The 144,179-nt window shown below is 37.2% G+C and overlaps 4 protein-coding genes, 1 long non-coding RNA gene and 1 other non-coding gene across 21 annotated transcripts; 4 read left to right on the forward strand and 2 right to left on the reverse strand.

The window, feature by feature from the left end:
• Window positions 1–21,626: 21,626 nt before the first annotated feature.
• On the reverse strand, window positions 21,627–41,276 carry LOC148881028 (glucan endo-1,3-beta-glucosidase-like). 2 transcript variants are annotated; one of them, XM_088963236.1, is made up of 5 exons: window positions 40,703–41,276; window positions 23,705–24,898; window positions 22,922–23,562; window positions 22,210–22,498; window positions 21,627–21,870 (listed from the first exon to the last, which is right to left on the reverse strand). In XM_088963236.1, the coding sequence occupies exons 2-5, from the start codon at window positions 23,781–23,783 to the stop codon at window positions 21,842–21,844; spliced, it is 1,038 nt and encodes a 345-aa protein (XP_088819362.1). In that variant the 5' UTR covers window positions 23,784–24,898; window positions 40,703–41,276; the 3' UTR covers window positions 21,627–21,841. The 2 variants fall into 2 exon arrangements, with proteins under 2 accessions (XP_088819362.1, XP_088819363.1); XM_088963237.1 differs by lacking the exon at window positions 40,703–41,276 and having other exon boundaries at window positions 22,988–23,562; window positions 23,705–24,498.
• Window positions 41,277–42,281: 1,005 nt separating this feature from the next.
• On the forward strand, window positions 42,282–43,712 carry LOC148881029 (uncharacterized). Its single transcript, XR_016106451.1, has 2 exons — window positions 42,282–42,836; window positions 43,053–43,712. It is a non-coding gene; the product is annotated as an uncharacterized LOC148881029 (long non-coding RNA).
• Window positions 43,713–65,302: 21,590 nt separating this feature from the next.
• TRNAG-CCC (transfer RNA glycine (anticodon CCC)) lies at window positions 65,303–65,373 on the reverse strand. The gene has a single exon. It is a non-coding gene; the product is annotated as a tRNA-Gly (tRNA).
• Window positions 65,374–77,763: 12,390 nt separating this feature from the next.
• TRE1 (trehalase 1) lies at window positions 77,764–94,663 on the forward strand. Of its 3 annotated transcripts, none has more exons than XM_088963239.1 (12): window positions 77,764–78,226; window positions 78,354–79,279; window positions 87,512–87,631; window positions 90,782–90,897; window positions 91,042–91,142; window positions 91,225–91,334; window positions 92,592–92,664; window positions 92,779–92,946; window positions 93,475–93,562; window positions 93,786–93,885; window positions 93,970–94,183; window positions 94,343–94,663. In XM_088963239.1, the coding sequence occupies exons 2-12, from the start codon at window positions 78,558–78,560 to the stop codon at window positions 94,427–94,429; spliced, it is 1,899 nt and encodes a 632-aa protein (XP_088819365.1). In that variant the 5' UTR covers window positions 77,764–78,226; window positions 78,354–78,557; the 3' UTR covers window positions 94,430–94,663. The 3 variants fall into 3 exon arrangements, with proteins under 3 accessions (XP_088819365.1, XP_088819366.1, XP_088819364.1); XM_088963240.1 differs by having other exon boundaries at window positions 78,160–78,251; XM_088963238.1 differs by lacking the exon at window positions 77,764–78,226 and having other exon boundaries at window positions 78,318–79,279.
• Window positions 94,664–104,663: 10,000 nt separating this feature from the next.
• Window positions 104,664–107,955, forward strand: LOC148881032 (short-chain dehydrogenase TIC 32 B, chloroplastic-like). Its single transcript, XM_088963241.1, has 8 exons — window positions 104,664–105,407; window positions 105,523–105,754; window positions 105,872–105,951; window positions 106,076–106,232; window positions 106,346–106,427; window positions 106,532–106,619; window positions 106,725–106,771; window positions 106,868–107,955. The coding sequence occupies exons 1-8, from the start codon at window positions 105,284–105,286 to the stop codon at window positions 107,048–107,050; spliced, it is 993 nt and encodes a 330-aa protein (XP_088819367.1). The 5' UTR covers window positions 104,664–105,283; the 3' UTR covers window positions 107,051–107,955.
• A 9,231-nt stretch (window positions 107,956–117,186) lies between these two features.
• Window positions 117,187–142,474, forward strand: LOC148881033 (rsm22-cox11 tandem fusion protein 2, mitochondrial-like). Of its 13 annotated transcripts, none has more exons than XR_016104728.1 (10): window positions 117,271–117,338; window positions 118,075–118,340; window positions 118,439–118,512; window positions 118,632–118,726; window positions 130,480–131,980; window positions 132,145–132,228; window positions 133,483–133,563; window positions 133,737–133,820; window positions 133,929–134,024; window positions 141,796–142,474. XR_016104728.1 is itself a non-coding variant. In XM_088963262.1 (9 exons), the coding sequence occupies exons 6-9, from the start codon at window positions 133,552–133,554 to the stop codon at window positions 142,189–142,191; spliced, it is 447 nt and encodes a 148-aa protein (XP_088819388.1). In that variant the 5' UTR covers window positions 117,187–117,338; window positions 118,075–118,340; window positions 118,439–118,523; window positions 118,632–118,726; window positions 132,145–132,228; window positions 133,483–133,551; the 3' UTR covers window positions 142,192–142,474. The 13 variants fall into 13 exon arrangements, 8 of the variants coding, with proteins under 8 accessions (XP_088819388.1, XP_088819385.1, XP_088819389.1 ...); XR_016104730.1 differs by lacking the exon at window positions 130,480–131,980 and having other exon boundaries at window positions 141,796–141,854; window positions 141,937–142,474; XM_088963262.1 differs by lacking the exon at window positions 130,480–131,980 and having other exon boundaries at window positions 117,187–117,338; window positions 118,439–118,523; window positions 141,937–142,474.
• Window positions 142,475–144,179: the final 1,705 nt, after the last annotated feature.

Genomic DNA, 144,179 nt, shown 5'->3' on the forward strand with positions numbered 1-144,179 from the left:
ATTCAATAATGGTTCCTATCCTTTTGAGTAGGGGATTGCAAATTTCAAACTATTGGCCCTTCTAAAGGTCCTATGGTCCCTATCCTTGACCATTCTGGATATCGGCCCATACGGGGAAGTTCCATATAGTTCAATTCTAGGATATGGGTCAATATAGGGAAGTTCCCTCATGAATTGCTACACCAGGTCCTTCACCATTCTCTATAATATGATCATTCAACTGTGGCCCAAGATGCCACAGATGCCACAGAAATTTACGGGCTTAGGGAAAGTTTGCTTCATTCTGTTATGGTCATGGTTGTAATAAGAGATTCTCAAAGGGAATAGCATTCACAGAATTGAACATCCAGAATGCCAGCATGTTTACGTTTGCATATCAGAAAGTTAAAAGTGTACGATGAAAAACTATTTTTTTTAATATGAGAAACTTTTGCCTAAAAGAAAAGGGAGTAAAAACATAATATGAGAAACTAGTCCCTACAAATTACAATCACTGACTACAGAGTTCTTAATCATTAACACCAAACAAAAACTATTTTTTTATAAATTTCACACTATTAATGACTTAAAATTTATATTCTGAAATTTGTAGCTATTTATATCAGCAAAACAAATCCATTTAAATATTGATTACATTAATATGTTTAAATAATGAAAGAATATGTTTTAGACAAGAAAATTATATCAACAAAACTAATTGTTGATTGCAACAAAGGGTATTAATAGCACCAGTTAGGAGTTTCACCAAATACTCTAAAAGAATGTTAAGCTAAAATATTCCAAGATCAAAGTAGTGAAAAAATTATTTAAAAACTTGTGATGAATGACAGTAAAACAGGATCAATGTAGACAAATTCAGGCTACATCCAAATCTTTTACTAGGACAAGAATTGACTAATAGTAATACATGTGTACGAATGAAGTAACCTTGATTATTAAACAGAAACAGTCCATACAGAGGAGATAAGTGTGAGGTTACCGGCTGAAATTTCTGTTGTCTGTCCACTCATGGTTGAGTTCTATCATGATAGATAACATAAATTCATAATGCAAGATGTTGCATGAATTCTAGTGCAGGTATATCCCCAGGAGTCAGATCCATCATCCATCTGACCCCAAAAATATTGGAATACAAGGACTTAGCTAAATGCAAATAAATGCAGATCCAAAAAGGGAAATATTAAGGATAAAACAAAGCAAACAAATCAGCTTGCAACATAAAAACTAAATGCAAAATCATAATGATGTATAAGAAATCTACTTTTTATGAGGTCCAAGAGGCATTCTTGCTTGGGCATTATAAAAGTGTAATGCATCAGTTAATAATTTATGTTTAATTTGTGTCCCATTAAGTAGAACAAAATCCAGATCCATCAAACTCTGGCAATGAAAACAAAAACCAAAAAAAAAGCACAAGTTTGGGTATTCATTACATATTCCACGTATCATGTCAGGTAGGTAAAGTGAGGAGTCACTTTATCATAAGCACAGCTACCAAAGAGAAAGCAATAGTTCAAATGCTGCAAAATTATTTATGGACAAGTGAGAAGTCAAATTATCATAAGCACAATTGACCAAGGAGAAAGCAATAGTTTAAATGCTGTAAAATTATTTATATTGTCCATTTGGTGATCTAACGTATTGTTCTCTAGTGAACCGTTACCATTAAACCATAAAAAGTGGTGTGATGCCTTAAGGTGATTGATTCATGCTGAGTATGATACCTACACTGTTTTTTGGGCGGGTAACAGTGAAAAATACAGCATTCCTTACTAACTTTCAACACCCCATTGCAATTGATCCCTATTCACCCCTTGTTTTGCCAAGGTAGACAAAAAGCCTCATTCAAACATGGGGGAAGCCTATTCCAGACGACCTTCCTACTCCTAGGTCTTCTAGTTAAGATTCCACCAAACTAGTAGCACACCATACAAAGCTTGCAAACTCAAAATTGGATCATGTTTACTTGAGATAATAAGGGGATAAAAAGCCCGAAAGAGAAAGGGGGAAAGAAATGCAGAAATAGATTTTGACAGAATAAATATCTTACCTCTACAAGCTGCTTATCAATCATTTCAACACCTTCCATAAGTGTTTTCATAAGTGGTACAGCTCCAATGGTGTCTTTGGATGCATCAATCTTTGAGAAGCTGTCTTTGACGACTAAGGAAGCCCTTCCAAGGTTGTCTGCAACATCTAAAATGCTCTTTGCAAAGCTTTGCAGTACATTTCATATAAAGACCACCATCAAAGCTTAAATATACCACATAGACAGCCAAATATTTTGATAGAGAAATCCATAGTGCCGTTTGAAAGATCATTAGCCATGTAGAGGTGAAAAGTAGCCACCAACCTGAATAGCAATTTTTTTAGAGTTCTCTGCTTCACGTTTTTGTTTTATCCATTACATTTTCCATTTCTGCATAAGTACGAAGAACTTTATCTTTCATTTTCTCAATCTACTTGTGCTTTACCTTTAACTGTTCTTCATTCTTGGCAATAAGTTTTACCAAATCATCAAAAGAGGGCTCCTTTTCATCATCTTAATAAAAAAATGCAGTATATTTAGTTACTCTTCTCCTCTCCTCTTGATAGATTAGAGGCAGAAGATTTATGTTCTGAACTAGAACCTGTTCCTTCCATTTTTTCTGAGATGTAAACCAGTCCTCAAAAATGGGTGTAAACTTGAAAAATTAGAGAGAAAAATGAGGAAGAAAAGTAAGAGCAGTAGTACAAGAGAAGAAGATGGAGAAAAGATGAGGAAGAAGAAGAAAGGTTCGAATAATCCTTCCCTTTCTTCTCTAATCCCTTTTACTAAAAATTAATGTTAAAATAATTATAAGTATGCCCTTAAGTGGGCGGCCAGCTAGGCAATAACATAAAGAGATCAAACAAAAAGAAATAGTAGGCCCATTAGCTAACAGGAAAATAGGAAAAAAATATTACAAGAGAAGATACTAGGACCCATTCGGCCCAGTCTCTTTACATTCCCCCTCAAGCTAAGCATAGATGTCAATCATGCCCAGCTTGCTTATATAGTGTCATTTTCCCTCTTGAAACTCTCTTGGTCAAGATATCAACCAATTGTTCGTCTGATGCGATGAATGGCAAACAAACTTCTCCTGAGGAAACTATTTACCTTATAAAATGTCTATCAACCTCAATGTGCTTAGTTCTGTCATGTTGAATATGATTATGTGCAATATTGATAGCTGCTTGGTTGTCACAGTAGAGCATCATTGGCTTCTTATAGTCAACCCCCAATTCTTCTAAAAGGGATCGTAACCACAGTAATTCTGACACACCATGTGCCATTGCCCTGTATTCTACTTCAGCTGAGGATCTAGCAACTACAGACGGTTTCTTACTCCTCCATGACACAATACTCCCAGTGACCAAAGCACAATAACCTGAGGTAGATCTTCTATCATCAATACATTCTGCCCAATCAGCATCAGTGAAAGCTTTCAGCTTCACCTGTCCATGTTTGGTAAATAAAATACATTTCCCTGGAGTACCTTTCAAGTAACACAAAACCCTTTCTACAGTAGCTAAATGAGTATCTCTAGGAGAATGCATAAATTGACTAATAACACTTAGTGCATAGGAAATGTCCAGCCGATTCATGCAAAGATAATAACAACTTCCCAAGCAGTCTCTAAAACACCCCCCTTATTAAACAAAAGGTCACCATCTATAGTAGAAAGCTTATGATTAGGATCAATAGGAGTGGAGGCATCGGTGAAAGCTTACAGCCTCATGTGTTCATGTTTGGCAAATAGAATACCTTTCCCTGGAGTACATTTCAAGTAACACAGAACCCTTTCTGCAGCAACTAAATGAGTATCTCTGGGAGAATGCATAAATTGACTAATAACACTTAGTGCATAGGAAATGTTCGGCCGATTCATGCAAATATATAACAACTTCCCAAGCAGTCTCTAAAACACCCCCTTATCAGATAAAAGGTCACTATTTGTAGTAGAAAGCTTATGATTAGTATCAATAGGAGTGGAGATTGGTTTAGCTCCAAGTTTACCAGTCTCAACAAGGAGGTCAAGGACATATTTACACTGAGAAATGAAAATACCATCCTTAGATCTAGAAACTTCAATGCCCAAAAAATACCGAAGATCTTCCAAATTCAGAGTCAAGAAATCTTTTGAGTTTACTAACCCCTTGAGTGTCATTACCCATGACCACAATATCATCAACATAAACTATCAAAAAGGTCACCAGAGAGCCATTTCTCTTCAAGAATAGGGTATGATCAGATTGAGTTTGTGTATAACCAAAGGAGACAAGAACAACCCTAAACCTCTTAAACCAAGCCCGATGAGACTGTTTGAGACCATAAATAGATTTCTGTAGCACATTGCATTGCATTTCCTTCCCATACACCCCTGGAGGCAAAAACATATAGACATCTTCATGTAGGTCTCCATTCAAGAAGGCATGTTTAACATCAAACTGGTGTAGGGGCCGATCAAAAGTAGCGGCTAGAGATAACAAAACCTAGACTGAGGTCATCTTACCGACAGGAACAAGTGTCTCAAGATAGTCAATACCATACATATGAGTGTAGCCTTTAGCAACCAGCCTAGCCTTAAACCTCTCAATAGATCCATCAGAGTGATATTTAATGGTAAAACACCCATTTACAACCCACTGGTTCCTTCCCTTCAGGCAGATCAACAATATCTCAGGTATGGTTCTTATGCAAAGCATCTAGTTCAGCCATCATAGCATCCCTCCATTCAGGTTTAGATAAGGCTTCTGGTACGGACCTAAGTATCACATGGGAAGAAACAGAGGCAAGAAAGGAGTAGTAGGAAGGAGAGAGAAGGTTGTAAGACAAATGTTTGGAGATATAGTGGGTTGTACACTTCCGCTTGCCCTTGTAGAGAGCAATAGGAATGTCAAGGTCTGGGAAAGATGTAGATGGGTCAGAGGAAGGCTGACCTATTACCTCAGTAATGATGGGAGGAGCAAGAGGCTCTTCTATAGGAGTGGAAACAACTTGCCCATGTCTGAATCTGTGCCTTTGGTATCACCTTTGGAGAATAGGATGAGGAGGAATTATAAGAGAATGAAGTGAAGGAGGAGGAGGAACATGAATATTGGAGGTTGGTTCAATGGGAGAAGTGGACACCTCATGAGAGGACTCAAGAGGAATGGGAAGAGGAACAGTTGGAGACATAGCAAATGGTTCTTCAGATTTCTCCCCCTCAGGAGAAATGCTAAAGGAGTCAACTCAGCAAATGTGGCATCCCGAGATACAAAGTGGGTACCACTAACTGGACCAAAATAGCAATATCCCTTCTATGTGGAGGCATATCCCAGAAAAACACATTTACGAGCCTTAGGTTCAAATTTGTGCATTTGATGGCTGTGAACATGCACATAGCAAGTGCACCCAAAAACACGGAGAGGAAGAGAAAAAGATCATCATCTAGGAAGAGAAGGCTAAAGGGGGTTTTGAAGTTAAGAACCTGGAAGGGCATACGGTTGATAAAAAAAGTAGCAGTAAGAACAGCATTTCCCCAAAATTTTATAGGAACATAAGATGCAAACAGGAGGGATCTAGCAACTTCAACCACATGTCGGTTCTTCCTTTCTGCCACTCCGTTCTGTTGTGGAGTGTAGGAACAAGAACTTTGATGAATAACCCTAAAAGTTTCAAGATAGGCGGAGATGGTTTTCTCAAAATACTCCTTAGCATTATTAGAACGGAATATTTTAATCCAAGTGTTAAACTGGGTGAGGATGAGTTCATGAAATTTTTGCACAATAGCTGGATTGCTTGAAAGAGAATTCAGATCTCCAATTTTCAGATTGGCCGAATTAATCTACAGCTTGAAATTCCTAGAGTGCTTGAGAGAGACTCTAGGAATTCAGATCTCTATTCAAGAACTGAATTGAGTGCAAGGTTAGAGATAACTTGCACAATTCAGTTGGTGATCAATTCATATTTGAATTGATGCCTTAGAAGTGTTTGAAGAAATGCATGCATGGGGATTAGATTCTTGCTAGAGATAGAAGAACCGTCACTTATGCATAGGATGAACATGCGCTTGAGAGAGGCTGTTCATGACCTTGGGGTTTCACCAAACCAAGGCTCAATCATGATTTATTCGAATGATCCAAATTGATAGATTGCTGAATTCTGAGATTGACATTTACTGCTTACTCTTCTAACCTGATTTGAAGGCAATTGGGCCAATGATTTAGATAGATTTTAATTTAGGATTTTTTTAGCTTTCATTAAAGTTTTGATTTATTTGTTGATCAGATAAGAAGTGCTCAATTTAGTATTGGTAATTGTTTCCTAAATCCTCGTGGGAACGATACTTCACTCACTACTTTATTACTTGAACGGCTAGTGCACTTGCTAGTGTCACAATGAGCCACACATCAGAAAGCGACATAACAAGACTTTGTCAATAGACTCTAACAAGACTGACTCTAAGGCAACTCCATGAGGTGGTCCAAAAGCTCTATCCGGTGTGTTTAACAAGTATATTCCATTCGCCTCATGGCCACTCCCAATCATCCTCTAAGATTGTAGGTCCTGAAAAACACAATGAATGGGAAAAAAGGTTATGCTACAATTCATGGATTTAGTTAAGCTACTAACAGATAAAAGATTTGTATTAAGTTTAGGGACATGAAGGATAGAGGATAAATAAAGGGTGTCAGAGGTCATTATATCCCCTTTACTAGAAATGGGAGCAAGAGACCTATCAGCAAGGGATATTTTCTCTTTACTAGAGAGAAGGTGGTATGAGCATAAGAGATTAGACAGGCTGGTCATATCGTCTGATGCATCGGAATCAATAATCTAAGGGATTTTATGATTACCTGAAACTGAAGCATGATTTACAAAAGCATGAATACCTTAGTGAGCAAATGCAGATGGTGATGATGTGTTACTGGAAGAGTAAGATGAAGAAACAGTAGTTTCCAAGTGATTTAGCAGTCTCCCATACTTTTCAAAATCTACCTTCATTGTTGCCAACTGCTCAATGGTTGATTTTATTCACTCTCCTTATTTCCTTCTTCAGGTACTGTAGCAACATTAGCTGTCTTAGGCTTTCCTACCTGACTGCCCTTCTTAGAACTGCTGTTATTCTTAAACCTATTAAGAAGAAGCTCAGGATGAAGCTTCCAGCAAGTGTCCTTTGTATGCCTCAGTTTCTTGCAATATTCACATATCAGCTCCTTTGTCTCAGTAGGACCCTTTGGCTTTATTCTAGCATGTGCAAAGTATTATGTAGGTGGACTCTGTAACCGAACCCGTCGCCTACTCTCCTCACTACTTATCATAGCGTATGCCTGGGAAAGAGTAACCTCATCTTTGGCCAGGATATTTTGCCTAATGATGTCAAACTTAGGGTTGAGTCCAGTAAGAAATTCAAACACCCTATTTCCCTCCACCAACTTCTTGTACATTTCAGCATCATTCTTACTCTCCCATACAACTGTTTCCATAATATCAATTTCTTACCATAGGGATTTCAATATAGAATAGTAGATTTCTACACTCTTCTCCCCCTATCTTAGGTTCTTCACGTCACTTTTCAACTTGTAGACTCTGGCTACATTCAACTTCTGTGAATAGGTCTCAGTAACACTATTCCATATCTCCTTAGTCGAAAACATCCAGAGATAATGCTGACTTATATGAGATTGCATAGAGTTGACCAACCATTCAATGATTGTATAGTTATCCTGCATCCATTTCTCAAATTCAGGGTCTATCTCTTCAGGTTTCACTTTACTCCTTGTGAGATACTTGAGTTTTTCTCTATTACAGACATAAATTCTTATAGATTGTGCCCAAGTAAGATAATTTGTCCCACCTAGCTTGATTGTGGTCACACCAGTCAAAACGGAATCTACTGAGCCAAGGCCGAAAACTAGCACTTGCTTGAACTCACTTTCGTATGGCTCCATTAATCAAACAAAAATCAAAGAACCAAAAATTTGGTTTATATAAACTTACTTGAAGTCAAACCAAAACCCAGATGCTTGCAAACTAGGATTTTACTCCGTCCAACTATTGGGGAGGAAGAGAAAAGATGCAATCGCTCCTACCAGAGCTTCCCAATCTCTTCCAAACCTGAACCGCCCTCCTTTAGGAGTCAAAAAACACCTCCCAAGCACAGAGCGCCACACCCAAAGCTTCACCTTTACCTGTACCTTCAAAAATCTCTAGTCGGCTAGGGTTTTGGGCAGCAATAGAACAACACCACTTCTTGGCAATATCGAACCAGATTTAAACTCTCCAAACCCTCTACCAACTAGGCCAGAGATCCTCTGAGCTATAGAGAACCAATCTCTCCATACACTCTCTTAATCTAAGGGTGTATGGGAAAAGAGGAAGAAGAAAAGAAGAAAGAAAGAAACCTGCTCTGATACCAAGATGTAAACTAATCCTCAAAAATAGGTGTAAACTTGAAAATTAAAGAGAAAAAAGAGGAAGAAAAGTAAGAGCATCAGTACAAGAGAAGAAGATGGAGAAAAGATGAGGAGGAAGAAGAAAGGTTTGAATAATCCTTCTCTTTCTTCTCTAATCCCTTTTACTAAAAATTGATGTTAAAATAATTACAAGTATAACTTAAGTGGGCGGCCAGCTCGACAGTAACATAAAGAGATCAAACAAAAGGAAATAACAGGCCCATTAGCTAACAGGAAAATAAAAAAATATTACAAGAGAAGATACTAGGACCCATTCGGCTTAGTCTCTTTACACTCTGGTGCTTTAGCATCTTCACTTGTCTTTGTGGCCTCAACATTTACATGGGTGTCATTTACATGTTCATCTCCAGATTGGTACGACTCTCTGTTCGACGATGGAAGATGGCTTGGAGTTCTTCTCGAAACCTATGTTTGATGACAATTCTCTGTGACTAGATGGTTAAAAATGATGGGGTATTCTTGTCCAAAAAACTAAGAGGAAATCATAAAACGGAATGGGAATAGCATTCCCTAGGGAGGGGTCAGGAATGGTCATTCCCTAGAATGGGAATGGGATTATTCCGATCAACCAAACACTTGGAATGGGAATGGACCATTCCGATTCCGATTCTAGGCTCCTATTCCCTCAAACCAAACAGACACTAAAATCAACATGAAGGGTAGGGAATGGCCATTCCCTCAAATGGGGGAATGTCATTCTAGTAGAAATGAGAATGAGATTCCGATTCCACCCCACCAAACAGTTGGAATCAGAATAGCCCATTCTGATCCGATTCTAGACCCCTATTCCTATGAACCAAACGGGGCCTCACTTCATAGAAATGCGATTCTAGAACCATCCCAATTCTCACTGCGTATGTCCTAGTTAAAATAACAAACACGTGTAGCATTCAACACATGTGAAAAGCAAGGGTATTATAGTAAAATCGCACAAAAACAAGGCTTGGCTCTATTAAACTCTCCCTTATTCATAGTTTTCCCTTCTTCCCAGCTTCCTCAACATTTCACCCAACGGCAATGGTAATATGACCTTCTTGACACCGTGGTGGTCAATCTCTCTACGGGTATACTTTTTCTCTCTTTTGTTTTTCTTTACACTAGTGGGGACCCATGCGACGCATGGGAAAACGAAATGCAATTTTTGACAAATTATTGTAATCTATTTAGGTTCATATTATTTGATAATTTGAAGTAATTATCATCCTAAGTTCTACTAATTTTTGGAATTTAATGGTTATTTTTACAGAGTTATACTAATTTCATCTATTTGATCATATTTTATGGAAATTAATGGTTATTTTTCCCTAAGTTCTACTAATTTTTGGTAATTTCTATTATATAATAATTCATGATAATTCTTGATAAAAATAATATTTTATGGAAATTAGTGGTTATTTTTGGTTAAGTTCTACTAATTTCTAGTGGTAATTTCTATTATATACTAATTTCTTGGTAAATATATACTAATGTATTAAATTTATTATATGGTAGTTTGCTGGTATTATAGTAATTTATCGATTTTATGGAATTTAGTGGCTACTTTTGGACATTTCTGCTAATTTATGATATTTTTTGGAAAATTATTTTATTGTATTTAGGATTACATTATTTGATAATTCCAAGTAATTATCATCCTAAAGTCTACTAATTTGTGATGATTTCTTTTGATTTATTTTTAGTAACTTTTTTATAAATATTGGTAATTTATGTCTAATAATTATAATTTCTTTTAATTTATATTTGATAATTTTTATAATTATTTGACAATTGTTATTGTTACATTATTTGAAAGTATAAGAGTTATCAAATTAAAAAAAAAACAAATAGAAATATTTTTAACTTACAATATGTAACAATCATCAAAGCACAAAATCTATAAATGTAAATCAAAGCAATTCAATGTTCAAAGTATCAACACATATTGGTCCGTATGGGCCGATATGTATCATTTCGATGGTTTCCGATATGCCCCTACAAGGGTTGTATCGGGTCAGCCACTGGTTCAGAGGGTAGCCAGGCCTTAAACTAGCCCTTTTGAACCGATTTCAAAAAAAAAAGTAAAACATAAAAAAAAGAACTGACACAGGGCATATCGGTCCATGTCTATATTTAGAACCTTGAAGCAATTCATTAAGCTAAATGCAAATAGCATTTTTAACTAACATTATGTAACAATCTTCAAAGCATAAAACCCAAAAATTTAAACCAAGAAATTTAATAAGCAAAAAAACAAACACTATTTTTCTGATTTTTGTTAACATTATTTATTAAATATTTAATTATTAACAACATTTATCAATAATAGTAAGTAATTATAATATTTTATTAAATAATCAGTAATAATAGTTTTAATAATATTATTTAGTTATTTTTAAAATATCAGTAATTATTAAATTTATGAATAGGATTTATTAAATTAATAATTACCAAAATTAAATTAAATTAATAGTATTTGTCAGTAATAGAGTAATTATAATACTTTATTAAATAATCAATAACAATACTTTTAATAACATTTTTAATTATTTTTAATATAACAATAATTACTAAATTTTTTAGTAGTATTTATAATTTTAATTTAAAGTAAAAGTAAAGTAAATATCTATTTATTGACAATATTTATAAATACAGTAATTATTAATTATAATCACTAATTATATATTTATTAAATTACTGTAATAATCAGTAATTATTAAAACCGGGTTACTAAATTTATTAACAGTATTTATAATTTTAATTTAAAGTAAAATTAAAGTAAATATCTATTTATTAACAATATTTATAATAATAGTAATTATTAATTATAATCACTGATTATATATTTATTAAATTAATTTAATAATCAGTAATTATTAAAACTGTTTAAAATAAGTAGATACAGTATTATAGTTGATAAAAAGGGGAGACCACCCCTTTCGTATTTATATATATATTGATGTTGCTCAATCCGAGGTGATGCATGAACTGAGGGGAGTAACCAGATAGTCCTTGCCAAGGCGGTGTCGAGCTACAAGGATGAGGCCGGGTTTCAAGACCTGTGATCAAGAAAGGTGAAGTTAGAGGCCTGAGGAGTTATCCCCGGGTAGGTACTCCAACGCTCAAGGAGGTGATAGAAGGCTGGGCCGAGTTATAGGGATGTTAGTCTGGGCAGAATAGCAGTATGGGTGTTAGAAGTTGGAATCCCTTACCTTGAGCATGGAATACCTTTTATAGCCGAAGATTTGTCTCTTGGTCAGATTGGGCTTCCAGGGTTGTCGGGATGAAGTTCCCCACCGAGGTATTCGGGATAGAGCCCTAATCCCCAGCGGAGTTGTCCTCCTCATTCTTCCTTATCCGTAGTTATGCTTATCTGCATGACGTGTAGCTGATGTGGCTGAGAGGATGAGATAGGGGGCCATAGTAATAGCGTAGCCCAGCCTTTGGCCACGGAATGAATGAATGATGTGGAGTTGGTTGAGCTATGCCGACGTGACTGGGCTGATCGAGCGATGACTAGGTGGCCACATGTCTCTCTGGACCAGCTCAACCATGACCTGAACACCACTCCCCCACTTCTGAAGTTGAGGCATGCGGCGTTCGACCAAGGTGTGGCATGACAGGATGCCTTGTTCCTCGGTTGAGGAACTCCAAGTTGAAGTTTGGTTGAGTGTCTGGTCGACTTGATGTTCCTCGGCACATGCCAGAATCCGAGGTCCGCGCAATATGAGCTATGACCGAGGAATCCTCCGATCGTCGGTTGCAGAACTCCAGGAATTGTTACTTCAGAATCCGGACACCACTCCCCTAGTTCTAGAGCCGTTATAAGAAGGGGTGGACGAGCCTTCCTCCTTTGTCATTTGCGAGAGGGATTGCTTCAATTGCTCGGGTGAGGCATTGTTTCGTTGCTCGGCTTGTGCTCTTTTTCCTTGGCTTCAAGTTTGGTAAGATATCTTCTTCATCCTCCCGTTCTTCTTTTGTTTTTTATTCATCTTTCGGTTGCCAGGGTGCTTGGGTGTTTGAGGGTAGAGGTAGAGCTTCCCCAAGGAATTTGAGGTTTTCGAGGTTGAGGAGTCTGAGTCTGCCGAGGTTGGTCCTTCGAGGGTAGAGGTAGAGATTTCCTTGCGGGTTGGTCATCAGTTCGGGACCACGCTCTGTGTCTTAACCCTTGAGGATATGGCTCGGATTTGAGCTATGTACGATATCCCCGAGGAATTCTGGATGAGGTGCCCACAGCTCGGCGAGATATGTGTGTATGAGCACAGTTTGGAAGTCAGGCTGAGGTTTTCTCTGACTGAAGGGATCATCGGGGTGCTTGGGTGGTACCGGGTACTTCTAGTGCAGCTGATGCCGAACTCCTTTAAGTTTTTATTCAGCCTCATGTCTTACTACGCTGTTCGTGACATCGAGCTGAACCTGGGCATGGTGAGCTTCATTCTTCAGCTAAAGCATCACCAGCAGGGGTATTATTACTTTTCAACTAGGAAGAACGCCAAGGTTTTGGTCGAAACCCCCAGTTTTGTGTAGCATTGGAAGGAGAGTTTCTTCTTTGTGCAATGTCCTAGGGGGTTCTCCCTTTCTGCTACGCTACAGGTGCCGAGGATGAAAGTGCCCCAGCCTCTGTGGTTGGCTCACCTGGGAGGAGAGGTTGGCTTTGAGCATGATTCACAAGATAGACGTGGTAGCTTACACATGCTCAGAGATGTTGATGCTCGCTTGATTGATGCGTGGGCTGGCGGGTCTGTTCTTTTCATTGCTTTGCCATACTTATAGAATTGTGCTTATTTCCTTACTTCCATGACCTTATACTTATTGCTCTGCTTCTGTGCTGCAAGTGTTGAGATGGCAACTGAGGAAGAGATTATTCGCCGCATGAGGGAGCATCGACAAAGGAAGAGTCGAGCTAATGCACCGCTGCAGGTTCCCCCCGAGATGGTTCCTTCACCGAGGTCTTCTAAAAGGGCATCTCATCGCCAAAAGAGTTTGACGACAAGGAAATGATGATGAGGATGTAGTTGTCATAGATCCCGTGGAGGTTCATTGGGCTGCCGAGGTTGGGGCAACAGCTCGGATATCCACATTCCGCATTGGTTGGTCCATACTAGGGACGGGCTGGAAACCCCAGGGGTTCTTGAGCAACTGCTCTGAGGTATGATGATGGCCTACATATTTGAGGAGGCCGTGACCACTGGGAGTTGCACCCTGGAGTGTTTGCTGATTCGGGCTACGGATTAGGTGAGCGACTGATTGCTTTTGTTGCTTTGAGTAGTTTTTTTTTTGCTAACAATGTCTCTTGTGTCCACAAAATGCGTGCTCGACTATTGCTCTAGTTGACCACCTCTGAAATCTGCGGGCAATGTACGAGGCAGAGCATTCCGAGTTCCTGCACCAAAAGGATCAATTGGCCGAGCTTCAGGTGGCAGGGGAACGGTTGGTCATGCTAGAGAAGGAGGTAGTTGAGTTGAAGGCCCTGCTGGTTGAGAAGGCGAACACGGTCCGTAGTCTGAAGCAGGAGATCACTGAGTTGAAGGCGGAAAGGGAGCGAGTGAAGCGAGAGGCTGGCAAGGCGGTGGTCGCACAGTACAAGGCCTCAGAGGAGCTTAAGCGGGAGATGGATCAGTACGCCATGGCTTCCTACGAGATTGGGTTCAACATATTCCGCAGGAGGGCACTGTGCCACTACCTGGAGCTGGCCGAGATTGCACGGTCTCGGGAGCTGTATGACTTGGAGAATCCCCCTACTTTGGACAATCTTGAAGAGGAGGCTGACGAGGATGAGAATGGGAGGATGGTGAAGATGGCGAGGAAGACGAGGCTGCTGATCCCCTTGCCAAGGATTAAATAGCTGCAAGGTTCTTTGCTTTCCCTACTCTTGTAATGGCTCGGTATGCCGAGCTTGAATTGCTGTACTAGTTACACTTAGCTTAATGAAAACTTTTTTGTTCTGAACTTGTGGGTGTAAATATCTTCTTCTTTTTACTTTCTCTCTTGTTGGGTTCCTCGGCCTTATCTCGATCGAGGTCTAGAGTTGATTGAGATATTCAGTCTTTGGATAGCGAGGCTGGAGTATGTTCCTAGCTCTCATGTTTGGGATGCTCAGTTTTTGGTCTTGGGAGCTTTTGGGGCTCTTCTTGGGCTGGTTGTTCCTCGGCTAGCTCTAACCGATGGTCGGTGATTGAGTGGAGTTCAATGACCACATGTACCATGGCCTCGGCCCTGTAGGTCAAGCTGAAGGGTGTCTCTCCAGTAGCCGTCCATGGAGTAGTCTTATATGCCTAGAGTATGCTTGGTAGTTCTTTGACCCACCTTCCCTTGGCCTGATCTAGTCGAGTTTTCAGGCCATGTAACAGGTTCGGTTGGTTACCTCGGTCTGCCCATTGCTATGGGTCGATGTATGGCAGTGGTCGGATGATCAATTCTTAAGTCGGCATAGAGAGTTTTGAACTTTCGGTCGATGAACTGCATCCCGTTGTCTGTAATGAGGATGCGTGGAATACCGAATCAACAGACAATACCTTGCCAAAAAAAGTTTTGGGCATTTTGTATAGTAATGTTCGCTAGAGCTTTGACTTCCACCCATTTGGTGAAGTAATCTACTCCTACCAGGAGGAACTTCTTTTGTGCAACCGCGGTGAGGAAGGAAAGATTTTCGGGAAAGGCTTTTTGTGTGTTTCCCACAGATGACGCCAATCTGATGTTGCTCAATCCGAGGTGGTGCACAAACTAAGGAGAGCAACTAGATAGTCCTTGCCAATAGGGCGGTGCTAAGTTATAAGGACGAGGCCGCGCTTAAAGACCTGTGATCAAGAAAGGAGAAGTCAGAGGCCCAGGGAGTTATCCCTGGGTAGGTATTTTGACGCTCAATTCAGTAGGAGGTGATGGATGGCCGGGCCGAGCTATAGAGATGCTGGTCTGGGCAGAATAGTAGTATGGGTGTCAGAAGTTGGAATCTCTTACCTTGAGCATGGTATACCTTTTATAGCCGAAGATCCGTCTCCTGGTCGGATTGGGCTTCCAGGGTTGTCGGGATGAGATTCCCCGTCAAGGTATTTGGGATAGAACCCTAACCCCGGTGGAGTTGTCTTCCTCATTCTTCCTTATCCGTAGTTGTGCTTATCCACGTGACGTGTAGCTAATGTGGCTGAGAGGATGAGATGGGGGGCCACAGTAATAGCATAGCCTGACCTTGGCCACAAAATGAATGAATGTTGCGGAATTGGCCGAGCTATGCCAACGTGGCTGGGCTGATCGAGCGATGACTGGGTGGCCACGTGTCTCTTTGGACCATCTTAGCCATGACCCGATATAGCGTTTGTTTTTAGTGTAAAGTTTTTAGAATGTAAAAGCACATCAATTGAAAAGTGAATCAATTCGTTTAAATACAATGAACCGTTAAAGTGAAAAAAGATATAGTCGGTGCGTGTAAAAAATTACATCCATCTAGTCTTTGCATCGACTATCGATGTAAAATTCCACCATGGATTGTTACATTGAAAATTGATGTAAATTCCATTCACGGGGTGTAAAGTTTATCTTTTACCCCAATTCTCATTTATACTAAAAACAAACACAGCCTAAGGGGATTGATTATGTATGCCGGAATATGTCTGTTGGATTATTTTGTTTTGCATAATGCTTTCGTCAGTGGACATTATCTTGAGGAAGTATATATTACTACTCCCTCATGGCTTTGCTACTCATAAGATATTTTTTTTTTTTATAAGGCAAACAGGCCAGACATCAGAGTGATGATGGCCTAAATTCATTCAATAATCTATTCGGTATTACAATGTACTAAGAGAATATCAACGAGGAAATCAGGAGGAAGAGACCAACTACAATAGGAAGAAATATAAAGAACATGCTTGGACAACTTTATGTGCTGCATGATTAGAAATTTAGAACCTCGAGGTGTCTAGCGAACCGAGTAGTGAGGGATCCTAGAAATGATGAATATTTGCAATCTTCTAGTAAATGTCTGATCTTCTAAGGAGAAGGAGAATCAGGTTGCAACAAACTCTGAACAACAATAAGAGAATGACCTCTAGAATAAGTGAAGAGACACCCAACTCCAAAGCAAATCTGAGAGCAAAAAGGGCCGCCTGTTTGGTGGAAGCACACATGAGGATCTCTATTCTAATTCCTTTTTCAGTCTACATCTTAGTTTTCTTTCTTGTCCACTCACTGTTTTAAGGGATTCTTTCCCATTCCGGTCCTTTTATTTGGGACAACAAAGTTGATTTCAATTCCTCTATATTTATTGAAATTAATTTTCCACTAAAAATAAATTACTATAATATCATTAAATATTAATAAATTAACAAAATTACTGAAAATGTAAAAATAAATAAATTTATATTTTACATTTTCAATAAAAATCTCTCTCATTGGAAAAATAATTTCAATAATTATAAATCTATTTTTTTACATTTTCAGTAATTTTGATATTTACTATAATTTTGGTAATTTAATTACTAAAATTTATAGATTTTGGTAATTTAGTTTTCTAAAAGTTAAATTATAAAACTTCCAATTATTCAAATAAATAATTGAAAATTTTTAATAATTTTCATAAATATTTGATACTACATTTATAATTACCATAATTATTGGAACTATATTTATGGGTTTGGGGGATGACCCCCCGGGTAGGAATTGTAATGGGTGGGTTTGGAGTGGGGATCATACTCCCCATCCCGACGCCAAGTTTAATTCCTATCTTTGACCTTGATTCCCATCAGGAAAAAATTTAGCTTTCATCCCTGATCCCTAATGGAGACAGGTTCCCCATCGGGGATATGAATCCCCACATTTTTTAATTAACAATTTGTTTTCATAAAGGTATTTATTAAAATAAATAAAAATTAATATGCAAATAATATTTAAAATATATTTTGATATATATAATATAAAAAATATTATATATTCAATATCATATTTACAAATCTATCTATCTATCTATCTATATAGAGTAATGTGGTCCACGTCACCATACCTCTCCTTGCTCCAAACCCCCAAGATGCTCTCTCCTTAATTCTCTCTCCCTCCCACTTCCCACCACTCCCAAACTACCAAGTCATCAATCTTTAAAATTTCTTGACAAAAAACATTGATAAAATCTCTCTTTTTTATCCCCTCTCTCCTAAAATCTCTCCACACTCCTAATGTCCTTAAAACTCTCATTTCCCCACCCTTATTCTCTCTCCCTTTCTAACCCAACTTTCTAATTATTTAAAAAATGTCATTTCCTAATTCCTAAAACCTCCCCTCATTCTTTAAATACTGCTCATAACTAACTTTTTTTATACTCCTAAGTAATCCCCACTTCCGCACTTCTAACTAAGACACAACTCTCTCCATTTTTAGCATTAGTTACTAATATTTTTGACAATTTACTAATAGTTTACCAACATTAATTAAGTATTTTCAAGGTTAATTACAAAATAACAAAATTCACTTAAAATCTATTATTTATATCAATGCTTTATTAAGGATTACCAACATATATTACTTTTTTAGTAATTAATATTAATGATATATTACCAAAATTAAATAATTATTTTATTAATATTAAAATTTAAAATTTAAAAATTATTTTCATGAATAATTAAATTAATTATTGTTATTACTATTTTAATATTGGGATTAATTAAAAACTCCCAAGATTCAATTAAAAATATATTATTTATATATTCATCATTAATTCAGAATTACCAGAGTTTAATACCAAAATATATTACTATTTTTAATAATTAATGTTAGTGACATATTGCCAACAAATTAATTAATTATCAATAATAATTAATTATTTTATTAAGATTAAAATTTAAAATTTAATAATTATTTACATGAATAATTAAATTAATTATTTTATCACTTTTTTAATAATTCATAATATACGTTTTATTAATTAATAATATTACTGAATATTACTATTAACAACAGTAATATTTTTTTATGAAATAAGAATTGTAAGATTTATTAATTCATAATTAAGAATTATTGACGATAATTATAAATTTATTCATAAATTTTAATTATTAATTATAAAATTTAAAAATCATTATTAACTATTTTGTGAATAATTAAAAATACCATAAAAATATCATTGTTTTTAGTAATTAATATTATTGTTAATAACTATAAATTAAAATTAGTGCTATTAATTACTAGCAGGGACCCATGAGATGCATGAGTTTTTTTAAAAGAATTTGAAGCAAATGGAGCTAGGGTTGTAGCTTGGGTTGGGTGGGCCTAACCCAAGCCCAACCCAGCTCAACCAAAGCTTTTGCACAATTTGGGCTTGGTTTTTCAAACTTTAGGCTGGGTTTAGGCCAGAAAACTCAAGGCTAACCTAAACTCAAGCTGGGCTTGGGTTGAGGCCAAAAAACTCAAAGTTTCGTTCACTACCTCTGAATGCATTCAAAGGCAACTCAAACGCTTAACAATTTGGAGATGTTTTCAGTGTTTGGAGGAGCGGTTCAGTGGTAACAACATTTTCAGCGTTTGGAGGCCTGTTCAGTACTACCGAACACCACCTTAATCATTATGTGCCATAAAACGTTAACCACATTTTATATATGGGTTACCTCTTACCCAATAAATCTAATATCACTTTTTGAGTGTATGTCTTAGATGTTAACACAAGTGAAATCCAACCTTTGAACATCAAAATTTTCAAATATCAAACCCCATTTTAGGATTGTCAAAAACCACCTTAATGGGATTGAATTCAAACCCAAGTTCAAACCACTGGATATCATTTGCAGCCTTATTGTCAATAGAATTGTAAGCCTACAAATTTGGGAGGCCCACTTCTAACCTATCCCTAACCACCCTTTTGTTAAGTCTATTATAATCCGATCACAATTAATATATCCACCTTTTTGTTAATTAGGGAGCTTTGTTACACAACCAACCCTATTTCTTAACTAATAAGCATGCATGTGCTTTGCACATGGCAATTTTTCATGATGGTGATAATAGTAAATAATATGTTTTTAAAATTTTATACATTTTTTTTTATATTTCTATTACTTTTGTTTAATATGATGAATATACAATATTAGGGATGTGTCCGAATATACAATTTTACAAATATAGGGTGACCAAATTCAAAAACTGGGATATTTTAGTCGAATAAAAGTACCACACTCTTATTCATGCTTTTAATATTAGTATAGATATAGATATGGAGTGATAGTTAATTAAGATCATCTTGCTCATATTCAACCTCTATTAAGTCATCTTGGTATCAACATCATCATTAGGGCTGCAAGTTGAGCTGGGTTAGGTCAAGTTGAGGCCAACCCTAAGTTATAAACCCCCAACCCAACCTTCAATTTGAGCTACCCAACCCTAACCCAAACCCTAACTAAATTCCTTCAACCATAATCCAACCCAGCCCAAAGTTAACTATGAGTTGGGCTGGGCCCAACCCAACTTTCACTACGTATATTAATACTATGTTTTATTACTATTTGTTTGTTGGTGTTTTTATAAGTTCTTTTTATACAAAATTCCAAAAAAATAATTGTTTGAAATTAGTATAGTTTATTATGAGTATGACTTATGATAGATCTTTTATGGGTAGAGATATGGATGACAAACAACAAAGGGGAGATGAAGAATAAAATATTAAGAAAACATAAAATATGTTATTAAGGTTTTAGTCTTTCCGGTTAGGATATAGTGAAGTGGTTATCTTAAAACAAAGACCTGATGGTATGTGGTGGGGACTATACAACTATCATGCATCTAAATAAATCAATGATCTATCATATATATAACATATATTTATATCTGACATGTACCATAAAATCGGGTTGGGTTGCCCAAAGGGTCATCCCTAACCCAACTTGAAGTAATGTCGGATTTATGAATTTCAGCCCTAACCCTAACCCGAGCATCAACCCAACCCATGGGTTCGGGCCAATCCAACGTGAGTTGCAACCATGGTTTTAAAAGTCTATTGAGGCGAGGCTGACCAAAAATGCCTGACCTCAATAACCTTTCTCTTCATTTCCAAGACTTAGGCCTTGAGTTGTTAGAGGCCTACACGTTTAAGCCTTTAGCCTTGTGATGTGCAAGGCCTAAGGCTTAAATAAGGACATTTTTTTGGAAATATTGTTAATGGGAGTTACTATTATATATATATGTATATATAAATGATAAAATTTTCAAGGGTATAATATACCCAACTTCAGTTTATGTCATTAGGAGTCCACAACTTCAATAAGAACTTATTCACTAGAAGGCAAAGCAATAAGCCTTTTCAATTCAGCATATTCAGCTTAAGTTACCTCATTTGAATAACTTCTTTATAGACAATATAGCTAAAATTAAAATTCTAAAACAACCCAATGGAACTACAAAGCAATTTTTTTCTATCAATAATGGAACTACAAAGAATAAACCAACCTTGATGCTTTTAGATCACAGTGAGAAAGAAAACCCCAAGGAAAAAAGCATTAGAGAAAATATAAAATGCAAAGAAATAATAAGTTTGACACTTGGGATATATGATTATTTTCTAATAAAAAAAATGTTGGCTTGGTCCCTGAATCAGGCCAAATTCAGGTTGAGTTGGGTGATGTAAATCTTGAAAAAATAACTTATTCTTTCCTTCATTTGTTTTTTCTAATAATTATAAATACATAGTTTTTATTTATTTATTTATTTATGTTTGAGGTTTATGCCTTAAAACGCCTTGAGGCTTAGGCGTTAACCCATTCACACCCAACTGCCTCGCCTCTGCCTTTAGCCTTTTAAGACCTTGGTTGCAACCTTAATTAAGATCACTATATATTCATTAATATAAGACTTATCTATGAAATGGCAAATTTGGATTTATGGTTGTTTAGTATCATTGCCATTTTAAGCTCAAACTTTTAAAGAGGTATCGACATTTCACATTAAAACATCAACATAGGAATTTAGGTTTAGAGATGGAATTTGTTTGGTTGATATTATAAATGCTTTTTGATGATTGGTTCATTACTTTACATAGATTAACATGTAGGTGTTGATCTAATGGTTTTAGAAGCATTGTTTTAGTCGAACTAAGCCAAAACATTTAGAAATTGCACTTCTGCCTAACCCGGTGTAAAAACTTTGGATTGGGTTAGCATTGGGGGTTAGACAACTTAAGAACACGATTTATTATCATATTGAATTCCATTTTCAAGCAAATTATTATTATTATTATTTGCTTTACAGACAACCAATGACATCTTTAATGACAAAATAATAAATGGAAAATGAAGTATTACATCCATAAAATTCCTAAATGGGTTTAAAACTATCTCATCTCTGGACCAAAGCTTTTGAATGCACAAGATGCATTCCCCAACTTCTTTGCTTCAGTTCTGCGATCTACTTATCTTCACGATGAATATCTGCACCCTCCATAACCTGGAAAATGGAATAAAGAACTAATTAAGTAAATGCGACCATACAAGGAAGGATATTGTCCAACCCTAACCCGATTCTCAATATTCCTCACCAGACCGCCACCCAAACCTACTTTTTGGGTTAGATACTTAGATTGGGCCGAACTAGACCAGATTGCAACCCTAACCACACCGTCGTGGCCAAGGCCCATGGGGAGCTCTCATTCTCTTCCCACAAGTTCTATTTTCAGACTGATCAATGGTTATCTCGCAAGCAGGTTTAATTAGTTAAGAACAAAAATTAATAAAATCATGCAATAAATAAAATAGGTAGCGGTATGAGTCTAGAATTCATGCTTACTTGGATCAACTGTAGAGATTGCCCCGGTTTGGGCAAAATCGCAATCATAAGCATTACGCCCCGTTGCCTGGTAGTAGGCATTCATGACATAAGCAGCATGGACCTGAACAGTGTTGGGCAAGAAGCAGGCACCTCCATCTTGTATAGGTCGGCAATCAAAGCCCAGCCCACATACGTAGTCAATGTTCTTTTGGAGAGCCTTTGGGTCGGCATCTGATTTTGGAAGGCACCATCGTTTTTTCTTTGGTGTCACTACTGGGCTCGGATTCAAAGGCAAGGATGCACTTCTCTGCCGAAGCCAATATATTTATTATTTATCAAATCAATAAGATATCTAAATGAAAGGGGGTGCCGATTGGCGAGTAATACTATATAGTGCTGGCCTACTGGGCCTATGGGCCATCTAATAGTGGATGGGGGAAGGAAGAAGGAAAGAATAATGTATTTAATGGACTGTAACTACTTGAACAAAATTTAGACTTTTATGGGCTAAAATTTAGCAAGTGTTCCCGGCCCAATCCTCCATTGGGATTGGGTTTTCCGCTGTCATCGGGTACGGGAACCCGATTATTACATAGATGAAGAATGAAGATGAAGGGAGATGGTAGAGCTACAGCTACCGTCCAATATCATTTCGATCTGCGAGACTGTGTAATGTAACTAAAACCCACCAAACAAACAAATGAAACAAAGGGTTGCCCAAGAGAATTACTATCGCCAGCGCACGATCGGGGGCGGGCCGTATTGATGCACATGCATTAGAATGACTTGCGCTTACCGTGGGTCGTTGGATACCGCCAAAGAAGGGATATGGGTTTATCATGAAAGGGGAATTGGTGGCCTTTAGGAAGCTAAGCAATGGCTTTAGTACAACGGTGTCATAGCCTCGCCGGAACTTTCCAGTTGATGGTGGGCTAGAAGTTGAGAGGATGCCTAGGGAGTGTGGTGTTGAGACCTGAATCCGGCGATCAAGAGAGACTCCGACAAGGGCAGTGTGGAGGTTCTGCATTGCCGGCACAAGGCTTGCGATCAACAACTTGTTGGTGGTTGATAGAACTTCATTTCCAACTAAGATTCGGATTATGTTGGTAGAGGGTGTATAGGGGAGAACATTGGATTTCACCCAGTGTTGAGCAAAGGAAAGCTTGGTGAGGTCAGGTATTTGCTGGTTGGGCACGGTGATGGTGACGGCAATGCCAGTGTGGGCGAAGGCTTGCAAAATTGCAGGGTTGGCATCAAATAGCCTCACACGATTGATTGTTGTTTCTTCTAAGAGGAAATGTGCAACTTCAGCTGGTGGAGGGAGGTTATTTGCGATGGTGCCATAGTTGACACCAATGGTTCCTTGTACGCCTGTCACACCAGCAATAACATTAATATATATATATATAATTTAGTCACCTACACTAATCAAACAAATTACATAGAGTTATGTAATTGTACTCTACATTCTTCGCCCTCTCTCTCTCTGAGGAATTATAGTATGGACGCTTACCTCCAATGAGAGTGGCTGCAATTAGAAGCAATAAACCACTGACGGCTGAATTAGCTGCAGGACGAATGGTTCTCTCCATGACTATGGTGGGTAGGTGAAGTGGATGAGTTGCTGGTAGCCATTGCTGAAGTAGGGGAGCTTCAGGGAGATAGAGATGCTTTTCTTTCGGAGTAGGGAGTTGTAGGTGCGGTGGTTATTAACTTTTTATATTGTTGGAGAAAACTTCACTGCCCTTGTTCCCTTTATGACTCAGACACCTTTAGCTTTTCTTTTCCCTTTGAATCATTTCTTTTCTGCTTACTGCTAGAATGGATTCAGCTAGTACTTGGTGATTTTGCTTTAGTGCCGTCCGGGAATAATCTTTTCTTAGTAAAGTGAAGAAGAGCCTGGTAGGGGTAAGAAACTTTTTTTCTACTGAACCCAACAGGAAATTCAGTGATTCAGTCCGTGCAAAACCCGTTTGAACACCGTTGCACAGTCTTTACAGCCTCTACTTCTGTGCTTTATTTCATGGGAGAGATATTATTCGAATGGGACTTGCACAGACTGAATCCGGTTTTGATTTTTGGGAAATCGGCTTTAGTGAGAGCAAGGCCCGTTCAAATAAGGGTGTAAACAGATTGAATTTGAATCGAATAAGTCAATATCCGAATTCGAATCTGATTAGAAAATCTGATATTCGAATTCGATTCAATATCTGACGGATATTATTAATATCCGTATTTGAATTCGGTTAAATATTTGAATATTCGATTCGATTCGAATTCGATTAATTAATTATTTTAGATAATTAATAAATATATAAAATAAATATTTTATTGATATAAAGTATATACATATGTAAATTATTTATATAACTTAACTATTATATATATTATATAAAATATTTTATATATTATATATAAGAATTAAAGAATCGGTAGAATTTGAATATTTATCGAATCGAATAAGGTCATATCCGAATTTGAATCCGATTAACTATTCGGTAGGAATAGGATACCTGAATTCGACCGATTAGATATTCGAATTATCCGAATTTGATTCGATTATGTTGAATATCGAATTCGAAGACCATTGACACCCTTATGTTCGAACACCGTTCACCGAGATACTCATGGGATACATAGATGTCGGTCTGTGTGAAACGACATTTTTGATTAATCTTCTTGGAATTTGGACCCAAACTTCACAACCCTACAAAACATACCAATCAAGGGCAACGCTCATGATCCACTCGAAAGAGAGGAAAGTAGAAAATTGGAATTTTTTTCTTGTTTAATATGTATAACGTATTAATGATGTAAACTGAAATACATAGTAACCAAATGAGTCTAGTAAAGTTCCGTAAAGAACAGTTCGAACCTCAGGTTTTGTTATTCTAATTCATGTATTTTTTTTAGATTTACGTGGAATTTATGGAAATTTTATTTTTCAAGTAATGTCCATCTCCTAGAGGTGGGTAAGTAATTTTTCTAACCGGAGGAAAAGTTGTCAAACAGTTGCATGGAATAAAATGTCTTTTTAATAATAGTTTTTTATGACTAAAATAATCATTATTTTATTTATTTGGGAAATAGAAGAATATGAGTAAATATGCATTTACCCATCAGAAAATAAAATAACCAGGTTGGCTACTAAAGTAAAGCAACACTTGGCACCTAAAAATTGAGTTGAAAATTAAAAAATATAGGGAAAAAGAAATTTTTTACATTATGTTAATTTAATGGAAACAATCCTCTCTTTTTTGGCAAAAACCATGTAAATATAGACAAAAATAAAAAAAAAGACCAAACAGAAAAAAAAAACTAAAAATGATTATTAAAAAAAAAGAAGGCCAATCTATGCAACTCGAACTCGAGATACAAACCAGAAAACCAGTAAAAATAAAAGGTACCCATTAATTTTCTTCAGAAACTGAAGTGAAATATGAGAGAAAAAGAAGAAAACCCATTCTAATTCTAGAATTAAAAACGACAGCAGCTACCCATGTGGGTGTCTGATCGAGCTTCCTATTCTGAGAGTTCCCAAGTAGGCGAGTTTCACAACTAATCTCTGTGACAGTTCTTCCCTGTATTAATGGGGTTTGGTATAATAGTATAATACCAAGCATTAACTGAAGATTCAGAATCCAGAGACAGAGGGGAGAGAGAGGATTAAGAGTTAGGTTAAGAAGAAGACGATCGACCGAAGTATAGAGAGGACGGTACTGGAAACTGCAACGTGAGGTGAGAGCACGGTACTGGAAGTTGTGAAGAACCGGAGAAAAAGCAATCATTTCACTCAGACACGTATCTTTCATGCAATAAATTATTGGGAACTTGGGATTGCTCTCTCTTTAACACGAGAAGGCAGTCCTGTACGAGAGTCGGAGAAGATGACTCACAAGGAAGTGCGGCGGAGGTAATGTCTTAAATAAGGAACAAGGAGAATGGCGGAGGAGGTAGCCGTGGACAAGAGACGGAGAAGACAACTCACAAGGATGTGCGAAGGAGGTAGTCGTGGACGAGAACTGGAGAAGACAACTCACAAGGAAGTGCGAAGGAGGTAGCCATGGACGAGAGCCGGAGAAGACAACACAGAAGGAAGAGATTTCACGTGACGAAAAACTTCACGTGCGGATACCTCATCCAGTCATCCTACTGGCAGAAATTTTCGCATGCGAAAAAATAAATTTCACGTGTGGATACCTTCTCCTACGGGAAGGAAAGGCCACGTCTTCTTAACGAAGACTCTTCCCGCCTTATTTTATATTATAGATTTCCAGACAAAGCATCATACCTTATGAATTGAAGAAAATTGGAAAGAATGCCATGTATTGCTGTGTTGTTTAGGTAGCCTCACGAGATACTCTAGCATCCCAGCTAAAGCTAAAACAGCCATGAATACTATCCACCACCCTATGCCCCCTACCTCTTTACTTTAACACACCAGTTATTTTCTAATTTACCAAGTGGTCATTTTTCTCTCCCCTTGGTTCTTAAAGAGAATTTCTCATAACTTTTCTAATTTTTTAGCCTTCCAAAGAGGGATTCTAAACACAGAGAGAAAACAAATTATTATGTTGGTAAGTGTGGCTTTAATTAAAGTTACCCTTCCCCTTAGAGTAATATAATTCTTTTTCCTAATCATTGGCCAAAAGGAGATAGAGCATTCCAAGCACGTTGGAGTCAATGTTACCAGCAGCCAAATTAACCCCCACCACATAACTTTTTTCAAAGTTTATCTTTAAGTTGGAAACACCATAAAAAATTATTATAACCTTGAGATTCCTTACTTTCCTTAAATCATTTCCTCCACAAAACATGATAATGTCATCTGCAAACTAAAGATGAGTTACAAAGACACTATTCCTACCAATCTTCCACTCACTTATTACTTCCTCCTTATTTGCCTTTGTAATCAATCTACTAAGCACATCCACTACCAAAGTAAATAGAAAGGGAGAAAGATGATCGCCCTGTCTTAAACCCTTAACACTTGGAAAAGATCCTTTACCACTCCATTCACTAACACAGAATAATGAATTGAAGTGAGACAACCAAAGATCCAAAGGCACCATCTTTCCCCCAAACCACAAGCTTTAAATATCTCTAAGAGGAATCTCCAATTCACCAAATCATTACTTCCTCTCAAGGTCCAATTTGCAAGCAAAACCTTGACTCCCAAATTTCTTCATATTCTCCACACACTCATTGGCTATTAAAATTCCTTGAACACTGCAAACAAATCCTCCTTAATTATTTTCCAATAATCATGATAAAAGGCCATAGTAAAGCCATCTAGACCTAGAGACTTTGATCTACCCATAGAGAAAACCGCTTGTCTAATTTCCTCTTCAAAATTTCTATCTAGCCAATTCAAAAATTCCTACCCAATCTAAACTTTCTATCCTCCCTCTAGAATTTAAAGGCATTCTCAAAACTAATTTAAAGTGGTCCACAATGGGGACCACCTTAGTGGGGTCCACATTAGTGTTGTTCTCTACACTCCCCCTCAAATCGGGAATAGATGTTTGTCATTCCCAACTTGCATAGATCTGCCTCTAACTTCTTCCTTGAAACCACCTTGGTGAGAAGGTCTGCCAACTGCATGTCGGAGGTGATGTATGGAAAACATACTTCTTGAGATGTAACCCTTTCTCTGATAAAATGTCAATCCACTTCAATATGCTTAATTCTGTTGTGTTGTACCGGATTATGGGCTATATTGATAGTAGTTTGATTATCATAGTACAACATCAAGTGTTTCTCATAAACAATACCTAACTTCTCAAATAGAATCTCAGCTACACCATTTTCCATGGACCTATATTTAGCTTCAGCACTGGACGAGAAATAACATTTTATTTCTTACTCCTCCAAGAGGCAAGGTTACCTCCTACAAAAGCACAATATCCAGAGGTAGATCTTCGATCATCAACACATCTAGCCCAATCAACATCTATGTAAACTTTTATCTTCATGTAATCATTATTCTTGAATAAAATGCCTCTGCTTGAGCATGTCTTCAAATATGCTAGTATCCTCTCAACTGCAAGGAGGTGAGTAGTCCTAGAAGAGTGCATATACTGACTAACCACACTGACCGCATAACTGATGTCGGGTCGAGTGAGACAAAGATATATAATTTTTCCAACTAACCATTGGAACATAGCTTTATATTCAAGGGGCTCTCCACCCTTTGCACTGATCTTGTGATTTTGTTCAAAAGGTGTGTTAGTAGGCTTAACACCCAACTTTCCTGTTTCTTCCAATAGGTCAAGAACATACTTTCTTTGAGAAACAAAAATCCCATGCTTGGATCTGGCTACCTCAATGCCCAATAAGTATCGTAGTTCTCCCATATTTTTTACCTCAAACTCTTAATGAAGGAGTTGCTTAAGGGACTCAATCTCAGTATTATCATTTATTGTTACTACAATATTATCCACATATACGACAGCAAGGTTAAGAAAGAATCCACTCTCTTAATAAACAAGGTGTAGTCTGACTGGGCCTATACATATTCGAACCTTTCAAGGGCTTGCCTAAATCTATCAAATCAAGCTCCGGGGGACTGTTTTAGTCCATAAAAGGCTTTGTTCAACCGACAAACCTTCTTTCCTGTCTCTGTACCATAAAATTTAGGAGGCAGTTGCATGTAAACTTCTTCTTGTAAGTCTCTATTGAGGAAGGCATTTTTACCATCCATCTGATACAACGACCAAGAGTAAATGGCTGCAAGAGATAATAAGACTCTAACAGTGGTCATCTTTGATACTGGTGCAAAAGTTTCCAAGTGGTCAATACCATATGTCTGAGTAAATCCTTTTGCAACTAACCTGGCCTTATACCTTTCAATAGAACCATCAGCATTATGTTTCACAGTGAATACCCATCTACATCCAACTGGTTTCTTACCTTTAGGCTGATCAACTATTTCCCAAATATTGTTTCTGATGAGGGCATCCATTTATGCTTTTATTGCATCTTTCCATTTTGGTACTTCCAATGCTTCCTGTATTGTTCTGTGAATGGGAACACCGGCAATGGATGCGAGAAAAGACTTATAGAAGGGAGACAAATGATCATAGGATAAGAACTGAGAAATGTTGTGAGCTGTGGATGTAGTGCAACGGTGCTTGCCCTTACGAACTACTATGGGAAGATCAAGATCATCTAATGAAGGTGAAGGCTCCATGGTGGGATGTCTCTCATCTGTAGTATCTTTGGTACTTGGATCTGGCTCTACAGAAAGAACCGGGGCTACTGTGGTATCGGGATCTGAATCTTTAGAGGAGACTGGGACTGGCTTGCACTGTTGATATCCGAAATCAACTTGTCTCCATCGTCTGTGATAGACTCTCACATCCCTGCATCTCTGACATCCTTCCCCATTACACCCGTCTTCACTTAAATGGGGCAGGTAAAGGAACTTCTGATGAGTTAATCCCAACCTTACTATTCTCCCCTGAGGAGAAACCCTTGGATAATAGGGTATATATTCAAAGAAAGTGACATTCATTGAGACAAATCTTTTCCCAGAACTAGGTTCATAACAACAATATCCCTTTTGAGTTTATGCATAACTAAGGAAAATACATTTTGAGGCCTTAAGATCAAACTTAGAACGATGAGGGCCAAGAATTTGAACAAAACATATACAACCAAAGGTTTTAAGGGGAATGGTAAATAACTCTTTATCAGGATATAAGAGGGTAAATGGAGGTTGCATGTCAAGAACTCGTAAAGGAATCGTATTGATGAGATACACTATTGTAAGAATAACATCCCCCCAGAAACGTATAGGTACACTGGAGGTAAACATAATGCTATTGACTACCTCCAATATGTGTCGATTCTTTCTTTCAGCAACTCCATTTTGCTATGGTGTATGATGATAGGTACTCTGATGGATAATCCCATGCTCAAGCAAATAGGAGGCTAATAGGTTTGCAAAATATTCTTTCGCATTATCAGATCTAAAAATTTTGATTTTAACCCCAAATTATGTTAAAATCATCTGATAAAAGATCCGAGTTAATGTAGGGACCTCATCTCGAGAATGCATAAGATAAATCCACGAAAAACGAGTATAGTCATAAAAAATAGTAGGAAATATCTGTACCCCCATGGTAGTGGTATGGTAAGGTCCCCAAACATCAGTATGCACAATTTCAAAGGGAATATTACTTCTATTACTGCTTAATGAATAGGTTGTCCTGTAGTGTTTTGTAAGTTCACAACTCTCACATTTCAGACTAGACATCTGGATAGATTCAAATAAACAAGGAAACAAACTCTTCAAAGCCCAAAAAAATAAATGACCCATCCTATTATGCCAAAGCATAGCCTGATCAACAGACTGAGAAACACAAGACCTCTTAGTCTCACTATCTTTCCAACGATGACTCCCTCTAAGCAGATAGACTCCATTTGCCTTACGGGTAGTCCCAATCACCTTTCTTGTCTCTAGATCCTGAAAAACACATTGATCCAAAAAAAGGTTACTGAACAATTCTGATTTTTGTAATGCTACTAACTGAAAGCAAGTTAGTATTAAGCTTAGGAACATGCAAAACCAAAGATAAGGAAATAACATTTGACAACTTATTGTCTCCCTTGCCAGAAATAGAAATGAAGGAGCCATCAACAATGGACACTTTGTCTTTGCTTGAAGATAAGTGGTAAGTAGTAAATAGTGACGACAAGCCAACCATATGGTCAGATGCTCTAGAATCCATGAATTTTCTGTATAACCTGTAGCTGAGGCATGGCGAGTTGAGGCTTGATTACCTGAATGAGCAAAAGCTAAAGCTGAATTACCAACTTCATTTTCCAGCTGAATTAGAGTAGCTCGGACAACAACTAGAGTGTCTAGAGGATTGCCTCTTGTGCTAGATGAGGCTGTACTATCAGTGTTGATAGCCATATTTGCATTCCCCTTTTTGTTTCTGAGTTTTGCTGGAACTAGATGTGGATGCAACTTTCAATAGGTCTTTTTAGTATGTTTAGGTTTCTTGCAATGCTCACGTACTAGGTCCTTCTTAGCTTCATTGTTTATGTCTCTTTCCTTATCAACCCCAAATTTGGGCTTAATTGCTGCTAGAGCTGATTCAAAAGGTTGTTGTTGTAGCATAACTTTTCTCCTAGTCTTTTCGTTGTGCACTAAGGAATAGGCCTGGGACAGAGTTACACTATCTCTTGTCAACAATTACTGCCTCACAATATCATATTCCGAATTTAGACCAGCCAGAAACTTAATCACTCTATTAGTTTCAATCTACTTTCTGTAAATCTGTGCATCCTTCTGACTTTCCCATTCAATTGATTCAAGGTGGCTAATTTCATGCCACAGGGATTTCAAGATTGAAAAATAAACATAAACTTGTTTCTCACATTGCTTGAGATTTTTAACCTCACATTTTAGCTCATAAGCCCTAGCAATATTAATGGGCTGAGAGTAGGTTTCTTTCACAACATCTCATATTTCTTTAGTTGTTTTTGCCCGTAAGTAATTTCGGCTGATGTATGATTGCATGGAATTGCAGAACCATGTCATCACCAAATAATTTTCCTGAGTCCACTTAGCATAAGCGGGATCCTCCTTATTTGGTTCCTTCACATCTCCCAGCAAATAGTTTAGCTTCCTCTTCCCCCAATGGCCATCATGGCTGATTGAGCCCACTCTAAGTAGTTTGAACCATCAAACTTTACAGTCGTAATATGGAAGGTGTTTTCAGTCATGCTACCTAAACCAATCCCAAAAACACCCTCCCCTTGGTGCTTGAACTCCATTCTTGATTAGGGGTTAAGTAAAAACACATTCTATTTACTGTAAAAATCAGCATACTGGGTCTAAAAACTAACGACAGTAGGTCTAGAAGTAGAAATCGGATTTAGAGAGAGAAAAAATTTCCAATTCATTGTATCATTGTATCAATCAACCTACTAAATCTGAGAACTAATAGCAGTTGGCCTAGGTACAAAACTCCAAAAGCAGAGATCAGAGAACAAAAATCTGATAGCAGCCAAACTTAAAAACAAGTCTAATCTCTTATCTGAACACAATAACGGTCTTGGATTTCAGAGTTTTCTCTTAAAACCCTAAAAGAGAAAAAAAAAAAAATCTATATAGACGTATCTCACAAATTAAGCTATCCTTGCTGCTACCCTCAAGAAGGAATAAGACCTTACCCAAGAATTTTTGAAAAAAACTTGATCTCGATTCAAAAATCTTCCTGAAATTCTGATTGCCAACTTCAGTTTGCTGAAAACTGAACTTGATTCTGATCAACTCGAGAAACTTTTTGAAATAGAACTGATCGCAGAGAAAAATCTTATTGATCGCCAACTTCAGTCTTGATGAGAGAACCAAAAAATCTGATTGGCACCTCCAATCATGATCAAAGACCTAACTTTTATCACTTAATTCTTCTCTGATTCTTCCTGATTACAAGGAGCACTTTCCAATCCTTGGACAGTTGCTGAAGACTTCTTGTAATCTCCAAGAATCAGTCGAATGAAAAAAACTCAGCCCTAAATAATTATCATGTGGTCGGCTGAATTAATTCCACATGAGAAACCCTAGATCAAAAGCTCTGATACCAAGTAGTCACTCAAGATTGAACAAACACTTAAAAGGAGAAAAAAAAAGAAAAGAAAGAGAGAGAGAGAGAGAGAGAGAGAGAGAGAGAGAGAGAGAGAGAGCTTGGGAGAGATTTTGATAAAAGAGAGTTGGGTTGTTTTTCCCTCTTAAATTTATATACATAGTATCATACTTGTAAAAGGACTGAATTGCTTACATGGCAAAATAAGATAAGATAAGATACAACTAAAAAAAGACTAATCCTAATCTTATAAACGAATAGTCCTAATCTTATAAAAGAACTAATCATCCTAATCATAACTTATTGCTAACATACGAGCAGTGGGGACCACCTTAGTGGGATCCACATTAGTGTTCTCTACACCTTACTTGTGTGGCGAAACAAGAAAACAATATTCAACTTAGGGAGTACATTGGTAGTAGAAGACATGATTAGTCTTATAAGTATGTTAGATTTCATTTCTACAATCTTGAAATGGTGTTGCACATTTCAGCTACCATGAAAACACTTCATTATTATAATCACTTTCTTATTTTCAACCTACAATATGGTGACAATTAAAATAGACCATACTCAAGAATTCAAGGAATATCTTTGTTTGGGCAGGCAGATGGGGAGATGAATAGAGTTAAAAATGAATAAAAGGATGGAGCCTTGGAATAGACACCTCCAAAAACCACAAGAAAATCACCAATCTGATTGTGAAAAGGTAAATTAGGATTACATGTTTAGAAGTTCCACTAAACACAAGATAAATATGATGGAGACACATAATCACAGTTAATACAAATCACATTTTACCTTTTAGAAGAGGAAAAACAACTAGAACCTACATATTAGAAGACCCCTAAGAGATGTTAAAATTAATGAAATTCCCAACTTGATCCACACCCTTATGGAGGTCAGCCCCCCTCTCCTAACCACCACATTTGGATCTTTCACCCAGCTGGCAAGTTCTCAACTAAATCCTAAGGCCCTAACTGCTGAAGAGCAGAGTATTCTTCAATTTCCTTACAAAAAGATTTGGGTTTCCCACATTCCACCCAGAATATTCTTTTTTTGTGTAGGAATCATGCTTTTTTAGAAACTATTACTTATATTGCCAAACCGTCAAAAATTACACAAGCAGATGTTGTCACCATACAAATAGTTTAAATGAGTATAAGATTTTGCAAAGCTATCTACTATTACATTTAGTTCCCCAGGAACCCCAACAATTTTGCAATCACTAGAGATAAGAAGTTTTTCCTAGCAACTTGGTTGTATTTGTGGAATCACCTCACATGGTTAGGACTAAGATGCCCAAGCGTCTAGCTATGTCAATCCCAATGACCACTGCCATCACCTCAACTTTTATGGAGCTAACTATCCTAATCGGTCCACAAAATGCCTAGTAAATATTGCCCTCCCTAAGAGAAGTAGAACAATATTACTTACAAGGGAGGTAGAACAATATATACATTTCTATGTAGTTCATTCAAAAGAATAAATTCTTTTGAAAGTCTCAGAATTAATAGCCCACAAATTACATTGGTGAAAATTATGAGAAGTTAAATCTTTGAGAGATTTACCCTTATTTTCAAATATGTGGCTATTGCTTTCCTCCCATTCCACCCACATCACCACATGAGCTATTATTGTTGTCCAATAGACTTTTCCTCTCCTACCAAGGCCTCAGGCCTCTCCCTTGCCATTGCGAAAGAAAGTCAACAATATGTTTAAGGGAAACCCAACCATAACCAATCAAGTTTAAGAAATGATACCAAACTTTCATAGTTTCTGAGCAATGAAAGAGAAGATGCCCAACTAATTCCCCATTCTGGAGATACAGAATGCAAGTATGAAGAGAATAAACACTTGTGACTTTATACAAAAGAAGAACAAAGGCAAATTATTTCTTTCTCCATAGACTTGTAGTATATGTCTTAGTGATGGGGAACCTATAGATCACCTCCTCCATTGTCACAAAACTAGGAAAAGTTCGCACCATTTCCTCAGCCTAATTGGGTATAGTTGGGTTATTCATGAGATGATTGCAAACTTCTTGTGATAATAACAAGGTAAAGGGCTTAGCAAAAGAGGTAATACCTTTTGGCAAAAAGTTAGTCATGTTCTTGTGATATGATTAGTGTGGGAAGAAAGAAATACCGGGTATTTGAAAATATGGCTAAATCTTAGTAGGACTTGATTTCTCACATTACTCACAAGTGCTTTTTGTGCGTTACCAACTCAGAGTCCTTTGAGGGTATCTCAGTAAGTGAGGTGCATAGAAATGTGGTGAATTTGGTATTTCTCCTCTACTATGTTGCTGACTCTCACTTGGGTTTGTTAGAATTGAAGGACAGTAATAAGAAATTGGGATGGTAGCATCTGTTTGGCTTTTAGTGGACCAACTGGGATTTCCTACTCTTGAAAGATTGAAATCCTGCTTGCTCTCACTAGTAAACGTATTGCTAGAGATTTGGGCATCTTAGGTCTAAGCATTAGAGGAGACACTATAAACACTATCAAATAGATAGGTGAGGAAGAGGGTAACCCTTGGAGACTAGCATATTATCATATTGAAGCTAGGAATATTCTGAATTCTATCGTTATAAACTTGTACTGGATTCCTAGGGAACAATACACAATTACAAATGGCCTTGCCAAATTTCGTTCTCATATGGAGTTTCTTCATAATGATAGATCTCTTCCTATGTAGCTTTGTGGTTGTTTATTTATGTTTACCCACTGCACATCATCTCATGTACTTCTATTAAGAAAATACAATTAACTTCCTTATATATATATAAGAGAGAGAGAGACACACACACACTATTCTTGAGCTTAGGTTTGAAATCCTGAATCAACTACCTAAATTGTACATTTACTTGTGTGGTAGAACAAGAAAACAATATTCAACTTATGGAGTACATTGTGGTAGTACAAGACAAGATTAGTCTTATAAGTAGGTTAGATGTATATCTTTAGTTCATTTCTACAATCTAGAAATGGTGCTACACATTCCAACAGAGATGAAAACACTGCATTACTATAATCGCTTTGTTATTTTTGACATACAATATGGTGACAATTAAAATAGATCAAACACAAGGAATGTCTTAGTTCGGCGGGGGGGGGGGGTTGATGGGGAGATTAGTAGAGTTAAAAATGAACAAAAGCATGGAGCCTTGGAATTGCCACATCCGAAGACCACAAGAAAATCATTAATCTGATTGTGAAAAGGTAAAATTTAGGACTACATGTAAAACACAAGATAAATATGATGGAGACACATAACTATAGTTAATCAAATCATATTTTACCCTTTTGAAGTGGAAAAAGAACTAGAAACTACCTATTATAAGGCCCCTAAGGGATATTGAAATTAATGAAATTCCCAACTTGATCCACACCCTTATTGAGGATTACATTCCCTCTCAACTAAGTTCCTTTTTAAGGCCATAAATGGTGAAGAGCATAATACTCTTCAATTTCCTTGCAAAAAGATTTGGGTTTCCCACATTCCCTCCATAGTATTCTTTTTTGTGTGAGAAGCATGCCTTTCCTAGAAACTACTTTTATTGCAAAAAATAAAATAAAGTAGATGATGAAATGTAAAGCAGAAATAAAGAGAAAATGAACTCTGCGAGAAATTACATAGGCAGGTTTTGATCACTATGCAAATAGTTTAAATGAGCCCCAACTTTTGCAAGGCTATCTACTATTACATTCAATTCCCTATGAATCCCCAACAGATTTACAATCATTGGAGATAAAAAAGTCTTTCCTAGCAACTTGATTGTATTTTTGGAATAACCTCCAATCGTTAGACTGTGATGCCCAAGTGTCTGGTTATGTCAATCCCAATGACAACCTCCATCACCTCAGCTTTTATGGAGACGACTATCCTAATCAATCCACTAAATGTCAAGCAAATATTGCCCTCCCTAACCCACATTACTCCTATTCCATCTACTCCCATGTTACCTGCATCACTTCCATTAAACTTTAATTTTTGCACCCAGTCCAATATAAACGAGATGTCCCAGTGGCAATTATAATTAAGGAGGGAAGTAGAACATTATACACATTTCTATGTAGTTCATTCACAAAAATTCCTTTGAAAGTCAGCAATATGTTCAAGCAAAACCCAACTACAATCAATCAAGTTTAAGAAATGATACCAAACTTTCCTAGCTTCTGAGCAATGAAGGAGAAGATGCTCAACTAATTCCCATCTTGAAGACACAAAATGCAAGCATGAAGAGAATAAACACTTGTGACCTTAACCAAATGAACAAAGGCAAGTTATTTCTTTCTCCACAGACTGTGGGTCACCTCCAAATGAACAATGGGGAATCTGTGGATCACCTCCTTCTCCATTGTCAGGAAACTAGGAAAAGTCCATGCCATTGCTCTTTGGGCATCTTAGGTCTAAGCGTTAAAGGAGACTTTACAAATGGATAGGTGAAGAAGAGGGTAACCCTTGTAGACTAGCACATTATTAGATTGAAGCCAGGGATATTCTAAATTCTTTGGTTATAAACTTGCATCGGATTCCTAGGGAACAAATCACACCTAGACAAATCTATTTCTCATCTAGAATTTCTTTATAGTGATAGATCTCTTGCTATGTAGCTTTATATGTAGGAGGACTTAAGTACAAGTCGTGTCATGGTATTTCATTTGCTTTTAGTTTATTCATATTCTACACAATGATGAACTTAACATAGTCCAAGTGAATCAGTCTTTGTGATCATACAACATGAGATGAAATGTGTTAAGTTATTGCATACAGGATTGCTTCAGCTTAGCAAATGAGTTTACAGCTTGATTACACTATTCTTGAGCTTGGGCTTGAAATCCTTAATCAACTACCTGAATTGTACCTTTACTTATGTGGCAAAACAAGAAAACAATATTCAACTTAGTGATTACATTGTTGTAGTACAAGACAATGTTAGCCTTATAAATACGTTAGATATATATGTTTTAGTTCATTTCTACAATCTAGAAGTGGTGTTGCACATTCCAACAATGATGAAAACACTACATTATTATAATCACTCTTATTATTTTCAACATACAATATGGTGATAATTGAAATAGATCAAACTCAAGGAATGTCCTTGTTGGGAGCCTTGGAATTGCCACCTCCAAGGACCACAAGGAAATCACCAATGTGAATGTGAAAAGGTAAAATTTATCACTTGTAAAACACAAGATAAATATGATGGAGACACATAATTATAGCTAATACAAAATATATTTTACCTTGTAAAAGGGGAAAAACAACTATAACCTACATATTATAAGACCCCTAAGAGATGTAGCAATTAATGAAATTCCCAACTTGATCCACACCTTTATGGAGGTCATCCCCCCTCTCTTGATCACCACATTTGGACCTTTCACTCAGATGGCATGCTCTCAACTAAATCCTAAGGCCATAACTGTTAAAGAGCAGAATACTCTTCAAATTCCTTGCAAAAAGATTTGGGAAGCATGTTTTTTTAGAAACTATTACTTTTATTGCAAAAAAAAAGAAAGTACATGATGAAGAGTACAATAGAAATAGAGAACAAATGAACTCTATCAGAAATTACACAGGTAGATGCTATCACTATATAAATAGTTTAATTGAGCATTAGATTTTGCAAGGCTATCTACTATTACATTTAATTCCCCAAGAACCCCAACAGATTTCCAATCACTAGAGATAAGAAGTTTTTCCTAGCAATTTGATTGTATTTGTGGAATCATTGCCCAAGTGTCTGGCTATGTCAGTCCCAATGACCATTGCCATCACCTTAGCTTTTATGGAGCCAATTATCCTAATCAATCCACAAAATGCCCCGAAAACATTGCCCTCCCTAACCCCCATTACTCCTATTCCAGCTAATCCCATGTTACCTGCAGCACTTGCACCGAAGTTTAATTTTAGCACCCACTCCAATCTAAATGAGATGTCCTAGTGGAAATTATTACTAATAGGGGGAAGTAGAACACTATACACATTTCTATGTAGTTCATTCATAGAAATTCCTTTGGAAGTGTCAAAATTAATAGCCCACAAATTACATTGGTGAAAAACATGGGAAGTTAACTCATTGAGAGATTTCCTTATTATCAAATATGTGGCTATTGCTTTCTTCCCATCCCCCAACATCACCACATGAGCTATTATTGTTTTCCAATATAATTTTCCTCTCCTACCATGGCCCCAGGCCTCTCTCTTGCCATTGCGAGAGAAAGTCAGCAATATGTTCAAGGGAAACCCAACCACAACCAATCCAATTTAAGAAATGATACAAAACTTTCCTAGTTTCTGAAAAATGAAGGAGAAGATGCCCAGCTGATTCCCATCCTGGAGACACAGAATGCAAATGTGAAGAGAATAAACACTTGTGACCTAATCCAAAAGAAGATCAGAGGCAAGTTATTTCTTTCTCCATGGACTTACAGTTTATGTCTTAGTTATGGGGAATCTTCATATCATCTCCTTCTCCATTGCCAGGAATCTAGGAAAAGTTCACACCATTTCCTCAACCTAATTGGGTATAGTTGGGTTATTCCTAAGCTGATTGCAAAATTCTTGTGACAATGACAAGGCAAAGGACTTGGCAAAAGAGGTAATAACTTTTGGCAAACAATTAGTCATGTTCTTGTGATATGATGAGTGTGGGAAGAAAGAAATACCGGATATTTGAAAATATGGCCAAATCTTAGCAAGACTTGATTTCTCACATTACTCATAAATGCTTTTTGTGGGATACCAACTTAGAGTCTTTTGAGGGTATCTCAGTTAATGAACTTCATAGAAATGTGGTGAACTTGGTGTTCTCCTCTCTTATGCCCCTAACACCCCCTTCGGTCCCAAGTAACCATGTGGAAGAGGTGACGAGTCTTAATTTTGATAGAAGTGCTTTTGGTATTCTAGGTGTTGCTGAAATTGAAGTAGTTGTTAAAAGTTGGGATGGTAGCATCTATTAGTCTTTTAGTAGACCAATTGGGATTTCCAGCTGTGCAAGTTTGAAACCTGCTTGTTCTCCCTGGTAAATGTATTGCTAGAGATTTGGGCATCTGACCACTAAGCATTGGAGGAAACTATGCAAACACTATCAAATGGCCAAGTGAGGAAGAAGGTGACCCTTAGAGACCAGCACATTATCAAATTGAAACCAGGGATATTTTGTTCTTTTCTTTTTTTTATCAGCAATACAGAAAAACTTTCATTAATTACGAGAGAAACATGATTACAAGAAGAAGTTATGAAAAGAACCAGCTATAGAAGTTGTCCCAAAGCAGTACTACATTTGAGCCCAAAACATGTGTCCTATGTAGCTTTGTAATGGATTCCGAAGGAACAAAGCACAACTTCTAAGGCCCTACTCCCTAGCCAAACCTAGTTCTCATTTGGAAGCTCTTTACAGTGATAGATCTCTTCCTATGTAGCTTTGTGGTTGTATGTTTCTGTTTCCCTACTGTACATCATCTCATGTATTTTTCTTAGTGAAATATAGTTATCTTCCTTTCAAGTTTAGAAGTTGTGCTGAACACAAGATAAATATGATGGAGACACAAAAGGAAATTGCATTTCCAAAGGAGATTTATAAGACGAATATGTTTCGTTGTTAAGAATAAGGAGTAGAGTAAAACACAAATGAAAACATTAGTAGTTAGACTAAGTTAACTTCCTTGCTATAAAAAGGTAAAATATGAGAAATAAATTCAAGAAGCCATCAAAAGAAAACCACAGGATGCCCCACTGAGTCACAAACTTCCAAAAGAGATCCCATATGTAGGTTGGAAAGGCATTCATTCATTCATTCGGCAATAATTATAAACTAACTTTTGACTAAACTAGGAATTAAAAGCAAAATAAACAAAATCAAAATCAATAAGTGCATGAAACAAAGAAATATTACCTCAATTCAGATCACACTATAGTCGTAGAAGAATATACTCCCACTGACGAGAGAATTGATTGAAATACAGAAAACTAGACCCAATTTAAAACTTTGTATAATCGGATATCTCAATAAGAAGATGATGAGAGAGAGTGTGTGTGAGAGAGTTCAAATATACAGGAAAAGGAGGAAACCAGGAACCCAAGACGTAGAGAGAAATCTTGTCTCTCCCTTCCTTCCCCACCTGGGAGGAGAGAACTAATTAAAATACAAAAAACCGGATCCTATTTAAAACTCTGTATGATCGGATATCCCAACAAGAAGATGACGGCAGAGAGAAATCAAATATCTAGGAAAGGAAGACACCAGGAACCCTAGATGTAGAGAGAAATCTTGTCTCTCCTCCCTTCCCTCCCCACCAGAGAGGAGAAGAGAAGTAAGCTAAACAAAATAAATGAAAAAAAAAAAAGAAACTTTCGAGTGTGATCTTGGCCTCGAATATCTTTTTGGCAACCGCTCGCACATGTTAGGCCTCGAGTCGTTGCCCAGAAAAGCTCGAATTCATCAAGAATTGAGTCGGTTGACATGCAACATTTCCTTAACAGTTCGCTAGAAGTTATGAAATAGAGAGAAGTACAATTCTTGGAGTTGGAGATCATGTTCGGAACCATTTGATTGGAATACTCTTAAATGTTGATAGAAAAAACTGCATCGAAAATAGAACGTTATGAAATAAAGAGAAGTACAATTCTTGGAGCTGAAGATCAAGTTCGGAATTATTTGATTGCAATATTCTTAAATGTTGATAGAAAAAACTGCATCCAAAATAGAACGTTATGAAATAAAGAGAAGTACAATTCTTGGAGCTGAAGATCAAGTTCGGAATTATTTGATTGCAATATTCTTAAATGTTGATAGAAAAAACTGCATCCAAAATAGAAAGGTTTCATTCAAAGATCGGGTTATATACGATCTTTTTCGTATTGGAAACGGTATAGGAAATCAGATTTGATTCGTTTATGTATCAAATCTTACTATCGGGTTATATACGAGATTTGAATTAGATTTGTGTTGCAATTGGACAACTGGAGGTCCATGGACTAATTTTGTGATACATCTTTTTCGAACCTCCTACCCATGTCATCAGAATGAAATATATTGAAACAAACAAGATAAAAAGGATGGAGAAGTACGAACAGGTTCGATGCAGATTTTTTATTTCTACTATAAAGTTATAAACATTACGTCCAAAATCCACATTCTATCTACTCATATCCGCCTGTGAATTATCAATTCCAAGCCCGTACCTACTCCAAATGTACGATGAACCTTTAAATTCTAACCCTAAGCTGAACCATCATTCTCTTTAAAAAGTAATTACAAAACAATTAAAAATAATAATAAATGAATAAGTGTGCATTTGTCATTTCTTATAGGATAAATAAACTATCCTTATGGTTTAGCTAATGTATCTTTTAAAATTTTACTAATACTGATATATTTATTTAAAATTCCTAAAATACCCTTTCCACCTCCAACTGATGAACAGCTTCAATGATGATGTTTAAGAGCCATCCACAGGCGTGTATCTTTTCTTGTCTTATTTTTGATTCCGACTTTTCTGTTTTTGTTCAGACAAACGAGGAGAAGTCCCGTTAGTGTGTAGAAAATATGATTCTAGTTTCTTTGTTCTGACGGTTGGGTTCCAATCTGATCTGCTTTGCTCGTTAATGTCAAGTAGAATCTATGATGCTCCAATTCCTCCTTGACGATCTACGGGGGATAAGAAGGGGAAAGAGATGTAACCGCAATATGAGGAAGAATGGGACTGAGTCGTTCTTGTGTTACATTATCAGCGGTTTTACAATATGAGTAAGAACAGGGGTTGAGTCGTTCTTTTGTTACATGCGTACAACTAAAAGGAGATTGGAAGTGAGGTCACAGCGGAGGGATTTCGGGGTCCAACGGATAGAGGTGATGAAGGGGGCAAGGGCATGTCCACTAGCCGTTGTAGATGAAATCCCTCTCTCCCAAGTTTGAGTTCAACCAGCCACTGTAGGAGCGGGCACGTCCACCAGGCGATACGGGAGGTAGAATGAAATCCCTTTCTCCCAAGTGGGTATTGCACAACCAAATCGATTCTTTTCTTTCGGTAAGCATTGATTCTTTTCTTTTATTTCTTTTTTAATCATTAATTTGTTGACATATTCTTTTTGGGTTTAAACCTTAAACCCTAATTTTTGGCCAATATGTGATGTAAGAGCTAGAGTTGCAACGACGATAGAATGGATTACTATTGCCCGAGTGTGGTTATGATCAGTCATCTTTTACTGAATCGTGTTTTGGCCTGAAACAATTGCTGCAACAGGGGGTCTCAGCTGTTATCGTCCTGGACCATTTTATTGCAACGCTGACTCGGGCTTCTAACCAAGAGATTACCAAGAAGGAGCAACATTTTAGGTGGGAATTTTGATTAAAAGAAGAACGAGAAGAAAATAGATTTAACCGGTGGCTACCATCACCATATCAGTTCGGCCAATGAAGAAAATCAGGGGTACGGTGATGCTCTGTTTCTCTGCTCATTACAGTCGTGGGTGAAGAGGACGATAGATTCCTTTGCCTGAATGGGTGGTGGAAGAGATAGATATCCAGTCCTCGCGTACATAGATCAATGGAGAAAGAGGAATTACGAAAATCAAGGGGTATTTTTTTGAGAGATCTATAATTCTGGCGGTTCTGGAGAAGAGAATGAGAGGGAGGGGAAGAGATCTGGGAGATCAACAGATTCAGCAATTCCGGTGATTTCAGAGAAGAGAACGAGAGGGAGAGGGAGAGATTTGAAAAATCTACATTTCCGGTGATTCTAGCAGATCTGGAGAAGAGAACAAGAGAGAGGAGAGATCTACAATTCTGGCGGTTCCGAAGAAGAGGACAGGCGGGAGAGGGAGAGAGACACTTTTCGCGTTGGTCAATTTTCAAAGAGTAAAGGTTCACACTTGGTTAATTTACTAAAAAATAGTTGAAGAAATTTACCCTCTCTTATTTTAGGATGCTCGTTTGAATGCTGAATTTTTAACAACAAAAAAGGAGATGAGTTCTTAAAACAAAAAATATCAAATGCAGCCTAAATAACTAAATTATTTTTTAATTAAGATGGTGATCCTAAGACTGTTCATGCCCACAAAATGTAAAGATAAATAATTATTTTTTTAATTAGAAATAATCGTTCATGCCCTCCTCTCTTGCTCTCATTATTTATGTTATGGGGAGGTGAATGAAAGTCCTTGGAGAGGCAAAGGAGCTCAAATTTCGCCTTCTAAGGCACTCGTTATTTTCGTTATCAGCAACGTCAGACTCTTGTGTGTTGTTGGTTGTTCATATCCTTCTTTTATTATTTCTTCTTTTTTTTTTTGCTCTTGTTGTTTAGTTGTGCATATCCTTCTTTTATTACTATTACTACTACGTCAGAGAGCATGCAACGTCAGCTCTCAATATTTATGTGTTGTCGGGTTCTTATTACTATTATTATTTTGGTTTGAAGTTAAGCATTTTTTGGTTTACTTTATTTGTATATGGTGTACGAAAGGGTTCAGTCTTTCTTGCATGCTCTCAGTCTGTCGCTTATCCGCCAAGTGTTGTTTATTTTGTTCATTTGTTTCTCTTTGTTTTCTTTGTTTTCTGTATATTCTTTTAAGGTTTCGATTTACGTTCGTTTCTAATTAATTTGATTCAAGGTTTTGCATTTTTTTCTGCATTTTGTTTGGGTTCTAATAGTTTATTTCCTTGGATAAATGTTTTGTAGTGCATTTCTGAACAAGCACCTCTCTTACTTCTCTGCTTCTACATCTTTTCTTGTTTTTTCTTTTCCTAGTTTTCATAACATGGCTTATGATAATAGGCCAGTTGTTTCTATTCAATTGCAAGACACCCATAGCACAATATTTGACCATAAGTCCCCCTCAGTAGATAGATTATCAAAAAGAAAGTGCCACTTGGACTCTTTCAATTGGACTAGATTTGGCCCAATCCAATGTGAGTCCACTTACAAATGGACTGAACCTAATTCAGTCCAGATCCAATCCATTAAAATGTATATGAACTAGTGATTGGATCCAATTCAAATCAAATGAAACATAAAAAATTATATTAAAAAACATGATATATAAAAATTACAAAAATATATTAAAATCAAGAAAATCTGAAAATTACAAAAATATACCCTTTTGGCATTGAAAAATCACTTTTGTATAAGTGCTTTGATAAAAGTACTTTTATAAAAATACTTTTGTAGAAGTACATTTGTAAAAGTGCTTTTACAAAAGTGCTTTCATAGAAGTACTTTTGTAAAAGTTCTTTCATAAAAGTGCTTTTATAAAAGTACTTCCATAAAAGTTCTTTTGTAAAACTGATTTCATAAAAGTGATTTCGAAGAGTACTTTCATAAATGTGTTTTTTTATTAAAGTGCCTTTCTGTAAAAGTATTTTCATAAAAGTATTTTTCATAAAATTACTTTTATAAAAGTGCTTTTTGTAAAAGTGTTCTCATAAAAATGCTTTCATAAAAGTATTTTCGTAAAGGCTTCAGTTTTGATTGGTTTCAAATTGGACATGGATTTGATATCATAATTGGATTATTGGAAATTTGGTTTAAGTCCAATTCAGACCAATAAGAATATGGACCAATTTATTTTGGATTGACTCAATCCAATAATTATAATAAACCGTCCAAATCCAATTTAATAAGATTTGAATCGGATTGAGTCCAATCCAAAACCAGTCTATTGACACCCCAGCGAGGATTATACATTTGAGAGGGTTATTCGTCGAACTGCTGTAAATTTGTTTAGGCGGCATGAAAAGAAGTTATTTATACACTTAGAATTATTTTTAAGTTGGACGTTGATGAATACAACTATGATGAATACAAATACTATTATTTAAAATTTCATGAATTAGAGGAAGCAAACTTCTGCTTTAAGGCTGAAAACTTTCAATTGAGTGAAAAGGAGTTGAGGCATCGGGTGGTCGAGCAAAAGAATGCTTTTGAGCCTAGTGTCGGCAGCAACTTTTATGCCATCCATTAGAAAATGTGTCGTTTACTGAGGAACTGTTAATTTCATTCCTTTCCTATTTTAGATCTTTGGTGTAGGAATATTGGTTCGTTTTTCAACGATGGTTTTTTAGGGATTTGATCTTGTTTTTGAATATATTCTTACTCATACTATACAATGATTTATTGTTATTCTTCGATCTTACTGTTGTTTTGGATATTGCTTTGGGGTGGATTTGAAGTTGTTATAACTTTTTTTGTTGTTTCGTTATTGTAGGTTGTGACTGCCCATACTTCATCGAATGAATGCTTTAAATTAATGTGTACATGAGCTTTGATTTGTCTTTGCTTGTGATTCTTTCTTAGAAACACTTCTACATAACATTTCTACATGCTTTGGACTATTTGACCTTTCGGCTCATCCATTATTTTCAGTTATTTGTAAGGCATCCAACCATAAATGTTGTTATTGTTGTTTCATTTCTGATTGTCTTCTTTCTTGATCATAATGAACAACCAATGAGCAATTTGGGTTTGTAATCATTTTGGTACGCACCTCGCTAGGATTCAATATTTCCGTTTGACTCAATGTTTTAAAATTTTAGAGTAAATAAGTTTTCGTCTCTTTTCTTTTTAAATGTGACAGCCCACAGTCGTTAAGTGTCATTTGAAAAGACAAAAATATCTTAAGAATGTCACCTAATTCTCTTTATCAACCATCCAAATATTGACAATAAAATGAACAGTCCCAAATTTTAGATTCTTCTAAACAGTCGCCAACTTTTTTGAATAGAAGAGGTTAGGATTTGGAACTATTCAGTTTTTTGTCAACATTTGGATGGTTGATAAAAAGAATTAGATGGCATTCAAAGGACATTTTTTACTTTTCAAATGACACTTAACGGTAGATTAACGGACTAAATGATGGCAAGTACTGGGTTGTCACATTTTGAAAGTTCAGGTATTGGATTGTCGCATTTTAAAGTTTAGTAACCGAATTTTCACTCGAGCCAAAGTACAAGGTATTGATAAAAAATTTTCCTTTTATAAAAGGGTAGAATGGGTATTTGAAGAAACCACTACATCAATCTAACATTTTTTGTTTAGGAAGGTGACCAAAGGGAGGTTTTTATTAAGTTTCTCAAAAGTTCAGGGGAGGTATTTGTTAAAATGAAACTATAGGGAATGTTTTTATGATTGTTAGAAACTTTAGGGGAGGTCTTTGTATTTTACCCTTTTTTTTTGGATTATGATATGATCTACCTCTTGTATTTCATGCAATGTTTTCAAACTGCCATTGACCCAAACGGTCAGACCATTTGGCTTAAAAACCATCCAAACAATCGGTTCTATTTTACCCCGGACTTGGTCTTTAGCCAAAATATGAAAAACTTCATATTTTGTATATTTTATATGTATTTATATTATACATATATATATATAATATATATATATATATATATATATATATATATATATATTTAATTGAGCCTATGAAACCTTATAGCTCAATTTGGAAAGAGTACAAATACAATTATGTAGAACACAAAACCTTGTATCTTATATTATTTTGTATATATTTGTACTATATATATTTGTATTTCACTCATTCCAAAGTAAGCCTGTATTTTTTTAAGCTTAGTTTGAAAGGAATACAAATACAAATATGTAGAGTGTAAAACCTTACATTTTCATATTAAATATTAAGGAGATCATATCAACACCCCACGGAAGGTGCCCCATAGCACTTTCCCATGATTAATATGGGAGATATTCCTAATACACGTTGAGATGTACATGTGGAGTGTTTGTGAGGTGCCAATACGATCTCATCATCCCAATCCTCACAAAATTAGTACTCACACCTTTCTGCACACTTGCAGCCATGTATTGGGTTCGGGAGCATCACCCTGCCGTTGCATGTGATCATACATGTAGTTAAGGCTCAGTTTGGAAGGAGTACAAATACAATATACAAGATGCATAGTTTTTGCACTCTACATATTTGGTGCAACCTATTTGTCCCTTTTTTGTCCCTTTTTTGCTTTATTTTGACATTAATTCGAAAGCTACCTATTTGGTGCAACTAAGGCTTAGTCTGAAATTTTTATTCCTTTCAAACCGAGTCTAAGGCTGTGTTTGGTAGCAATGCAAATAAATTTGTATTGATATAAAATTATGGCAGTGCAAATGATTTGAGCGTAAATTCTGACCTATTTTTGTTTCAAATTTTAACTTATTTTGGTTTGATTTCAATACAAATGAAGTAAATTAAGACATGAAGCATAATAAAGTAAAATCCAAAACAAAATAAGACAAAAATTCACATTTTTTTTACATTTACATTCATATGCATTTGTACTAGTGCAAATTAATTTGCACTGCAACCAAACACACAATGAGATTGCAGAAATCTCTTGCAACAGACTCAACCACAAGGTCATGAACACAAGTGACTCAAGAGTCCTGGAATTGAATCAGTCTGTTGCCTGTATAAATACCATGGATGCAGTGGAAAATATACAACTTTGAAATCAAATAGCAGTAACATGTCTCTCTGCAAGGTATGTCAGGAAGATCAGACCACTACCTGAGTTTGACATATCTGTTTTTGGTCTCTTCTTCTATATCAGTATCATGTACTTTGACTTGAGTGATAATTTAGTCCCCGAACTTTAAAATGTGATAATTCAGTATTCGAACTTTCAATTTGTAATAATCCAGTACCGGATGTTAATTCAATCAGGGCATAAAAAGATGTAAGTACCCATAAACCCATCTCGTTGATAATAATTGAGTTTAAGTCATTTTTGAAATGACAAAAATGACCTCCACTACAATAACCTTCTCTTCAAGTGGGAACCACTGTTCACTCCTCTAACCTTACAAAGAGCAGAGTTCTCCCCACCAGTGCTGATATACTAAAATAAAGTAGAAAACTTCGCCGAAGAGCATCAGACGAAGATTTTCACCATTTTATTGGGAAAATATATATGGCCGGAACAGAAAGCATTTGCTGCCATTAGAACTGCTTCCTGTTGCCAGCACCGGGAGAAGACAAACAAGGTTTGTCTGGTTTATGTTAGACATTGCCAAATGGTTTATGTCTGGACGTAGAGCATCTAAACATAACCAAATTGTACCCAGGAAACCACCTTCACATAAAATTCAAACAATAATCACAACAACAACTAATTGAAATATACAGATTCTACAAGTAGAAAAGTATATGAACTTCACACACACAAACTCTACACGTATAGGACCCATAATGTTTCAATCAATTTGATTTTCTTTATCTAATTACCATGAGAGAGACAGTACTCAGTTCAAACAATGTCTTACCTCTGGCGCCGGCAAGGAAACAACGTTGACTCGAGCGACGTCCCCATGGCCACCCCACAAGCAGCCGATTGGTGCCCAAAAAACGCACCCAATGAAGGCATCGCAGCTAGGGCTGCAAACGGATCGGATCGGATTCGGTAAGGGTAATCCGATCCGATGCGTTATGAAAATTCGACTGATCCAAATCCGATAAGGATCGGTCGGATTTTCAAAAGCATAATTTGAATTGGAATGTATTATTAGATATCTGATTAGATTAGAATTATATTTATATTATGTAACATAAATAATATATTATATTATTTATATAATATAATTATATAAATAATACATAGAATATACATATATATATATATATGATATCTAAATAATATATAATATATAATATTTCATAATTAAACAATCAAACATAAAACAACAAAAATAAAAATATTATTTGAAAAACTATTAATTTAAAAATCCGCTAAACTTCCACTTAAAACTAATAAATATTAACAAAACCTAGCAAAAGATAAAAACATTTCAATCTCTTTAAAAAATCAAACTTAATAAACACTAATAAAAATAAGAAATTTAAATACAAAAACCATTAATTTGTAATTTTAATAATATTATGATTTAAATATGGGTTTGGTATATTGCAAATAGAGCCTTATTATAATGTTGTACTTTGTTTTGTTTATTCTTTTTATTTTATTAAATAACTTTGTATTAATGCATTTTTAATTAATTAATTAATTAATATTTTTGAATTAATAATTTTTATGTGTTGAGACCTTTATTGTGTATAGTACCCATATTACACAAGACTTTAATAAAATAGAGGACCCATTAAAAGTGATGTAAATTAAAAATTAATGAAATTTTAAAATGTAAAACCCATTTTACCACAGATGAAGAAGACGAGCTAAAAGGGTTTGTGTTGGCCCATACAAAATAATAATAATAATAATAATAATAATAATAATAATAATCTATATATAATTTGAAACCTAATAACTATAATTAATAAAAATACTAGCAAGCTTTTATCTATCAACTATTAAAAGTTAAGAAATTAATAAAAATTAGCAATTCATAAATTAAAAAACTAAAATACAATTTAATATTATTTAAGTATAACTAATATTAGTAGGATAATTAAAATTAATAATAATAATTAAAAAAATTATGAACTGCTACTTAGGGATGATCATTTATAACTTAGCCAAACCTTAGGCTTAAGAAAATATTTTCTTCAAGCTAGGTCTAGCTCAAATCTAACCGTGCCCACACATAATGTGGGTAGTAGGGCCATAAAATTAATAAAAATTACTAAAGTTAATAAAAATAATAAATTTTATCCGCTTTTATCTAGGATAATTAAAATTAATAAAAAATTAGTATTGATAGGTTAATTAAAATTAATAATAAAATGTAACAAATCATTGATAACTTAGCCTAACCCGATTAGATTTATAAATTTCCATGCTCAAGCAACTATTTTCTTTTGAGTTAGTTCAAACTCAAGTGTGCACAAAGCTCGCACATAATGTGGGTAGTAGGGCTGTAAACGGATCAGATTCAAATCAAATTCAGCTACACCTACATCAACATTTGATTATGAAATTTCTAGATCTGCATTCACATCTAATTATTATTGTGTTGGGTTTTGAATTTTAAAGTATAAATGCATATATGTATAATTATACATAATATTTATGTATATACAATAATTATACTACATATACAAAATAATAATTTTTTATTAGACATGAATTTTAATCAAATTGGATGGGGTTAAATCTACACCCAATCAAACTATTAACCAGATGCAAATTCTAACATCCAAATTTGTGATTATCGTATCCGAAGTCTAATTGGTATCGAACTTTCGAGTCTAATGATGACCTAGCAAATAGGGTCCAAGCTAAGCAACCCCTAATAAGCTCAACTTGGAAGTTGTATGCATATATGGTAAATATTATTATATAATATTAATAAATTTTATATTAATATATATAGAAATGTTATATATTTTTTATATTAGATTAGAATTAAATAAAATTTTTTATTTGTAAAAAAACATAGTTTTATAATTAACATGAGCAAGCCTGTACACTTAGGGTGTGGGCTGGGCTTGGCCAGACAACCTTTAAAATTGCTAATACACTATCAAATTTTTTTTTGGGCTACACAATGGGGCTAGTCCATCCTTCATAGCTCCTTTGGTTTCAATATTATGTAAAAATAGTTAAAAAGAAAACCAAAATTAATGCATGCATGGGTTGCACTCGCTTTGGTTTTGTCCAATTACGAATGTTACGGTGTGTGTAAATTGGGTGGGTCGGGTCAGGATGAGGATCAATCCAAGCCTAATCCAAAGTCTTAAACCTTAAGTTTGGGATTAAATTAATTTAATTATGATTATAGCCTAATTTTATATATTTACTGATATTTAAGTATTTTAAATATTTAAGTGACATTACAAAAAAATAAAATATTTAATCATTAATAAAGTAAAATAAATAAAATAGAACATTAACAAATAATATGGAAAAATTAATTATTTTATTAAGTAATTAGCAATAATTTATTATTTTTGCTAAAAAAATTAATATAATTAATCCAAAGTACTAAATTACTAAATTAGAAAAATATTTTTGTAACAAATTCTTGAAATAAAGATTTAATTATTTTAAACAACATTGCATTCTTTCCTTAGTTATAAGTTTTGGTTATTTCACTTTCCTTGATAAATCCCGTGCATCGCATGGGTCCCTGGTGATTATGCATTGCATGGTAATGGATGTGTATAACTCCATATCCATGACCCTTCCATTAGATGTCACCAATTTGTTGATTACTTCATGTACGTGGTAAGCCTTGTGGTAAGATCTATGGGTTCGTTTGATTCATAATCGAAATTGGAATGGTTTATTCCCCTAATCTGTTTGGTTCAAACAGAAAAGGGAATGAAAATTAAAATCATTGGAAATGATATTTCATTCTCAAGGGAGGGGGAGGGATTGGCCATTCCCTCAAATGGGGGAATGCCATTCCACCAAGAATAAGAATAGGATTCTAACACCCCCCAACCAAATAGTTGGAATCGAAATAGAGCCCCATAAATATCTAATGATGTTGAAATTTGATTTATGGGTCAAACTATTATATCCTAATTCGTTTTTAAAACCTTGGATTAGACCTACTATTTCGAAATAAGTTCTCTAAAATTTCAAGTTGACGAGCTACCTGTCAGCCACGTTATTGAGATACTAGTAATTTGGCATGTGCGTTGTACATGAGAAATTTTTCTTCATATTAATTACTTAAATTTTAGATATATCATAATTAAGATAGAAATTGAATAATAATAAAAGTAACAATATAATTAAAAACAAAATTAAATGCTTGTAGTAAATTTATACATACATTGCACGTAAAAATTTTAAATTACAAACAATTATTATTATTATTATTATTTGTATTATTATTATTATTATTATTATTATTATTATTATTATTAAATTTTGTTTTCATTGCTATCAACCTATCATAAATAAAAATAATTTTTATTTTAACAAGCGCTTTTGTTTAATATGATGTAACATTAGAAATGTTCCGAAATGTTTTATTTCAATTATGATATCATGAGTTTCTTTGAAAAGATGGATCGTTGACCCACCATCTAGATATGAAAATAGATTAATTTTCTTTGTGATTAGTTTTAAATTATATATTTCATCTACAATAGATAAATATTTTTTACTTATTACACTTAATTTTTGTTTGAAATTATTAATTATTTTTTTGTATCATATATTTTATTTATTTTAATTTTTTATTATTTAATTCCGGCATTATTTATTAACCAATTTGACCCTAAATGGTTAAATTGCTTACCCACCACCGAGAGGAAAGAAAATGGTTTTATTTTCAAACTACTTTTCAAAATATTTATAGTTATACTATTAAAATTAATGTTATGGATTTAATTAATAGAATTTAATGATGAGAAAAGTATATCTTAAATATAGGATTTAATAAGAGAATATACCTTAGATATGAGATTTAATGGGAGAATAGGAAAATAGTTTTATTTCCAATTTAAATCTTACATTCCATTTTCATCATTAATAAAAATATTTATTATTTATCATACTTATTATTGTTTAATATGTCAAATATATGATGTTAAAAATGTTCACTTTTTTAATTTCTATGTTTTATGCATTTTATCTATTTCTGAATTTTATTATTTCATTGTGGTAGCAAAGATTGGCCTATTTGACCCCAAATGGTTTAATTTCTTACCACCGCCTAGATGAAAACACTATTTTTTCTAGGTAGATTTTAAAAGTATAAGTTTTTTATGTTATTAGAATTATTAATTTATTATGTATGGATTTAATTAATAGAATTTGATGATGAGAAGAAACAAAAATGCCTAAAATATATGATTCAATGAAGATGAATGAAAGTTAATACCTTAAATGTTGAGATTTAATGAAAGAGAATTGAATGCATTGATTATCTTAAAATTACCTATTTTCAACTCATTTAATATCAATAACCAATTACCCTACTTGTCCTCATTTTTTATCAATAAATTTAGATATAGAGGGATAAATTTTGTCCATAGAAAATTCCAGAAATATTCTTGAGACTATTCATACTTTTTAAAGTAGTATACATATACAGTCAAAGAAAACTGATGAGGGGTAAGTTGGCCCGACCTAGCAAATGAAGTACACATGGACTCGATCAGCCACTAGGATGACAACTCAGTAAGGGAGCCTTGCCAGCAGCTCGGGAGCTCGGGACCTTGAGCACCTCGGTACCTGATCCAATTCGGAGCCAAAGAACCGAGATGCAAGATCAGGGCCAAAAAACCAAAGCGCCATGTAATCGACTCTAGAATCTTCTCCAACGAACTCTGAGTTTTCCAGGTTCACGACATTCATTAACAAGGCTCATCCTCACCCCGCCCAAATTGAAGGGAATTGATAAACCTTATCAACTAGTGCATTGCTCACCTTCGGAAACGAAACGGGTCTTATCTACGCAACCCGGAGATCCCAGAGCCTTTTCATAGGATTCACGGCTACTCAACTATATAAGGGCATCAGTCCTCAAAGCGAAGGCATGCATGATTATTTGTTCACTAGCACTCTAGTATTCAAGTATTTAGCTCGCATCCATAATATTGTACTGACTTAAGCATTGGGGCAACCTCGCCGGGTTAGCCACCCCGGGTTCTCTAATCTATTATCTTGTAGCTTGTTCCAGCTCATCACACAACTGGTGTTCAGATCATCTTCCAGCTAGGAGTATCCAGATCGTGCACCTTCAATTGGCACCGTCTGTGGGAACCGATCAAAAGGTCATCCCAATTTCAGTTGCAGTTTTAGCTTTCGATTTATCTCAATGGATTCTTCCAGCAACACCGGGAAAATCATCGAGATGAATGTCACCGGGGGGCAAGATCAACAATCAACCTTCCCCCACGGTCCCACGGTATGCATCAACCAGTTTACTATTCCCCTTGCAGCTTCAGAGGTCCCGTCACTGTTCGTACCGTAGGGCACTACGCAAGTGAACGTCCCACTTCCCCCAGTGGGCATAACTTTCTCTGAGCCATCTATGGTCCCCCTAGAATCGAGCACTCCCAATTCCATGACCTCGTTCAATGCATCCAGACAATACAGATCCAGATGCAGCAGGGCCAACAATTCCAACAGAATTAGCAATACTACTTGTACCAGTAGTATCATCAACAGTTCCCACCACTACAACCGAACCAACAGCCAATTCCACCCCAACACCCAGGGTTGCGCCAGCGATAGAACTAGAATCGACCTGGAACTAGCCAGAATGCCCACCGATCCCCCCATTGGGGTGAGGGGACCTCACAGGTGTCGGTTCCTCCCAGGGGTTAGGTTTCACCTCGTGGGAGGAGAGATGGGTCTGCACACTCGTCTAGTCTTACAAGGAAATTTTAGAAACAAGCCCGAGGATAGTCAACTCAATACGGCCAATCCGGCACGACACTCCCAGTAGGAAAACAATGGATCGTGACGAGATAACAAACTGCCGAGAGTTCGAGGTGCGAAATCAAGGCAAGACCCCTTGGTGCCTCGTGATAGCTGGTGCGAACTGCACAACCAGGAGAACCCGACAAGAATGAATCAGAATCCACCTCGCGACAATGTCCGTAATGATGTTGAGATACCAGATCAGACTGAAGTCAGTAGCACCAACGCTGAGCCGTTGAAGAAGCAGCAGCGGCGACACGTCGCCCCTCGACCAGAAACAGTCCCCTAGTGAAGCCAAGCCAACAAGCAGAGCGAGCTAAAGAAAAGGAAGAATTGAGCTTGGTGGCAACGAAGACTACACCTCCATTGCTTTGTCAGTCATCTCCTCTGTCTCCCGAGCTCCTAGCAACCCCGATGCCGAAAGACTTCAAGGTACCCCCGTTAGATAAGTATGATGGGTTGTTTGACCCCAACGATCATGTGGATTCTTTCCAGTCTCAGATGCACGTAGCTGGGCTGACAAATCCTGCATGTGTGTGGTCTTCTCCACTATGTTCAGGGGGTAGTCTGAACCTGGTAGCGGAACCTCGCACCGGGCTCCATCAAAAGCTGGTCACAATTTGCTGATCTGTTTACTGCGCATTTCATTACAAGCAAAAAATGCCCTAAGTCGCAAGAAAGCCTTCTAATTATGGTTCAGAGGGAAGGAGAATCAATCAGAAGCTACATAAAGCGCTTTAGCGATACTTGTTTGCAGATACCGGACCTCGAACTAGTAGTGCAACTCACCGCGGCAAGGAAAGGAATCACCCATAAAGAGTTCAAGTGGCACGTGGTGGCCAAGAAACCAAAAGATATCATGGAGTTCCTTAAGTTGTCAGACCAGTTCATTGGTACCGAGGAGGAAATCAACCAAAAGATTGACAATCTAATAGTGGAAAAGAGGAAGAGAGAGAGAATGAAGGGACGAACAATGGTGGGCAGAAAAGAAAGAAGAGTAAGTCCCCGAGCAGAGGAAAAAAAAGTCAAGAAGTCAGTCCCCTTCACGCGAGCACAAATCAGGTCGACGTTTTAGGACCCCGCCCGTAGAGAAAATAGACTATACACCTTTGAATGCTAAGAGAGGAGAGATCCTAATGGCTATTAAGGATTTCTCCTTCGTCAAATGGCCTCCTAGGCTAAGTGGAGACCTAATAACAAGAAACCTGAATGTTTACTGCCACTTCCACAGAGATCATGGACACACCACAAAAAGTTGTAGGAATCTCCGCGATGAGATCGAGGAACTTATCTGTCGCGGGTACTTGAAGATTTACATCCTACAAGAAGAGAGGGGGCAAGAAGACCGACAGGGGGACCAGAGGAGGAATGCCCCCGAGACCAGCAGGCAAAATGAACAACTACCTCGACAGCTGCTAGAGGAAAGGCCAGTTCGTGGAGTGATCAATATGATCATCGGCGGGTCCATCATTTCCGAATGTACATCAGTAGCTGAGACGACCTCGATCCTCGAATTGGAGAATGAAGACGAAAGCCCGCCAAAGCGACCTCAGCTCGAAGAACTGATATACTTCACAGAGGATGACGTGCGCGGGATCTAGTACCCGCACGATGATGCTTTAATAGTGAAGCTAAGGATCAATGACTTCGAGGTGAAATGCATCTTAGTAGAATCAGGCAGTTCAACAAACATACTCTTCAAGGAGACCTTCGACAAATTACAGTTATTATTCGGTTGTCAGTTACTATTCCTGATCTTGTTTTTGCCTATTAAATCCTGTTATTCAGTTGTCGGTTGTCAGTTACTATTTCTTTTTTAATTTAATTTCACTTGTCACAGAACTGTATGATACATGATTTAGATGTTTGTTCTGTTTTGTCTTAATGGAGGTTCTTTCTGCTGTCTCTATGCAGAGACACCCTCATGTCAAACGAGAAATGGTGTCAAATATGATTTCATTTATTTCCAGTTTTATTTTCTGATTACTTAATGGTTGTTAGTAAAGCAAAAGCCTATTAATTACTAAATAATCAGGATCTGATGTTCTTGTATTTCCATTCTTGATCTAAAGTTGCTGTTGCCTGAGGCGCAAGGCGCAAGGCAAGGCACGGTGAGGAGGTCAGGCCTCTTGGTCGAGTCACAGTACCCGTGGAAGCGGGTACGTGGTCAAACATTGTACAATTTGAGCACACATTCTTGGTAGTCACAACTCCCTCTCCCTACAATGCGATAGTAGGACAGCTTATCATGCACGTTTTGCGTGCGATAGTGTCCACTTACTACTTAGCGATGAAGTTCCCAACTGACTATGGGGTGGGAGTCGTGCGAGGTGACCAGCTCGAATCCCGCAAGTGCTACGTGGCCACTTTGAAAGGAAAAGAAAAGCTGACAGAGGACGTCAAACTGCCCCAAAAGAAGAAACAATACACATACCAGTTTCTACTGCCGAACCAGCGAGAACTCTTCAGATCGGTGCCTCGATCAACGAACCACTTCAAACCCAGCTAGTAAATTTTTTACTTGAATTCAACTTAGATATTTTTGCTTGGTCCATGGCAAAGATGCCTAGGGTTGACCCAAGAATTATAACTCACAAGCTTAATATCGACCCTTTAGTCAGGCCAGTAAGACAAAAGAAACGCAACCTCACCCCAGAACATTAGAGGGTAGTCGATGAGGAGGTCGGGAAGCTCCTCGAGGCAGACTTCATTTGGGAAGTCCACTACCCGAGCTGGGTGGCCAACCCAGTTCTGGTGAAGAAGGCTAATGGGAAGTGGCGCATGTGCATCGACTACACCGACCTGAACAAAGCCTACCCGAAAGACTGCTTCCCGCTACCCAAGATCGACCACCTAGTGGATGCGACCTCAATGCACAAGTTGTTGAGTTTTCTAGACGCCTATTCCAGTTACAACTAGATTAGGAGGGATCCCGCTGACGAAGACAAGACTGCTTTCATAACTGAGCTCAGGCTATATTGCTACAAGGTCATGCCCTTTGGATTGAAAAATGCTAGGGAAACATTCCAGCGCCTTGTAAACAAAGTTTTTGAGACGTTGATCGGCAATAAAGTAGAATGTTATGTTGATGACATGGTCATTAAGCCTAGTTTTCAAATTCTTTGTTGAATGATTTAAATGATGTTTTTCAAATTTTAAGAAGATATAACATGAAATTAAATCCGAATAAATGCATCTTTGAAGTCACTTCGGGTAAATTGCTAGGCTATATAGTCAACCAACGTGGCATCGAAGTCAACCTAGAAAAAAATAAAGGCAATCCTAGATATGAGACCACCCCGAAAAATAAAAGAAGTCCATAGGCTAACTGGCCAAACAACCACCCTAAGCCGCTTCATGTCTAAATCGGCAGACTGATGCCTACCCTTTTTTAAAGCTATAAAAAAGAACAAGAACTTCGAATGGACCGAAGAGTGTCAACCCGCTTTTGATTTGCTAAAAAGGTACTTAAGTACCTCTCCAGTTTTAACTCGGCCTGAAGAAGGAGACGCGTTAAAACTATACCTCTTCGTAAGCGATGAAGTAGTTAGTTCAGTACTGATCAAAGAAGTAAATCATGTCCAACGACCCATCTACTATGTTAGTAAAGTTTTACATGATGTAGAGACTAGGTATCCGAAGATCGAGAAACTAGCGTACGTGCTGGTCATAGAAGCCCGGAAACTTTGCTCAGACTTCCAGGACCACACTATCGTTGTTCTCACCAACAAACCCCTGAGACAGATTCTGCTTTAGCCCGAGGTGTTTGGAAGATTAGAAAAGTGGTCCATCGAGCTGAGCGAATACAATATCCGGTATGAGCCATGACCAGCAGTCAAAGCCTAGGTCTTGGTAGACTTCGTAGTAGAGTGCATGCTCAACACAACGACCCCCGAATTGATCAAGCTCTTTCACACGATGGGAGTGTCAACCAGTGGTGCTCCAGGCCCAGTTAGAGTGGTACCGACCAGGGACGAGGAGCCCCAGATCCTCCACGTTGACGGCCCAAGCGAGGTGAAGCTGGAGTATGCTTTCTGGTTTGGATTCATTGAACAACTAGGCAGAGTATGAAGCGTTGATCGTCGGGCTGATCTTAGCAAGGGAAATGAAAGCGAAGCACCTCATCGTGTGCAGCGATTCACAACTAGTGGTCAACCAAGTCACTGGCGGGTAAAAAGCACGCGACCCAACTATGGCAGCTTACCTGGCCAAAGTCAAAGAGATCTTGCATAGCTTCATCTCCTGCTTTATCAAGCAAATTCTGAGGTCTGAGAACGCTAAGGCTGATGCCTTGTCACATCTAGCGAGCACGAGCGACAATACTATGCGCACTGTGTACATAGAGGACTTATCTCATCCCAGCATTCTCGAAGGGGCAGAAGAGGTCGCTCCCATGTGCAAGCAGAACCAAGCTGAATCGATCTGATCGCTGGTTATCTGCTCCACGGGACCCTACCTACAAAACGCAATGCGGCTCGGAGGGTAGAGCGTCAGTCAGCCAAGTACATCCTCATAGATGGATGGTTGTACAAAAGATTCTTCACGCTCCCTTACCTGTGTTTCCTGCGACCCTCAAAAGCTGAACACGTACTTCGTGATACCTATGAAGGCTTGTGCGGTGGACACTTAGGGGGTAGAGCCCTCACACAGAAAGTGTTAAGGCAAGGCTATTATTGGCCCACAATGAAGGCAAATGCAATCGAGCTCGTCAAAAAATATGACAAATGTCAGAGGCATGCCAATATCCACCATGAACCTACTGCTGATTTGAAATAACTCACCAGCCCATGGCCCTTCGCGTAGTGAGGAATCGACATCCATGGTCATTTTCCGCTAGCAACAGGGCAGAGGAGGTTCTTTGTTGTAGCAGTAGATTATTTTATGAAGTAGGTGGAAGTCGAACCCCTGGTAATAATCACAGCCCGTAACATACATAATTTCTTCTGAAAAAGCATAGTATGCTGCTTCAGACTACCCCGGGTGCTAATATCCGACAATGGGAAGCAGTTCAAAGATATTAAGTTTCAAAATTGGTGTGTCGAAATGGGGATTCAACAAAACTTCACCTCGGAGGCACACCCCCAAGCGAACGGACAAGAGAAGTAACTAACAGGGCTATACTTCGTGGATTGAAAGCTCGCCTAGCTCAAGCAAAGGGATTGTGGGTGGATGAACTGCCCAGTGTCCTTTGGGCCTACCGAACTACTATCAAGACTACGACGGGTGACACCCCCTTCAACCTCACGTATGGCACAGAGGCGGTGATCCCGGCAGAGATCGATGTACCCACATTGCGATTCGAGGCCTATGATGAGGAAACAAATGACGACGAGCTTCATACTAACCTGGACCTGGTAGAGGAGGTGCAAGACATAAACTACATTTGGACTGTGGCCTACCAGTAGAGAGTAGCTCAGTACTATAACACCCGGGTCAAGAAACGATAGTTCCGTGTTGGCAACCTAGTTCTCTGAAAAGTTATGGTACTTGAGCTCGGTGTAGGTAAACTTGGACCAAATTGGGAAGGTCCATACCGTGTAAGGAGGGTGTTTGAGGAAGGCACATATGAGCTCGAGACTTTGGAAGGAAAGTAGGTACATCGAGCATGGAACGTTGATAACCTAGGAATGTACTACTTATGAACCCATGACTCCAAGATAAAATTCCTCTAAGTCCATGGGACCACCGAACTGGTCAAAAAGACGATGGACTAGAGAGAGGACTATGAGTCACTCCCATAAGCCTAAGAGTTACGACGCCAAGCTAACAAAACATCTCAACACTACAATAAGTCCTAGTCGCCTCCCTGGCATAGGCAGACAAGTCCTAGTCACCTCTTCGACATGGGCGGATAAGTCTTAAATGCTTCCTCGGCATAAGCGCGACAAATCCCATTCACCTCTTCGGCTTGGGCAAGTGAGTAGCTCGTGCATGGACAGGTCGGGTACATACCCTACATTGTCCATCCACCTCGGCATATAGCAATACTGGGTTATTCCTGCTTGGAGTCTAGCTCGTTAGTTTGACACTTCGGGATAACCAACACTTAGAAAAATCTTTGTGAATCATTATGTTTCATTAATAAAATGTTCTAAATACATGGTAAAAAAAATATACAGAGAGAGAAGAACAACTACAACCCAACTCGGAGGCTCAGGACATGCACTATGGAGGGGGGTCCAAGAAGAGAAGCAAGAAGTATAAATCGTCTTGGGTCTCTTCGCCCCCAATAGCAACATTGGTGGGCTTATCAATCTCCATGAGATCGTTGGCGGCGTCGGCACCATCACCTCCCTCATCCCCTTCCACAGCCTCCTCACTGAAGAGGTTGTCGCTCTCCTCCTCCTCAGAGTCGGGGTCCTTAGCTGCCTCGAAGGCCATTTCCTCGGTGATCTTTGATGTGGTAATAGCACTAAGGTCGAGGTGAGGAAACTTACGTTGGGTCAACCACTTGTTGAGTTTGAAGCCTTTGCGGTAGCCCACCATCCTGGTCTCGAAAAGTAGCTCACGTTGTTCTGCCGAAGACTTTACTCCTTGATGGCCTTAATCTTCACCTCCTCCATCAAGCGAAGCAGGATGTCAATCCGCTCCTTCACCAACTCCTTGAGGTTTTGGACCACTCTCTTAAGGGTTGCCTCGCGCTCCTCCAGCTCCTCCTTCTCTGTCATCAGAACTGTCAATAATTCTTTTTGAGCTTGCGCATCCCTCAATAATTTGTTGTTCTCACTACAAGCTTGGTTTAGATCGGAGTGAGCCTTGTGAGATGATACCTCGGTTTCGAGAGCCCACTTCAAATTCATCTCGGACTAGTAGACCAGAGTGTGGATCGAAGAGTTCACCTAACAAAGGGAGAAATGAGATATAAGTACTGAGGAAAAATCTAAGTACAGAAAGGTTGAAGGTTGGTTACATACCACCATGCAGTGTGCCGCCGCTCTTCTTCCAAGCTGCGTAGCTGGTAGCTTGGCCCATTGAGTAACCTCTTCAGGGAAGACTGCGTCTTTGCTCTTGAGGAGACCAAACTTCGAGCTCAAGACACTCCGAGCTGGGACGTTGTTGCTCGATGGGATGGTCTCCTAAGCTGGTTGGGCCTTGGAGGTTGTAGTTTCCTTGGGCAATTGGTGTGGGGAAGCCCTATCCTGGTCCTCCTCGACCAAGTCGATTACCGGGGGATGTTCGGTGTTAGTTGGAGGTTCGGAAGAGGTGACGCCAACGCCCAAAGTGGGAACCTCCTCTTGAATACCAGCCTTCTTGCAGGCCCTCTTTTTCTTCTTGCCCTTCTGCATTCCTTTGAAGAGCTCGTCAGCAGAGAAGTCAGCCATGATAACTGCAACAAAGCAACAAATAGAGTCAGAGGCAATGCCATTGAAGCAAAACAAAATAAGAGAAATAGTACAATAGTTAGCGACCTACCGAGAGGACTTAGGCCGGCCTACGCGAGCTTCTGTTCGCTCATGAAGTTCTCGAACTTCAATGACTCTTATGGGTTACATCAGTCTGACCAAAAAACTGGGAGGTGAACCAAGAAGAAATCGGGCCAACCTGCTTGTGCTGACCATGGACTCCTTGTACTGAGGTTGCGACCCCTGGCACGGGGAGTGGGGGGCAATTGATGAGGGGTAAGTTGGCCCGACCTAGCAACCGAAGTACACGTGGACTCAATCAGCCACTAGGATGACAACTCAACAAGGGAGCCTTGCTAGCATCTCGGGAGCTTGGGACCTTGAGCACCTCGTCATAAAGGCACCTCGGTACCTAATCCAGTTAAGAGCCAAAGAATCGAGGTGCAAGATCGGGGCCAAAGAACTGAAGCACCACGTAATCGACTCTAGAAGCTTCTCCAATGCACTTCGAATTCCCCGGGTTCACGGCATTCATTAACAAGGCTCATCCTCACCCTGCCCGAATCGGAGGGAATAGATAAACCTTATCAACTAGGCCATTGCTCCCCTTCAGAAATGGAACGGATCTTATCTACGCAACCCGGAGATCCCAAAGCCTTTTCACAGGATTCATGGCTACTCAACTATATAAGGGCATCAATCCTCAAAGCGAAAGTATGCGCGATTGTTTGCTCACTAGTACTCTATCATTCAAGTATTTAGCTTGGATCCATAATATTGTACTAACTTAAGCATCGGAGCGACCTCACCGGGTTAGCCACCCCAAGTTCTCTAATCTATTATCTTGTAGCTTGGTCCAGCTCATCACGCAACTGGTGTTCAAATCATCTTCCAATTCAAATCGCGCACCATAAAAAACTATTAATGTTAGATTGCCAGAGACGTTATTGAGATATGTATGGTCAAAGACAACCATTAACTTGACACAATTCTTTAATTTTAGACTAGTTGTCTTTGAATTGCCACGTCATTCCCATGTAAAAGTGATTCACATCACATGCATATTGACAATACCAAACTGCTAGGTAGGCCTGTTCATGGGCCAGGCCGGGCCGGGCTTGGGCCGGGCTTAGACTGTGTATTAACAAATTTTTCTAAGGCCCGAGCCCAAGCCCGACCCGACCATCGAGCCTATAACTTGGGCCCGAGCTCGGCCCTCACAAAAAGCCCGAAGCCTGAGCCCGAAATTTAGTCTATACTATTACTATTATTAATGTTGAAGCGGCTGAATAGAGAGAGAGATTGAAATTATAAAGAAAAGAATAATATATATATATATATATTAAATTATAAATATATATTTTAAGAATTATTATATTATTTATATATTTTATATAATATATAAAATACATATTATATATTTTATAAAATATATAATACTAAGTTGGGTCGGGCGGGGCTTTTTTGACAAATCCCGAGCCCGGCCCGAAACACAGTCAGGCTTACTGTGTTAGGCTCGAGGTCAGGCCCGCAGGCCTAATTATATGACCAAGCCCGGCCAGGGTGCGGGCCGGTCTGGGCTGGGCCATCGGGCTACCCGACCCATGAATAGGTCTACTGCTAGGTAAGCAAGTGGGGTCTATGGGGACCGGATTAGAGATCTGATCTCAAGCAAGTGGGGTACAGGATGATCTGTGTGCAGGTCACATTGAAGATTTGTGGGTGAGAGCTAATAGGGAAATATTTTCATAATAAGCGTTTTCTTGAAGATTTATTGCTTATGTCATGTTGGAGAGTTAGTCTAAATGCACTTGTATGAGACTCGTTAAGTGCATTTATCCATGTTCTTTTATTTTTCCAAATAAATAATATAATGACGGTTTTAATCATAAAATGTTATTATTAAAATAGGCAATTTTGTCTCACCCAAGTATTGGCAACTTTCCCCTCATGGGGTGGGATGGAAAAATTATTTACTCATTTTGGAGATGTGTATCACTTACCTGGATAGTTGATACCTAAGATAAATAAATTTTCCATAGATCCTATATAAATTTTCTATCAATCGACTTTATCATTTTCAAAATCCAAAAAAGAAACAGGCATTAAAGTAATCTCTTGGTAGGTAAACTCGATTAGTTAAATCCATGGCTTTTATTCATAGGTAAACTTATTCACAGGCTGACTTTACATTATGTTGGGTTCGAACTTTAGGCCTAACCCATTCAAAATTTGAGAAAAGTCAAACGCGAGCACAGCCCATGAACAGATTTATTCATGTGGGTATATCGGTTAATGGGTCCTAGACTAGGACCTGTTAGTTTATAAAAGGTTGATGAGCTGCTATATGACAACTTGAGGAGCTGGAGGGTTAGTCTCAAACCAGAAGCTCTATAAGAGAAATGTAAGAATTCACAGACCAAAATTAAACTCTGGCGGTCATTATTTAAATTCTTTTGTCATGGCATGAATTTAGTTTCGTTATATATGCGTGCTGAAATGCAGAATGTCTCTATTTTCAGCTATAGGTTCGTCGTAGTGGGTGTCGGTTTCGCTGGAAAAATTATTGGTGAGTAATTTGATGACAACTTTGCTTCCTTCGTAGAAGGGTGGAGGTGTGCTACCGCTATCATCTAATTAATACATGTAGAAGAGTGTAGGTATCGATTTATTGATGGAATGGTAGATCCAAATCCAATCACTTGGGTGTGGTCTGCCTGCTGGTTGCTGCTGACCAGTTCAGCACTGTCGTGCGGTCTGCCTCTGCTCACGGAATTATTCTAGTCATGACTCATGATCATGACCCGAGCACAGCCCATGGATATTGTATGTGATATCCATAAAACAACAACATATAAAAAAATGCGCATCCGGGGAATCGAACCCCGGTCAGTACCGTGGGAGGGTACTATGATACCACTACACCAGATGCACTTATGTTATGTTTTGTGATATCCATTTATTTCTTCTAATCACCCATTCAATGAAATTCACCATTTCTAATAAATCAAGAGCACAAACACATGCTATTACGTTTACATTGAAATTTGCCATCCCATATAGGGGTGGACTATACAATGGTGAGAGCTCATCCCTCCAACCTTGATGGCAGTGGGATTTGATCCCAACTCTCTACTTTGATCCAAAGTGTAAAACAATGGAGAAAAAACCAATACCGATGATGTTTTTTTCACCAACAACAATTTGAATACAACCCACATTTATTGCAACGCTGCCATAGCCCTACGTTGAAACAATTAAATCAAAGTTTTTGAATTAGATGAAGTGACTTCTTTGTGGGGCCACTATAGTACATCTATGGCCATGGTTTTGTACGTTAATCCTGCAATATGGAAATTAGGGGTGAGCAAATGGGTAGGTTTTACTCGGAATGTAATAGAATTGACCTTGAACTAACCATACCTAATTTATTACAAGGTAGGGTCAGATTTCAAATTCAGGGAACTGGCCCCCACCCAAGGTGGTTTCAGGGTCTAAGGGTTTATCCTACCCAAACCGACCTTGGTGGAACCTATCTTGGAATCAAACTTGCATTGAAATAAACTCCAAAATAGTTAATATAATGATTTGAACCCAAGCACTCATAGTTACAAAGGCCATGGTCTTACTTGAAAATTGAATCACTTAAGTTATTTGATCATTTGTTTTCATTTTAGTATTTGAATATGTATAATAAATAATGTAAAATGTAATATTTACAAAATTTAAATTTAAATTTTAAGTTTTGAACCATATAATGATAATCTATATATTAAGTTGCTCAATTTAATAATAAAGATAATATATGTTTTATTGAAAATCAAGTTTTTAAAAAACATGTTTCATTTGTTTTTTTGAAGTGGGGGAGTAAAGAAAGAACAAGTTCCATAGGTAGACCCTAGAACCTACCTCGGAACCACCAAGGCCAGAACCGGCCTCGGAACCAACCTTCACAGGGTAGGTTTTAGGTTCTTCCATGGAACTGAACCCAATCGACCCATGCTCACCCTTAATGACAAAAACATAGTAAAGAACTTGGAACCGAGCCAAACCGACCCATGCTCACCCCTAATAACAATAACGTAGCAAAAGAGATCTTATTAGAATACCATTAGACAATATATAAGTTGATAATCCAATTAAATTACCTGTTTGGAATGCTTGCACTAGTGTTAAAAATCGGAAATGGAGAGAAAAATCCAAGTTAGATCATAATGTTCACCTAATTGAGGTAGAGGCAATGTTTTAAAAACCAACCCGTAGGTTGAACCATTTTTGCCTTTGGGTCCCAGGTCACCGGTTCAACCATCCAAGTCAAACGGGTTAGACTGCCCCACATGTATTTAAGGTATATATATTTATATACATATATATGTGTGTGTATGTATATGTGTATAAATATATATTTTATCAATAAATAATGTATAATTATGTTTTTGATATGCTATATATATTTTTATATTTAATTTATGTTTTTTTAAATTTTAATTTTAATTATAAAAATATTAAAAATTGCAATTTGAGGCAAAAAAATGGTTTTTTTTGCAAAAATAGCAAGGCAAGGCACATAGGTCTCCAAAAGTTACCCCCCTAAAAAAATATCACCCCAATCAAACATTGGAGTACAAAGTTATGGCTGAAAGTTTCCATATATTGAGTGTGCAATATGCGACCCGATGATCAGGTCAAACGGTTGAACCGGTCGGGTCGGGTCGTTCTTGAGCAAGTCAATGGCTTTTGACTGAACCAAACCCGGAATCTTGACTGGGTGATGGTTCAAACAATTCAACCAATCGGGTCAACGACAAATTGAAAAAACTGGGTAGAGGCATCAATTTGTTAAATTTCAAATTTTATTCAATTTTCTCAAGTTCTAGAATTAAAACAAAGAAAGTGAAACCAAAATGAATTATCTTGAGGGTAAAATACTTAAACTACCTCTTTGAAATGGATTAAAATTTATGTACTATTCGAAAAATCTCTTAAAGTAGTATTCTCAGGTTTTTTGATGAGTTCAGACATGTGCCCCACGACGGGGCGCCCCCACAACGTCCCACAACGCATCCTCGCCTTGTATTGGAAACATCTCCCGATGATGACATCATCGGGTTTGATATTATCATTGGGAGATGTTTCCAATACATGACAGGGATGCGCTGTAGGACATTGTGGGCCACCCCCTTATGGGGTGCAGATGTGAACTCTTTTTTGATAATGGATAAAATTTTGTTTGGATATGATGTTACGTGATTTATATAATTTTTGTAAATATCAAATTTATTCTTTTGCAATCAAAAAGTATCCTTTTAAGATTGATGGCTAGCTGAATCAATTTACTAATGGCTAGCTGAATAAAAAAAAAACTTGAAGGTAATTTAAAGCAACTTTGAACACTAAAGGCAGAGTTCATCAATTTACTAAAACTTAGGGGTACGTTAAGAGTTTTTGGTACAGGCTATCTATTGGAAGCTATCATCATAGTCAACCAAGGACTTCAATTGAAACTGCAAAAAGGTGGATATTGATTTAGGTGGTTTTTGGTACTCGAGTTATTTCTCCAAGTAGGGGTGTTCATTAAAAATTGAAAAACCAAACAATATCAAGGAAATCGAACCAATCAGCTCAGTTTCGGTTTGTTTGTTTTTTTTTTTTTTTGTTATTTTAAACCAAAAGGCAGGTTTGGTTTGGTTTTTGGTTAATCTAGAAAAAATGTTGGTTAACACAATCGATCGATATGTTATATATAAACAAAAATATTACTTTTATAATTATCTATTTAAAATATATTATATGTAATTTATATGTTTATAAAATTGAAAAGAAAAATCAAAGAACCAAAATTGGTCAATTGATTAATCGATTGATTTGATTCAATTTCGATTTTGCATATTTATAAAACTGAAGGACCAGTTTGGTTTGAGATTTATGCCCGTGGTTTGGTTAATTGGTTGTCGTTTATTACCTTATCTCCAATCACAGTTGACAATCCTTTTTTTTTAAAAAAAAAAAAAAAAACATTGGTGAAATTATGAATCTTGGGATTAGCATCTCAAATCCATTACATGAAGAGGCCCTCTCTAAGGAGGTTACATAAAATCTGGAGGACACAAGACCACATTGCACACCTAAGAACCGATAGTGTATAGTGGCGTTTCTTGAATCATCAAATTCATGTTTCTTGAATCAGCTGTAGTATTTTACACAGTTGGTATAATGAGAGTATTATACAAATTTAAACACCTAATCTCCATCAAACAAGTGTTTTTTTTTCTTTTTTCTTTTTTTCGCGTGTGTTTAAACTTTAAAGAAACATGAGATGATAGCGTTCAAATGTAAAATTTTGTGCCGTGGAAGTTATCAAACACTGGAACTTGTCACGAAGTTTTCTAAGGAAGCAGCCGAGAGTAAACAACATTTTAAATCTGCATGAACTTATGTCGTCAAGAAAGACCTAAGGTGCTAGCTGACCATTGAGAGAGAGGGAGAGGGTATATGATAGCGAGGCAAGTCTTTGGTTGACAAATGTTCAACTGCTTAAGTTTTTCGTCATTAGTATTAGTATTTTTTTATTCCTGCAACTTCTTTGTTTTTTAGTGGCGAAGCCAAAGATGCCGTCCCTAGGAAGTTTTGTTTGGTTATTTTAAGAGATGAAGTCCCATTCATTCATGGTGTTCAATTGTTTTTACTAAAGCCCCACCCATCTTTAACCTTTTCATTATTAAACAAGAGCATTGGATATAATTCATGGAGATCGTCATCGATGACCATGATTATGATTAAGCGTGTGTTTTGTTCTATATATGTTTTGTGATGAGTGTTTATCAAAATGTCTCATGTAATTATTAAATCAATATTTTTCTCATCATTTTGATCTGTATACATTGATATTTATAAAAGTGGATTTTGATTTATATGTACACCAAGTATTGGGGGTGTTAGTGACCTCGTCAGATCCCATGCACAACATGCATCTATAGAATCAATTCGATAGGCATTCCTTTCATAATAGGATAATAGTTAGCCTTATCTTTCCAAGTGATGTAATCTATAGAATCAATTCGATAGGCGTTCCTTGCATCTATAGAATCAATTCGATCCCATGCACAGCTATACCTCTTTGTATATAAATACTGTAATCAGTTCAGCGAACAAATCAATGAAAACAATTTATCCTTTTGAGCCTCTTCTCATATGGTATCTGAGCCCCGCAACCTAACAATCCATAGCTCATCCTCGTCTATTGTACCCCTCGGTATTTTCTTGACCCATTCGATCACTGATCTCTGTAACCATGTCAGTTAGCAGTGAAACCTCAATCACCCCTAGTTCCCAATCTACTACATTTAATCTTGGGCAACACTTCACACAGTTGATATCCGTTTGGCTTGACAGACCAAACTACATTGTATGGAAATTCCAAGTCGAAAATGCCTTGGTGAGTCATGAACTCATGGGTTATGTTGACATGGAACATGCCTTGATGAGTCGAAAATGCCTCAAGTTTATTGCAACTTGGTTTAGGCTCAAGCTCGTCCACCTCCTCTGAGATCTTGACATGGAAGAAGCAAGACCATTCTTTCTTTAGCTAGCTCTTGGCAACTCTATCAGAAACGTCATTGGCACAAATGGTCAGTTGCACAAGCTGCAAAGAAATTTGGGATTCTCTCAAACACTTGTACACTCCTAAGGGTATTGCTACCTCACCAAGACAGGCTACCTCCAAAAACTCAAACTTCTGTCAAATAAGTGTGCTGCTATTGGTGAGCCATTAATTGATTCTCAACTTATTCATCATTCTCTCAATGGCCTTGGAGCTAGGTACGATGCTCTGGTAACCTCAGTCACAACACGTACTAATACTATTTCCTTCGCTAGTCTTCATGGTATTCTTTTATAATTGTAATATCAGTAATGGTAATAATAATATTGAAAACAATAAATTACTGAAAGTGGTTTTTTTTAATAAATCGACCAAAATTACTGAAAATATCAATAACTACTTATTGTTAAAAAATTACTGATAATATCAAAATTAATGTCAATGTTAGAAAAATAAATTTAATTTTGTTGAAATATATAAATTTTCCAATGAAAATTTATAACTAATTTTTAATTACGAAATTTATATTTATTAAAATTTTAAATAATTATTAATTTTCCAGTAATAATTGACCAAAAAAACTGGTAATATTTATATATACTTATTGCTAAAAATTTACTGCTAATATCAAAATTAAAGTAAATGTAAAGAAAATAAATTTATATTTATTGAAATAAATTACTTATATTTAAGATTTTATATTATTTTTGGAATAATTAGTTATATTACTGATATTATAATGCATATATTAATATTAATGATTTGTAAATCAATAACATTAATAATATGTTAATTGCTAAAAATAATATTATTAATTATAATTACTGATATTAAATAATCTTCACTATATATGGATAATGTTAGTAATTATAAATGGTAGTTAACATTATTAATGAATCTGAATATTAATAATAGAAATAATTCTAATATTAAAATTACTGATTTTAATATCAGTAATGATATTAATAATATTGAAAACAATAAATTACCAAAAGTGTTTTTTATTAATAAATTGACCAAAATTACTGTAAAGATCAATAACTACTTATTGATAAAAAATTACTAATAATATCAAAATTAATGTCAATGTTAAAACAATAAATTTAATTTTACTGAAATAAATTTCCCAATGGAATTTTATCAATAAATTTTAAATTTTCAGTCATAATTGACCAAAATTACTGAAAATATTAATAAATAGTTATTGCTAAAAGATTACTGACAATATCAAAATTAATGTAAATGTAAAGACAATAAATTTATATTTACTGAAATAAATTTTCTAGTGAATATTTATCAATACATTTTAATTATGGAATTTATATTTATTAATATTTTAATTAACTATTAAATTTTCAGTTATCATTTATTTAAATAAATAATTTAGGCACACAATCTGAAATTAAATAACCGATATCAGTAATTTTCAGCAAGTGATTTCTATTAATTAAATACAACTATTTATAAAGTTATTTAATTAGTGATTATAAAACATTAATTTTAATAATATATTAATTAATTATCAGTATAACATTAAAACCAGTTTTGTTGGAAGCATAAAAAATAATGTAAATGTAAAAATGAAATAAATTTACATTTATTGAATTAAATTTTTCAAAATTTCAATGAAAATTTATAAATGTTTTATAATTATGAAATTTATATTACTTAATATTTTGATTAATTATTAATTTTTCATAATCATTTATTTCAATAATTAATTTACACACACTTCCTGAAATTAAAGTACTAAAATCAGTAATTTTCAGTAAATAATTTCTATAAATTAAAGTTTCCTATTTACAAAATTATATAATTAGTGATTATGAAATCCCTTTATTAACAGGGGTTTTTGGATTAAATAACATTATTAATTATAATTATAAATCGAAAATTTAACAATATTAGTGAATCCGAATAATAGAAATAATTATAATATTAAAATTAATGATTGTAATATCAGTAATGGTAATAATAATATTGAAAAGAATAAATTACCAAAAGTGTTTTTTTAATAAATTGACCAAAATTACTGAAAATATCAATAACTACTTATTGCTAAAAAATTACTGATAATATGAAAATTAATGTCGATGTTAGAAAAATAAATTTAATTTTACTGAAATTAGTTTTCCAATGAAAAGTTATCAATAATTTTTATTATGAAATTTATATTTATTAATATTTTAATTAATTATTAATTTTCAGTAAGAATTGACCGAAACAACTAAAAATATTAATATATACTTATTACTAAAAATTACTGCTATCAAAATTAATGTAAATGTAAAGAAAATAGATTTTTATTTATTGAAATAAAATTTCAAGTGAATATTTGTCAATAAGTTTTAGTTATGGAATTTATATTTGTTAATATTTTAATTAGTTATTAATTTTTCAGTTACCATTTATTTAAATAATTAATTTAGGCACACATTCTGAAATTAAATAACCGAAATCAGTAATTTTCAGCAAGTAATTTCTATTAATTAAATAAAACTATTTATAAAGTTATATAATTAGTGATTGTAAAATCAGCAATGTTAATAATATATTAATTAATTATCAGTATAACATTAAAATCGGGTCTGTTGGAAACTGAATCGAATTAAATATGAATATTAAATAATTATTATTAACATTGTTATTAATTATCATTAATGACTTAAACTGGTTTTAGTTTAATACCTAATAGACCTGTTCATGGGCCGGGTCGGGCTTTCACTCAATACTAACAGAATTTTCTAAGGCCCGTGCCACAGCCCGGCCTGACCATCGGGCCTACAATTTGGGCCCGAGCCCGAAATTTAGCCCATACTGTTAGCGGCTGAATAGAGAGAGAGAGAGAGAGAGAGAGAGATTATAAAGAAAATAATAGAAAATGTATATATTAAATTATAAATATATATTTTAATAAATATTATATTATTTATATATTTTATATAATATATAAAATACATATTATATATTTTATAAAATATATAATGTTGAGTCGGGTCGGGCCGGGCTCGGGCCAGGCTTTTTGACAAATCCCGAACCTGACCCGAAACACAATTGGGCTTACTGTGTTAGGCCCGAGGTCAGGCCCATGGGCCTAATTACATGACCAAGCCCGACCGAGGTGCGGGCTGGGCTATCGAACTACCCGGCCCATGAATCTAACTGATTTAATTAATGTTAATCATTAATTACAACGACAATTGGTTTAAATGCATTAAACTTGGGTCTTTTGGAAACTGGGTTGGCTTATATACATATTACCGGTTAAACCAAACCTATGAGATAATAAGTAAAACGTGGATGCGAATTCTATTCAGACCCGACCCACCTGATCCATATTGCATCACCTTCTTAAGCCGACTCTTAACTTGACAGAGCGACGACGACAAACGTATAGTGGCTGTCGAGAGGTAAAAGAAGGGTGGTTTATCATTCATTTCAACAAAGAAAAAAATGTTTTAGATATTCAAAATAACATAAGAGAATAAGAATGGAAGAAGGAAAAATCAAAACAAAAAAAGAAAACGTAGTTCATTTGTGATCTTAGCTGCCGGTGAATATAGTTGAGTGACGTTTAATGGAAGCCACTATAATGAACCTCCTAGTCACTGGCGGCTAGGCATAAATGATCGCTGGTTGTCGGCTGAATACACAATCGTTTTTTACGTAGTCGACCCATCGTCTTCTCAGGCACTAGTTCCTACTGCATGGTGTCTATCCTACGAACCTCCTAGCCACTGCCGACTGGGCATGGTTGGTAGACTTATTCATGGGCCGAGCAGCACGATGGGCTGGCCTGGTTCGACTCAATCTAAGTTAGGTTTGGACAAGATTTCAGGTCCATGGCTCGGGTTCAGCTTTCTCAAGAAAGCCTGGCCCGATCCCAAGCCCGACTTGATAATGTATTATATTAATAAAAATATATTTTATATAATAAAAAAGTATATATAATATATTTTCTTCTCTTTTTTTTCAAGTAATAATGAGACTTTTCATTATTATTTTAGGTTTTGAGGTCTTTTAATATAAATAAAACAGTTTTTAATTGAATTAAAAAGGAAAAAAAATCTTTTTTTCCAAATTTCTAGCCAGGCTCAGGTTTGGGCATAGCTTTCAGGCTTTATATGAGGGCTGGGCTTAGGCTCAAGACCTAGGCCCAATGGTCAGGCCAGGCTTGAGCTCATGCCTAAGCATATTCTGTTAATGTAGTGGCAAAGTCCATCCCAAACCCAACTCGACCCAACCCATGAATAGGTCTAATGGTCGGCGATCATTTCTAAACAGTGTAAAACTTATAATACTAATTTAAAACAGTAATGGAGGAGCAGCAATGAACTTCTAAGTGAAAGGCTAAAACTTACTCATGCAAGAAATTAACTTCGTATTCAACAGAATATGAAACACGAAACAACTAAAAAATAGAGCATGTAAATATACTAACGGGATTGAATTACCACTTCTCCTAAGTTGTAGTCTAATCGGATTGAATTACTATTTCTTTGAAGTTGCGGTTTGAGGAACTCAATTGTTTATTTTTTCTAAAATTCCAGTTTTAGGCAGATTGAACTCAATACAGAAGTGCACAGTTGAAGTTCGAATTATAGGATTGAAACCTGGCCTAGAAACCTATTAACTTCTCTTCCTACAATTTAGGTACGTGGCCTTCCAACCGACTATATACTACAATGGAATGAGAGGTATGTGACCTACTAACTGACTAAACTCTCTCTACATGCAGTATTGTATGGTAACGTGTGTGGATAGCGAATTGAATAAACTCAAATGAGATTTCATTCCCAAGAGAGGGGGAGGGAATGGTCATTCCTCTCTTTGAGGGAATGGACATTCCACCAGGAATGGAAGTGGGATTCCAATTCCACCCAACCAATCTGATTTCAGATCCCTATTCCCATCAACCAAATGCACCTTTAATTAGGTGTATTCTCAAGTCTGGACTAGTGTAGAATGGATGGATAAGGCAGTGTTTGGCATCGATACCATTGCCCCAGAAAATGATGCCATATTGGTGTCACATCAAAAAAAGTGGTGCTTCAGAAAACGACCTCATGTTTGGTTCTATTTTTTCAAAAACACATTGCCCTAGACCATGCCTTGGAAATCGGGGAGTCTTGGTTCAACGTTTACTCATGTTCCAGCCCGTTGCTGCCATCGGTACAATGATGTGGCACCAATGTGGCATCATCTCAAGTGTTGCATAATGTAGACTAGTGCTGAAAACAATTATACAACACTGCCACGAAACAAACCAGTGTTGTTTTCCTAGAAAACATTTATGTGGCAACATCGGTGCCAAACAAAAAAAAAAATGAGCCATTTTCCGAGAGAACGATGCAACAAACCCTCATCCATACAACACCATTTTCTTAGAAAATGGCTCTGAAGCAACGACTACGATGCCAAACACCTACTAAATTATCACATATAAATTTGGAATGAAATAAACCTATGATCACCTATATGGGACTATGGAAGCACAAAAAAAGAAAGGCTCAATCTTACTAGTTGACATGCTTCATGTTTTATGAATTTGGAATGTACAATAGATGCAGTATTCTCTCTACTTTCTTTATGTAGAGATCGATTTACTTTCTTTATTCAGAGCTCGATAGAAAGCTCTTGTTTCTTGGTTGTGGGGTGAATAAGAGGGGCCAACATGTTTATTTTATATTCTTACATCATAACCCATCAACGAATGTGAGAGCTTTTATAATAACTAGCGGGGACCATGCATTGCAATGCACAGGCTTTGTTAAAAGAATTTAAAGTAAAAGGAGATAGGGGTGCAACTTGGGTGAGGCATACCCAACTCAATCAAAGCTTTTGTACAGGTTGGGCTTGAGTTTTCAAACTTCAAGTTGGTCTTGGTAAGAAAACTTAAGCCTAACCTAAACTCAGAATGGGCTTGAATTGAGGCATTGGGTTGCTTAACCCGACCCGGCCCAATTTGATCCGACCCAACACTTTATGATATACATATATGCATCTCATCAATCTATTCTACCTAAAAATTGGGCTACACATGCCCAAGCCCAAGCCCAACCCAAGATTTGGGTTAATCTCAAGTTAGGCCTGGGTTGATACACTTAAGCTTAACCTTGAGTTGCGCCAAGCCTAAGCTTGAGGTTTGAGACTTAGGGTTGGGCTTGGGTTGGCCCTCAACCCAACCCAACTCACCCAAGTTGCACCCCAAGAATTAGCATTGTGACTTTCCTAATTGTATTAGTTTTGATTTTTTTTTATTAAATTGTTTCGACTTTTACTAAATTTTTATTTAGTGGATTAGGGGATTTTAAATTAATAATACTTAAGTTTAAGACTAATAATTTCGTTAATTTTTTAATTATAGTAACAAATTTTTTAGGGTCATTTTATTTATTTTTAAATGAAATCTAAATAGATATCAAGATATAAAATTTAATTTTGAAACTAAATTTTTCTTACTTTTTTATTGTTTTATTAATAAACATGTATTAATTTGTATTAACTTTATTAATAAAATTATATCCAAATAAGTTTTAATAATTTATATTATTGTCATCTATATTTTTTATTACATTATTAACATAATTAGTTAACTAATTTATTATGTTATTAATTATTTGGTTAACTAATCAGATAATCTTTAGTAATTAAGTTATAATTAGTTAACTAATTATGTAATTATCTTATTATTTAGTTAACCTTTTTATTATATAATCATTTTCTAAGTGAAATAAAGTTATTAAGTTAATTAATGTAATTAAGAAAGTAATAACTAATTAATTAACCTTAGTTCTTTAATTTAATTTAATTAAGGTTTATTGATTCTCAGGGTCATTCCATTAATTTTATTTTATTTTTACATTTTACTAGTTATATTTGAAATTCTAAAGTTAAAATTATCAGCTTTAATGTTTGTTAAGAGAGACAAGTTTTATTACTTTTATTATAATTATTCACTTTTGTTTTTATATTTGGTATTTTTTGTACTTAATTGTAATTTTTTACTTTTTATTATTTTTTCATTTTTAATTATTCTGTGGTTACAATTTATTGAGAATAAACATTAAAACCAAAAAATTACTAACATGTATTATTTTATCATTTTTTATTAATTTTACCAAGAAGCAAGTTAACTTTTAATATTAATTTTGTAGTGGAAATTTTAATTAAATAAACTGGTTTTATAATTTAATTAGATTATATTATGTTCAATTAAAACATAATATAATTGAGTTATTGATGGAACACCTATCCATTTATTGAAAAGCAAATAATCCAGATTCAACATGCCTTTCATAGAAGATAACTCAATTCCCAACATGCCTTCGATTTTACAAAAATGAAAAGTTTGGGCTTGACTTGGAATGAGGTAGGGTGAGATCCAGATTATCTAAACCCGAAAAATCAAAAGCCCAGTCTTTTAGACCCAAACCCAGTCTGAAGCCCTAAAATCCAAAACCTAACCTTATAAAATTGCAGGGCTGGGTTGAACCCGCCCAATGTTTTGGACCCAAATCCAGTCTGAAAAATAACAATTACGGTCAAACTTGTGTAAAGAATGGATGGGTCGTTAAGGTTTGGTGAGGCGAAGCTTCTTAATTGACCCACCCATTATCAGATTCATACATACCTTTTATCACAGTTGGGGGTAGGTGCCAGCAATGGGCATGGATTGTCGTAGGTGTTTTACATTTAGACATTTTGAATTATCGTAGGTTTGCAGTAAAATTTAGAATTGTATTGTGGGGTATAGTGTTCACTCTCAATTTCAGATATGCAAATAGTTTAAAATTCAAACATCAAAATATGAACAGTTCCTTTGTTTTTTGTTTGGCATCGATTCTGCCAATCAAACAGCCTATTGATACCATTCTTGAACCCCATTCTTGAACATTGAATGGCGTCTCCGACGATTCACTCTTTGTTGAAATAAATGGTAGCGACCAACGAAAGGGTAGATCATTGGAATATTTTAAAGATTAAACAAATAGGAAGCATCGTGTATATGCATGTTTTATTGTAAGGTCGGAAGATTTTGCGAGAAGGTGGTGGACCTGGTAGCGATGGAAATGGAAGTCGTCGTTTATCTTTATCACGCTCCAGAGTCCTACCCCCAATTGTTTGCTTTTCGAATTATACACTTCGCGGACAAAGTAATCTTTTCCTTCGACGCCACGCGAAATGGTGTGCGAAGATACCTTACTTCCTTGTTGGTTCAACCCAACTCCTTTCTAGAATTTTAGCTCTTCTTTGTTTTGTTGGTATTTTTGACAAAGGTTTGTGTTTTACTGTTTGTTTTCACGTTCAACAGGTCAAAAAGCTTCAAGCCCCCTCGTTATTTGCAATTTTCACATTATCGGCCGCCTGCTCCCGCTTCTTTTTTTTTTTTTTCTTCTTCTGGTAAAATTTGACGTTTTCGTTCGGTTAGCTCAGCTGACTTTGGATCAGAGCCATTCACTACTCAAGAGAGAGGAGAAGCGAATTAAAAAAAACAAGAAAAGAAAAACGTTGCTGAATGCCTTGGAACGTCAACGATCGCCTCGTCAATAGATCAAATTGTTCAAACTCCTATTATATATTATGTCGCAAGAAGCTCCGAAGTGTTCCTTTTGCCGCGAAGATGGCGAAAATACTTTCAGACCCAAATCGACGCTTCCTTTTCTATACCATTTGCTTCTGCTTCTTCACCACACGAGTTCTAACCTTGATTTTACACAAATCTTCCCCTCCCTGCAACTACTCCGATTCAGGTCCCGTTAAACCCTCAATCCCTTTGATTTCCTTCCTCGAACGCGTACAGGAGACTGCTCTCCGTTCTTTGGGCGACTCCAACTTCGATCCAAAGCTTTACGTCGATTTGTCTTTAAAGTTCAACCTTTCAACCACGGAGGAGGCTTTTGATAAGCTACCCAGGTCAGCAAACGGTTCCGTTTCCGCTCGGGATCTGCAGAGCTTCATAGCCTCCTATCTGGGTGATGCAGGCAGTGACATGGTGATCAACCAACCCGTCGATTTCATGCCAGAGCCGCCTGGCTTCTTGCCCAAGGTTGAGAACCCCGTTGTGAGGGCATGGGCATTAGAGGTGCATTCTCTGTGGAAGAATCTGAGCCGGAAGGTCGCCGATGGCGTGAAAGAGAGCCCAGAATTACATACTCTTTTGCCTCTTCCATCGCCGTTCATCATTCCCGGATCTCGATTCCGAGAGGTTTATTATTGGGATTCTTACTGGGTTATTAGGTTCGTTGCCCTTCTCCGTTATTTATTATTTTGTTCTCTGGCTCCAAGCAAAGTCATTTTGGATATCCTGAAAATTTATACAGACTACACCACATATATCCTTAGACTTCGCAACTGAATGTTGTAATCTCATTTGTTTGGCTTCAGGCTCTAGATTACCCCCAATCCTTTTTATTGGTTCATGGTCATATTGGTTACTTAAAGTTTGCTGAGAATATTAAGACCATGAACCACAAATTCTCTCTGGGACCCTGTGGTTGGGTGGGATAATGTTCTCAAGCATCAAAATTACACATTGGAAATACCGTACTCAGACCTTGTATTGCTTCACGTCTCTTTGCCTACACTTGTTGCATAAGTTGTCTTGAAAAACTTCTGAATTACTTTAACAACACCAAACATGCTTCTAGCTGGTGATGTCATGAAGCCTTCAAAGCTGAAACAGGTTCCGGTTCCTCTGTATTCTGAAATCCATGGCATCAATTACTTCTAGTGGCACCCTTAATGCAATGCTTTTCTACATAAAATTGGAACATATTACACCCTTAAAAGGACTTGTTAGAGTATTATTGTGGCAATTTTTACCTCTACATCATCTTCCCTCTTCTTCTTGGAAGATTGATAAATGATTAGGGCAGCCCACCTGCAACCAAAGAGGGAAAGAAAACAATCCCAAACACTAGACAGAAATCTACAGGAAATTAGTAAGTGATAAGCAAGACTGTTAGGATCAAATGATCACTTCAACTTGAAGTTTGTGGGAGCGAGAGAGCGAGCAGAGAGAGAGAGAGAGAGAGAGAGAGAGAGAGAGAGAGAGAGAGGCCGTTGTTAGGGAGACGCATTACCTCCTTGGCTGAAAAAGGGCTGAAAAAGGGAAGAGTTGAAGATGGGAGAATTTCTGGAGGTAGGCCGTTGGAAAAAAGCTTTGAAGATTGAAACTAAGGAGCTCCTATTTGAGGAACTGAGATTAAATGTCAGCTGAGCTTGAAAATCAGGGAAGCAAAGAGAGGGATGGTGTTGTTAGAAGGTTTGGGGGTAATGAAGGGTTCAAGGAGTTTGTGAAAGGTGCAAGTAACAAAGGCAAACAAAATAGTTGGAAAGAGTTTCTCTCAGAAACTGGAAGAAGGTTTGTTGTAGAGTGTAAGAGAAACCTTAAAGGTTATTTTATTTCCTTGACAGAATTTTTTGGCAAGGGTAGAAAGCAGATGGTCTGCTTCCCAGAAGGAAGGAAGAGTCAGGGCTGGAAGGCAGTTCATGGCGCCTTATGTGAACTGCTGCCATGCTTGGGTGCTAGAAGAGAAGTAACAGTTAAAAAAGGAAGATAAGCAGTTCTAATAGTTTGGTGAGCAATAATAAGCAAGAGACTCTTTTAGTGATAGCTGGGGTAGGTAAATACAGAATGGGAGTAAACATACAGAGAGGTGACTGGGAAAGTAAACTGATACTTAAAGTTTCAGCTCACATTCTAGACTGGAGGAAAGTTGCAGATCTGTTAACAGCAAGTTTAAAGTTGAAGAGCACGTTTATTTTAACACCTTTTGAGAAGGACAAGGCTTTGCTGGATCTGCTTGAGAATAGAGTAGAAGTTGAGGCATTAAATATCCAAGCTAAACTTGGAAATTTCACAGTTTCAAGATGGTGTCCGGGATCAAACTCCAAAGATTTCTTTGTTGAAGATGGAGTGCTGGTGCGTCTCTTAGGCCTTCCCTTTCACTTGTGTAAGCAAGAAACTGCTGAAGCCATTGCTTTGATGTGTGGAGGATCACTAGGAGGTGCCTTTTGGGGAGACTTTTGTTCAGCTTCCATTTTATTGAATGGAGTAAAACCTGAGGAGATTCCTCGGAAGATAGAGGTGCTACTTGAAGGACAATGTTACTCAGTGTGGCTGGCTTCATCCATTGAATCGGTGCTCTGGAAAGAGGCTCGTAGGGAGGGAGATGAGAAGGTTGAAGAAGAAGAACTGCGTGGCAAGAAAGGGTTGGATGATTCAAACAAGAAAAGAACTTTCACTAAAATGGAAAAACAAATGTTGGAGAAACAAAAAGGTAGCATTCAGGGGGTGTGATTTTCGTGTGTGGAAGCAGTGAACAGTCTGGAGGGTGGCAGGTCTTTTGCTTAGGTTGTAACCGGCACCAATCTGACTTTTTTGAACAAGGAAAAGGGGTTGATCCAGGGAAGAACTGAACCTAGACCTGATAAAACCAAACCGAGCCCGGGGTTGGACGTGCGTGACCTTTTTAAAAGTCACGTTAGCTCGTGGGTGTTTAAGAATGGGCCAAAGCCAAAGCCCATGCGGAATGTTAGTGGTGTTATTAAAGGCCCAAACGGGTCAGCGGGCCCGACCCAGTATGTTAAAAAGACGTGTGAACCTTTAAAGAATCATGTGACTGGGGTTTCGACGAAGATAGACGATGTTAATGGTCTATCATCATCCCTAGTCGTGAGACAGGGGGGGAATGCGCGTAGCGCCGGAAACTAGAGAAGAAGCGGGCTTTGCAGTGGGTTTCTCGACGAAGTCTGAAGGAGCCTAGTCCCTTGCGGCGCTCCTCAGAGAGGCCGAAGCCAAGTTACGCTAGGGGAAGATCTGAAGAGAGGGAAGAGAAGAATGAAGGCTGGGTGTAGTGCAGTGAAGGCGATGAAGATTGCAATCGGCTTATTTTAGGGTGTAAACGACGAAGTGTGCAAGGATTATCAGATTGCAATCGGCTTATTTGTTGATGGTACTAGTGTGGGCAGTGTAAACGATGAAGGTAGTTGTGTTGGAGGGGACTTGGATGGGTGGAATATTGCAAGCTTATTTTAGGGTGAAGATTGCAATCGGCTTAACTCATTCCCAAGACCACAGAGTGTGCAAGGATTATCAGAAGGGGCAAAACCGGGAGAACCGAAAGCAGAGCAGGAACACACCATCTAAGGGTGAACCAAGGGTAGAGTGGAAAGAACACCAGGTTGACTAAAGGACAGAAGTACTTCCCAACCAACTCAGGGAGATAAATGTTTACCAACCTCCGGAACAAGAGAGGGAGGTTGGGAATAGTCCTTTTCTAGCTTGTCCATCAGTCCCAAGTAACCAAGTGATTTCGGTTTGTGCTACTAATGTGTCTCCTATGTCTTTGGTTCTAGATTTTGTTTCTGTTCCATGTCCTGTAGCCCATGAATATGCAACCGAGCTAGCAGGCAGCCTCTCCGAGGAGGGGGAGAGGGGAAGGAAGGAATGTGGGAAGGTGCGGGAAGGAAGGTATAGGAGTGAAAAAGTGTGGGAAATCATTGAAAGAGTGTTTAAGGAAGTGGAAGGAAAGCTGATCTGGAGGAGGGAAGGGGAGGAAGGAAGAGGGGAGGGATTAGTGGAGAGGAGGGAAAGGAATGAGGGTAGAGATGGAGAGGATTACAGGGAGAGAGCAGTGAAGGAGGTAGGTAACAGGAAAGGGAGGAAGGATGGAGAGGAAAGAACAGAGGTGAGACTAGAGGAGAGGAAGAAAGGGCAGGTGGATAGAGATGGAGGGGATTCTGTAAGAAGGGTAGGGGTGGAGGACTCAGTGAGAGAAGACACAATAGCAGAATTTGTAGGGAAGTTGGGTTGTAGGCTGGAAGATTTGAATGTGTTTAAAGAAAGCTTACAGAAGAGCAAGAAGAAGATCAAAACAAAGAAGAGGAGATTGAGTAAAGTAGAGAGATTGAAGAGAGATGTAGAAGGAGACAAGAAGCCCGGGGTAAAAGGAGATAGAAGGAAAGGGGAAAGTAGTGGGTAGGTGGTAAGGGGTTTTAAAAAGAAGTGGAATGAAGATTCTTAGTTGGAATATGAGGAGAATTGGGAGTGCAAGGAAGAGAGCAACAATAAAAGAGGTAATAAGACGGTATGATCCAGACATTGTGTTGTTGCAAGAGTCTAAGAGAATGGAGTTTAATGACAAGTGGGCAAGGAGTGTATGGAAAGCCAGGGGGATTAGCTAGGTGGCTGCTCCCTCGTCGGGTGCTTCAGGGGGGATCGTAACAATGTGGAAGAGGGATGTGGTTGAAGGTCTGGAGGAGTTGATCAGAAAGTACTCGGTTTCCATGAAGTTTAAGCAGTAAGAGGATGATTATATGTGGGTGCTCACAAATGTTTACGGACCAAATGACTACAGAGAGAGAAAGGAGTTGTGGGAGGAATTGGCTGATGTTAGAGGGTTGTGGGATGGACCTTGGTGCATGGGTGGGGATTTCAATGTGATCAGATTCTCGGAGGAGTCCAATAAGGTTTATCAGAGGGTGACAAAAAGCATGAGGAAGTTTAACAGTTTTGTGGATGTCTTTGAGCTTAAAGAGATTCCCCTAGCCCATAAGACATTTACATGGTCAAATCTCCAATTTAGACCCATTTGCTCTAAGCTGGATAGATTTCTGTTCTCTTTGGATTGGGAAGAACATCGGGGAACCTTGGCTTCTAGAGCTCTCCCAAGGGTGACCTCGGATCACTGGCCCATAGTGTTATGTAAGGAGGAAAGAAGGTGTGGAGGTCCTACCCCCTTTAGATTTGAAAATATGTGGTTACTTCATCTAGGGTTTACTAACAAAGTGAGGAAGTAGTGGCATGAGAGTAACCCGCTGGTGGAATGGGAGGGGATGAGATTCCATAAGAAACTACTTTTCTTGAAAGCAAGAATCAAGGAGTGGAATTTGATGGAGTTCGGGAGGATAGAAGAAAGAAAGGGAGATCTGATGGATAAGATTGAAAGCCTTGACTCTAAAGGATAAATGGGAGAATTTGGAGAGGAAGACAATGATCTCATGAGAGATTTGAGAAGACAGTTAGAGGACTGCCTACACAAGGAGGAAATTAGCTGGAGGCAAAAATCTCGGTGTAAATGGCTGCAAGAGGGAGACAGAAACACTAGGTATTTCCAATCTCTAGCAGATGGTAGGAGAAGGAAGAACTTTATTTCCAAATTGGTAGTAGATGGAGTTGAGTTAGTACAACAAGAGGAGATTGCCAGGGCCTGTGTGGAGCACTTCAAATCTATTCTAAGAAGGCTTGTGAGTAGAAGGGTGTGGGTAGAAGGTTTGGATTGGCCAAATGTAGGGGTGGAGAACAGGAGAAGGTTGGAAAGAAGTTTTAATCTAGAAGAGATCAAGGAGGTTGTGTTTTCTATGGATAAAACAAAAGCTCCAGGTTCGGATGGGTTCACAATGGCTTTTTATCAGGACTGTTGGGATATCTTGAAAGATGATCTCTTGCGGGTGTTTGAGGAGTTTTTCAGGAGAGGAATTATCAATCCGAGTGTGAACTCTACATTTATAGCCTTAATTCCAAAAAAGAAAGATGCATCCCACCTGAAGGATTTTAGGCCAATTAGCTTGGTTAATAGCTTGTATAAGATCATTGCAAAAGTGTTGTCTTTGAAGCTGAAGAAGGTACTGCCAGATATCATCGCACACTATCAAGGAGCTTTTGTGAGTGGAAAACAAATTACTGATAAGATTTTAATTGCTAATGAGAGTGTGGAGAACTTTAAGAGGGATAAGAAGAAGGGAGTGGTCTATAAGTTAGACCTGGAAAAGGCTTATGACTTGGTGGACTGGGATTTCTTGAGGAAAGTTTTGACTAAATTCAGGTTTGGGGCTAGATGGTGTAAGTTGATCATGGGTTGTGTCCGGAATTGTCATTATTCAGTGCTAGTGAATGGGACAGTGGTAGATTTCTTTCCATCCAGTAGGGGTATAAGACAAGGAGACCCCCTTTCTCCTTTCTTGTTCATTCTAATTGCAGAGGTTTTGGGGAAACTGATTCACATAGAAGATTCTAGGGGGCTCATTAGAGGCTGGAGAGTTGGGAGGGTTGAAACCCCCCTCACTCACAGTTTGCTCATGACACGATTCTGTTTTGTGAAGGCGGTAATATGAGCTTTATCAGGAACTTGAAGTCAGTGATACAACTATTTGAGCAAATGTCCAACTTGAAGGTTAACCTTGGGAAAAGCTATGTAGTGGGGGTGAATTTGGAGGAGGGAGAGATCAGGGAGAGTGTTGAAGTGCTGGGGTGTGAAGTTTCGGGGTGGCCTTTGAACTACTTAGGGTTGCCATTAGGTGATAATCCCATGAGAGAGTTTTTGGAACCCGGTGGTGGAAAGGTTTGAAAAAATACTGGTATCCTGGAAAAAGAGCTACCTCTCTCTTGGTGGGAGAATTACACTAATTAAGGCTACACTTGCTAACTTACCCATCTTTTTCCTATCGGTGTTTAGAATCCCAGTGAAGATTGCTAACAGATTAGAGAAGTTAATGAGAGATTTCCTATGGGAGCCGGGAGAGGAGAAGAGGGATCATAGAGTTAGCTGGGAGGTAGTGTGTAGGAATAAGTCTTGTGGTGGTTTGGGGCTTGGGAGTATTAGGAGAAGGAATATGACTATGTTGGGGAAGTGGTTGTAGAGGTTTCCTATGGAGAAGGAGAAGCTATGGGCTAGAATAGTGGCAAGTATACATGGATTGGAGCACAATGGATGGGACGCTGGAGTCAGAGCTAGACCACAAGCAATTCTCCTTGGAAAGCCATTCATGACCTGCTACCAGTTTTCTTCCCTAATATCAGGTATGACTTGAATTCCGGTAACTCCATAAAATTTTGGGAACAAACCTGGGTCGGGAGCACCCCTCTAAAGGATCAGTTTCCGTCTTTGTATGCTCTTTCTGATTTGAAAAATGAGCCGATCTCGTCTTTCACCACCCTGTCCTCTTCCACTTCTGGGATTGGGTGGAACTTGGGTCTAAGAAGGGACTTGAGGGACTCAGACTTCAACAGTATTTTGAGCCTTATTGCATTTCTTGATAACGTTGTCTTAGACCCCACTAGGGCGGATTCTAGAATTTGGACACCTACCCCCAATGGCATTTTCTCTTGTGCTTTGTTCTTCAAAGTCTTAAGTCAGTCCACCAGTCCTACCTTCCCCCTTCCCTGTTGGTGAGGTTTGGTGCAGAGCAATACCTCCTAGGGTTGGTAGTTTTTGTGGGGAAGTCTATCTGGAAAGAATCAACACTGGTGATCTACTCCAAAAGAAGAGACCCAATACTTGCTTGTCACCTCAGTGGTGTGTTCTGTGTAAAGCAAATGGGGAGACTGGTTTTTACCTACTAGTGTCTTGCCACTTTGCGAGGTCAATTTGGGATTGGGCTTTCTCCTTATTTGGATGTAGTTGGAATCCTCCATCAGACTTGCAGGGCCTTTTCTCCCCTTCCTTGTTTAGGTGGCGGATAAAAAGGGGAAGGACAATGTAGAGAGGACTAAGTGCTGCAGTATGTTGGACACTGTGGGAAGAAAGAAACTCTAGGATATTCTTAGAAACTCAGAGAGGAGCAGCAGGTCTGAGGGCTATCATACATATTAGGGCGGTACAGTGACTGAAATCTTTGGAACTATTTACAGATTACACTGTGGATGAAATGTTGAGGAAGTGGGGTGAAATTGCAAATTGCACACAGACCAAATCAGTAATGAGTGTGGCTTGGACCCCCCCCCCCCCCACCTAGTGGATTCTTGAAATTAAACTTTGATGGGTGTAGTAGGGGAAATCCGGGACAATCAAGGATTGGGGATGTTTTTAGGGATAAAAATGGGGTAATCTCTGCCATGTTCTTAGGCTCAATTGGAGTGCGTGACTCCCTTAGAGCCAAGATCTTTGCAGTTATGGAAGGAGTCCGGAAAGCTAAGGAATTGAACATCAAGAAACTCATAATTGAATGGGATTCAGAGGTGGTGATAAGGTGGCTGACTAATGATCAAAATGGTTTATGGAAGTACAATAATGAGAGGAGGAAATTCAAGTGGCTGGTGTGGGAGATGGAAGTTAAGACATGTTGGATTAAAAGATCGGTTAATTCCTTAGTTGACGGTTTAGCTAAACAAGGGGCAGAAAGGGATTCACTGTTTTGGGCTAAGTTGTAACATTAGTGTCTTTTTTTCCTTTTTCCTTTCTTGAAGCTCTTTGTGGCTCTTGGAAGATAAATGTGTTTGTCTTCCACTTGTAAATTTTCTACTGATGATTTAATGAAAGTGTTATTGATAAAAAAAAAAATTATTGTGGCAAATTTTAGTTTTAGCTTAGTTTTCTGATCAGCTTCGTCTCTATTATGGAAGAACTTGTTTCAGCATAGTACTTTTTTGTTGACAGTTTAACAATCTTAATTTGTTTCCTTAATCAACATTGGTTATTAAAGTTTTCCATTGCAAAGCTTGTCTGATTAAACACACTTGTCTTGCAGGGGCTTGTTAGCAAGCAAAATGTATCAGACTGCAAAGGGAGTTGTTCAGAATCTTATTTCCCTCATAGATAAATATGGTTATGTCTTAAATGGAGCAAGGGCCTACTATAGCAACAGGAGGTAATGTTACATCTTTTGTATCCTTTTTTTTTTCATTGTATTTGATGCATCCTAGCCTCAGAGGATGTCGGTGTTATTATTCAGTTGTCAGTTACTATTCCTGATCTTGTTTTTGCCTATTAAATCCGGTTATTCAGTTGTCGGTTGTCAGTTACTATTTCTTTTTTAATTTAATTTCACTTGTCACAGAACTGTATGATAGATGGTTTAGATGTTTGTTCTGTTTTGTCTTAATGGAGGTTCTTTCTGCTGTCTCTGTGCAGAGACACCCTCATGTCAAACGAGAAATGGTGTCAAATATGATTTCATTTATTTCCAGTTTTATTTTCTGATTACTTTAATGGTTGTTAGTAAAGTAAAAGCCTATTAATTACTAAATAATCAGGATCTGATGTTCTTGTATTTCCATTCTTGATCTAAAGTTGCTGCTGCCTGAGGCGAAAGGCGCAAGGCAAGGCGCGTGCCTTTTTAAGAAAGGCCCAAATTACAAAAAAAAAACGCTAAAAAATAAAAAAAGTCAGAAAATTAAAAAGAAAATGCCAAAAAATATTAAAAAAATTCAAAAATATTAAGCATAATGTTAATAAAAAATATAAACTTAAATTTTAAAATAAATGTTTTAAAAAACCTACTATCTAAAATTAAAATACATAAACATAACATGTAAAGTGTATTCAAATGAAAATTTAAAAATAAAAGCAAACATATAAAGCATTGTCAAGCATGTAAAACCCACTATCTCTTTTTCTCCTTAATTGCATTGCTCCAAGGAGCTAATGTGATGTAAAACATATTGCATTCTTGATTCTATGAGTCGCCTTTGTACCACGCCCCTCGAGACAAGCCCAAACAAATCTATGTTAGGGTCTGAAATTCTTATTTCTCACATAAAAAATAATGATTTAATAACTTTCATTGCCTTTTAAGAAGATATTTTATTGCAATGAATGAATAAACAACATTAGCAAATAGGGGCATGCTTAGGCTGAGGCGCAAGGCGCATCAGGCGCATGCCTAGGTGCACGTGCACCTAGGACCTGGGCGAGTATGCGCCTCGCCTGTTCGCCTAGGCTTTAAATCACTGGGAAAAACTATAGAAGAGAAGACCAGAAGCAAGGATTAGATGGAAAACGACTAATCTTGTTAACATGGGAGGTCTTGAACCTCTTTCAAATATTGACAGCCTATTTTTCCCCACTTTCTTCTTTTTCCCAGGGAAATAGCGGTAAGATCCTATCAAGATGTACAGGAATACTGAACTATCAAAGAAAAAAAATGATTGTTTCTAGATGATCTCATTAGGTTTGGATGAGTTGTACATTGATGTTGGACTTTGGATGAGTTTTGACATACACCATGGATGATATTGTTAGGGACTTGGAGGCTCATAGATGCTAGCCTTGACATAAAGGATGAGGGTTGCAAGAAATAAACCCTAGATTCCTCCACTTCCTAATTCCACACTGGTAGCTTTTTTAGGGATGATCAAAGTGAAATTTTGATGGTTTACTCAGGTCCTATTAGTTGGGGAGAGTTAACAAGGGCCAAGCTTCTATACTTGCTCAATGGTCTAAGATTGGACTGTTTCATTGGGATATGCTAATCCTGTGGTGGAAGGAGATTCAGTAACTGTAACTGGATGGATGAGAAATGGAGGTTTAGGTCCTTTAGATAACCCCATATTATTGCTTATATTTTGGGGTTTGAGGTTTTGTCTTACTAGGGCAGAGCGGCAGTGGGCATGTCTTTTTTTTCCTGCTGATTGGGGGGGGGGTATATTGCCCTCATTTTCCTTGGACTCTAAACTATTGTTGTTGTTGTTGTTGTTAGTAGTAGTAGTAGTATTTCAATAAAGTTTCTGATTAATTATCAATGAAAAGATAAAATAAAAAGTACAGACCTATCTGGATATCATGATGGCTGATGTGATGAAGGCTCATCAGATCTGGGGCCCTCTGGAGTTGGGAGAGTTTTCAGGGATGGGGAGGGCAGGATGCAAGCACTTTATTCTGGCCCAATAGGTGTGGGAGATTCCTTAAGGGCTGAAGTTATATCTCTACTTCTAGGTGTGAGATTGGCTAAGCAATGGGGATATAAAAACTCTTGAGGTAGAGGGAGACTCTAAACTTCTAATACAAAAAATCTTGGGTGTATGGAACCTTAGACAACAGATGAGGGAAATACTTTGCCTAGCAAGGGAAGTGGAAGTAATTTTCAAATGGGTAAGGAGATCAGCCAATTCTGTGGCTGACAATTTGGCATAGTAGTGGACTCTCAGGGAAAGCTTATTTTGGGCTGTATTATAAGATTTGAGATTTGTATGGAGTCAACGCTCATGCTCTGAGTGGTTGACACTATTGTATTTAACTGTTATTTTAATGAAAGTTACCATTTCAAATTAAAAGAAAAACGAAGGCTCATCAAATCTATGCTAAAGAGCTAAAAAAAAAAAGAAAAAAGAGAAAACATGCTTGCTGCAATCCTCCTTGCACGAAGAGCAGCTTCTTTTATTTCTTGGTTTCAAATGTATGGCTGGCAGTGAGTGTCCCATTCTATCTTGTTTCAAGTGTATGGCCATTGGCAGGAGTGCTTGAATCACTACAAAACTTCTTTCAAATGTTAGAATTTTCCAAAACTCAATTGTTATAATTTCCCAATAGGTGAAAGTTTAGTCTGTTTATTGATTTGTAATTCCAAAATACTAAAATATTAGCATACTTGAATAGGGATATAAAGGTCTTTGCCAAATTTATCAATATATATTACATCCACCTAAACTAATTGGATCCTATCATGGTCAAGTCAATCTGCATTCAATCCAATTTAAGAAACGGATTGCATTTCCACTTCAATTTGATTTGGAAATAGCCAGATATCTGGACCTGGCTTAAACAAATTGTATTTGGATTTGAATTTGATAAAATCTGACCCAATCACAGCCTTATCCATGACTATCCTTATAGACACCTTTATTGCTCATGTGCAGTATATTCTTGTGTTCAACTCCGAGCAAATAAACAATCCTCTCTTGATAATTTGGCTTAGTTCCTAGAATACGTGTACTTATCGACCTTTTTTCCTTGGGATTCTGTTGGGTCATTCTTTATTTCCTCTTTATTCTGACATAATTGAAGCTTGAACTATGAGCAGCCAGCCTCCGCTTCTAAGTTCAATGGTGCTGGAAATATACTTGAGGACTAATGATCTGGAATTTGTGAAGAAATCACTTCCTTCACTGGTCAAGGAGCATGGCTTTTGGAACTCAGGTGCCATGGCATCAGTTTTTCGTTCTCACTAGTTTGAATTTCATGACTTCCAATGTGTTTGGTCAATTTTGTAAATTAAGTGTAATGTTTGGATTGCATTGTAGAAACATTATGCCTTTAAGTCTGAGTTTCTTCTAATTGCAGGCATACACAAGGTGACCATTCAAGATGCTCAAGCATGCACTCACACTTTAAATCGGTACCATGCAATGTGGAACAAGCCCAGACCAGAAAGTTCAACTATTGTAGGTTCTTTACAGCTTATTTAACTTAGAAATGCCTAAAAGCGATGTAATTGATGAATTAGTATTGACTGCATTCTTTCAGGACAAGGAATCTGCTTCCAAGCTCTTGAATGCATCAGAGAAAGAACAGTTTTACCGCCAGGTTGCATCAACAGCTGAATCTGGGTGGGATTTTAGTACTAGATGGATGAGGTGACATTCATTTATCACTTTCCATTGTGGAATTAATTTGTTTTCTGCAGTACCAAAAATCACGTTTTCTGTATGTTGATGTATAATGCACCAATGGCAACTTAGATCTTGGATGCTATCTTATTGTCTTATTTTTATTATTAGAGATACAGTAAAAGGCATACTTATTGCTTTGTCTTTGAAGCAAGGATCAAAATATTGATATGATATGCCCATATTGTGTCTGTATAGCTTGATCATGGAGACACATGAATACACTGATACACACAGGGTTGGGGGGTTTTGAAGGTTTGGAATGATAGAAGGCATCCCTATCATTCTGATAAAATAAAAAAGAAAAGCAAGAATATTGGTCTTATTGATATGTACCGGGCGTATCGGGCATATCAATATTTTGATCCTTGTTACTAAGAAACCTAAGACATTGTTCAGGACTATATGATATTATTACATTATGAGTGGATATGGCAGATGAGTTCATTTAACAGGACTATATGATATTAAAACTCTTAATATGAGTTATAGATCAAAAGAGGTAATTCATTTATTACTTGATAACCAGATGAAAGGCAAAAAAAAAAAAAAAAGCGTAAATGAATCATCCAACTAATATTTATTTTGATCTGAGTTATCTTAGATTTTGTTGGAGAATAGAGATGGTGAAGCAAGTGGAGTGCTTCTTATCCACTAAAGAAATAATTTGATTCCATCAATAAAGCACTTCAGAATTAGGAAGGAAGGGGAGAAATTTTACTGTTAGAACAATTACAACAGTATCTGGCTACAACCAAAGTTTACCAAACCAAACTTTTATTTATCAAATTACGACCAGAGTTCACTAAATGGAACTTTTATTCATCAAACAAGCTATTTTAAGTTTTATTTATTAGGACCCTATAGTAGCGCTTGATATCTCTTTACTACTCTGATTCCAACTTGGAAAGTGATCAGGAACAGACTTGTAATTGCTTCAAAACCAAGACAATCCCCTTCAAAACCATAAGGACACTAACTCTTAAATCAATCCTAAATATGCATTACCAATCCTATTAGAAATAAGTAGACCAAAAAGATCTCTGAGGTAAACTCAAAAACTGTAAACTTTTCCTGTCATAGACTTGTCAAATACCACAAGTGCAGAATGTGACTGGGTTATTTACAAGTCTTCCAGCAAATGTCAGATTTTGTTCATTACAATTTAATAATTCATATCAATGTGAATTCATGAATTGTTGAGTCTCAGTATGTTATTTACAGGGATCCATCTGATCTTACAACATTGGCGACAACATCAATTTTACCTGTGGATTTGAATGCATACATACTCAAGGTGAGGATCTGAGAGTATTTATTATAATGGCTTTGATTTAGAGATTAGTCTCTAAATTGAACAGTATCTGTCTGCATTGAACATGACAAGAGTAGATGAATCTCTTAATCTCAGATGGAGCTTGACATAGCTTTCCTGGCAAGAATTGTTGGGGAAGAACACACTGCAGAAGACTTCTTGGAAGCTTCCCAAGCAAGAAAAAAGGCAATAGGTTCAATCTTTTGGAATGCCAAGATGGGCCAATGGCTTGATTACTGGCTTACGAGTAGCCATACATGTGAGGTAAAGTGGTAAATTTAGATGTAGAGTTTGACAAGAAATATCTGAACTTAGGCCATGTTTGGGAGTGCTTAAAAATAAGTGCTTATTTGGGCTGGGACCACACCATTAAGCACTTATTGGTGTTTGGGAAATAAGCCCGGAATAAGTGCTTATTTTAAAAATAAGGGCTTATTTTTTTAAGCCCAAATTTCTAGCTTTTTTTAAGTGCTTATACAATAAGCACTTATTCAATTTTTTTCTTCCAAAATTATCCCTAGTTGAACTTTAAAATACCAATTATAAAATTATCCGTAGTTGAATTTTATAAAAGTACTTTTCGTAAAAGTGCTTTCATAAAAGTGTTTTTATAAAAGTAATTTAATAAAAGTCCTTCAATAAGGGTATATTTTGAAAATTTGAAAGCAAATGAAGGACAAAGTAGTCACAAATGCTTATTGGAATAAGCACTTTTTTTTTTCATAAGCACTCCCAAACATGGCCTTAAAAGTTCTTTAGTTTTCCTGATTTTCTTCCTTTCAATAATTTCAGACAGTTCACAGGTGGGGAGCTCAAAACCAGAATGAGAAAATTTTTGCATCCAATTTCATGCCATTGTGGATTGAGTTGTTTAATTCAGGTGTGATTTTCTGAGATCATTTTCATTACTAATATTAACCTGAATCAAGTTTTTAAGTGGCTAAAAGCACATGTAGACCCTTCTATATATGTCCATAACCCCCTCCCCCCTAAAGAAAAATTCTTCAGTTCCCTCCATATCTAGCACTAGCACAAATTTATGAAGAAAATATGTTCGACAAGCTGAATTCTTCTATGATTTTTTCCATGTCTACATGTGTAAGATGGTCCAATGGTGAAGAAGGTAATGAAAAGCTTCCAGGATTCAGGGTTGCTTCGTGCTGCTGGAATTGCCACATCCTTAACAGAGTCAGGGCAGCAATGGTTAGTGAGTCTTTATGATGCATTGTTAATTTGGAATATGCTTTGATTTCTTTATCAATTGTTCTGATAAAACAAAGATCACAGGGACTTTCCAAATGGTTGGGCCCCGCTTCAACACATGATTGTTGAAGGGCTGTTAAGGTCTGGGTCAAAGGAAGCAATGTCATTGGCAGAAGACATTGCTGTTAGGTGGATTAGAACCAGTTATGCTGCTTACAAAAAGACAGGCACAATACATGAAAAATATGATGTGGAAGCTTGTGGCAAGATTGGAGGGGGCGGTGAATATGTACCTCAGGTAAGCACTGAATTCACTTGGCCACTTGTCTTGATAATCATCCTACCCTTGCTAGGATCAAGATTTATGCAACTTGTGTTGGTGGTTAAGCATGCAATTTGTAAAAGAATGTTGTTAGTAGTACTGATAGACGTTCCTTTGTGGTATAATGTGGTGCAGACGGGATTTGGCTGGACGAATGGAGTTCTCTTGGCATTATTGGAGGAGTTTGGATGGCCTCACGACCGGAAAATAGATTGCCATTAGGGCATTAGGAAAGGATAGTCTTAATACGCATGCTTTCAACATGTTTAAATTATGGTTAGGGAGTAAATGTAGACCATAATTTGCTACCTCATCCTCCATACAATAAAGAGTTCCCCCTCACTATGGAGATCTTCTATCAGAGTTGTTATTCATTCCAACATTGAGTCAGTGGATGTATAGACCAATAAGAGGTTGGCTTGGAATAATTAAAGTGATTGATCGATATTTCTACTAGTTTCAGTTGTTGGGATCTAGAACCTTGGTGCTTGAAAATCACCATGTGTGGTTTGTGGCTGTAAGCCGATAGCGTTAATGGTCTGTGAGCCTTCAGATGGACTAGTCCATGTGAGATTTACTCCAGGTGGAGGGGCAGCCACATAAGAATTTTATTGATCAGCCATTATCAAAAGGAAATTGAATTACAGGGGAGGACATAGCCGGCCTTACACCAAGAGCATTTTAAAAAAACGAAGCAAAGAAAAATTCACAAGTGAGATAAAGCATCACTCCAACTGAAGCACTGGGAGCCGAATATAGTCTTCCTTGATGAAGTTCAAGAGGTCCCGAGGAAGATCCTGAGAAGAGTGAAACACGTCTACTTTTTTTCATAATTCCCAGATTAGCAAGGAAGTCTGCACATCTGTTCCCTTCCCGAAGTGTATGAGAAAATTCCCAGGTTAGCAAGGAAGATCTTGAGCCGCATTAGTTCAAGTTTTCTGGTCAATTTACTATGGGTCTGTTTGGTTCACAGTCAGAATTGGAATATGTTTGGTTCGGGTAAGAATCAGAATGGAAATTGAAATCAGCTGGAATGAAATTTCATTTCTGAGGGAGGGAGAGGGAATGGCCATTCCACCAGGAATGGGAATGAGATTCCAATTCTGCCCAACCAAACAGTTGGAATCAGAATGGCCCATTCCCATTCCGATTCCAGACCCTCATTCCCGTGACGTGAATATGTTCTTCCATTGATCAGTCTCTCTAGTCTCCACTCCCTAACGTGCATATCTCCATGGCTCTGTATTTGGTTTTTTCTCTTGATGGTTCAAATCTCCAACCTTTTAAAAAACATGGCTACACAATTCTTCACCCTTTTCTACTTCATTCTTCTGTATATTATTCTTCTCCTGTTCTTCCATTTGTCTCTCGTAAACATCTCTCTATCTGTTAAAAGTATTGAAGGATGTAAGCTTTTAGATCAACCTCTCACCCTTATTTCCGTCGCAATATTTATGACTACGCTTAATCGCTCCTCCCCTTAATCAGTGGACCTCTAATCTGCCCCCACCCCTTAATCACTACGTAATGTATATGTAATGCTAGTAAGGAAAAAAAGTTTGCTGCATCAAATAAAAATCATTTCATTTCAATTTTTCGTAGCACCGGAACTACAGAAACGTCATTAAAAAAAGGTGGAGAGTAGTTTGAGACCGACACATTGAATTCAGTTTAGATGATGAACCTGCATCTCTTACGATATTGGATGATAAACTTACAAATTTACAATACAAAGCTACAACATCATTCATTTGGGTTCCCCCACCCCAGATGTTAATACAATATTATTTTTCATGTATAATATTAAATAATTTTATACATCTAATTTTATTTTCTAAAAAAACTTGACTTATAGTTGAGCTCAAACTTGTAAGCTATGAACTGAGCCAAGCTTGAGCCCGATACTATTCCTGCGAGCCAAGGTTGAATAGCCAAATATTCGGCACAGCTTGAATCTATCCCTGCTATTAAGTCCAAAATTTAGCACGGACCTCATTTTGTATTAAAAAGTTAAAAAAAATGTTTTTTTATATTCTCTGTCCTTGTTACTATGAATAAACTCAGCCTTTTAGAATCATGTTATTGTTACTGAAAGCCTAGATTTATAAATGAATGACTAAATAAAATATCAGGAAAATTCCTTATTAGTACCTTGTACTTTGGGCCTAATGACACTTTGGTCCCTGAACTTTAAAATGCGACAATTCAGTATCCAAACTTTGATGACGTGTAAATCCAGTACCTACCGTTAGCCAATCCGTTAACCCGCCGTTAAGTGGCATTTGAAAAGACACAAATGCCCTTCAAGTATCATCTAATTTTTTTATCAACCGTCTAAACATTGATAAGAAATGAACAGTTCCAAATCCTTACCTCTTCTATTCAAGAAAGTTGGGATCACCAGAATGCCCACTAAGATGCGATCCCAACTTTCTTGAATAGAAGAGGCAAGGATTTGGGATTGTTCATTTTTATCAATGTTTGGATGGTTGATAAAGAGAATTAAATGACACTCGAAAGACATTTGTGTTTTTTAAAATGCTACTTAATAGCTGGTTAACAGATTAATTAACAATAGATATTGAATTGGATTGACACATTATAAAAATTGGGGTACTGAATTGTCGTATTTAAAGTTCAGGGGCCAAAATGTCACTAGGCTCAAAGTACAAGATACTAATTAAAAATTTTTCCTAACATATATTTTTAACTTTCTTAAAAAAGAAAAGAAAAAAGAATGACAATTAAAGCAAAAAAAACTACATCTTCGGTGAAATTCACTTACATTGCCAGTAACAATCAGTAGAAAGGCTATTGGATGTCAAAGAAACCATCTTACAAGCTAGTAGTTGCGCAGAGGTTGACTACAAAGAGGATTGAGTGGACACTGGACAGACACTAGTTTAGGTCCAAACCAAACAACTTTAGAAAGATTTTGTTCCACATTCACTGATTATAAGTAAAAATTACTTTTCCAAAGTAGAAACACATTTGAGGCCCAAGGTATACAAATCATACAAAAAATGATCATTTTATATATATCAACTGATTGCATTTGAAGTGCAGCTTCCTTGCAGTTGCAGTCTAGCTAGTATTAATTCCCACCTAAACTAGCTTTTTTATTTTATTTTGATGGATGCGTCCACTCTTCACACTTTTGTTGGTAATAATAATGTAATGATGTGCAAGCCTATCCAAACTTTAAAACATGGACAGTTTTTTATATACAGCTTTGGACCATTGCTGTTATTTCAGTTTACTTTTTTTCTATATGGAATTAATAATTAATTAACATTTTTTTTTTTTTTTTGCAAAGAATTAAGAAGAATCATTTGAGGCACACGCAAGGGAAGCTTTATTCGAGGGGAAGTAGAGAGAGTGCATAAAGGGTTTCTAGAAGTATCTTTTTCTTCTTAGTGATATCGAGCCAATCGTGATACACCACGTCAACTTTGTAAACAAGGGACCCATGTTTCAGATCGACGTGGCATATCGATGATTTCAGTAGAGGATTTTGGAAGAACGAAGAAGTCGTCCCTCTAAAACCCAGCCTCCCATATAATGCTAGAAATATATATAGAATAGAAAGGTTATGTTAACAATTAAAAAGAATAATTAAGTAATTAATTAACCAATAAGGCTCCGAGTGGAGTTGGTGATAGATATTAACTTATTAAGATTTAAGACTAGTGGACTTGTTTTAAGTGCATATATGCTTAGTTGCAACAGCACCCAAGAGCCAGATTTCGGAATAATAAATAAAGTAAGTCTCCATTTGGTTTGTGGAAAGATTTGGGTGGGATAGGATGAAAAAGTATAAAAATTGGACTTTCTAGTGTTTGGTTTTATAGAAAAAATAATAGGAAAAACATGTAACGACCTGGTTCTTCGCCCGAAGAAGAAGAAGAAGAAGGTGAGGGAGGAAGACAGAAAGAATAGGAAGAAGAAGAAGAAGGTGAGGGAGGAAGACAGGAAGAATAGGAAGAAGAAGAAGAAGGTGAGGGAGAAGAGAGAAGAGGAAGATGGAGGGAGAGATAGAGAACAGGGAAAGTAGTAGATCGATGGTAACGGGGTAGCAGGTCACCGCTGCTTGGTTCTCTTGCCACCGTCACCTCCTCTGCTGTTGCCTCTTCAAATTGCTGCTGCCTACTTCTCTTGCCATTGTTGCCTCCTCTGCGGCTTCCTGGTTCTCTTGCCACCGCCACCGCCTCTGTTTGAATGGGGAAGGCAATGAACAATGGTTCCCTGCCAGTATCTGGTGAAGAAAACAATGGAGAGTAGATCGAGTTACATTGTTCACCATCGCTATTCGTCGTTGTCTCTGTTCGTCATCGTTCGTCTATCATTGGAAGGCAATGAACAGTGGTTTCACGAGTTTTTCCACTGGGGTCGCACTCCAATTCCATGTTTTTGGGATCTCACATCCCACCTTTTTCTCATTCCATTCCTCTATTTCCCCAAAACAAATAAGAGAATTCTCATCCCCATTCTACAAATCAAACGGAGCCTAAAGAAATGGATAAACCCATTTATATCAAATTATGAAAATAAAGACCCGCACAGCCACAGCCAATCTATCATCGCCCATGTAATCTAAACGTTCCATGTACCTTCATATATTGACTCTTTTCAAAGATATTCATGTCTATGACGTGGTGCTTCTTTTATAGGTTGTTTAGCCTGGGCTATGGATTCTCTGATGTCAAACATGGCCACAGAATCTTGCGTCACATTCGATTGAATAGATAACAATTCTACACCATGTGCTCTCTCTCTGTCTCTCTCTCTAACTACTAGCAAAGCAAACCCACGCTTATGTCTCAAACAGCAGCAACCTGGCTCAATTAAAGAATAACAAGGGCTTGGGCTGAGAAGGGCTTTTGCAAACTACACATTTCAGCTTGTGCATTGTTATTATGGCTTAGTTTGGAAGGAGTATAAATACAAATATGTAGAGTACAAACTCTTATATTTTGTATTATTTTTTATGTATTTTCACTGTATATATATATGTATTTGTACTCTTTCCAAATTGAGTCTATGGTTCAGTGGTTCAATTTGGAAGGAGTACAAATGCAAATTTATAGAATGCAAAACCTTGTATTTTACACATATTTGCACTGTACATATTTGTATTTGCATTCCTTCCAAACTGAGCCTATAAAATTGAATAGTGGGCTCAAATCCTGGAATTATTTGATGGGCCCAAAGTTTATAATGCGCATATAGAACCGAACCCTGGAAGCAAGCCTGGGTTCCCTCTTCTCTTTACCAAAAGAAAAAGGGGGAAGAAACATTAAAAAACAAAACCTGGGTTTAGTGGGTTCGATCTCCTTGATCTATGACAAGGGCCATAGAGACAAGGCTTATGTCATCGCATATGGATAAAATCCAATTAGAGGGAGTGGGTAGAGAGGCTGAGGTTGGCTGAGGTTGGGAATAATGGATACAAGTAGATTCTGGGAATAATAATATATCATATATTATTATTTTCTTGTTAAAGGAAAAAAGAAAAGGTAAAACGTGAAAGCCAAAAAGGCAACAGTCGCAATTCCAAAGTCCCAATCCCATGGGCTCAAGAAACATAAGGAACTAAAACCAACCTTGTTGGTTGTTAGTGTATAAAAAAACTACCACCCCACCGACCATACAGGAAAGAGGGTATTTTATCATGCAATACAATGAATTAAGTAACAGTTCAGTAGCCTAAGGCGGTGATTATCAAGGCCCTGATTTTAGGGAGGACTGAGGAGGCCCACGGCCGGCCACATTGGAGCCGGGCTTTCACAGAAAAAAAGAGCAGCGTGAGCAATGATTGAAGAATGGGTGTTAATTTTTAGACGACACATGGAGGTAAGCTTTTGATATTAAATGGAAAATGAGAGAGTGGGAGAACTTAACAATGCTATCTATAGATTTGGTCTTTTTTTCTTTTTTTTTTTTGTTTTGTTAAATTGGGTTTTACGGGGTTCGATTCCCTTTAGGCTTCTGCTTAAGTCAAAACTGAAATGGAGTTAGTTGGGTGAGTGAGGCCAATGATCAAATAAATGGTGGATCACTTAAACTAATCAAAACAAAATACATAGATCGGATGCATATATAGAATATAAAAAAAAAAAGTAGGGCATACGAGACAAATTGGGTGGTAAAAGCTCCGTTTTCGCCATTCAATTCGTAGATTTTACCATACAAGTCAGAATCTTTCTCTCCCTCCCCCAATTGCTGCAATATGGCATTGGCATTTTCTAATGGTTTCTGTATCATAGCACTAACCTAGTATAGTATAAAAATGGTATTAGTAATTCAACAAGGATTATTAATTATTAAATTGATCTTTAAATAGATCCGAAAGCTGCGTAAAGGTATAGAGGTTTTATTAGTTTAATAGCGAAGCGACGTAGGTGGGGGGTGGGGGTTGTTATCTAAGGTAGCAGTGAGCATTGAACTGAAGTCTTTGATCAAGTGTCCTTCTACAATGCATCGAAGAAGCTTCCCCCATCCCCACACCGTGGTGATGATGATTACTGATTACTGTATGCCGCCCAGTCAGTAGTCAGTGTTTTTGGATCAGATCAGTCAGGCACAGCCGCAGGTTTCCTCTTATTAATCTTCTATCAGAGGCGCCAGAGTTCAGCGGCTTTTATCTTGGCCTGCATGTTAGCAAGCACCATCCAGGAACCTCTAGCGACTGATAAAAAAAAAGAATTAATTGATGAAACCTTCCAAAATCTAATAATTGCAATTTTTGACATAGTTGCAGGTGGATTCCATTGGTCAAAATCTTCTAATAAGAGAAAATAAATCAATGTCAGAAAAGATAATAGAGAAGCTTGGGGTAATAATTGATAAAGTCCGAGGAGGTAATTAGAAAAGGTTTCAGCAACTGCCAAAAAAACTTGATGCGTTGTTTTTGCAAATTAATTGTGGTACAGTGAATTGAAAAGAATATTGATGGCCCCCTCCCCCTAATTTCAGAAGGAATAGATTCTAAATTAACGGCCTAGAAAGAAAAAGAGGCCCTCATCTTCATCAAATCATGAGCAGTCCCCTATATATAGATTTGCCAATCACCTTAATTAAATGTTTTGTTCCAATCCAAGAAAAAAGATGCCTTGTTCGCCCTATTAAACCAAGAAATTAAATAATAATGCATGCAAGCTATTTTGGATCTTAGCTCCTTTGAACAATGAACAGCGAATCCCATTCTTCTAAGTTAAAAAAAAATACTTTCTTTGGAATTACCGTTTCTCATTTATTAATATTCTCTTATTTCTTTAATTACTTATTGACAATTAATGTACATGCATGTATACGAGCCATTGTGGGTAGCCAAGATGCAGGAACCTACCCACTCTGAATTCATTGTATTGCTTCCAATTCCCAAATACAAGTCAGTCAAAATATGTCAGTTAATTATACTCCGAATTCAAAATCTGCGTACGTTGCCTTGGTTTCCACTCAAAAGTTAGTAATCACCCCGACTACCACAAGTAGGGGTGGACATGAAAAATTATCCATCAGCCATTTGAACTCTCAGTTCGTGAAAATTTGGAACCGAGCTTAAATAATAAAAAGCTTGACCAGTGAAGCTCACAATCTAATCAAGCTTATAAATAATAATTTTAATTTGTTTTATATGTATAATAAAAAATAATTTTTAATTATAAAATAGTATTAATAAATCAAACTTAAAAATATCGAGATATTAAATAGGGGTCGATCTATTTTTCATCCAATTATAAATAGACCGAATTAAATTAATTTAACTGGATCGAAATCATAGTTTCCAGCCCTACTGTAAATTAAGCCAGCTCAAACCAACTTAACCACATAGTCAAAGAAAAGTGCTTTAGGTTTAACTTAATGGTTTTAAACCTTTTCCCGTACCTTCATTTCATTCATGCAAATCTATCAAAGATATAGTAGGTTTTAAGAAATTTGGGAATATTAAGGTGCTGTGCTGTTTGGCAAGTTTTTTTGAAAAATTTTTTAGAAGATTTGATAGTCAAAAGTTGTAGCGAGTTTTTATATAAATATTTTGACAGTCAATAGATTGTTTGGTTGCAGAAATGCCAAATAGAAGCTAATATATTATAATATTATAATATTAGGTCAAACTTGCCCATGTGAAGTTCGAGAAAACTTATGAACTTGTATTTGTACTTTCTTGGGAAAATCGAGAAAATTAAAAGAATAGTACTAATATATTAAAATCTATAATTAAATGTCATGTTTATTTAAGGTATAGATGATATTAATAGGTAAGGAGCCTATGCCTCTCGTCTATTAATATTAAATTACATATAAGAGAAGGTCATGTGTTTTTGTGGTATGGTTGATGTAATATGATGTCATTACGGTCCCCACACCGGCGATGGCTGTGTTCCATATGCTTGTAAAACTTCTTGAAAAATATGATATCTGAATAATTTCTGCTTAATCAGTTGGTATCATAAAAATATGATAAGGTGGGATCAAAACTCTTTTATATATATATATATATAATGGGGACTCTCTATGATTAGCATGTATAGCCCTTGTTACACATCCTATATCAAAATTGGATTTCATCCCCAAAACTGGTCCTCACAATATCATGTATGTCTGTGCATTGGGAATATCTCCATACTTGTATGTTTTCATTGATGGAGAGATAGTATTGCAAGGTTTGTGTGAGGATCAATTTTGTAAGGAAGAAATCTGGAATTTTGGATTCTCTTATTTCTACCTGATTAATTTGCTGACTTATTATTAAGGCCTTGTTTGGCAACATTTGGCGAGAACGTTTTGTGTGTTCCCAATATTCTCATAGAGCATAAATGCGTTTGGTATAAGAAAAACAAAAAAAAGGTGTTCTCGCATGATAACACCTTGTTTGGGAGTAAAAAATTGATGCTCCCAAAGAATGTGTTCCCAAGGAACATGTGGTTCCCACGACGTTAGCCCCTATTAACAAACGCGTGTTAACAATTCTCATGTAAGAGAAGGAGTATTTTGGGTATTTCACACTAAATGATAGAAAGAATCCCTACCAAACATTTTCTACTCCAACTTGTCGCTACAAATCTTAGAGGAAGGAGGGACTCCCTTGGCTCCAACCGAGCAGCGAGCGAATAGTAGAAAGCACCGGTCACATTTTTGGCCAAGAACGCATCAATAGGTATGTTGTCTCGTCGTCGTACCTAGTTTTGTATCGTGCACTCTGTTTTAAACTCACATTTTCTCTGGCCAAATTCACCTGAAATTGTTTTTGTTCCCACCACAAAGATGGGTTTTAAACACTCTCTAACCAATGCAATCTAAAATATTTTTCTTATATTATATTTTTTGCATTTGTTATATGTTATGTCGAATGGGTGTGGTTTCTTCTCTACAATCGGTCATTATATGTTATACCAAATGGGTGGGGTTTATTTTCTAATCTCATTGTTATGCTTTGTTATATCTTTTGATATATGTTGAATATCATGAAAATTGTCCTTTGTTATGTGTTGTGAACCTTTGTCCATGTGTTGGATTGTTATGTCTTTTATTATGTATTTTGTTACCAATTTGACGTAGGATGAATATTTTAAATTTGAAAAAGCATAAAAATAGGCAAAATAATAAAGGAATTAGCAGGTGTATATGAATGAAAACATAGGGAAACTATTGAAAATTGGCAGCTCATATTAAAGAAGCAAGTTTGGTATTAGTGACAACACGAAGGCATTGCTATGACAATGATACGTGTTTTTTATGGTTAATTTTAGGCTTAATGTGGATGAATTTGCAAAATTGATGTTAAAAAATAGTTTCATTATACAAACGCTATTTCTATTCCTGTAGAACAAAATTTCATTCTTCAAGAAAAATTTGTTAAACGTATCTGTTACTCCCGAAAAGCAAAAAATAAAATTCTTTCCCTAACGGTAGCCTTTTTAAGTTAATTGAAGTCTGTTAAAACAACAATTAAACTATACGAAGATGACTCCCCAAGTTGACGGCAATGTGTATATAAATTAATTATATATTGGTTAGGTTGTAATTACAGTAATTAGGTACCCCAACCCCACCACCTTGCTAGGGTTCCACCCACAATATAATTGCACGAAGTTTCCACCTGATTGGGTAATCATTGTTGGCCTATTTTTCTTTTCTTTACGTTTAGAAAGGATCATTGAAGCAAGGGTCCAGGGAAACGAAGCGAGAACAAATTAATGCATGTTGAGGGTTTGGATAAGTATGGACGGTAACCGGAGCAGTACTCAGTCACGTGATCATAGGTTAGAGGGTATTGATGTGTGTTTAATTAGCTAGCTGCGTTTGTGATTGTGCTTCTATGAATCACAATAGATTTGGATCGACTTTGGACCTTTTGGCCCACCATTACAACTATGAGAAAATTTCTTTTTAAAAAGCAAAAACAACTAACTTTGACAAGTCCTATTATATCCTGGCCTGGCTCACTCTCCACACTCCACACTCCACTGCTGCCTTGCCTGAATTACTTTTGGAAAAAGGCCAACCCCCAACCACAAAAGGAGAACTTCAACAGCCCAAGAAGCTCCAACTTAATTACTCGGTTGAAAAAAAAAATGAAAATGGCGCATTCTTACTTATTACTTCTGAGTACTTTCTGAATTTAGTTATTATATAATAATTTACTTTAAAAATTAATTTATGTTAGTCTCCAGAATCCATATAAAATAATTCATAAATAAATTTATAGAAAAGCCTCTCTTCTCTCTCTCTCTCTCTCAATCATGATTCATGAATGGTTTCATCTTCATCATTCAATGACAAACAAGTAATCTTCTCTCCATCTCTTTATTTCTTCCACTCTCGCATCCCGTCTCCCAACTATATAATACCCATCCCCTCACAATTCTTACTCTTCGTTCCTCACCCTCCTCCCTTTCTTCTTCTTTATTCGGTTCTTTCCAAGTTGACACTGTGCTGCAACTAACCTGCAAAGCTCGCACTCTCCATCTCAAACAAAACTCATTTCTACACCTCTAAATCCTCCAAGCCACAAAAATATTCAAAAAGTCGAGAGGTATAAGGTACTTGAAGAGAGCCAGAGAGGCAAGTGAAATGCTTGAAACAGTAAAATACCTCCTCGGTTCCGTCGGCGCAAGCGGCTTCGGCTCCAAGTCGACGGCCGATCAGGTCACCGAAGTCTGTCCCGATCTCCGCCCCATCACCGCTATCATCACAGGTAAACCGAATGCCATATGAATCAATATCCTCTCACATCAAATGTATATGCTAGTAACCTGTTCTGAGTTCTGACTTTGTTGTTTAATCCCATCCCGTTGGTTAATGGTTGCCAGGTGCCACTTCAGGGATCGGAGCTGAGACGGCACGGGTTTTAGCGAAACGTGGTGCCAGGCTTGTCCTCCCAGCTCGCAGCGTGAAAACTGCCGAGGAAGCCAAGGCCCGTATCTTGACTGAGTTTCCCCAATCCAACATCCTTGTCATGCCTCTCGATCTCAGCTCTCTCTCTTCCGTTCGAAGTTTCGTTTCCGAGTTCGAGTCTCTCGATCTGCCTCTCAATCTCCTCATGTGAGATCCCTAAATTTTTCTTAAATAAAATAACAACGTCTCTTCTCTTTAATCTTGCTAATTAGTTGGTTTGGTTAGTCTCTGGCTCAATCCACCTTTTTTTTTTCTTGTTTTCAGAAACAACGCCGGCAGGTTCTCCCACGAGCATGCAGTCACCGAAGACGGAATCGAGATGACATTCGCTACTAATTATTTAGGTACGTTAAAGTAGCTTTTGTTAAGACTTGGGATTAAAGAAACTTCTTCCTTTTCTTCTTTTCGACCCCGCCCTCTTCTTCTTTAATTTCTTTGACAACTAATTCTTTTTATTATTATTTGTAGGTCATTTTCTGTTAACGAAACTGCTACTGAAGAAGATGATTGAAACGGCGGAAGCTACAGGGATTCAAGGCCGCATAGTGAACGTATCGTCGACCGTTCACAGCTGGTTTTCCGGTGATCCGATTCGTAATCTCGAACTGATCACCAGAAAAAAAAGGTATGGACGAGGAGAACTCGGGAATTGCAGATTTTCTTGTTGGACTGATTCTATAATAAATAAACAAATGTTATTGACCTTTCTTGAAATTTGTCTCTACTCTCTCTCTCCAGTCACTACGATGCGACACGTGCCTACGCTCTCTCGAAGCTCGCCAACGTTCTGCACACCAGAGAACTTGCACTCAGACTGGAGGTGATTATTTTATGGAGAAATAAAAGGGAAATTTTGTTATTGTTCTCTTTCTTTATTCTCTGACGCAGAGGAGATTTAACAGAATTAGTGATCTTGTGACGCAGAAAATGGGAGTAAACGTTACTGTAAATTGCGTTCATCCGGGGATAGTAAGAACGAGGCTCACCAGAGATCGGGAAGGCCTCATTACAGGTTAGGTCGAATCATCAATACAGAATTTAATGATTTGATTAGTATTCTAACCTAACCCAGAGTTGAGGCATTGAGAATTTCTGTCTAAAAAATAAAAATTTCCAGATCTGGTATTCTTCCTGGCTTCGAAACTCTTGAAAACGATTCCTCAGGTAATTTATTTTTGGCGTGAAATTAGAAAAAGAAAAGAAATTGGGAGATAAATTAAAATTCACCGATCTGAAAAGCTGAATATGGATGTTCTTCAGGCTGCTGCCACTACTTGCTACGTGGCCACTCATCCAAGACTAATAGGCGTTTCCGGCAAGTACTTTGTGGACTGTAACAAAGCTTCAACATCAAAGCTGGGATCGAACTCGCACGAAGCTGTACGGTTATGGTCCGCCTCTGAAGCCATGACCACCGCCGAGATATCAAAAACCAAATTTTGAAGCAATCAATCGATTCTGACTATAAGCCAGAAGGAACAGTGAGAGTGAAATACTACTGTCATCGATCAGGACAAGAAAAAAGGGTGTAGTCTTTAGTTCTAAAGTTAATTTCTAGATTACAGGCTTACAGCGGAAGGGGAGAATATTAAAAATACGAATACATGTACGTAGAGTAACGGCCTAACGGGGGTTTAGTCTTTAGAGTCTATAACCATACAGGATATGACGAATATTACTAGTCAACATCTGGCAAGTCTTCAGCATTGAGATTGCCATAATGGTTAGTTATATTAAAAAATATATAAGAAATGAAAGGTTAACGTAATATGGGATGAATATATATAGATAGATAGATATATAAAAACTAGTTAGTTTTTTCTTCTTTTATTTTTTCTTGTAAATTCTGGGGAGTGTTTATTGTACTAATTGATACAGAAGTAAGATAAATATATGCAAGAGGAGCATGAGGTTTATGGGTTTCGTGTATAAATTGGGAGAGGGGCATTATATTATACATAGCTCTTGGTTTTTTTTCTTTTTTCTTCCATTAGGGGCCGGGTGGAGGGAGTTGTGCAAATGGGGCCTACTAACATGCGCCACTGTGAGCATGCTTGCGTTTTATTTAAGAAGATAGGGACGTGACACAAGCACAAGCAATAGAGGGTTGTAGTTTGTAGAGGCAGGGCATTTTCACTTTTCTATCTTTTATTCCCTTTTCTGGTATCTACATTTATAAGAAGCTGGCGGCAGCTTTTCTTCCTCCCCTCCGACCCCTCTTTCTTCATTGGTGGGGTTTGTTTTGTGATGGTTGTAAATGTACCATAATAAAAGTACGTACTACAGGATTTGATCATGAAATTAAAGACCCGTGGAAAATAATATATATTAGATTCAGATTGGATTAATTTTCTTGAATACTACAATCTCGGTAATTGGAGAATCATTGGTTACAATCAGAGATGCATGGTATATACTTAAAGAGATCAGCCTTTTACTTTCATCTCCTTCTATATAAATTCAATTCGTTTGCGCGGCTTGTTTAATGTTATTCTTTACATAAATTGAACCGGAATGTCTTTTTATTTATTTCACCACGAATGAGAATGGAATTTCAATTTTATCCAACTAAATGATTGAAAATAGAATGAACAATTCCAATTCCAATTCCGATTTCAGATTCCTATTCATGGAAACCAAACGGGCCCTAAAATTCTTAGGGTCCCTACTCCCAAAGTCCCAAGATGATGGACGCTGATGGGGCTGTGAGACTAGTTGTAGGCACTGTTTGGTATTGTGGGCATTTATTCAATAAATATTTTATATTGAATTTTATCTTGAAAAATGAGAAAATGGTTGATAAGCATTTATTTGGTGTTAATTGATAGTTAGTCATCATTAAATGTCATTAAGCACCCTATAAGTTGAACAGTAAATAAACATGTGAATGTTGGATAAAATATTAAAAATGATAATATCTCCTAGATTAACTCTAACACAAACTAAAAATATATATTTATTAATTTAATAAACAATCTTACCAAATAACATTTTACAATAAACACTATGAAGAATCAACACCGTTTCACCACAAAACCAAACATCATGATAGTGAGATGCGGATCATCCCTTGTTTCAGTTTCAGTCTTGACTCTATGAGGAGGTGGATGCTATTTGAACTGAAGTGACGCATCTGATTCTGATAACTTAATGAGACCAAATCAGCCTCCCAGAAACATCCTGCCATGTAATGAAAACATCTCATCCTAATGATAATCCTAAAAATAATAATGTAATTATGAGAAGATATTTTCAATACACAATAAAGATGTGCTGTAAAACTCTGTGGGGAGCAATCTTGTGGGGCTGATTTGAAATCCTTATTAAGGATTATACATCTTATGTGTAGCAGATCCCCGATCTGCCGGAGATCAGAAAACAATGGCTTTGTTTGTTGCGGATGCCGGTCCAGTGGAGACCACAAAACGTCGTAACGTGGAAGGAATTATTTTTTTTTGTTGTTGACATTTGTGGTGTTCCATGTAACGTTCAGGGCTGGCATGCTTCTTGGACGTTATTATTGAACAATTATCGACTTGCTGACTTGTGATTGTCATATCGTCGTATCCTTTGTTGATTGTCGCTAACCATGCAGTGATCTTCTCCACCCTCATCGAGACTTTGCACCTACTGTGAGTCTGTGACCGCCCAGCAGCAAAATATAGATACGCCAACACCAAATCAGAATGGCTTTCGAATTGCGGTTGATTCGAACAGTTGACCGTTTGGCCCAAGAATAATTCAGGCAACTGGTTTAATTTTATTCTAAATTCAGTTTATGACTAAAAATCGTTAAATTAATTAACGATTCGTTGATTTAGGTAGTTGATTTATTTTTTTTAATTTTTATTATTAAAATGAATTATCCATTCAATTCAAACGATCAACCGTCGATGCAAAAACCAATATTCGAATCATTTTTTATTTTTGGATTGTCATTTATCAACCCAAAAAAATTAGTTCAACTCCTACCGCCCCCCCCCCCCCACCCCACCCCCAACACAAAAAAAGAAGTTCAATTCTATTCAACCCGACAGACTTAAAACGATTCGACAGGTATGCAGGATCTGGGTCTGATACGTCGTCTGAATTTTGAATCCGGATTCAATTAACTCAACATTTTATACATGTTTCTAACGTTTCATCTATAATGACTTTATATAAGTTGTTTGTTTAGAATTTGAATTTTCATTTTATAGGGGATATACAAGTCATATGATATTTTGAAAAAAGCAATAACAATAATTTTTGTAGATTATTGTGGAATTACCAAGTTAAAGCATGCTAAGGATATTGATTTTGTCAAATCTCCTGCCCAGGCCCACATTATCCGGCCCGGCACGTTGTAAAATTTTCAGGCCCGCGTTTTTGGACTTAGCATGTATATATTCTTATCATTTCTGGACCAGGACCATGTTACTTACTTTATTTAACCCAGACAAGACCAATAGGGCAAAATGTTTTTGTCTCTGGGTCATAGGTCACCGGTTCGACCATTTAGGTTGAACGGGTCAGACTGTCTCACGTGTATTTAAGGTATATATATTTATATACATATATACGCATATATGTATATATGTGTATAAATATATATTTTATCAATAAATAATGTATAGTTATGTTTTAGATATGTTATATGTATTTTTACTTTAACTTATGTTATTTTAATTCAGTTTTTAATATTTTTATTTATAAAAATATTACAAATTCTAATTTAAGGCCAAAAAAGGGTTTTTTTGCAAAATTTGCATGTATTGAGTGTACAACCTACAACCCGATGATCAAGTCAAATGGGTCAATAATTGAACCAATTGGGTTGGACAGTTCTTTACCAAGTCAATGGTTTTTGACCGCCTAACAGGTTTTGATTGAACCAGACCCAGAATCATAACCTGGTAGGGGTATAGATGTGGGAACAACCAAATATATTGACAGCACTAATTGGTATTAATTAGGGTTGAGTTAGATTGGGTCAAAGGTCAATCCAATGACTCAATTGTCAAGTGTAATTCGATTGTTAGGTCTAATTAGGACTATTTACGTATTGTTAAAAGTTTTGACTCTTTAATCTCTAGTATTTAGTCTTTATTGTTTTTGAATTTTTGAATTTTTCTTTTTAATTTTAAAAACTTATGGTTAATTTTTAACTCCTTTAATTTTAGCAAATTTCATCTATTTTTTCTTTATTTTTGAAATTTTAGTTATTTTTAAGGTTGACCCAAATCAATCCATGGGTCAACTCTAACCATACATTTACAGTTAGTTTCTAGAATTTACCGGTTAACTTGAAACTCGACCCAACCCGAAATTAACCCAAAAGTGCCACAATCCAGTCTGAATCTGACCCACCCAAACCATTCCAGATCTCATGGCATGGCATCAACGAGAACATGAATCACTTCTCTTAATTTCTTTTGTTGGGCATTTTGGAAAAAAAAAAAGCTGATGGTCACAAAATTTTCTTTTTTTTTTTTAGAATAACAAAAAAAATTATTAAAATCTATCTATATACTTAAAACATTGGGAGAAGAAACATGATCTCTTCTTCACACAGGGCGCTTCACACCAACCTCACATGCACATCCTACCATGCGTTGGGAACATCTCCCGTACTTAAATGACTCTAAAAAATACCTAATACCCAGATGTGATGCCTAGAGATGGCCTACGATTATTTTAGAATTAAATGAACTAAATGCATGGATTGATAACTAAAACCAAATTAACTTTCTACATGTATATGTAAACATTATTATGCACGCTAATTTCTAATGCATTTTTTTTTGTTTAAGAATACTAGATGCTTGGGGTGAAAATCTAACGACTATAATACAACAATTGTGAATAAAATGCACATGTAAATGATTAAGAACTCTTGTCACGTTCTGATCCTACTTCACTACTGATAACAAAGTAAAAAAAAAACCAAAAAAGTAATCAAAGTTAAAAAAAAAATCAAAGTTCTAATTTATTAAAAAAACAAAGATTCAACTTATATTCATATGGCACTAACTAATGGAGGTAACAATAAATGAAACACAAACTAGTTTGTAAACCTATTTAGCAAAACCATGTCTATAAATGAACAATATCATCTTGATCTGATCTGTTATGGGAATAGAGCAAGTCTTTTGTGTGTCTCTTGCAACGACCGTTCTTTCTTTGAGTCTTCTTGTTTAGAAATTCATTGGAATTCTGAATTGTCACTCTGTATAATATGTAGCCCAAGGTGTAGAAAACGCTGTTGGAGATGTGTATGCTTCATCGCGCCATTTTTTATTTCAATAATGCTTTTAGCTTCGTCTTTTTGATGTATACACGGCTTGGGGAGCTCTTAGATTGAAACACAGATATGGGGAGACTCTAGGGATATGAGAGATGGTGGAGAAAGAGTGTAGGACATGGGTTAGGGAAGCTTGGGGCTGCTTGGGACGTGAAGGGGGTATTCCCTATACTAGTGAGTGTAGGATCTCTAGGCTTTCTTGTGCGTTTTGGATGTGAGAAATGGGTGGTATTTATAGATTTATTGAGAGGAGAATGGAGGGCTGAGATAGAAGATAAGGAAGATCAGTGGCTAATGTTTGAATGGTTTTTGGAGGGAGATCGATTGAGAGAATGGGCTGTCAAGACAGGTTTGTGAGAGATTCTCTCAATCAATCAAGACAAAGAATGAAAGATTTCACCAATTTACCTAAACTGGACATTTCAAGTTTAGGTGATTGGCTTGATTGATTGGAAGTCATAGTTGGTCAAATCTTATATTTTTAAGATGTTTCTAGAGGCTGAGGGGAAGTTTGTGTCGTGGAACGCCCTAGGTTCAAAGTTATTGTGAAGAGAATTCTAAACAGAGGGCCCAGATCGAGTCTAGCTGCGGGTCTCAAGATGGGGGGGGGGGGGGGGAGCTAACGGTGTCGGAATTGGACGATCTTGGTACTGCTGGTCTCAGAATTTCGAGCTCTATTCATCTATAATGTTGGATTTCAGATTTTATGGGGGTTAGGATTTAGGATCAGAGATGATATTGATCGGACAATCGGAATCGATTCCAGTTTTCGGGTCTTGAGATGAAGGGGTAAGCGGTGTCGGATTCAGGTGATCTTGGTGTCGTTGGATTTGGATTTTGGGCTCTATGCACCTGTGGTCTCGGATTTTGAATTTGATGTGAAATGAGGATTAGGTTTAAAATGACTCCGATCGGACGATCGAAATCAGTTTCAGCTTCAGGTCTCAGGATGAAGGGGTAAACGGTGTTGGATTTGGGTGATCTTGGTGTCATTGGATTTGGATTTTCAGGCTCTACATACTTATAATTTTGGATTTTTAATTTGGTGTGAAATGTGGTTTAGGGTCAAAATGACTCCGATCAGATGATCAGAATCAGTTTCGACTTCAGGTCTAAAGATGAAGGGTAAACAGTGTTGGATTTGGGTGATCTTGATGTCGGTGGATTTGGATTTTCAGGCTCTATGTACCTATAGTTTTGGATTTCTGATTTGGTGTGAAATGTGGTTTTGGGTCAAAATGACTCCAATCGGACGATCAGAATCAGTTCCGACTTTGGGTCTAAAGATGAAAGAGTAAACAGTATCGGATTTGGTCGATATTGGTGTCATTGGGTTTGGTTTTTTGGACTCTACGTACCTATAGTTTTTGATTTCCGATTTGGTGTAAAATATGATTTTGGGTCAAAATGACTCCGATGGGACGATTGAAATTAGTTCCAACTTTGGGTCTAAAGATGAAGGGGTAAACGGTGTCGGGTTTGGGTGATATTGGTGTCATTGGGTTTGGTTTTTTGGGCTCTACGTTCCTATAGTTTTGGATCCTTGAGGCCCCAACTTTTGTAAAATTCTAAAAATACCCCCAAGTTGACCGCGGAGTTAGCTGAAGCATGCTTGAAGTTCAAAATGCTACAGAAAGACTGAAAAGCGCAAAAATGGGGTGTCTACATCTAGATTTTGAACTTTCCCATTTTAGTTTGGATTTTCCTTTTTGTATTATTATTTTTTCTTTTTTTCTCACTTTTTTTGAATTTTTGGATTTTTCTTCTTTTTTTTTTGCACATTGGATTTTTTATCTTTTTTTTTTTGAATTTGGATTTTCTATTTTTTTTTCTTTTGGATATTCTTCCTTTTCTTTCTTTTTGATTTTGTATTTTCCCATTTTTTATTTTATATATCCCTGTTTGTTATTTTATATATTTCCATTTTTGCATTTACTTGTTTTTTGTATTTTGTTTTCTTTATTTTTTTTATTGATTTTGGAATTTGCCCTTTTTATTTGATTTTATGTTTTTGTATCTTTTTCTTTTTTTGGATTTTACTTTCTCATTTTTTTATTTTTTGGATTTTAAACTTTCCCATTTTTATGTATTGGATATTTTTCTTAGTTTTCTTGCATTTTTTATTTTTTATTTTGGATTTTCCTTTTCCCATCCCTTTTTTTAGGGTTTTTGAATTTTCCATCTTTATCTTTTTGGATTTTTCTTCTGCTCCCTTTTTATTTGAGATTTCCCTTGTTTTTTAAATTTAGGTTTTTTCTTTTTTTATGATTTCCCCTTTTTTCTTTTTGATTTTCCATTTTTTATTTATTATCACTATTATTTTGGACTTTAGATTTTCCTTTTTTTGTATTTTCCTTTTTTTATCTTCTTTTTTTTTTATTTTGGATTTTTCTTTTCTCATGACTTTCCTCTTTTTTATTTTGAATTTCCCTCTTTTATGTTTTTGTATTTAGGATTTTCCCCTTTTTGAATTTTGGATTTTTTGAATTTTAGTTTTTTTTCTTTCTTTTTTTTGACCTCTTTTTTATTTTTTCTCTTTTAAAACTTCCCCTTTTATTTTTCCCTCTTTTGATTTGTTGGATTTATCATTATATTTTTTATTTTTTACTTTTATTATTTGATTTTTTTCGTTTTTACTTTTTTCTTTTCTTTTATCTTTCTCTTCTTTAATTTTTTGGATTTTAATTTTTTTTCATTTTCATTTTTTGTATATTTGTGCTTAACTAAACCTTACTACCCCTTTCGTATTTCAAATTTTAATTTACTTTTTTACTTTTTGTTGTTTTAACCTTTTCTTTTTTTTGTTTAAAATTTTTTTGATCTATTCTTTTATTTTTTACTTTTTGGACTCTTGATCCTTTTATTTATTTATTTTTAGTTTTTTCCTTATCTTCTTTTTTTTTATTTTTGATTTTATGTTATTATTTAGGGTAAAATACAAAAAACCTCTCCTGAGGTTTCTAACAATCATAAAAACCTCCCCTCAAGTTTCAATTTAATAAAGACCTCCCTTGAACTTTTGGAAAACTCGGGAAAAGCCTCCTTTCCATCACCAACCCAACAGAAAATGTTGGATTCAAGAAACCCGAGATTGACGAGATATGCAGGCAAAATTGGTCGGCGAGCACGTCTCGCAAATCGCCACTTAGACCTTAATCAGGTCGACAAGCATTCGAGGGAGGCTGCTCCTCAACAAGGTCACTTTGACTATACAGATGTGGTACCACAGGTCAGCCCTGGATGAGGTGCTGCAAGCCGCCCTGAGTTGTGGACGAGGTCGTCAACTAGATTTCCACCAGGTCGACGGAGGCAGGTTGCCAGGTTAGCGGCAAAGGCAAGTTGCCAGGTCGAAATCTACCACTTTGGCTAACGCAAGTCATCGCTTAGGTGGTGTTGGGGTGTCATCCAGCTGTTCTGAGATGCCATGTGTTATGATGTCACTAGAGGGCCAAATCCGCCCTCATCAAAATCCAATAATGTCAAGTCTCTCACTTTAGTAAGATAGGGAATAGTGAAGTCTAGACTATGTTTGAGATTGATGAAATCCCCCTAGAAAGGGAAAAAGAACAGCTTGCAAAAAAAAATGTGGCACTAGCTTTTTGTCTAAAGACATAGCATCTCACTTGAGATAGGGAAGCGGAGGAGAACAACTTGAATGATCAATTTTTGGAGATGTGCATCTACATTGACCAGATGCAAAAAATAGGCTATAAGACAAAGGAGGACATTACAACTCAATTGATAGTTCACCAAATGTGGATGATGGACATGGAACTTGAAAAAGTGTTGAATCCATATTTTTATATTTTTGTAATTTTTATTTTCAATTTTATTTTGAGAGTTTTTTGTAATATTTCCCAATAATCCAATCCAATTGTAATTTTTATTTTTAATTTTATCATTTTATTAATTCAACTCCATTGTATTATTTTTTCAATGTATTTTTTTATTTTTTGTACACATTAAATTTGAAATGAAATAAAAATTTCATATTAATTTTATGCTACTATATTTATTTTTTATTTTGTTTCTATTTTTTCTTAATTTAAGAAAATTGAAAAAGAAAAAAGCAGGCCTGATTTGGGCCCGGTTCATCTGGCCCGACATAGCTCGACCCAACACGGCTGGGAACCAGGCCACGGACTGTCCCGAGCCTTGACCTGGGAGTCGGAGGGGACCATGCTGCCCAAGCACGGGCCGCCTTCAATCCGTGCCACGACGACCCACAATACTGATTTACTGGTTGGGCACTCAGTTCGGATTCAGTGCGTTTGGACTCGAAGGGATTTTTTCTTCGAGTCCATCAATATTTTGACATGCCATTCAGTTTTGAATTGCAGTTCAGATTCGGTGCGTTTGGACTCGAAGGGATTTTTCCTTCGATTCCAACCATTTCATGATACATCAAAAGTAAGAGAAGGGGAACAGATTGGCACGGTGAATTCCCTCTTCCATAACTCTATTTCCATTAAACAAAAGGAAAAAAAATCGAAAAGGGATTAAATAAGAAAGAAGCAATAATTCTTCTTCTTTCACTCCGACGAGCAATCTTTATTGAAAGGAGAAAGGTTTTTCTCCTTTTTGATAAGCAGAAGCGTAAGATCGTGCGAAACCCCCTTCGATTAATTAATATTCGTCCATTCAATAAATTGGAGAAATCATTCACCAGAGGGAGATTACTCTTCGTTGTCTTCTTTGGGGGAGAGAGACAAATCCTATACCTAGGCTCCCTAACTATAACTGGTCGTGACGGAAGGGGATTAAACTCTAATTGTTTCTTCTGCCGCAGAGGAAGAGAAGAGGGGAAGAAGCTTAACTCAGAAGAGGAGTGCCGTAGAGAGGGAGATGGGGAAGAAGATGGATTTTAATCTTATAAGAGATTAAATTCAATGGATTTGATTGATCAATTACATGAGAAATTGCCCCAATACACTTGGTTGAAAAATCAGTTTTTCTATTATAAAAATCCAATTTTAAACTTGTCACACATTAGAAAATTATAAATTTTATTTTCAGTATTTAATAGGAGTTGATTTACACTCCTTAGAATTAGTAGATGAGAGTATGGGGATTTGATATCGCGTAATATATGTGCGCGTGATGCAATAAGGCGCTTTAAAGGCGCACTTTGCTCACACTTCGTGCGTACCCGCGTGGCTCGCGATGGACGATTCTAATTTTGATGAATTGATAACCGTTGATAACCATTAATAAAATCAACGATCATGATTTGATTAGGTATGATCAAAAGGTACAATTCAAAATTAAGAATCACCGGCTACTAACTACGTAATCTAAATTGTGACTTTTCAATTGCCTTCCTTTTCCTTGTACCTCTTCAATAACGTTATAAATACAATGTGTTAGTACTCAAAACTTTTCCTCCAAAGTTTTGACAGTGACCCATCTTCTCCAAAGACTGCTTCTCATGGAATCGTGGTGACAGAGGTCCGTTCAACAAAAACACTCTCTTAGAAGTCCTTGTTAGGGTCGCCGGTATCGGCGACAAGATTTTCGTCCTCGCCTACGGCTTTGGCACCCATTAATCAGCTTGGCGGTGCATACTATCCTATTTTTCTCATCACTACCGCATCATCCTCTATGACCTCGTATGTGCCGGCAGTGTTAATCCTGATTACTTCGCCTACACCGGTCACTCTATTTTCCGCCATGATAGGCATCTTAACCTCTGTTTCCATCTGAAAACGAGGACATTGGAATTTTCTCTCAGCTTTAGCTTAACTTATCAATTTTTATTAGTAATAAGTTTTCAATCGGTTGTACGTGATGGTCAATTCCTGTCATTACTTCTTACTTCCGTTCCTAAAGCCCTACCACTAAACCCCCAGTTCTGGCGAGTCCCCTACTGTAGATATCCCGAACTATTTGAAAATGGCGGCTTTGATCCCTGAAGCAGCTCATAAGGTTTTCACACCCGAAACTCTTCGATCCGCAGCAAAGCAATCAGAGCGGATACATATTGTTCCTGTTCGACTTCGCAGGGCCATCAAAAAGATCCTTAGAGGCCTTTCTCTTTTCCATCCTATTAAGGCTTTCTCCTTGTTTCTATCATTTTTCCTTTAGTTATTTGATTCCTATTTTTGTTTTTTCTTTTTCTTTCTCTTTCTTTTTTTTTCTTATAATTTTCAATTCTGTTGTTATTTCGAATTCGAATTCGACCCAGAACAAGAGAAACCCCATATGAAGAGAAAGGTATTGAGTTTGTCTGAGTCATTCAGTGAAATCAAGGACGTTAATCTCCAGCTCGCCACCTCCACTTCAAAGGAACTCGTTGAAGGCCCTCTCAAGTCCATGGAGCGCTAAAGACGATGGAAGATCAAGACTTCTTACGGTGACATTGGTCTCAAGTACAGAGACGACGAGACTGTAGCTTATGTTGCTTCTCGGATGCCCGCCGTATACTCTGCCTGTCACAGAGTTCTCAGAGAGGTAAAATGAAGAAATAAAATACAATACAAACAATTATTTCTTCGTTAATGTTTTGAATTCAAATTCACTTCTTGTAAGTTCAAATGGTGCTGTTGTAGGTTCGTAGAAGATTACCGGGATTTTCTCCAGCTAGAGTATTGGATTTTGGCTCTGGTACTGGTTCGGTTCTGTGGTGAGAAGCTGGTTCGATTATTTTCTAATGATTCTTCGCGATATCAATATGAGTTCAACATTTTCTGGTAGTTTTCAAGTTCCATTTTTTTCCTTTTGATTAATTAAAGAATGGTGTAGGGCATTGCGAGAAATCTGGCCTCGTTCTTTGGAGAGAATTAATTTAGTAGAGCCGTCCAAATCTATGCAACGTGCTGGTCAGAGCCTTTTACAAGGTAACTAATGACATTACATGTTGTCATAATAGTGATGTGAAATAGGATAAGGAAATCTTAGAAAAGAAGTATGAAAATGGGAACAGATTATGATAATGTAATGGGTTAGACAAAGAAGTATAAAAAAATGCAATACTTCATCATTGTATAGATGCTTCATTGCTTTAGTAGTCGATCAAGACTACAGTCAGTCTTGGATTTCAAAGGATTTCAGATTGAGAAAAGTAGAAGGAAAGAGGGAGAAGAAGAAGAAGAAAGCAGAAGTACACAAGGGTTTTGAAAAGGAGGGACAAATCGAATGAATCTGCCGCTGCCACTCTCTCAATATTTATATGTTATATTCACTAATTGTAGGAAAGGGCAGAATTGCCCTTAATGCTTACATGGCAAATAAAACAATAATAAACTGAAATAACAAGCTGTCTAAAATAACTACCAATTAACACTGACATAACTAACAAAGATTATATGTGCTGTCATACGAACATCGTGGGGACCACAGCCGTGGGGCCCACATCAGTGTTCTCTACACACCCCCTCAAGTTGGGAATAGATATTTGTCATTCCCAACTTGCATAGGTCTGTCTCTTTTTCCTTGGAACAACCTTGGTGAGAAGATCTGCGAGCTGCATGTTGGAGGTGATATACGGGAGACACACTTCTTGTGATGAGACCCTTTATCTGACAAAATGTCGATCTTCGATATGTTTAGTTCTGTCATGCTGCACCGGATTGTGAGCCATATTAATAGTTGCCTGATTATTGCAATACAGTATCAAGGGCTTCTCATAATCAATACCCAATTCTTCAAGTAGTGATTTCAGCCACACCATTAGCCATTGATCTGTATTCAGCTTCGGCACTAGAGCGAGAAACAACACTTTGTTTCTTACTCCTCCAAGAGACAATGTTACCTCCTACAAGGGCACAATATCCAGATGTAGACCTCCTGTCATCAGCACTCTCAGCCCAATCAGCATTTGTATAGACCTCCACCTTCATGTGATTATTATTCTTGAATAGTATACCTCTACTTGGACATCTCTTCAAGTATGCTAATATTCTCTCAACTGCAAGAAGATGAGTAGTTCTAGGGGAATGCATGTAACTGACTAACAACACTGACTGCATAACTGATGTCTGGCCGTGTGAGACAGAGATATAGGAGCTTTCCAACCAACCGTTGGAACATAATTTTGTCTTCAAGAGGCTCTCCACCCTCTGCACTGATTTGTGATTTTGTTCAATGGGTGTATTTGTAGGTTTGACACCTAAATTTCTTGTTTCCGCCAACAGATCTAGAACATACTTCCTTTGAGAATTAAAGATCCCTTGTTTAGATCTAGCAACCTCAATACCCCAAAAATATCGCAATGCACCAGGATCTTTCACCTCAAACTCTTGATGAAGGAGCTGTTTGAGGGACTCAATCTCACTATTATTATTCCCTGTCACTACAATATCATCCACATATACAGCAAGCAAGGTCAAGGAAGAGTTCACTCTTTTAACGAACAATGTATGATTTGACTGGGCCTGTACATAGCCGGATTTTTCAAGGGCTAGTTTGGATCTATCAAACGAAGCTCTAGGGGACTGTTTTAGTCCATACAATGCCTTATTCAGTCGGCAAATCTTCTTACCTATCTCTGCATCATAAAATCCAAGGGGCAACTGCATGTAACTTCTTCCTATAAGTCTCCATTTAGAAAGACATTTTTAACGTCTATCTGGAACAAGGGCCAAGAGTAACTTGTTGCAAGGGCTAATAGAATTCGAATAGTGGTCATCTTGGCTACTGGGGCAAAAGTCTCCAAATAGTCTATACCATAAGTCTGAGTAAATCCTTTTGCAACCAACCGGGCTTTGTACCTTTCAATGGAGCCATCAACATTATGTTTCACAGTAAATACCCATCTACATCCAACCGGTTTCTTTCCTTTGGGTAGGTTAACTAGCTCCAAAGTATTATTTTTCAAAAGGGCATCCATTTCAACTTTCATTGCATCTTTCCACTCAGGAACTGAAAAAGCTTCTTGCACTGTTCTGGGGATAGGAATATCAGCAATGGAAGTAAGAAAGGACCTGTAAGAAGGAGACAGACAATCATAGGATAGAAATTGGGAAATGCAGTGAGTTGTGGATGTGATGCAACACCATTTCCCTTTACGGACCGCAATAGGGAGGTCAAGGTCATCCGAAGGAAGGGAAGTAGCAACAGTGGAAGGTATCTCAGTGGGTCTTAGACTTGATAAGGGGACTGTAGTACCTGGATCTGGATCTGCAGAAGGAACTGGGGTTGGTCTAGACTATTGATGACTGAAATCAACCTGCCTCCATCGCCTGTGATAGACTTTCAACTCTTGATCCCTCTGACAACCCTCACCATTACATCCCTCATCACTCAATGGAATGGGTAAAGGAACTTCAGATGAGTAAACCCCACTTTCACTGCGCTCCCCTTGAGGAAAAAGACCCAAATTCTCACTACTCTCCCCCTGAGGAGAAGCCCTAGGATAATAGGATACCTCCTCAAAGAAGGTGACATCCATCGAAACAAATATCCTCCTTGAAACAGGATCATAGCAGCAATAACCCTTTTGAATTTGTGCATAACCGAGAAAAATGCATTTGTAGGCCTTAGGGTCAAATTTGGAATGATGAGGTTCAAGAATCTGAACAAAGCAGGTGCAACCAAAGGTTTTAAGAGGAACAATAAACAACTCCTCGTCTGGGTATAGAAGGGTAAATGGAGGCTTCATGTCAAGAACCCGAGAGGGAACCCGATTAATGAGATACACTGTCGTGAGGATAGCATCACCCCATAAACGGATAGGCACATTGGAGGTAAACATAATGCTTCTAGCCACCTCCAAAATGTGCTTATTCTTCCTCTCGGCAACTTCATTCTGCTGTGGTGTATGAGGACAAGTGCTCTGGTGATTAACCCCATGATTGAGTAGATAAGAGGTCAGTGGCTTGGCAAAGTATTCTTTTGCATTATCAGATCTGGGGATTTTGATTTTGACCCCAAACTGGGTTAAAATCATCTGATGAAAGTTTTGGGTCAGAGCGGGAACTTCATCTCGAGAACGCATAAGGTAGACCCAAGAAAAATGGGTATAGTCATCAACAAACAATAGAAAATATCTGTACCTCCCCATAGAAGGGATGTGATACGGGCCCCAAACATCGGTGTGCACAATATCAAAAGAATTACTACTTCTTTTATTACTCAAGGAATAAGATGTTCTACAATGTTTGGCAAGCTCACAACTCTCACATCTCAAATTTGACATCTCAACAGACTCAAACAAAGTAGGAAACAAACTCTTCAAAGACCGAAAAGATAAATGACCTAACTGATTATGCCAGAGCATAACCGAACTCATAGACTGAGAGACAAAAGACTTCTTATCCACAGGCTCTTTCCAATGAGAACTCTCTCCAAGAAGATAGATCCCATTCATCTCACAGCCAGTCCCAATCACCTTCCTTGTCTCCAAGTCCTGAAAAACACATCGGTCAGGGAAAAATGTTACTGAATAGTTCTGGTGTTTTGTAATATTACTGATTGAAAGCAAATTAGTATCAAGTTTAGGAACATGCAAGACTGAGGATAAGGAGATAGTATCAGATAACTTGATGTCACCCTTGCCAGAAATGGGAACAAGGGAGCCATCAACTATGGATACTTTATCTCTACCAGAAGATAAATGATAAGTAGTGAAAAGTGATGGCAAGTTAGTCATATGGTCAGATGCACCTGAGTCTATTACCCAACAATGTTCAATGTTACCTGGAGCTGAAGCATGGTAAGCTGAGGCCCGAGTACCTAAATGAGCAAATGCTGATGTGGCAGGGGCTGATGGTGACTGAGATGACTGAGCTGAATTCCCAACCTCCTTTTCCAACTGTATTAGGGCAGCCTGAACAATAGCTAAGGTATCTAGGGGCGTGCCTTTTGTGCCCGATGAGGATGCAGAATCGGTATTCACAGCCATATGAGCATTACCGCTTTTATTCCTTAGTTTTGCTGGGACTAAATGAGGGTGCGGCTTCCAACATGTATCTTTCGTATGCTTGGGTTTCTTACAATGTTCACATTACTAGATCCCGTTTATCTTCCTTCTTCATGTCCCTTTCTGTATCACCCCTAGACTTAGGTTTAACTGCTGTTAGGGCTGGGGGGAAGGATTGATGCTGCATCATAACCTTTCTTCTAGTCTCTTCACTATGCACCAGGGAGTAGGCTTGAGATAATGTCACACTGTCTCTTGTCAGTATTTGCTGTCTCACAATGTCATAATCAGAATTCAGGCCAGCCAGAAATTCAAATACCCTATTGGTCTCGACTTGCTTTCTATGGGTCTGTGCATCTTTTGGACTTTCCCACTCAAGTCTCCAGATGGTTAATTTCATGCCACAGAGATTTCAAGGTAGAGAAATAAACAGAGACTGGTTTCTCAACTTGTTTGAGGTTATTTACCTCACACTCCAGTTCATAGGCTCTAGCAACATTAAGGGGTTGGGAGTAGGTCTCTTTCATGACATCCCATATCTCCTTGACTGTCTTTGCCCACAAGTAATTTCGGCTGATATGTGGCTGCATAGAGTTGCACAGCCATGTCATAACCAAGTAGTTCTCTTGAACCCACTTGGTATACATTGGGTCCTCCTTGGAAGGTTCTTTCACATCTCCCAATAGGTAGCTAAGTTTTCCCCTTCCCCCAAATGCCATCATGGCCGATTGGGCCCATTCCAAGTAATTGGATCTGTCAAATCTCACAGTTGTAATCTGAAACGCTGTCTCAGACATATTACCAGAATTGCTGTTCCCAAAGACACCTTCCCCCTGAATTTTTAACTCCATTCTTGGTTAAGAATCAGTAATTAAGAACTATTAGGGCTACTGCAATAGAAAACAACACTTAAATAACTGATTACAGTCAGAAATCTGTATGAAATCAGTTCAGATCTGATCTGAAACCAATCAGCAATCAGAATATAATCAGTCCGATAACAGTTCTCACCCCCAAAACAGGCTCGGAAGCCGAAACAGGTCTAGAAACCACTTAGAAAACAACATGTAATGCTGAGCAGAATTAGGGTTTTAATCATAGGGTTAGGAAAACCTTTGTGAGAACATAAACAGTGCTCAGTCGCACCTTCCAAAGGATTCACAGTCAAGTCTGGCCGTAGGGTTAATGACAAACCCTAAAAAAACTGATCGCCTTTGAGAAAATAAAGGAGAGTTTGGCCGCTCCTCCTAGATAGGTCCAACCTATCTTGACTGGCAGCAATCTCAAGGGAAAAATAAAAACTTACCCAGAAAACTCTGATCGCTACCTTCAATCGTGGCCTGAACCCTAACCTTCTCTGATTCTTCCTGATTACCAAAACACTCTACAAGCCTTCGGACAGCTGCTAAGCCTTCTGGTAACCTCCAAGAATCAGCCAACGAACAGTCCTTTGTAAGCTTCCAGTCCTAGACAGTTCTCATGTGGTCGGCTGGACTAGACACACATGAGAAACCCTAGATAGGCTCTGATACCAAGTAGTCGATCAAGACTACAGTCAGTCTTGGATTCCAAAGGATTTCAGATTGAGAAAAGTAGAAGGAAAGAGGGAGAAGAAGAAGAAGAAAGCAGAAGTACACAAGGGTTTTGAAAAGGAGGGATAGATCGAATGAATCTTCCACTGCCACTCTCTCATTATTTATATGTTATGTTCACTAGTTGTAGGAAAGGGCAGAATTGCCCTTAATGCTTACATGGCAAATAAAACAATAATAAACTGAAATAACAAGCTGTCTAAAATAACTACCAACTAACACTGACATAACTAACAAAGATTACATGTGCTGTCATACAAACACCGAGGGGACCACAGCCGTGGGGCCCACATCAGTGTTCTCTACAGTTTTTGTGATGAATAAGAAGCTCCTTCATATGATAATTTGGCAGTTATGGCATGGAATGCCTATATTTGTTTATCTTGTGTAGCATTACATTTCTAGCTTCCAAAAAGATGCCATTCTTGATCACAAGGTTGGTGTGTTGCCTAAGAAGGATTATACCATTTCTGGGTGTCTATATGCACCATAAGTACTAGAGAGCAAGTTAATTGAGTCATCTCTTATTTTTTGTGTCATCCAAACATGGTGCATAAGTTGACTTTCATAGAGAAAGATGTATTATGTTGCTTTTGGTCGGCTTTCCAAAGGTGGGTTTCCTATTTGACTGAAATAGGATTTCTTCAGGGAACTGACAAAGAAAATTAGTTTATCTTGTATGAGGGTTTATTCTACAAGGTATGGGAGGGTTTTACATGTCGAGACTGGTTTTAGTCTTGGCATCTTTTTTGTTCAGGTTTTAGAGAGAGGTAAGTGAAAATGGGTGTACTAGTGTACAAGGGTTTGGGTTTTGGGAAAAAAACTTGAGCAGGCTTGTGTTGTTCTCGATTTTCTTTCATAGCGAAAATTGGGTTTATTTCTCCTGTTATCTAGGCGCAAGGCTGAACTACATAAATCTTTGTCTTTTTTATTTTCTATTATTTTTTGGAATTTTTTTTTTAGAGTTTTGAGTTCTTTGAAAAGTCAAGTTTGAGGTTAGTGGATTTGCAATAGAGTTACTACATGAAGGATCAATAATTAATGGGAGAAAATGACAAAGAAGTATAAATTCACTTGTGGGTGTTTCAAAGCAACATACCTTTTCTGGTTGCTTGCATGGTTCTCTTCTGATGAAAATCCGTAGAAACTTGTTTAGGAACAAGTGTTACTTAATGAACAATGAACCATTTTCTGATTGAATCATGTTGATTGTTATGTTCACTTGTGGGTGTTTCAAAGCAACATACCTTTTCTGGTTGCTTGCATGGTTCTCTTCTGATGAAAATCCGTAGAAACTTGTTTAGGAACAAGTGTTACTTAATGAACAATGAACCATTTTCTGATTGAATCATGTTGATTGTTATGATTATTTATGAGCTTCTTCTTGACTATTGTTTAATTTTTTTCTGAAATTTTAAAGTATTCTGAATCACTGATGACCGATTGTCATTTGTTATTTGAGGACTTACTTATTCATAACGTTAAATTTCATTTCCGTTAAAAAAAATTCCTCTCAAAACATGGAAGTGATGGTATTTTAGATCCATTAGGCTGCGTTTGGAAAGGAGGTAAATACCGGTTCAGTGCATTATTTCATTCCGGTCCACACTTCCATGCATTTGGAAACAATGTAAAAACACCTCTATTATCGATGTAAATTTGCAAACATCCTGGAGTTTACATCGATCTGAAACGTCCACACCAGCTTCCTTCTGAGATCTGAGGAGTCCGAACTGGATATTTTACCCTCATCCATAGCAGCTTCTGAGATCTGAAGAGTCACACTGAAACGACTATTAACCTTCATCCATAGTAGCTTCTAAGATTTGAGGAGTCCGACCAAAACGGCTCTTTAGGTAGGAAATGGTGGGTTAACTCATCATTTCAGTTGCCTTTATTAGATGGAAGGGTAGTTGCAAAGATGATAAATATTTTTTATGACAGTTCATACCGTAAGATTTTAAGTGGTTTGACGAGTTGTAGTTGTAAGATGTTCTATCAGATATATCATGCAGAAATTTTAGTTTTTTTGATTAGGATGCACTGCTTCTATGAAAATAGTTTCTATTTTAATTTGAGACAAGAAACTATAAGGATTTATCATGAATTCGATTTCAGTTTACTTGTATTATCTTGCATCCTACCTTATGCCTAGACAAATAACCCTCCTTCCTCCTTTCTCTTTCATCTAAAGCGAATGCCACTTCATTTTACTTCTCACGTACAAATAAGAGAAGTCAAATCTGAAGTAAAAGTAAAGTAGAATTTACTCTCAACTCTTTTGCATTCACATGCATTTACTTACACCAGTGCAAATGGAATTTGTACTATAACCAAATGCAGCCATAGTCTTAGATTTTGTATCAGGTTTAAGCATAACCATTTACATTGGTTAATGCCCCTTAATACATGGTGGTTTGCCAATGGATCAGATCCCATCCAACTAAATTGGATTTTGATAATCCATTATGCTTATCAGATTGAATTGGACCACTCTAGATAAACCTTTATTTGTTGGATTGGATTAGTTTATTAACAATTTGATCCTACAACAATCCAATCCGATGTTAACCCAAAAGTTCAGAGTATCAATATGTATTGTTTTTTTTGTTAATACTTACGTGTGGCACAATAGGAAATCAATAGTCGTGGTAAAATTTTATTGCATTTATCATGTATTGTGTTAGCATCGGTATTCGGTATTTATTAGTTGTTAGCCAGATCTTATAAATCGATATATACAACTGCTACAAACCGTTACAAACTCATTCAATTGTTGTTGCAATTTGATTTTAAGAGAAGTCTAAATGACATATTCTCGTTGCTTTGTTTTTAGTTTATCTTCCCATCTTTTTTGATATCTTTGACTTGCTTTTTATGGTATAGTATTCTTCAGCAAGTTTCAGTGAATGGCTACTAGGTGATTGCTGAAAGTTGGGTTGTTCCATTCAAATGTTGATGCATTTCTCTATGGTTGTTGATGTTCATTGATGTATATTCTTATTGGTACTGGTATATTTCATAGGCAAATTTAAATATATTTCTTTGGGAATGTAATAGGATGGTCTTGTCGTAGAAGCTTGAATTTGATTTTCTTTAGCAAACAAAAAGTAAAGAATTAAACTCCCATATTTTTCAGGGGGGTTGCTTTTGCCATATTTAACACATTGAGTTGTTCTTGGTGGCTTCTACTGTTGATGGTCCATCTAGAATTGCATGGCCATTTTCTTTACTGAGAACTAGTTGAATGCCAACTAGAAAAATGTCAAAGATTTCATATGAGATCCTTCCAAATGGAAATGTTTGAGATTTTTTTCAAGGGAGGGGAGGAAGGGATACCAATCCATCCATTGGATTTGTATATGAAGATTCTAAAACTAGATCTTGCAGCCTAGAATTATTTAGATTGGGTTGAACCAATAAAAAATTAGGGAAACCAGAGACCAGTCTGGGTTCCATATATATATATATATATATATACTCCTGCTGGTGGGTTATTTCACAGAAATGGGTATTCAAGTGGGGTCAATAACTCAGATTGCAACATCTGTATTGGTTATTGATTCATCATGTTATATAGAAAACAAACAATTTATTGGAATTTTCTTTTGGGTTCTAAACGAGCTGCATTTTGGTTAGGTTTGAACTGTCTGGAGTCAAAAGAATATGGAGGTTGTTTTTCTCACAAGTCACAACTAGTCATGGTGTCTGCCTATTAGATAGAGACTGAACCTTGAAGGATACATGGTTTAGAGTTCAAAAGGCAACTGTTAACTGGTGACCAATTATAACTCTTGGCAAATTAGAGAAATCATGGATCTTGTGGACACTGATTGAACAAAGGCAACTGAAGTTTGTTTTGGTAGATGAATTGACTTAACTTTCTCCATACCTTGAGACTGGCCAGATATAATTCATATCCAATTAATAAAAAAGCAAGGAGCACTGAGACAATCATGGACCAACCATTTTTTGACATGTTTAGGAGTTGAAGAGATAACCCACTTAAGGCCTTCCAATAGGATTCAATGATGAAAATATTAGTTAGTAACCGGAAGGTTATTGGTGTATGAGTGGGTCATTTTGATGAGTACCGGAACTTCTTACCACTTAAAGCACAGAACTTCAGCTAGAAACTAGCAAGAACTAATTTCTAAGTGGAACTTCTAACAGTACCTATGGAGTAAATGCTAAAAGATGTATATGAGGGATAGGAAACTACAATGCATATATAATTTTTCATATGTTCTCTAGCCACCCACTCACACCACTAAATCTTGTCACCATACATAGATAGAACTTTTCATATGTTTTCCAGCCAAATCATTCCATGAACTGTACTGTTAGTGATTTCATATGTTGATGAATTTCATCCATTTGAAAGGAACTTCACTGTGTGATTTACATAAGCTCATTTTTAATATATGAGTTCCATCCACTAAGTGGCAAGTGAGTTTTGGAGGCACTTGGCCATCAGGACCATGTTAAACTTCCCAATCTTTGGAGAATTACTCTGGCCTAGTTGGGAAATGATGGCTGAATTGAAAAGTTGAAATACAAAAACTAGAATCCATAATACACCCTTGTATTAAGATGGTTATCCCTTGATACCTCATCATGAATGTTGACAAATGCAAATCTGACTTTGTGAGAATGCCCTATTTTATTAGCATTCTGTGTGTGTGTGTGTGTGTGTGTTTTAATTCATGTATCTCACTTTAAGATACCTCTCTATATGTGCTGCTTGTATTTGGTATTCCTACAAGAAGAGCCTAATCTGGAATCCATGACTTATAGTATTTTCTTGGAGCTGTAAACCATCTTGTGAATGATTTCCTACTTTAAATCACTCTTGAAGAAATAAAAGATAGACAGAAACAAAGAGAGCTACTTAAAAGGAAGGTACGGTTATTTCCAATATATAGGAGGTGTTAGTTGAAATGCCATGTATTGTTGGTCCACCTGAATTCAAGGCTACCACCTTGATACATTAAGTACCTTGTGTGTTAGTGGGAATAGGGGGAGAAAAGAGTCCAACAAAATCTATTGGGAATGACTCTAGTAGCATAGGTTTAAACTAATCAAATCTAGCTAGCTCTTTGTCATCGTCTTTTATTTAACTTTTGAGATGTATCTATTATAGATCTCATGCTTGCATTCTCTAATTACATCCTAAATATTTAACTTTTAGTTTAATCTTTTTTGTTGGGTCTTAGCAATGGTATGATGTTTATTAATGTCTATTATATTGTTGTGAGAACAATCATTATCTCACTTCTTTCTAGCATGTTGTTCATGATGCATGCAAATTGACAATTTCTTCTTTTTTTGGTGGAATCTAAACTATAGTCTCCTATATTAATTTGCATTTATTTGCTTATTATGTACATCTACCAATCTAGTACAAACTTATTAGTAGGATTTCAGTCCAGCAATCTCTTTGAGCATAAAGCCATATCATCTAAAGCTACCAATCTCTTTTTCTTTTGTCCCAACCTCTCTCCACAACCGGTATCTGGTTTTACAACAGATGCAAGCAGGCTACTGGGTAGGTTGGAGGTCTTCTAACGGGCAGGTTGTAAGAGTTGCTATTTAATAGTCAAAAGGTCTTAAAATTTGGTATGATAACAGTCTAACGCTTTTTTATATCGGTGTAAGTTTCCAAATGCCAGCAAAATCACACCGATTGTTTTGCATCTTGCTGCCAAACGTGAAGATCGTAAATCAAACATACAAAAGCAAACCAGTTTGCATTTTTCAAAACCGGTAGAATGCTAATTTACACTCTGCAAATTTGTATTTACCTCCTTTCCAAACGCAGCCTTAGTTTCAACATTTTCCAAAATAGCATTATAATGTAATATAAGTATTTAATTATTTAATATATAAATTTCAATAGAATGTACAACATACATTCTAAATTGCAAATATGATGCAGCCATAGCAATAGTATTATAATGAGGCACCTGCCTTGTGATTTTTGTTCCATAGGCAGCTCCTTGACAACTAACTAATCTCATTTTTCCTTTCAGTGGTTTATTTGGATACTATCCAACTTTCTGCCGGCATTGTCATGAACTTGTGATCATGTGAGCTGGTTTAATGAAATTCTAATACATTTATGTTGGTGTTTGCACAGATCTGAAGGACTTGCCCCTTATTCACAGCTATGACAGCATTCAAGCACTAACTCAAAATCTTGAGAAGTCTGATAGAGAGCATGACCTTTTGTTTAGTCTTTTTTTGAAAGACTAGTTATGACTTGTTGGTGATGGTTTAATCATTACACCATTGCTTAAACATGTTTTTTAGCCATGGATTTCTGAATAGTTTTCTCTCATTGTAGTTAAGGGGCTTGTTTGGTTCAATTGTAAAATCTTGACCCCAGATAACTTGTACCAACATTGGGTAATGCCAACGGTCATTCTAGGCTTTGTAGTTGATCATATGTATGTGACTGATCTCTATGACCCAACTCAGGTGTCTCTGTTTCAACACTTAGTAATTCATCAAGAATATCTTCATAAAAATTACTTGGTTGGGGAATTATTTTGAAGTCATTTACATTAGGAAAGACCCTGCACTGATATGAAGTGGGATTCCTATAGTTTTTCACTTATTAATAACGCTTTTTGATTGTACCAATCAAAACAGAAAAAAAATCTCTTGAATGTTGTTGCTGATTATGAAATGAAGTAACTTATTTTGCCTTAAAGGCGTAAATACTACTATGAATTCCAAAAAAATGGAAAAATAAAACCTAAATACCATGATCTCTGCAACTGTTGTTCCCTCTTTGAATTTAGAAATTCACTTAGCTTTCCAGATTTCTTTGGAGCTTCTTGTTCTCATTCTTTAATATTAGAGGTTGGCAGCCTAGATAATCCAACACGATTTTTTCAATATAACCTTGATGCAGTCCACAATCATGCTCCAAGAAGCATAGAATCATATGCCTAATTGTTAGTAGATTTCTAACAGCTAGTTCATTAAAAGCTCCAACAACTTCTAACAGCTAGTTTCTCATTCAATGCTCTAACAACTAGTTTTGCATTTAATTCTCCAACAACTAGCTTCTCATTTAATGTTCCAACAGCTAGTTTTATTCTCTATATAAAGTTTTGTAATCTCAAGCTAGAGGCATCAAGTTCTTTCCTTTGTTTGGAGAAGCCTAGAGTTTTCTTTGAGAGTTGAGAGAGTCCTCTCTTTGGGTGAGTGAGTCCCCAATCTTGTTGTCTCATATTGTAATCCATCTCTGATTAATAAAGTTCTACCCAATTCTCTTCTTCCTTTTCCTATTTCTTTGAGCAAAATTTTCTTACATTATCTCCATATTTGAGCTGCATCAAACTTTCCATTCAAGGTAGCAAGAAAGCAAAGTTTTTTTCTGGAGTTGTGTTCCATATGCCATTTGTTGTTGTTGGCACATTTGGAAGGACATGATCAGAAGAATATTTGAAGATTCTAGGGAAAGTTGAGAAGAATTATGCTCAATGATTGGAATAGTGATCATGAATTATGTCAAAGTTCATTCGGACATTGCTAACATTCAAAGAAATGAATTTGGGGATTCATTTTGGACTACGTTAGAGATGCTGTGGAGCTTCTGATTGTATTGGAGAAAGGGAGGCTATTTTCTGGTTTGTTTCTAAATTGTGCTCTTTTTTGCTACAAATTCTGTTATGTTTTTATATTAAAAATAAATTTTGGTTCATAGGTGGTTTTAAATTTCAATTCACTATTACCTTTTCTTTACAACCAATAAAATCTTGCATCCTTCCCTTTTTTCTTGATTTTGCTGAAGTCCTATGTGCTTGGGGAGGTGCCATCACTGAAGGACAGAATTACTATGGTTCGCCAACTTTGGGATCTTACATGAGATGTGCTGGTATAATCTTCAAGCTTAAAAGTATTTCAAGCCCTGAATTAATTAATATTTATTTTATTGTTTCACTTTTTCTGTACCATGCTATCCAACTATCCAAGTATATGATGTGTCCTTACGCTGCTCCACCTGGATTGTTTATTTTTATTGCATTTTATTGTCTGAACTTATATTGTTATATAATCTTCAAGTGCAATGCTGCTTTGCGTCCCAAAGCACAATAAAGGATCTAATTTCTTTTTAGAACTGGTGTGGGGGTTGAAAAAATTCTATTGCTACGTTTTCATCTTGTTTAGGTGCTCGAAGTGAATATCTCTACCCATGCACTGCTAGCTAAATTTAAGGACTTTGAAATTCCTTGCTTTGAAATGGAGGCCATCCTTAATTTTCCAACTTCATAGAAAGGAAGATATTATGAAAATATTGATAATATTTTGCATAAGCATATTATTGCTTTTGATTACTACATAACATTTTAAATGACAGAATTTTGCAAATAAAGTATTCAGACTTTGCAAACAAAGGGTAAAATTAAACTCCGACGGAAGCTCCACGGGTAATCCAGGACCCTCCGGAGTTGGGGGAGTCTTCAGGGATGGGGAGGGCAGAATGGTGACGCTCCCCATAGGAATGGGAGACTCTTTGAGAGTTGGGGGATTCTAAACTGTTAATAGGGTGGCTGCAAACAATGATGGTGGGGGTATGGAATGTTAGACAGCAATTAAGGGAAATGATATGCTTGGCAAGGGAAGCTGGAGTAGCTTTCAAATGAGTAAAGAGGTCAGCCAACTCTATGGCAGATAGCTTGGCAAAGCAGGGGACCTTCAGGGAAAACTTTTTTTGGGCTGTACCGTAACTCTTGAAGTTGTTTTGGGGTCAAAACTCATTGTTTGAGTGGTTGACAGTGTATATAATTAATTGATATCCTTAATGAAAGTTACCGTTTCCAATAAAAAAAAATCTTTAATTATAACTTGTTTGAAAGATCACCCATATTCCTTATATGTTCACGGTACATGTAATTTAACTCTTTGAACTTTGGAAGCATGTGTAAGATTTTGTTGACGTGATACCTGGTGTGGAAGGAATGTGGACTGTGGAGGAATAAACATTGCAAAAATATTTTAGAAGTTGGTCTACGTTCCTTTTGGATGAGATGACTTACTATTAGTAATGGTGGATTATTGTTAAACTTTTGCATTGGATGATATTTCCTTGTTTACTTGTTTTCTTTAATAAGTGCCAAATCTTGGCTAGGTCTTGATTGAGCCAGGAACACCACATGGATTTAACATCATATCTCAAATGTGATCTCATATCTTATGGATGACAAAGAGGGTAAGTTGATTATTCCCCTCTAATTATTCTTAGGGTATAATCATTGTTTAGGATTAATCTAAATATGTGATAGGACTGCTAAACTTTTTGCAACCTGCTCCCGTAACTTGAGTTGTTATGCTTCACAAGGATCTTTTATCTGATGTATTAATTATTTGTTTATGGCTCATAAGAAATGCCACAAATCTGATGATGCATGTAACGAGGCTTCAAAGGACTTGGTGGGTCTCAAAAGTGGTGCATTTGTAGTAGCTCCTGTGAGTTTCATATCAACATTATCTTAATGTTTTCTTCTTGTTTATTTATTTATACTTTTAGTTATGCCTTTGGTAAGCTGCCTTGTTTTAACAGTGTTCCAATTGCAGTGCCCACATGATGAACCTTGTCCATTGGAGAATAGCAGCAAATATTGTCATTTTGTTCAGCGTTTAGAGAGGACATCTTCACAACGTGCATACAAGGTGAGTTCTTGTTTAGAACTATCCTATGGTAAATATGCAAGGTGAGTTCTTGTTTCAAACTTTGGCCTGGAAAAGTGCTTCATCATTAGTTTTTATAGGTGTCTTGCATAATGGCCTCAACTTGCAGCAGCTATTATAATACTGCGGTCATTGTTTGTTCTGTTGCTAAGCTTCTCTAACCTATTCTAGTGATGCTGGTATTTTGGGATTTGGGGTCTTTGTATCTGATCCATACATAAGAGCCGAGTCTAGATAAAGCTATGACCATTGGTGAAACTATGAATGTTAAAAGCCTGTTCTAGAACCCCCCAAGATTGTTATAAACATTGTTAGAACTTTCTTGTCTAAGTTCACAAAAGCTCTAATATAATTAGGCAAGTTTGTAGCTCAAGTCCATTTTGTCTGATCTTTATACATATTATTTGGTTCCAGATTAATGGATTAATGAATTATTTTAACCAGTTAAAGTTAAAAGGAAAGGATTAAAAAAAAAGAGAGAAAAATGTGAGATCCATGATTTACTAAACGAGTATTTATGATATTGTGGCTGTATCTAGGGAACCTCTCCCTTTTCTTCAGATTTTTTTTTTGATCAGTAACAGTGAAATTTTATTAATGATATAAAATCAGGATTACAAAGGGAGGGAGCTAAAAAGTCTTTAACTCCAGCTACCCAAGAAACTTTCTGACCATGCAGTGATTACAAAACAGCCCAAAATAATGTGTCTCTATTTACCCCTTGCCTAGCTAGACCATCAGCCAATGCATTTGCACTTCTCTTTATCCATTTACATTGAATTTCCATGTCCTTGGTTAGCCACTTATTCTTCCTCTTTTCATTGCTGTATTTCCACATCATAGCACTGTCCTCTTTTAGCCATTTCACCACAATTTCAGAATCACCTTCTATAATCACCTTTTTGATATTCATTTCCTTTAACCTTTGTATCCCTTCAATAGCTCCTAAAATCTCAGCCCTCAATGAGTCTCCCACCCCAATCAGCCCAGAGTACATGGCTAACAAGTTCCCTGTTTCTCCCCTTACCACACCCCCAATTTTGGAAGGCCCTGGGTTGCCTATGCTGCTGCCATCAAAGTTCAGTTTGGTGAATCCAAGAGGTGGAGGAGTCCAGCAAGCTTTTAAGATCTTTCTACTTAAGCCTGAATCTGCAATCTCCCTCCAATTCCTTAACAGCTCATCAACTGAGAACACTTTGAATAGTTCCAATGTTTTCAACCATTGTATCATCCTAATGTGGATGATCTCCATGATTTCTTCCACTTCTCTCTCTATTTGAGAAAATCCTTAAATTTCTCTCCTCCCACACTATCCAACAAATTGCAGCTCTACCACACCTCCACATGATTTTAGCCTTTTTAGTTGGCCAATTAGGCATGGAAGAAAACAAGCTTGGAACATTCAAAGGGGGGATCAACCTGCATCCAAACAGAGAAGTAAACCATACCCAAATAGCTTTAACAAACTGGCAAGATATTAGTAAAAGGTACTCAGACTCACCATCGGAATTATAGAGAACACACCAGTGAGGAGACAAGTAGCTGTTGGGTTTTTTCCTTTGGAGTAGATTCCCTGTATTAAGTCTTCCTAGGAAGGCTTTCCAACAAAACCTCCCAAGCTTAGGAGGTATAGGTCGACACCACACTTCTTTAACAGGGAAAGAAGAACCAACAGGATGAGAGGGTAACAATGCTTTGAAAAAGGAGGCACAGGTGTAGGAACTCGAGGGAGTGAGTGTCTAGATTCTGCTATTTGTTTTAGAAGGCTCAATGAATACCCCTTCAAGGATAGATAGTAAGGCTATAGTACATGCGAATTTTGTGTCCCTAACACCTCTTCTCAAACTTAAATTCCAACCAAACCTAAAAGGTGAAATGGAATGAACAAGGAAGGATGAGACTGGTTCATTCTTGAGGGAAGAAATAGCAAAAAGGCCTGGAAATTAGTTGTGTTGTAGGTGTGAATATGGGGGAAAGTGAGATCCTTGAGTGTGCAAATATTTTGGGTTGTGGAGTATTGAGTTGGCCTTTGATTTATCTTGGTCTTCCTCTAGGAGATAATCCTTAAAAAAGAAGCTTTTGGATTCCAGTAGTGGAGAGGTTTGAAAAGAGACTTGCTTCTTGGAAGAAAAACTACCTATCTCTTGGAGGAAGAATCGCCTTAATCAGGTCTATCCTAGCTAATTTGCTCATTTATTACCTTTCAGTCTTTAAGGTGCCTGTAGGGGTGGCTAGCAAATTGGAAAACTTAATAAGGGACTTTATGTGGGAGTCGGGGGAGGAAAAAAAATATCATAGGGTTAGATGGGAGATGGTGTGTAGGAGTAAGTAGGATGAAGGGCTAGGCATTGGGAATATAAGGAAGAGGAATTTGGCTTTGCTAAGGAAATGGCTATGGCGGTTTGACTAAGATAATTTGTAGTATTCATGGGCTTGCAGAGAATGGTTGGGACTCTAGGATTCTGGCTATGGCTACAAGTGCATCATCATGGAAATCCATCCAAGATATTTTGCCTCTTTTCTCTCCTTGGATCGGGTATGATTTGCACTCGGGTAATCTCATAAAGTTCTAGGAACATGTTTGGGTTTGGGAGACCCCTTTGAAAGATCAATTTCCGGCTTTATTTGCAATCTCCACCCTAAAAAATGAACCAATTACCAGTTTCCTCGTTTCCTCGAGTTCAAATTCCGGGTTTGCATGGAACTTGGGTTTGAGAAGAGTTCCATTCTTAATGGGATTTTTCTAGAGCCTACAAAGACAGATAGTAGGATCTAGACTTTGTCTCCCTTCGGATCCTTTACTTGTGCATCCTTCTTTAAAGCCCTGATACATCCAGAAATTCCTATTGGATTGTCATTTCCTGTTAAGGAAGTGTGGTGTAAACCTATACCTCTGAGGGTTGGGAGCTTATGTTGGGAAGTTTTCCTTAAAAGAATCAACATAGGTGATCTACTTCAAAGAAAAAGACCCAATAGATGTTTATCTCCACATTGGTGTGTTTTATGCAAAGCTGCTGGTGAGTCTGGGTACCACTTACTAATATCTTGTGTTTTGACAAAAAATATTTGGGATTGGTTTGCTTCTTTATTTGGGTGCAGGTGGACATATTCAACTAGTCTACAAAGCTTGTTTTCCTCTTCTTCTTTTGAATGCTCAACTAAAAGATCAAGAATTATGTGGAGATGCATGAGAGCTGCTGTTTGTTGGATATTATGGGGGGAAAGAAATGCAAGGATCTTCTCGGAAAATGAGAGAAGTTTGGAAAATATGGTAGAGTTGATTCATATGAGGGTAATACATTGGCTGAAGACAATGAATGAGTTCATAGATTTTTCAACAAATGATTTACTAAGAAAGTGGAAAGAAGTTGCTAGCTCAGTCTCAAGGAAGAAGGCTTTGAATCCGAAGGGAGACATTGGGGCAATATTACCTCTAGAGCTCTCCCAAGACTTCAGACCACTGGCCTATAATGTTGGTCAAGGAGGAATTAAGAGGAGTTGGGCCTATCCCTTTCAAGTTTGAAAACATGTGGTTGACTCATCCAGGTTTCATTGAGAAGATCAGAGAGTGGTGGGAGCAAGCTAATCCGGTAGTTGATTGGGAGGGAATGAGGTTCCACAAGAAACTCCAATACTTAAAATCACAATTAAAGGAGTGGAATAGGCTGGAGTTTGGAAGATTAGAAGAGAGAAAACAAGTTTTGATGGAGCAAATCGAGGATTTGGACCTGAAGGAAGAGAGAGGTTCCTTTGGAGAGGAAGAAAGGAAGTTGAGATGGGTTTTGAGGAGGCAGATGGAGGACATCTTGGTTAAGGAGGAAACTAGTTGGAGGCAAAAATCCAGGTGTAAGTGGCTAAAGGAGGGAGACAGAAACACAAAGTTTTTCCATTCAGTGGCAAAAGGGAGGAGAAAGAAGAATTTCATCTCTAATTTGGATAGGCCGACTCTAAGTGCAGAGAAGGGAGAGTGGTTAGAAAAAAGGTTTGATATGGAGGAGGTAAAGGAAGCAATATTCTCAATGGATAGGACAAAAGCTTCAGGTCCAGATGGGTTCACAATGGCCTTTTACTAGGATTGTTGGGATATTTTGGAGAATGATCTTAGATCAGTTTTTGAGGAGTTCCATAGGAGGGGTGTAATAAACTCGGGCTTGAACTCAACTTTCATTGCTTTAGTCCCAAAGAAGAATGATGCTTCTCAACCAAAGGATTTTAGACCTATTAGTCTGGTGACTAGCTTGTACAAAATCATTGCAAAGGTGCTGTCTCTCAGGATAAAGAAGGTGCTCCCCTCTATTATTGCACCCAACCAAGGCGCTTTTGTGGAGGGAAGACAAATCATCGATCAGATTCTCATTGCAAATGAGAGCTTGGAGAGCTTTAGGAAGTCAAAGAAGAAGGGAGTGGTTTGCAAATTGGATTTGGAGAAGGCTTATGACTTGTTTGATTGGTCTTTCTTGATGGAGGTGTTGAGGAGTTTTGGTTTTGGAGACAGGTGGTGTAAGTGAATCTGGGACTGTGTTAGGACTTGTCATTATTCTATCTTGGTGAACGGGACTGTGGTTGACTTCTTTCTTGCGTTGAGAGGTCTAAGACAAGGAGATCCTCTTTCCCCATTTCTTTTCACCCTGATTATTGATGTGCTTGGGAGATTGATCCATAGAGCAGACTCGAGGAATTTGATAAGAGGGTGGAGAGTAGGAAGGGAGGATGTTCCCTTAACTCTTCTACAATATGCAGATGATACTATCATTTTCTGTGAAGGAGGGAACTTCAATTGGATCCGGAATCTAAAGTTGACAATACAACTCTTTGAGCAGATATCTAACCTCAAGGTAAATTTTGATAAGAGTTGTGCGGCGGGAGTGAATGTGAACGAAAGGGACCTAAGGGAATTTGCAGGTGAGCTAGGTTGTGCAACTTCGGACTGGCCCTTGACATATTTGGGCCTCCCTTTAGGAGATAATCCTAAGAGTGTTAGCTTTTGGGCTCCGGTAGTGGAGAAGTTTGAGAAGAGGCTGGCGGCCTGGAAGAGAAATTATCTTTCTTTAGGTGGGAGAGTCATTCTCATTAGGTCTACCCTAGCTAACCTACTTGTCTACTATCTGTCATTGTTTAAGATCCTCTCAAAGGTTTCAAATCCTTTGGAAAAATTAATAAGGAACTTTCTCTGATAGCCTGGAGAGGAGAAGAGAGATCATAGGGTGAGTTGGGAGGTGGTCACTAGGTGTAAAAAACTAGGAGGTCTTGGGATTGGTAATTTCAAGAAAAGGAATATGGCTCTACTAGGGAAGTGGTTGTGGAGGTTTCATTGGAAAGGGATAAATTGTGGACTAAGATTGTGGCTAGCATTCATGGGTTGGAAGACAATGGCTGGGATTTTGGAATCTTGGCAAGGACTTCAGCTGCTTCTCCTTGGAAATCCATTCACAATCTGCTTCCAGTTTTCTCCCCTTGGATCAGGTATGGTCTAAACTCTGGTAACCGAATAAAATTCTGGGAACAACTTTGGGTCGGGGATTCTCCTTTGAAGGACCAGTTCCTTCCTTGTATGCTCTATCAAACTTGAAAAATGAATCCATATCTTCTTTCTTGGTCCCTTCAGCCTCCACTTCTGGCTTTGGATGGAACCTTGGCCTGCGTAGGGCAATTAGGGATACAAACATGGATAGTTTGGTAACTTTGCTAGCCTCCCTTGAGATTGTCTTCCTAAACCCTGCTAAGGAAGACACCAGATTTTGGACCCTTTCTAGCTCTGGTACCTTTTCTTGTGCTTCTTTCTTTGAAACCTTAACTCAACCTCTTATCCCCTTTGGGTGGTCCTTTCCAGTAAAGGAAATTTGGAGTAGGCCTATTCCTCCTCGGATTGTTTTTTTTTGTTGGAAAATTTTCTTGGAATGAATCAACACTTTAGACTTACTTCAGAGAAAGAGACCCAACTATTGTCTACTTTCTAATAGATGTGCTCTTTGTAAAGCTGATGGGGAATCTGGCTACCACCTCATGGTCTCTTGTAAGGCTGCTAAAACTGTTTGGGAGTGGGTTTTCTCCCGTTTTGGGTGTTCTTGGTATCCTCCGGAGATTGCCCAAGGTTTGTTTTCTCCTTTTTTCAGTTGGCCTAGGAAGCGAAGGAAGACTATGTGGAGGTGTATTAGGGCAGCGGTATACTGGTCATTGTGGGAAGAAAGAAACTCACGCATTTTTTCCAACAAGGAAAGAACATTGGAAGAATTGTTAGATCGAATCCTTTTAAGGGCTGTCCACTGGCTAAAATCTATGGAGTTGTTTTCAGATTTTCCTGTGGATGACTTGCTAAGAAATTGGAAAGAGATTGCTTCCATTGCTAGATGCAAGAGGACTCTTTGTCCGTTTTGGTCCCCTCCCCCCTCGGGCTTTATAAAGCTGAATTTTGATGGCAACAGTGTAAGGAATCCAGGGCCCTTTGGGATTGGAGGAGTCTTCAGGAATGAGGAAGGGACTGTTACTGCTTTATTCTCTGGCCCTGTTGGAGAAGGTGACTCTCTTAGGGTTGAGATCCTTGCAGCGCTTGAAGGAATTCGAAGAGCAAAGGAATTAAATATTAGTCGTTTGATCCTAGAAGGTGATTCGAAGGTGGTGGTTAGTTGGTTGAAGACAGAGGATAGTGGTTTGTGGAACTTTAACAATGAAAAAAAAACAGTTCTTATGGCTGGGTAGGGACATTGAGATTCAGTATAGTTGGGTGAAGAGGAGTGCCAACTCATTTGCAGATAGGTTGGCCAAGCAAGGAGTCAATAGGGAGTGTTTTTTGGGCTAGTTTTTAATCTTTCTTCTTTGCATTCCCTTTGTTTTCTGTTGTTGGGGAGCTAAGTTATTTTATCTCCCCTTTTGTATCCATATTCCCTCTTTTCTTTTAATTTAATGAAGATGGTGTTATTGATAAAAAAAAAAAGAAGGCTTTGAATCTCAATTGGAACCCTTCACCTCCTGGTTTTATCAAACTAAATTTTGATGGCAATAGCATGGGGAATCCAGGGCCTTTGGGTATTGGGGGGGTTCTAAGTGATGAGAGAGGTCATGTAATAGCTTTGTTCTCTAGCCCAATTGGAGTGAGAGACTCCTTGAGGGCTGAGGTATTAGTTCTACACCGGAACTGGAAGAATGATGTCCCTGCTCAGGGACTTCAATGAGTCATCTCGGCCAACTTATTTCATGCATGACTGTATTTTAGACTTGAGTGTTATTCAAGTTTCTTTCCCCTGTTTTACTTTTTACTTAATTAAGGACCTGCCAATTGTTGTAGCTCAACATAACCTGTTGATTTCTTCCTAATTTATATATTGATATTAGCTCCTCAGACCATGCTTGTTCATCAACTACCGTTGATCCAATGATATGCTCCGGTTGTCAGTCCATGATTATAACATGGATCACTACCATAGACATTAACAAAACATATATAGAGACTGATTAGGTTATCCTGCTTGAGCATATTTAAAAATAAAAAAGAAAGATGATTATAACAAGTATTATATCGATGTAAAATTCCATTAACTTTTTAGCTGAAGTATCAATGTCTTCTTTGCTTAGTCATAAAAAGGGGAAAGAGGAGAGAAAAGCTTGGCTGTTCATAGGGTAGCTGAGGCTACTCATATTATTGTAAATCTTTCTTCTAATTAATAAAAGATTTTTCTGTTGCTGATCCAAAAAACAAAACTTGGCTGTTGAAAGCTGACTATTTATATTTTGGTTTCGGTTGATCATTTTGTAACAGGGTGCTTTGGCCACTTGATGGCATGAAATTTGATACTTTAAAGGAACAACACGCTAAACGTAATCCTGAAGATCTTGAGATTGACTTTGGTATGTGCCTGTTTTATGTCAATTGCTTATGGATGCATGCTAACCCTGACAGAGGACCAATTCGAGTCAGAGGATGAGGATATTCCATACGACGAAGACCCAGTTTCTTATGATTCATATTACAGAGACTGATGCGATAGATGAGCATGAAGAAGAGGAAGCAGCTCATGCTGATCTAGGGAGTGGTTGGGGCCGGATTATTTTCACTCCTGTTCGGAGGGGCAAACAAGTGGCAATGGATGTCTGTCGATCGACCAAACGTGATGGCTCAGAGGGGTCCTTTGAGCATGTGGTCATCACAGAGTAAGAATCCTACCCTACATCGACAGGCTCGTAGGTCTCTTTGGGGTGATCTGTGGCCCTTCTAGGTGTAATGTTCTCTGTTGTTGATGGCTGTTCAATGTGTGGAAATGTGATGTAAAAGCCAAGTACAGATAGTTTATTGTTCTGAAGCTAATTGATGTTGATATTTTGTTCAGTTCTTTTGTTTGAGTCATGAGTCTCATGACATTAGACAGTCGTATGATTGTCATGTTTTGGACTTATTTATTTATTAATTTATCAATGAGAAAAAGAGGGAATTGACAGCTTGTTGAGTGGTTACTTTTCGTCAATTTGGTTCAATTGACGGAAAACCGTTTTTTTGTTACTGGATCACGGGTTGAGTGGTTACTGTCCTGTTCGACCACTCAATTTGGTCCAATTAAAAAATTTAAAGCATAATAAAAATTAGAAAATTGTTACAGATGATCTTTTAAAGTTACTTTTCGTCAAAATAAACTTAAAGCAAACGTTGCACTAAACTTTGGCTGTTTGGGAGTTGGGACATGGGAGCATGGCAATGACTTTTTTTAATCCCACATCCATGTTAGCGTTTCATCAAGTGCAGGTAGTTCTCAAACAGTTCACAGTTTACCTTCCAGTATCATGTCCTTACAGCCGCATAGATTCTTTTTTCTAGAATTTATATTTATTATTAATAGTTTAATACATTTATTTTTAGGGATGGTAATTTCTACTCTATCCGGTGGGTATCTGCCCCTACTCATCTGTATGGGTACAGGTAGAGTAGGATTAGGTTAAATTCAACCCTCCTCGACCTGTATATATTAATAAAAAACATATAAATCTTATATATTAGGTGTTGAGTTGAGCTATTTTATTTATTTATTGCTTATATATAATAAAAATAATAGAAAATTACAATCCACCTTACCCTTGAATGTGGGGAGGGTTTTGCATTTTCATGTGTGAGGAAGGGTTTTGATTCTCAAAATCCAACTCGCTGTGGACTTTGGGGCAGATACGGGTTGTGAGGTTAGGGAGGTGGGTAGAGTCTAGAATTTACAAAACCTGCCCCATTTTGGGGCAGATATGGGTTAAGTTTGTTTAACCAAATCAACACTTCTAAGACCTAGGCAGTCTAACTAATGGTGGCTCAATTGTTAACTTGGGATCAAATCTCGCGGGCAAGGTTTAGCTGAACGCTTTAGTTGTTCAGTGAGCTGTGGAACCAATGATAAGGTTATGGGGCCCATGAATTTATTATTGGTGTGGAACCTCATCATTGGTTCCACAACCCACTGAACAGCTAAAATGTTCAGCTAATCCGAATTCAAATCTTGCTACCACTCCATTGGGGTAGGGGCGTCAATTGAACTGGATTTGGTCCAATCCGATTTAGTCCAATGTGAGTCTATTATAAATTGACCATGTCCAATCCAATCCAATAAATATTTTGGACTGGTCTAAATAAATGTCTGGACTGTCAAATTTGTTCAAATTCGTTTTAATTTAGATTGATTTCGATCCAAATTCGGACCATTGATGCCTATATTATTAACTTATATCAATGAACCAGATATTGGCTTAATCAAACCGAATCCAATATAAATTTATTACGGATGGATCAGATCGAATCCAATCTAATAAATATTTTGAACTAGATTAATCCAATCCAATATGTCTTATTCGTCCGTCCAATTCATCTAAATTGATTTTGGATTACCCTTACATTGGGGTAGAGGGTATAGGCCTGAAGGGGATGGGGGATGGGCTACCCTTGCCCTGTTGTGCAGAATTTGGATTTCCGAACTCCAATGGAATGAAAACAATACAAGTATGATATGTGTGCGAGGACCATATTCTCGAATCCAGATTTCTTGTCCTTACACCCACCTAACTGCACTTTCAGCCATGTATTTCCTCGTGAAAAAAAACATACAAGAAAGAGATGCCGTTCTGAGGATCATTCTCTGAATGGTGAGGAAATCTGAAACCCCAATAGAATCCGGA

The sequence above is a fragment of the Nelumbo lutea genome, chromosome 1, assembly GCF_056320005.1.
Source record: "Nelumbo lutea isolate HS-2025 chromosome 1, American lotus-T2T, whole genome shotgun sequence".
Taxonomy (NCBI): domain Eukaryota; kingdom Viridiplantae; phylum Streptophyta; class Magnoliopsida; order Proteales; family Nelumbonaceae; genus Nelumbo; species Nelumbo lutea.

Excerpts from the sequence above, each read along its gene's own strand:
- LOC148881028 (XM_088963236.1), bottom strand. The coding sequence starts at position 23,783 with ATGGAGAGAACCATTCGTCCTGCAGCTAATTCAGCCGTCAGTGGTTTA. Across the intron at positions 22,499-22,921 it reads CCGATCGTGCGCTGGCGATA|AGAAGTGCATCCTTGCCTTT; the intron begins GTAATTCTCTTG and ends TGGCTTCGGCAG. Across the intron at positions 21,871-22,209 it reads AATCTCTACAGTTGATCCAA|GTTATGGAGGGTGCAGATAT; the intron begins GTAAGCATGAAT and ends TCCATTTTCCAG.
- TRE1 (XM_088963239.1), top strand. The coding sequence starts at position 78,558 with ATGCCTTGGAACGTCAACGATCGCCTCGTCAATAGATCAAATTGTTCA. Across the intron at positions 91,143-91,224 it reads GACCAGAAAGTTCAACTATT|GACAAGGAATCTGCTTCCAA; the intron begins GTAGGTTCTTTA and ends GCATTCTTTCAG. Across the intron at positions 94,184-94,342 it reads GCGGTGAATATGTACCTCAG|ACGGGATTTGGCTGGACGAA; the intron begins GTAAGCACTGAA and ends AATGTGGTGCAG.
- LOC148881032 (XM_088963241.1), top strand. The coding sequence starts at position 105,284 with ATGCTTGAAACAGTAAAATACCTCCTCGGTTCCGTCGGCGCAAGCGGC. Across the intron at positions 105,952-106,075 it reads ATTCGCTACTAATTATTTAG|GTCATTTTCTGTTAACGAAA; the intron begins GTACGTTAAAGT and ends TATTATTTGTAG. Across the intron at positions 106,620-106,724 it reads TCGGGAAGGCCTCATTACAG|ATCTGGTATTCTTCCTGGCT; the intron begins GTTAGGTCGAAT and ends AAAAATTTCCAG.
- LOC148881033 (XM_088963262.1), top strand. Across the intron at positions 133,821-133,928 it reads GTGCATTTGTAGTAGCTCCT|TGCCCACATGATGAACCTTG; the intron begins GTGAGTTTCATA and ends TTCCAATTGCAG. Across the intron at positions 134,025-141,936 it reads CTTCACAACGTGCATACAAG|AGGACCAATTCGAGTCAGAG; the intron begins GTGAGTTCTTGT and ends TAACCCTGACAG.